Here is a 144,179-nt window from a genome sequence, read left to right as displayed (position 1 = left end):
AGTGGCATTCCTTCCGCTATGTATGCTACTTTTAATTGTTCTGCTAACTCTTCCACTTCAGATGCTTACACTGCTGCATCTCTATGCCCTTGCCTTTTCTTGGCTAATTTGGCTATTAAATTCTTCGGATTAAAGCCTCTTAGTTCTTTCTTCAGTGCTTCAGCTATCCGTGGAATCGTATCTTCCGTGGTTATTAGGTTCCTAGTCTTATTGGTAAGTTTTGTTTTTATTAGCGTTACAGCTGTGTCTTCATGACCTGCCAATTTTCCAAGTAGTTCTAATGCGTCCAAAAATGGTTGTAATTTCCCTGCACTTCCATCGAACTCGTTGGGCAATATCTTGCTTGCGATATTCAAAAATTCATTGATTGTCAGAGCCATGTTTAATATTGTTATATCTTGTTTTATGTCACCTTTTTCCTCTTCTATTTCGTCGTTAATTATTTCTTCTTCTACTTCCTCGTCGCTTTTTCCTTCTTCTACTTCCTCGTCGCTTTGTTCCTCTTCAACTTCCTTGTCGATTGGTTGATGTATTGAATTTGGAACCACTGTTCTTACATTTACTGCTTGAAATGAGCGTATAACTTTGTCTCTGATTTTTCCAAAATATTTGTTGCACGCTTCCCTCTGTTTGTCCGAAAGTGCTTCCCAGTTTTTCTTAGTTAAGTGCGTGAACTTGTTATAAGATTTAATTAGCTGTGTCGTTACTTCTTCCTGTATGCCCTTAGATTTCGGTACTTTTTTCTTTAAGATCCTTCTGCTTTGTCTTCCTACTTCTTGCGCAATTTCCTCAACTATTTTGACAAAATCTTCCCAAGTAACTTTGTTGCTACTCATTTATACATAATTTTTCTATCCTCAGTTCCTGCACTTCTTAGCGAAAATATAAATTCGATAGTCTTACGGTGTATATAGATGTGTAGTATATAGATATACATATAGTAAAAAAATAACGAGATAAAATAATACGTCAATATATGGTAAAAAAATATGTAAAAAATTGCAATAATAATAAATAAAAGTTCAATAATAAATAACGTTATATTAACCCTTGTAAATAAGTAGTTAGAATAATAATGTAAATGTATTATGCATGTAGCGTATATTTGTTATATTTTTATATCGTATATTTATATTTATAATGTATATTTACGATAGCAAATATTAAAATCATAAAAAAATTGCAAAAATGTACCCTCGTAATGAATAATATAAATAATATATACCTCAAATAATAATGGTAATATGCCATGTGAATAACTTTAATATTTGTGATAAAAAATTCCAATAATACCCATAAAGGTAATTAAAAATAAATAGATAAAAATACTAGAAATATACCTTACATTACTGCTATACTATTCATTTGTTATGAAATATCGTGGAAATACCATAAGAACAAAATATAGACTCACCACTTTTAAACGTTTGTGTTCGTATCACCAAAAGTTCTCGATGCACGTTCCATGGCATTGTCCATTGTCCCACGATGTTCCATCTCCATACCATTGTCCATTTAGCTCCATGTCAGGCCTGCTGTCTCCATCCTTTCTACATACCACACTGTATTCTAGGGTGGTCGAGGTACCAGAACATTGACGTTTTTCTCCATTTCTCGTTTACCAGTCCTGTGACGTCTTTCCAGTCTTTCTTCCCTGGTCTTGGATCGCCATATAATAGTCCAGGGTTCGTAGGACCATCTTCTCCCGGTAAGGGTGGTTAACCCTTATCCGAGGGGTGGAATGATTAATAGTCGTATCACTGCTTAAGTTGTTTTATTATACTTGCATGAGTATAAGCTGGTAGCAAGCTACGCGACGTCGTCTCGCGGAGTGGAGATGATACTATTTGAATATGAATAATCTTACGTCTAAGAAAGTATAATGACGAATGTGGAATGTGGAATGTGGATTCCCTTACTATGTTTTGATTGTATAAGTATATTTGAAAGTGCCGAGTCAGCGGCGACCCTGAAAGGTGTTTATAGTAAACACCGACCGTGACTGTATGTATAACTACTCCTCACAATCTAGGTCAATAATATTTATGTAACGAAAGATATTTGTTTATGATAACATTTAAATAATTGAAAGAAATTAACGTAGATAATTAAAGGGTGTTTTAAAAGATATCTAATAAGTACAGATGAATTCTTGTACAGGGTGTTTGGTAAAGAATGGGCCATAGTATAAACTTAGATTATTGAGCTTAAAATAGGTCGATTTAAGCTAACTTACCTTAGTACAAAAGTTGATAATAAGCGAAATACAGAGTGTCAAAGTTAAACTTTTTATTTATTTATTTTTGAATATTTCCTGACAGGCATGGGATAACAACACGAAATTTGGTAAGCGGTGCTGATGTTGTACAGTCTACTAAATTATGTTAAACAAACGTTTCTATGTACTACCAGAGGCGTACGACGGGGGAACGTGAATGGTTGACCCTTCCCAAATTATACGCCACTGGCGGAATTGCTATTTTAGTGCAATTTTTTGATTCTCCAATACTTTCTATGTAAAAAATATACTCCTCATTCGTAACGATAAAACCATTAGTTTTACATTAGTCAAAGCATTAGTTTTACATAAAGCCATTAGTTTTACATTAGTTAAAACATTAATCAAAATAAGTGTGCCTTTTCAATTTTAACTTCAAATATCTCGAAAACTAATGACTGTATCGTTACAAATGAAAAGTATATAATTTGCATAGAAAGTATTGGAGAATCTGAAAATTATGCTAAAATAGCAGTTTGATCAGTGGCATAGAATTTGGGAAGGATCAACCATTCACTTTCCCCTGTCGTACGCCTCTGGTAGTAGCCAGAAACGATTATTTAACATAATTTAGTAGGGTGTACACTTTCTGCCAAGTATCACATGGATACATCAAATTATTTTAAAGTATTATTTTTTTTAAATAATTTATTCTTTATTTAAAACTTTAAGGACTATGTGTGCCCGGTACTATAAAACAATTTGATATATCCTTATGGTACTTGGCAGAAAGTGTAGGTACTCTACACCCAACTAAATTATGTTAAATAATATAATCGTTTGTGGTTAATACCAGAGGTGTACGTGAGGGAAAAGTGAATGGTTGACCCTTCCCAAGTTCTACGCCACTGATGAAACTGCTATTTTAGCATAATTTTTAGATTATCCAGTACTTTCTATACAAATAATATACTCTTCATTCGAAACGATAAAGTCATTAGTTTTCGAAATATTTGAAGTTAAAAATGAAAAGTCACACTTATTTTGATTAATGTATTATGCTTCTTCGTTTTTAGCGTCAAGTATCTCGAAAACTAATGGCTTTATCGTTACGAATGAAGAGTAAGTTTTTTACGTAGAAAGTATTGGAGAATCAAAAAATTTCACTAAAATGGCAATGACAATTCTGCCAGTGGCGTTGAATTTGGGAAGGGTCAACTATTCATGTTCCCCCGTCGGACGCCTCTGGTAGTAGCCAGAAACGTTTGCTTAACATAGTTTAGTAGACTGTACAATATCAGCACCACTTACCAAATTTCTTGTTGTTGTCTCATGCCTGTCAGATCTGTACATGCCTGTCTATCCAAAAATAAATAAAATAAAAGTTTAATTTTTACACCCTGTATTTCGCTTATTATAAACTTTTGTACTAAGGTAAGTTAGCTTAAATCGACCTATTTTAACCTCAGGTATCTAAGGTTAAGCTATGGCCCAATCTTTATCAAACACCCTGTATATCGTACTAGTGACGTCATCCGTCTGGCGTGCTGACGTAATCGATGATTTTTTTTAAACGAGAATAGGGATCGTGTGATAGCTCATTTGAAAGGTTATTCAATGCTCTATTCCATAATATAAACATTAACATAATTATTTTTAGAGGGAACCCAAAAATCTTTTTTTGAACTAAATTAATTGAGACAAAAAAAAAAGAATGTATATAATTTATTTAATTTGAAATACATTTTACTGTTGTCGGAAAACACGTAAAGATGTTTATTTGATAAATAAATATTGTTTTTCGCTTAAATTCAATATTAAATCTGCCACCCACCTGCCTCTTAGCAGATTGAACATTTAATTTAAGCGAAAAGCGATGTTTATTTTTTAAATAAACATTTTTTTCTCTTTTCTGACAGCAGTAAAATGTATTTTGCATTAAATAAATTACATACATCCTTCCTTTTTTGTCTCAATTAATTGATTTCAAAAATTTGTTTTTTGTGAATAGAGAATTAAATAACCTTTCGAATGACCTATCAAACGACCCCTATGCTCATTTAAAAAAATCATTGATTACGTCATTATTATGACGTCACTAGTATGATAGATGTAGAATATGTCAAAAAATAATAATTTAAAAAAAAAATCGACCTGTTTCGGGATTTATCTCCAGAGTCACCCATTTTCGAGGAACTAAATGTATTCCAACTCAAACGTCCTCACTGTATAATAATTGACGCGTTTTAAAAGACCAGCTGGAATATTTAGTTTCGGTTTTAATGTCAGTTCCGGTTAAAAAGTTTTGCAAACATGACTGAATATTAGTGAAATCATAAAATATATCCACAGACGCCAAGTTCTCGAAGAATTCTAACGCCAAGTTCACAACCAGTTCTAATATCGACTTCCGGTAATGTTAGGCAAAAACCTAGGACCTTCGAAGTTCAATTGATTGTTTTTATTATTTAAATATACGTTATAAATATCTTAAAAATATGAAACAAGAATAAATAACCGCTAAACACCGTAAAAATGAGTGGCGCATACAATATTCCAGCTACAAAAGGTTTGATATGAATATTACGTGGCGTGAAAATGTATTTTCAATTTGATGCAAAACAAAATTCTAGTTTTATTTTAAAAGATTTTTCCATAATATTTGCTAAATTTGAAGAAAACGCGCCAACTTTGATACAGTTTGAATTTTGAAACTCTTTTGTGGCGCGTTTACTTCAAATTTAGCAAATATTATGGAAATATCTTTTAAAATAAAACTAGAGTTTTGTTTTGCATCAAATTGAAAATACATTTTCGCTCCACGTAATATTCATAATATCAGATCTTTTGTAGCTGAAATATTTTATGCGTCATTCATTTTTACGGCGTTTAGCGGTTTTTTATTCTTGTATCAGGAGTTTTTCAAAGTTATTTATAAATTAAATGTATGAAGTTGAAGCCAATGTTCCTCTATATCTTTATAAATGGTCACCTTTGTTGCATTATCTCCCAAATGATCTAGTGTCCATCGAATGTACACTAGATTTTTTTCTATTCGAAATAGATTGAAAAAAAATATTGAGATGGCCGGTAAATGAAGTCGGATTGCCCGTTGTCAGATCAAATTTAGCGTCGTAACCACTACAACTACATAAACCATTTCGGGAATAATCGTTAATTGGATTATACCTTTGTAACTTAATAACTTCTAAACGGCTTAACCGATTTTAATCAGTAAACATGTAAAATTTTAAACTGTTGAATTCCTGCTTCTGTGATTATGTTACATCAAAAGGCATGAGAAGTTATTTGTAGAGGATTAAAATCTGTATTAAAAACAGAAGTTACAATTGTTCTACGATTTAAACACATTTCAAAATTTTGAAAAATATAATGTATTTACCGCAGAGGTATGTGTGGGCATAGTTCAGAGAAATAAGGAAAAAAAATATCATGTTGGTGACACAACCCCCTCCAGGCCGAAACCAAATTTATTGAGTAGTATAGACGTCTATATTAATAACCTATATGTTTCCTGCAGCCGATTTTGATGATATACATAGTTATAAACAAATGAAGATCAAAAAACGGTAAATTTTCGCTTTTTTCGTCTATAACCAAAAAGTTAAGTATTTTAAACAAATTTGAGAGTGAGAAACTCAAAAATCGTATAAAAAAATTTAATATGGCGTTTGCTGAATATGTCTATCCTTATTGGTTGTTTAGGAAATTGCAAAATAAATAATAAATTTTGAGTTTTTATATATATATTCATAACTAATGTAAAAATTAACGTTAAACGTTCTTATTACACGGAATGCTGAGACTCCTGGTGCTTAAATCATACCCTAAATTTCAAAGCAATTGGTCAAATAGTTTAAAAGGTATTTAATTTGTTTAACCCAAATTAATTTTTTTTGCAACGCTATAACTCAGAAAATGATGAAGTTACACTAATACTTTGGATAGTTTATGAAAGGAGAAGATTTATAATATTAATTTAATTTAAAAAAAAATGACAAGAAATAATTCTAAATACTGTAAAATTATTTTGCAAAAACATGTAAATTAAAAAAAGGGGGGCTAACTTCGTCCCTAATTGTGCCAGGACAATTGTTTTCCTTTCTAAATGTGTATAAAAATTCATTCTTTCCAAATATGAAAAAATAATTTTTCTACGGGTAACGGTTAAAAAGTTATTCTAATTGTTTATAAGTAAATAAAAAATTCAACGTGTTTTTGCAATATAATTTTACACTGTTTAAAATTACTTTTTGTCATTTTTTTTTTAATTAAGTCAATAGTATAAATGTTCTTCTTCCATAAACTGTCAGAAGTCTTATTGTAACCTCATAATTTTCTGACTTATAGTGTTGCAAAAAAAAATTAATTTGGGATAAACAAATTAAATAACTTTTAAGCTATTTGACCAATTACTTTGAAATTTAAAATATAATTTAAGCACCAGAAGTCTCAGCAATTCGTGAGATAAGAAGGTTTTAAGTTAATTTTTACAGAAGTTATGGATATTTATAAAAACTCAAAATTTATTATTTATTTTGCAATTTTCTAAGCAACCAATAAGGATAGACATATTCAGCGAACGCCATATTTAAATCTTTTAGACGATTTATGAGTTTCTTACTATCAGATTTGTTTAAAATGCTTAACTTTTTGGTTATAGAAGAAAAAAGCGAAAATTTACCGTTTTTTGATCTTCATTTGTTTATAACTATGTATATCATCAAAATCGGCTGCAGGAAACATAAATGTTATTAATATAGATGTCCATACTACTCAAAAAATTTGGTTTCGGCCTGGAGGGGGATGTGTCACGAGAAAAATCTTATTTCTTTGGACTAGCATGTTAGGCCACATTTTACTATTTAACTGACAGTTCAAATTGTTAATATAATAAATTCATTGTCACCGAATGCAATCTTATACACATTATTACACTGTGTGAGGAGTAACTTTGGCGTATTTCTCTGAAAATTGTATGATATTTTTACAAAATTTTGAATAATTATTGTTCGTAGAAAAATATTAAGAGTTGTTTTCAATACACTACAGATTTCAATTCTCTACAAATAGTTTCTTATGACTTTTGATGTAAAATAATTAGGGAAGCAGGAATTCAAAAGTTTATAATTTTACATTGAGTTTCCTATGGCCCGTGTTCCAATTCACCACCCGGTATATAGTGTCGCATGTAGGTGGATGTGGGTGTGCGCCACTGGCGAGAACTGCCGTTCTCTGGTAATTTGTATCGAAAAAATATCTGAAACAAAAAGATATTAGTTCAAAAACTACCATCCTATTCAATTTTATTTATCCTAATAAAGGTAAAACTTGACCGGTTGTAACTCAGGTACTACTTCTCCAATGAAACTTTTTATACTTCAAAAACAAGCGTCGGTCATTCCGAGTTTTCTTAACGCCTTTTTTTGAATTTAACTTAAGCTAATAATTACAGAAATATTATTTATATTTCTATATAAGCCAAAAATTGTGAATAATTTAAAACATTTCTGAGGCGGCAAAAATAATCGGATTTTAATTTCATAAGAACTTGGAGTGCTCCTTGATGAAGTGCTTTTGTATATAATATGTAAAAAATTGGTACAGTTCGATATGGTTTAGTTTTTGTTGTGCAATATTTTAAACGGAATTCATGGTCATGACAAAATACCCAAAATGCAATCCCTATTAATAATATCCAGATAAAAGGGTAGACACGTACAAATGTCGAGGAACATTGGCTATTCAAATCTCAGAACAAAGACAAGACAATAAATGCCGTATAGAAATAACAAGGGCAAAATTTGTGAAAATGAAACATCTATTATATAATAGACATCTAAGAATGGATCTATGGATAAGGTTGTTGCACTGCTACGATTTTACACCTTTATCTATGGACCTGAGACGTGGACATTGGCACAATTGGAGATTAAGATATTGGAAGTTTTCAGCGTTGGTTGGTGTTATCAAAGAACGCTACTAGTATCATGTGTAGACAATATTAGCAACATTAAAGTACTTGATAGGGTCAATAAGAGGCAAAAAAATATACTGACAATTAAGAGGTGGGTGCTTGAATATTTTGCTCAGTTTGTAAGAGGTCCTCGTTATAGTCTGCTGAGTCTGCTGCTGGTCAGTTAAGCCAAACCTTCTGGTTACGAAATCTGAGTGAATGGGTTTGTTTGAACTCTGGTCAACTATTTAGACTAACTACTATTTACCTACTTGTTGATATCTAACCTTCCATAGAAGATGGAACCTTAAGCCTTTCGCTGCGAATGACTCGAAAGGCGTGGTTTACTTGAGGCTGACGATGTTTCAAATTAAGTTAAAGTAAGATAATATACTAAATTAAGTGCCCATGCCGATGGCCTCGAAAGACGTCATCCGTCTGTGACTTAAAAAGAGAATGACGCCTTTCGACGTCATCCGCAGCGAAAGGGTTAAGAAGAAGATTCTAAAAGATTACAATTAAACACAAAATAATTTTCTTGTTAATGATCCCGATCTATTGGAGAGGTCGTATAAGTCAGTTATTATGATTGAAGTTATTATAACTTTTTCGACAAAATCCAGAAGACCACCTCTCACATCCAAATATAGACGTTTTTTCACAAACCCGCCCTTGGATATTATGAATATATTGTAAATTGCTTTTTTTTCACAAAAAAGTTTGTTTATTTTTGGATAATGTCTTATTTGGTTTTTGACTTTGATTTTGGCTTTCATTATTGTATTTCAGTTGATTTGTCATGTATGTTGCTAAACAACACTGTTTAAATTTAGTTTAATTTCGCTCACGCTGTATATTAGTTTTAAGATATAGACTTTCCTAATTTTCCTAAAATTTAATTATCTTTACGGATGCCGGTACTTGCTTGGAAACTAATTTTCTAAATATAATCCTAATGCGTTCTTAAGAATTATAACAATGACAGTACACAGTTAGAAATTTTTATCTTTCAGTATTTGGTATCCAAAATTTCCAACCAGGCCATTTCATGAGAAAGACGGCTGACGTAAACTTTAACCAAAAAAGGAAATTTTGAAGGTCAAAAAACGGTTGCGATGAATGGGGGTTGAGGGGCGTTCTTGTGTTCGAGGCACAGTACAATTGCAACTGCGAGACGGAGGAGTCGAAAAGTTGGAGCTCAACGCTCTCGGTTCAGCGCAAACCGGATTCTTTAATACGTCTTCAGTAACTAGTGCCAATTATTTTTGTTTTCGTGCTCATAGTGTATTCATTGAGCTATTGCAAGCAAGCTATCGGCGTCCAAAATTTCGTTATTGTAATTGTTTTGGTAAATAGACTTAGTAAAAACGTTCTTCTCGTATATTTCATTTGTCCCAAAGCTTTGGGTAGTCCTTCGCATAAGTAGAGAAAAAGTGAAACCATTTCCCTAAGGAAAGAAAATTCAGTTTCCCAAGGGGAAAAACCAGCGATCTATAACTGGTGCGCGAAACAAAGGCACCAGGACGAAGTGTAAGGCCAACAACACCTACATCTTCGCACATGTTCCTTCGAGCCCGGATATCTTCACATTTTAACTTCGAACCAAAGATCTTCGCTTGGTTCACCTTCAAGTATCAACGCACCTTCAGGATCCTCCAGTGGACGTCTCCAGACTTCTTCATCGTGGTAGCTGATTCAACGCCTCGCATCAAATTCGCAACAAACTGTAAGCTTTTTAATTATTTTAATAATACTTGTGAAGTGCATACTATAAACTCTCGTTGAATATTTATTGAACACTTTCGTTATTTCGCTGCTTTTTTATATTTATTGGACATTATTATATTTTCTTGATTTTATTGGACATTCTCATATGTCCGTATTTTTCTCTGTTTAATATTATTTTTTGGTTTTTAATTCAAAGATCAAATCGTTTCACGTAGTTTTCGCTTATCAAATTTTTGTCTAATTTACTCAGTCAACCATGAATAAAACCGTTGACGATCTTACTAAATCAAAAGATGACCTTGTTAAGGCAAGGGGTCGTAGTAAAGCTTCGATAACTAGATTAGAGAATTGGTTAAAAGATAATGGAAATAAAAATATTTCAAAAAATGAACTGATTTCTAGAAAAGATTATTTATCAAAAGTTTTTGACAAGTACCTTGACGTTCAAAATGAATTAGAAATATTAGATGACGCATATGCTGTTGACATGGCAGATGTAGAAGGGAGATTTCTAATCTGGGAATCAGCCCTAAATGATAAAATTGATCAAATTTTAGTAAATTCTGTTATGAGTACCTCAGCTCAACAAAGTCCCACAAACTCAAATAACCGTCATGTTCGCTTACCGGAGCTAAAAATTCCTCATTTCGATGGGACTATAGGAAATTGGCCTAGTTTTTCCGAGATGTTCACAAAACTTATCGTAAATGACACTCATCTTTCAGATATTGAAAAACTAATCTACTTAAAATCAATTCTCAAGAACGAACCTCTACAACTAATTGAAAATTTGGAAATTGTGGGTTCAAATTTTTCTGTTGCTATCGATATACTTAAAAATAGATTTGAAAATAAATGTTTAATAATTAATACTTATTTAAAACAACTTCTGAACGTTCCTTCAATAACAAAAAATACTGCTCAAAACTTGCGTGAATTCTTAACTCACATAAAAAAGAATTTAAGTGCGATAAACAATTTCAATTTCCGACAATCTTGCAGATATAATTTTAATTCACATATTCACACAAAAATTAGATTTTAATATGAAACGATCCTTTGAATCAGAAAGAGGTTTTAACGAACTTCCTACGATAGATGAGTTTTTGAATTTCATTGAAAAGAAATGTAAGATATTGGAAAATTTGATCTTTGAAGAGAAAACAAATCATAAACCAAAACCGTCTCTGCATACTTCTGCAGATAACAGAGATACACTTTTTAAATGTTTCGTCTGCAATTCTAGCTCACACAAGGTATACTCTTGCCAACAATTTTTAAATTTGACTGCTCAAGAGCATATACAAATAGTAACGAACAAAGGTTTCTGTCTCAATTGCCTTGCTAGTGGCCATAAATCTAATATTTGTCCCTCATTGTCGAATTGTAAAACCTGCAATAGGCGCCATCATTCTTTGCTCCACATTTCGCATCCGTCGGAAAATAATGCAAAGCAAGTTTCCGGTAGGTCAAATCATCAAAGTCAACCCGCCCAAAATCAATTTGTTCGTAATTTCCGTGACCAACGTCAAAACCAGCATCCTTCTCAATCTACCTCGGAGAGTATTCAAGCAAATTCGCAGAACAATTCTGTTCTAAATGCATCTCCGCAATCTTTGCCAGATGTGCAAAATTCCCCAGGTCCGAGCAATATTTCGTCTCACTCTGTATATTCGAAAAACCTACAAGTTTTACTCGCAACTGCTTTGGTAACTGTTTACGATGTTCAAAATAACCCCATCTCAGTTCGTTGTTTAACAGACTCCGGTAGCCAGGTTTCGTTCATAACAGACAGGTTAGCCAAAAGAATTTGTTATTCACCATATACCAGAAATCTTCAAATATCAGGCATAGCTCAAACTTCTTCTGTTTCAAACAAGATGGTAGACCTTCAAATCCATTCAAACACATCTCCTGGCAAAAATTTTTATCTGTTTTGCGCTATCCTTGAAAGCATTACGTGCCAGCATCCACAAACCGCGCTCGATTTAAATTTATTAAAAATACCAAAAAATGTAAAACTGGCAGATCTACATTTCTGTACCCCGTCGGACGTAGACATTCTTTTAGGAGCTGATATCTATTTCGATCTAGTTACTTATCGCTTAATAAAACTAGGTCCCAACCTTCCTATTCTTCAAAACACTCATTTGGGGTATATTGTAGGTGGAAATATACCATACTCTCGTAATGCAATGTTAGGATCAAACTCGAATCCTTCAACTAATGTTCACTCTCATTACTCAAATGTTTCATTACACGCACAAACTGCTGATCTCGATTCTCTTTTAAAGAACTTTTGGGAAATAGAAGAGACTAAACCTATCAATCCTATTCATGCAAAAACATTAACTCTCTCAGAACAGCAAGCTGAGGACATATTCAAATCTTCGCTTACAATTCTTCCTAGTGGCAGATTTCAAGTAGACCTACCTCTAAAAACTCCTAATGAATATCGAAAATTAGGCGAATCATTTCATTTGGCAAAAAGGCGTTTTTTCAATCTTGAAAAAAGGCTTAATAAATCAGACGAATTACGGCGTCAGTACAATGACTTCATATCAGAATATGTATCTTTAGGTCATTGTAAATACGTTCCCTTTCTAAAACTAATGAATCGTCAGTACATAAGTTTTTTCTTCCACATCATTGTGTTCTCAAACATGATAGCCTAACTACCCGACACAGGGTTGTATTTGATGGATCAATGAAATCAACCTCAAATGTCTCTCTCAATGATATTATGCTTGAAGGTTATATTGTACAACCTGATTTATTCGAAATCCTAATTCGTTTTAGACTTTATAAATATGTTCTCATCGCCGACATCGAAAAGATGTTTAGGCAGATAAGAATCAATCCGGAACATACATTTCTGTTAAACATTCTATGGCGAAATTCCCCGCAAGAAGAATTAAAATGTCTAGAACTTCAGACCGTGACTTACGGCACAAATTCAGCTAGTTTTTTAAGCACTAGATGCCTCAAAGAGTTGGCAGTTCGTAATCAAGGAAATTACCCATTAGCTGCTGATGCACTACAAAATACTTGTTATGTAGACGACATTATACATGGTGCAAATGACATCGACACTTTGCATAAGACTTATAAACAACTTTCTGTGAGTTTAAATTCCGCCGGAATACCACTCCATAAATGGATTTCTAACTCTTCTGAGTTTCTCGACTCCATTTCCACTAAATCACAAAATTCTAATTATGTGGTAAAACCCGAAAATTCGTCAAATAAAGTTCTGGGGATATGTTGGAATTCTAAGTCTGATTTGTTTTCTATATCTATCCCTGACATTTTCAATGAAACAAAATACACAAAAAGAGAAGTTCTATCAATTATTGCCTCTATTTTCGATCCTCTTGGTCTAATAAATCCGATTACTGTATCTGCAAAGTTGCTAATGCAAAAAATTTGGATGTGTAACTTAAATTGGGATGACAAACTCACACAAGAAATTTCCTCAGAATGGTTAAATTTTTTAGCTCACATTCCTGATCTCGCCAAACTTACAATTTCTAGACCTCTGCTCATCCTCTCAATATTTCTCGAATTGAAATCCATGGTTTCTGCGATGCAAGCATGAAAGCGTATGGTGCTTGTATTTATTTACGAGTTTTACATGAAAATGGAACCGTTTCGTGCAACCTAATCACCTCAAAGAGCCGTGTAGCTCCGTTAAAAATCATTTCCCTACCGAGACTTGAATTATTAGGTGCTGTTTTGCTCTCTACCTTGATTTCAAATATTGTCCTTATTATTTCAACAAAGGTTTCTCCCATAGCTTCGGTTAGGTTGTGGACAGACTCCCAAATTGTACTTGCATGGATTAATTCTCATCCTTCTCGTTGGTCAATCTTCGTAGCAAACCGTATATCTCAAATACAGGAGTTAACGAAAACTTTTTCTTGGAATCACATAAGGTCTAAAGATATCCCTGCAGATGTTCTTTCTCGCGGTACCACACCCGCTCTGCTGATAGAAAATACATTATGGTGGCATGGGCCCCACTTTTTAATGAACAGAACCACTAAATTCAATGAATTAGTTCCAAATACTGACTTAACAGGTGTCCCTGAAATAAAAGACACTCTTCACACTGTAAGTAATTCGAAGCCAACTCTATATACAACATTTTGCAAATTTTCATCCTTCACTCGTTTACAAAGGGTAATTGCATATTGCAATAGGTATATTTACAATCTTAAGTATAAGAAAAACAAAAGAAATGGTGTACTTTCGGCTGCTGAACTGATAGAAGCTGAGGAAAGGATAGTCAAAATTATTCAACTAACATTCTTTCAACCAGAATTTAAAGACATAAAGCTCCAGAAACTAGTTAAAAATAAGGCAATTTTAAAATTGAATCCATTTATAGACACATCTGGCTTTTTAAGAGTTGGTGGGAGACTTCGCCACGCAAATGTTTCATATAATCAAAAATTTCCACTCCTTCTTCCTTCAAAATGCCATGTAGTTAGATCATTGCTTGAAAGAGAACACGTTCGCCTATTGCACACCGGCCCTCAAAATACATTGTCAAACATTAGACTCACTTATTGGCCTCTTGATGGACTAAGAGAAATCAAGAGAATCATATACAAATGTAAGAGCTGTTATAGATTTAACGCAAGGCCGGCTTATCAAATAATGGCCGATCTACCCAAAGAGCGGTTTCAGGTCTCTCGACCGTTCACTAATGTTGGTATCGATTACGGGGGCCCACTTCAAATAAAATCTTCAAGGTTGAGACGTGCACCCATTTGTAAGACTTATATAGCAGTATTCGTATGCCTCGTTACTAAGGCAGTCCATATAGAGCTAGTGTCCAGTCTTAGTACTGAATCCTTCCTACTAACTTTGAAAAGATTTATTTCACGCAGAGGCATCCCTAAAACGATATATTCGGACAATGCGTCCAATTTTCTTGGAGCTCGTAATCAGTTAAAGGAACTTTACGACTTCTTTATGGGAGCGAGTGTCCTACCTGCCATAAAGGCATTCGCAGCCTCAACATCAATTGAGTGGAAGTTCATTGCACCTCGATCTCCACATCAGGGTGGAATTTGGGAAGCAGCAACAAAAAGCTGTAAGTATCACTTGGTAAGGATGATAGGCAATAATATTTTTACATTCGAGGAATTAACCACTATTTTAGCTCAAATAGAAGCAATTTTAAATTCACGACCACTTTGTCCATTGTTAGACAGCCCAAATGACTTCTCATTTCTAATCCCCGGTCACTTTCTGATCGGCAGCAGCATGACTTCCTATCCAGAGAAAGACATCTCGTCAAGATCCGAAAATAGTTTGTCACTGTGGCAGAAATGCAGCAAAATTCAGCAGCATTTCTGGAAATGCTGGTCCAGGGATTATTTAAATCGTCTCCAAAACAAGCCCAAATGGTTTACGCCCCAAGAAAATATTAAAGTTGACGATCTGGTACTCCTAATCGATGACAACTCTCCCCCTCTAAAGTGGCCATTGGCAAGAGTAATTGAAACATTACCAGGTAAAGACGGCAAGGTTCGAACCATAAAAGTAAGAACTAAAGACGGAACATTCATAAGATCTATTGTTAAAGTGTGTCCTCTACCTCATACTCATTTAGATGTAGGTCACATCAACGGGGGGACTATGTTGCTAAACAACACTGTTTAAATTTAGTTTAATTTCGCTCACGCTGTATATTAGTTTTAAGATATAGACTTTCCTAATTTTCCTAAAATTTAATTATCTTTACGGATGCCGGTACTTGCTTGGAAACTAACTTTCTAAATATAATCCTAATGCGTTCTTAAGAATTATAACAATGACAGTAAACAGTTAGAAATTTTTATCTTTCAGTATTTGGTATCCAAAATTTCCAACCAGGCCATTTCATGAGAAAGACGGCTGACGTAAACTTTAACCAAAAAAGGAAATTTTGAATGTCAAAAAACGGTTGCGATGAATAGGGGTTGAGGGGTGTTCTTGTGTTCCAGGCACAGTACAATTGCAACTGCGAGACGGAGGAGTCGAAAAGTTGGAGCTCAACGCTCTCGGTTCAGCGCAAACCGGATTCTTTAATACGTGTTCAGTAACTAGTGCCAATTATTTTTGTTTTCGTGCTCATAGTGTATTCATTGAGCTATTGCAAGCAAGCTATCGGCGTCCAAAATTTCGTTATTGTAATTGTTTTTGGTAAATAGACTTAGTAAAAACGTTCTTCTCGTATATTTCATTTGTGCCAAAGCTTTGGGTGGTCCTTCGCATAAGTAGAGAAAAAGTGAAACCATTTCCCTAAGGAAAGAAAATTCAATTTCCCAAGGGGAAAAACCAGCGATCTATAACTGGTGCGCGAAACAAAGGCACCAGGACGAAGTGTAAGGCCAACAACACCTACATCTTCGCACAATGTATTTTACTGTAATATTTTTCCTTTACCTTTTAAACAACCACCTGTACATCACATTTTCCCCTGTATATGCGTACTTCTCCCTTAATTTCGCAAAATCGATTTTCAAGTATACATTTCATTACATTCGAACTTTGAAATAAAATTATTGGAAGAAAAACATTACCTTTGTGAGACACAATAACTTTCTTTTGTATTTCAATTGAATTTAAAAAAGTTGCGGGAACTCTGAAAGACTCGTGTATTCTTACTGTTTCGTAGATATATAGCAATTATGTTAAAACTTCTAGAACATCTTTCAGTATCAACGTGGTTAAAAGTATTTTAAAATTGTTACACTATAAACCTATTTTCTTTTATCTATACAGTGATGAGCGCGCTAATAAACGGCAAAATAACGCAAAAGATGGAAAACATATTAAGTTGTGGAATAAACAGAAATGAAACTAGTAAAGAAATAGAGTGGGAAATTTGGCGATAAAAACCTATAAATTTACATTATATTTATTTTTTTTTTCCACCTTTAGACGTATCGGGCGACTTTGGCAACTCTGACTGTGACACTAACAGTTTTAGTTCACAGACTTCTCTGATACGTCTAAAGGTGGGAAATATTTTTTTTTTTTTTATTAACATCCAAGTTTTTTTACAATCTGTTTTACAATGAAAACAATAAGTAAAATTGTTTGTCTTTACAATGGCAGAGAGATGTAAGGTCCAGTGACCAAAGCATCACGACACACACACACATTACCTTGTTTACCGGTGAGATGCGCACATACACTGATACGCGAGCACGAAAACTAAAACTAAAACTGGCACAGAACATAATGGCTGGACGCTGTTGAAGGCGTAGCTTCCTCTGCTGTAGGCTCTGTCAGGATCGGTTAGGTAGGTCCAAGGGATCATATCGCTTCAATCTCTTCGTGGGAAATAATAAATAGAATGTAAGTTTATAGGATTTGATCGCTAAATCTTCCACCTACGCTAGTTTTAGTTTAGACAGTTTTATTGGACATACTCCTCTGATACGTCTAAATGTGGGAAATAATAAATAGAATGTAAGTTTATAGGTTTTTATCGCTAAATATTCCACCTCCACTAGTTTCATTTCTTTTTATCTCACAACTTAATAAATATGTTTTCCATCTTTTACGTTGATTTGCCGGTTATTAGCTCGCTGATCACTGTATACTATTTTAAGGGCCGGTTGTTCGAACGCTAATCAAAAATGTAAACCCACTGTAAATGTCAACTTTGTTTGGGTTGCTGAAGACATAAGTGATTACAAATTAATTTAGTATATTTATAATTTATTTGTTTATTTACTTATGTATTTATTTATCTATTTATTATATTTATATGCATATAAATACAGGGTGCAGCATCAGTGCAATAAAGCCAAATTACTCATTTGTCATAATATATAAGATACAAAAAAATTGTTAAGCCGCGTATACATTTCGCGAGAATACCGCGCGAGGAACTTTCGTTGTCGTTGTCACGGAAAGTGGATACCACTTTTGTCGAGGGTTGGGCCTAGTGATACCACATAAGTTAACAGAGAATTCGTGAGATTTCGTCAAGAGAGATTTCGACTTGAGTTTAATTCTGAAAGGAATGGGGATTGTTAAATTATAAATAATTATACAATGCATACTATATAATTACAATATATAATTTTAAATACGTTATATCATCAGATTACCTATAGTATTCTGTTTTCTGATGTGAAGGAAAATGAATCTCATATTCGATATTTTATTGTCAATATATTTAAATTGAATTAGCACACGTATCAAAAATCACTAAAGAACCGTTGCCAAAAAGTCCTAATTTAAAATAAAATCGACCTGTCTGAGGATTTCTCTTGAAATTTGCCCATTCTCGAGATAATGAATTTATGCCAACTCAAACGTCCTCACTTATACTACAGTGTCGCGCCCGCTTGATTAGCAATTAAAAAACAAAGGGGTTTCCGATATTGTATTGCAAAAAACTCTTTGGGATTTCATCAATTAATATTTAAAGAATATCAACAAATCTTGGCAACTTTAAAATTTTTAGATAAATGTCCGATTTAGGGTTAAAAATGGCCGATTTTGCAATTTTCAAAATTTTCAATCGCTTATATAACAAAAACTATTAACTTAAGAGAAAAATTACCAAGGAACTTTTTTGTTTGGAATGATTCAAAAAACCTAAAACAAAATTGTTCGATGCAAAAAAAAATAATTTTAGGAAAAACCCCTAATCTTTCCCCTCGCCTGGCAAGGTCTTATGCTCTTCAGAATCGCCTGTCATTGTTCACATTTCTTCTAAATGACTTACTCAAACACATACTTAAATTTAAAACTTACAGGAGAAAGTTTATTTTACCACTAAACTATAAACTTTTCGATTCACCTGGTAGATACACGTGCACGGCTGATGCCTGCCAGGTCATGGTTTTTAGCCTTGGTGTGCTATGAATTATCACTAGACAAATTTCTAGCCTTACAGGACGACCGTTAGTCGGAGGGTTCACTAGCTCTTAAACTATACTCACACTCACTTCACTTACATAAATAATTCAATGCAAAAAAACTATGTACATCATAACACCATGATTTCTGATGAATATGAATAAACTAAAAGCACAAAAGCTGTAGGTTTTTTCGTATTTTTTCCATCTTGAATATCTGCATTTGAGAATTATATATATTTTTTAAGTGGAAAAAAAGTAAGGTTAGGATAGGGTGAATAAAACCGCAACTATCATTTGTTTTTACCGTAGAACATAAAACATAACATTTAGTATTCAAAAGATTTTATTACTTAATTTATTTTTTTAAATGTGTATTGTTACAGTTGGTTCCATTTAGATGTTTTGTTTTTTTTTCTGGTGTTTTTACAATTTTAACCTGTTTGACGTTTCCCCTTTTGGAAGATTTTTTACAAAAATTTTAACCGAAGAGCCGCAATCTCAACTTTGTAAGTTGAATAACATTTTTATTTATTTCACAAAGCAACTCACTTTTGCCACACTTGTAGCAATCACTGATGATGGTATAGACGCAATACCGAAATATATCTAATATTGAAAAAAGAGTACTCTTGGCTCCGTTATTTCAGCTGCTTACACAATAATCGTTTCCATTTGTATACACACATATATATATATATATATTAATAATATATATATATATATATATATATATATATATATATATATATATATATATATATATATATATTTATATATATTATTAATTTGGTTTCTTGGGTTTAGGTTCATAAAAAAAGAGAGATGGCTATGATGTTATGTCATATTTATTCGACGTTTCGGCTGGGTATCCATGCCTTTTTCAAGAATTATTATTACATTACTAAAAAAACAATTCATCAACGATACAATACTAAAATTTAATAAAAGATTTTGACTTACCCTGCATGCAAAGTTGGTAGTGAAACAGAAATACATAAATAGATAAATAGACGTCACAAAATAAAACAAGGGTAAAACATAGGAATACACACACTAGTCATATATATATATATATATATATATATATATATATATATATATATATATATATATATATATATATATATATATATATATATATATATATATATATATATATATATATATATATATATATATATATATATATATATATACGTCTTCATATCAAGGCGAGATCCGACTAAATCGAGGACAACCCGAGATCCACCAATAGGAAATTAATTATTGGAGTATATTGTTCATAACTATCTTTATAATTAACATATTAGTCATGGCACACTTAGAGGGGAAAATATTTTTAAACTTAAAATTTTCTGATAAATTTACAGCGGAACGAGATCCGTACCTGAAAAGGGAAGGGAAAGACTTATATACGGAATTTTAGATATTTACCGATCAACGCGAGATCACACACTGATGCCAGCTCTAAAGAGTATTAGTCGAGCGACCAGAGCTCGTGTTGTATTGCATATTTCCCACGATATACAGACACAGAAAATAGATAATGATATATAATGCAATGATTGACTTTGGGATCCCACCGAATAGGTTAACCCATTAACCGCCAAGCAAAGAAATACTGCAATAATATGTAACATATTTGATAAACTAGAGTAAAATAAACGTAAATATTCGTGAAAAAATTGTTTTACATTTTAATAATGGCAGGTGTCGCAACAACAAAATGGTTCGTTTTCGAACCTTTGGCGGGAATGAGGTATAAAAATTGAAAGACATAATTTTATTTTTTGTGAAAAGTCTCAAAACATTTAGAGTGTTCTTCAGCTTCTTTTTCAAAAACGAAGTCGAACGGCCCTCTATCTTTTTTAGAAATTATTTTAGATGTTTCCAGTTTACACTTTCCAATCCTGTATCTCGCACTGTGCCAGTTGCATAAATTCGACAAATCGACATATTATTGTCTACAACACTACACAACCTCCCTTATGTAGCCCCCCCCCCAGCCCTAGATTATAACAAAACTAAATACCAGAATACCCGTCTTTCTAAAGGGACGTATCCACTATGTTCGTAATATTGGACCACCGATGCACGGTCGTTGGCGCACTGTTGCACGGTCCGGGAGCGCCAACCATCCACTATGTTCAACGAACCTCTTGTGCTCCGCGCTCCTTGCAACTGCTCCAATCGATACGGTATGCGCTCCTCTACATATAAACCGACACCAATTGGAACGCCGAGGCGGAGCGCGCACTGTTCAGGAGCACAGTCCAGGAGCGCCAAGCATTCACTATGTTTACAAGCCTCTTGCGCTCCGCGCTCCCTCCAACTCTCACATCGATACGGCATACGCTCCTCTACATATAAACAGCCACCTATTGGACCGCCGAGGCGAAGCGCGCACTATTGCACAGTCCGGGAGCGCCAACCATCCACTATGTTCACAAACCTCTTGCGCTCCGCTCTCCCTGCAACTGCTCCCATCGAGGCGGCATGCGCTCCTCTACATATAAACCGCCACCTATTGGACCGCTGAGGCGGAGCGCACACTGTTGCACGGTCCGAGAGCGCCACGTTCACGAACCTATTGCGCTCCGCGCTCCCTTCAACTACTCCAATCGATACGGTATACGCTCCCTTACATATAAACCGCCAAAAATTGGAGCGCAGAGGCAGGATGCGCACAATTGCACAGTCTGGGAGCGCCAAACGTGTCCACTATGTGGAGCAGTTGCAGGAGCTTGGAGCGCAAGCATAGTGGATAGGTGCTTTTACACATAATAAAGAAATATCCCAACAAATTACTGCCTGTGCATCACCTTGAACTTATTCCTGATCAGACAGGATTATAAGTCGACTTCCACCAACTGTTCTTTATCGAACCATTATTTTTAAACACGAGATTTGATGACTCAGAAAATGTACAAATGTACAATGTACAAATAGGTTAAAAAAATAATGTTTTAATTTATTTGACCACAAAAGTGTTATGCCACTAAAATTACTACAGTAAAAATAAAGTTGTGTCGAAGGATTGAAAATGTCGGAAATTTAGAAAATATTTTTGTGATGAAAACATGAGTTTGGAAAATAAACAAAATTAAATTTAGTTACACTTATATCTTCTGGTTGCTTAAAAAATACAAAGATTTAAAAAAAATTACGAATTGTCAAAAACATCTACAAAAAAATGGTGCGTTTTCGCACCGTTGGCGCTAAATGGGTTAAGTTGACCCAACTAACAATGCAAAATGTAAGCTCGTGCGTTAGAATTCAAGGAGAAAACTCGACATTCTTTGACATTAATAATGGTCTAAGACAGGGGACGCGCTGGCGTGTCTCCTCTTTAATATTGCCTTGGAAAAGTCAGTGAGAAACATAAATATTAGAATGAATGGAACTATTTTTAATAGATCGACGCAAATTCTTGCATTCGCTGACGATATAGTTATAGTGGGCAGAAGTGTGAAAGACATGGTGCAGTGTTTTACAAGACTTGCAGACGCGGCAAGTGAATTAGGACTTGTGGTTAACGAGGAAAAAACCAAATATATGTTGGTTTCTAAAAACTTCCGAAATATCGAACAGAGAATTCAAATTATGAACCATACCTTTGAGCAAGTTAAGGAATTCACATATCTTGGGTCGCTAGTAAACTCAATAAACACGACAAGCGATGATATAAAAAGACGTATAGCAATAGCAAACAGAACTCTAAACGGTCTCCAGAAACATTTAAAAAATAAAAATATAAAGCTTGCAATAAAGCTCAATATATACAAGACCTTAATAAGACCGGTTTTGATATATGGGGCTGAAACGTGGAAATTATCTCAAAATGATGAAAGACTTCTTGGAATTTTTGAGAGAAAATTTCTTAGAAAGATTTTTGGGGCCGTAAATGAAAATGGGCTATGGCGTCGAATATAGAACTTTGAACTGTATCAGTTATACACCGATCCAGATATTGTGAAATTCGTTAAAGTGCAGAGACTTAGATGGGGTGGACACATTGCTAGAATGCCAGATCACGAATACACTAAGAAATTAACCTTTTCAAAACCAGAGGGCACAAAAAGTAGAGGACGACCACGAAAAAGATGGATTGATGATGTAGAAGAAGACCTAAAGATTTTAGGAAAGATTAGAAGGAAGTTGCCAGGAATCGACAGGAGTGGCAACTTCTTTGCGAGCAGGCCAAGATCCACAACGGATTGTCGAGCCACGTATGATGATGATGATGTTTCAACGTACATGTGGGTTGATCATTTGAGTGAGTGTGGTTTATGTAAACCATCAGACATTTTCTTGTCATATATTGAGCAACTGGAGACAATTTTTCGTTCCACAAATGGTGATTCCATTTTGGTATTTTGCCCATTTAAAGCAATAATACCTTTTAATACTAGAATACCTTGTAATTTAATCGTCAAATGTCAACATGCTTAAAAATTAAAGACAAAAAGTTATGCTATAAAATAACCGTTGACCTACCCAAAAAGGACGCATATGACCATGACCGGTACTAGAATTTCACAACTGAGAAAGTTGATTTATTTCTGGAAGATAAATAAACATACCGGTTTTCTATTTTCTAAATAGTGTTTGAAAAAATTTTTTTCAAATTCAACAAGCGAAAAATTCTCAAATCGATTTTTCTAGAAAATGGTGCATCCTACCGACTTAAAGTAAGAATACCTTTTAGTTCTAGAAAACCTCACAATTTAATAATCCAATGTTAAAAATGCTTAAAAGTTAAACGCAAAAAAGTTATGCGATAAAATAACCAACGCCCTACCCAAAACGTGCGCCTATGACCCGTACTAGAAATTCGTAATCGATTTATCTCTGGAAGATAAATAAATACCAGTTTTCGTTTTTCTAAATAGAAGTGTTCTGGAGAAGCTCCCTTAGTAGGCATTTTCGGACTAGGAGAATTGGGTTAAATTGTCTTAAAATTATCTGAAGAATCTCCGGTATTCGTTTGTCGGGAGAGTTTCTGGACACTCTGTATATTGAAAAATATTCCCTTGGAATCTTAATATAGTATAGCACGTAAACAACATAGTTGTTGGTCCCTTAATTATAAATGATATGCAAAATAGTTTTGTGTTAATAACTCTCAATCAAATTGAGCGCGGTTAGCTTTATTTTGTAGGTCTTTTAAAAGCGATTAAGTTTTTGACATTTTTTGTAAAACGAACAGTGGAGAAGATTTGTGAAGAAAAATTGTAAAAAAATAATACTACAAATAAACAATGTTTCCGAAATTTTTTAAACTTCGACTACTTACCAACGTGTTCTACGTAATTTTTACTAAAAAATTACTTAAAATCATCTAACCCCTAGAATGTCATCAAAACGACGATTTTGAAGTTTTCCCGACTGGATTAAAGAAGCTATTATCGATTCAAACAAAAGATGTGTATTTTTAACTCTAAATTTCAACTATTTAATTAAAAATAAAGGGTTCCAGATGAAAATTCAAAGTTGCTACACCCACCGCGTTCGCAGGCAGATTAAGCACCCTCCTATTGCATAAGTATATAGATTTTGAAAAACCATTAAAAAAGCCTTCCTAAGTTTTTTCGATACGACGCGACGTCTAGTTCTCGAGATATTTGAGAATCGCCTCTCTGGACAGAGCCCTTTAATAATGTAAATATTCCTATTCAAGCTACAAAAAAGCCGAGGAAGAGAACTGACCGTAAAATTCATTTGCGATGTTTCCAAATTTATCGGATCTCGGGTTGTCTACAAAATGTATATATAGCATATACACATCGGATTGCTCGCGCCGCCCTCTACAGCAGACGTAGTGGAACTACTTCAATATAAAATCCACCAAAAGGGGTGTAAAATGAGGTCCAGACAAAAATCGATTTCCTTCTACCCCCACCATTGTTACATCGAGATGTCACTATATACACGTGAATACAAGGTGAGATCCAAAATCGGATCTCGCCTTGCAAAACGGATCTCATCTTGTATATCTTCTGATACAAACGGATCTCGCCTTGATATGAAGACATATATATATATATATATATAGTTATATATAGTCATATATATAGTATAGATGTCGTACCAAGTGTACTGAAGTCTGGTTATTTTATTATTACCAGAAAGGCCAAAAGCATTTTCTTACACCTCGACCATCCACCTAGATGTTCCTGACGAGAGCTTGACATGAGCTCGAAACACGTCGTGTAGAATATCGGTGGTGGTCGAAGTGAAATAAAATGCAATTGCCGTTTCCTTTCATATATATATATATATATATATATATATATATATATATATATATATAATATATACATATATATATACAGTGCTGTTTTTGTGACGGTACGCGCCGGTACGCCGTACCGGCACCTCTTGGGACAAAAAATAAACAAATCAACAAAATTATAGACAAATTCCTGAATTTTTCCCTTGCTCCCAAATAGCTTTAAAACGCCATTATTGAGGATAAATTTAAAAAGTTTTCCCGGGGGTGGACCCCTCTTATGAACAATCCCCAGACATCCAGGAACGTTGCGTACCGGAACCATTGCGTACCGGAACCTTATATTGTTACAAAAACAGCACTGTATATATATATATATATATATATATATATATATATATATATATATATATATATATATATATATATATATATATATATATAGATATTAACTGTAGCTAGAGGCACCCAGTAAACCGACGTCAATGTAGCTCCCGGTTTATATTGTATATAGTAAATATTGATATTTAGGCACCCAGAAACTATTTGATAAATAGGCACCCAAGCTGTATAAAATTTTGATAATATATTACAAAAAAGCACCATGCAGCATTGCCACATTTATGGGGGTCACATTGACTGTTTTTCTGATTAAAGTGTATATTAGTTATTTAAACTCGACACTGATTTTACATGTTCATAAAATATGTATGTAAAAGTGGGTGCCACTAATTATCGTAATAAAAAAATATGCAATTTTATTCGAATGAAGAAAGACCTCAAACGCATTAAACTTTATTTTATTTTAAATTTGTGCGTATATAATATGTTCATCAAAAATAAACTATCAAAACTACATAACGGAAAGACATAATTGCTCAACTAACAAAATATACACTAAAAACAAAATAAATATTAATAAACTACGGAATACCTTCTTCTTATATTTGTTGTAGATCTGTCGGTTTCTTAATTCCGGCGTTGAAGTATTTTTTGAGAGGTAGACTACCAGCTATCACTCCATCTTTTTGGTGCTGTCCCCGGTGGACGCTTGCCTGCTGGCTTTCCTTCTAGTGCAATTCTTTGTAGTCTGTGCTCCTCCATTCTTTATACATGACTGAACCATTTTTTTCATTTTTGCCTACCCGATCTGACTACATCTTGAACACCACATTGTTCCCTGATGAAGTTGTTTCGTATTATATCTCTTCTTGTCTTCCCTGCTATTGCTCTTAGAGTCTTCATTTCGGCTGTCCGTAGCATACTTTTGGTTTTATTGGTGTCTTCTCTTGATTCAATGCCATAGCTCATAACAGGTCTGATGCAAGTTTTAATAAATTCTAACTTTGCTGTCCATTGTCATATATGGGTTATTCCAGACCACATCTCTCAAACATCCGGACAAGACGGCGGCCTTGTTAATTTGTCCTCTTAGGCCTCTGGTTGGGGCATATTTTTGATAAGTCCAAACCTAGATATTTAAACTGGTTTAGCCGTTCTAGGGGTTTCCTCTTTACCACGAGCTTGCACCTAATTTAACGTTTCGCAATGGTAATGCATTTTGTTTTCTGCGTGGATATGTTCATGTAAGTCGTCGACATGCTTGGTAGATCGATAAAGTTGTCTTTGTAGGTCATCCTCATCCTCTGAAATCAGGGCTGCATCATCCGCATAGCACACTACACTGATTCTACTGTGACCAAGTCTGTATCCTAGTTGTAGCAATTCCACATCTTCTATTATTTCATCCATTAGTATATTGCATAGAAATGGACTGAGGCTTTCTCCCTGTCTGATTCCCCCTGGTGTTGGTATGTTGGCCGTAGTGCTGTCGTCTGTTTTAATTTTTGTCGTGCTGTTATTGTTCATTTGTTTTATGACTGTCAAATGCTTTCGTTAGGTCTACGAAACAAATATATGCGGGTTTGTTGTATTTTACTTGTTTACTCTTTCACTTGTTTCATAACAAATATTGCACCTGTCGTAGACCTGTGTTTTCTGAATCCTTCCTGTTCTTCTCTGCTCTTTGTCTGTGAATCCAATTTATTCTTGAATATGCCTGTGAATAAATTTATTGTCGTATTTAAGAGAGTTATTCCTCTGTAGTTGTCCGGATATGATCTTTGTCCTTTCTTAAAAATGGGTATTGTGATACTGGTTTGCCAATCTTGTGGTATCTCTGCTCTGTCTCAAATGTTGTCAAGCAATGTTGTGAGACATTAATTAGTGACTTTCTGGCCGCTGTATTTCAGCAGTTCGTTCGGTATTCCATCAGTACCTGGCGACCGTCTATTCTTTAAGATCTTCATTCTCGTTTCTCTTTCAGTTTCTTTAGTGATATACCTGTCTTCTGTTTTGTAACCGTGTTCGTCATTGGCTTCTTCACCTTCGTAGGGTTCTTTGAAATATTTCCCATGTCTCAGTTGGTATCCCTATTGTCTGTAAAAATTCATTTATTGTTTTTTTTTCTGTTTTTTTTAGCATTTTCCAAACTTTCCTCTGTGCGCCGTAGATGTAGTGATCCATGTCATTTGTGAACTTGATTCAATGCTCTCTTTTTATTGTTCTTATTAGCGAATTTATTCTGTTTGTTTTTTCTATATAGATTGCGCGTGTTCCTGCGTTCCGGTGCTTTTGTAACCCATATAGCATTTTCTCTTTTGTTCTGCGAGTTCTTTGACTTCTTGACAAAACCATGGTTTGTTGTTTCTTATTGCGCTGGTGTTTGTTTTTCTTTGAAGACAAAAATTTTATTTTTTAATATAATTTTCTATAGAATTTTTGCTTTCCCAAGTATATAAAAACTATATTTTTTTGATATACTGATCTTATCCACTGGACAATTTTTGAAGTCTTGTAAATTTCAAAGCTAGAGAAAAAAACTATCATTTCCACTCCAACAATAATAACTGTACCTAATATGTAGTCACTTTTGTATGCATTGATGAACGCGCTAATAATCGGCAAAATAACGCAAAAAGATGGAAAACATATTAAGTTGTGAGATAGAATGAAATGAAACTAGTAGATTTGGGAAATTTTGTGATAAAAACGTATAAATTTAAATTCTATTTATTGTTTCCCACTTTTAGATGTATCAGAGGAGAATGTCAACTAAAACAGTCACTTTCACAGTGGCAGTAGCTAAACTCGTGCGATACGTCTAAAGGTGGGAAACAGTAAATATAATGTAAATTTATAGGTTTTTGTCGCTAAACTTCCACATCTACTAGTTTCATTGTTTTATCTAATAACTTAATATGTTTTCCATCTTTTTACGTGATTTTGCCGGTTATTAGCGCGTTCATCACTGTATATACACTTGAGTCCACGAGCCTTTACCCGTGCGTTATGAGCCTTATGCCTTTTATAAAACCCATACTTTTTATCTAGCATTATCTGTTCCACGCATGAAATTAAATGACAAACCAGTTACCGCCTCTTATTAAGTAAAAACACATGTTATTTTTATGAACGATCTGCGCTCAGTACAATGAAAAGAGATAGGTACAAAAAAGACGATTGGGGATGTTTTCACATATTTTAAGTACAATTCTGACCTTTTGGTTTGTTTACATTTATGGCTGTCAGTTTGTTGAAGTTTTTTATAGTATACAAACAGTTGTTTTCCCAACTAATTTTATATTGGAGTTTGAAATTTTATGATAAGTTTCTGTTATTTTACGATTAATTTTGACAACTAACCTCATTGACACAGTTAAGGAATGCTTGTGTTCAATGTTCCGCCAAAGTGAATAAAAATATCAAAAAGAAATATGTTATTAAATTTTTTATAAATTGCTTATTTATTTATTAATCAATGATAATAAATATGTTTATTTGATAAATAAACATTGCTTTTCGCTTAAATTAAAATGTTCAAACTGCCAACAAGTAAGTGAGTGGCTGTTTGACATTTAATTTATGCGAAAAGCAATGTTTATGTATAAAATAAACATTTTTTTTTATATTTTCTTACATCAGTAAAGTGTATTTTGAGTTAAATAAATTACATATCTAATTATATTCTTCTTTTTGCGCCAATTAATTTATTCCAAAAAAATATATTTTGGCCACCCTGTATAAAGAATAATGTTATTGTTTATATTACTGACTAGAGAATTGACTAACCTTTAAATGAGGGTACCACACTACCCCCGTTTCCATTTTAAAAAAATCATCGATTACATCAAACGCCCGAATGAATGAAGTCACTATTATAGTATATAATATGTCAAAAAAAATCATAATTTAGAAATAAAATCGACCTGTCTCGGGATTTTTCTCCAAAGTGGACTGTTTTTCGATAAATTGAATTTATTCCATTATTTTAAACATCTCTATACAGATGAGTCCTCTATGAGTCCACGAGTCTTTACCCGTGCGTCATCCTTTAAAGTTAAAGAATACGAAATAAGTCGGAAATTTACTAACGCAACAGCAAGTGACACTAAGTAGCTACTGTTCCAATCACGGGTTAAAATATGACGTTATCAAATAAATAAAATGGCAAATGCAAGTTTTGCTTTAAAATTTTGGTGCAGAATACAGCTACATTTGAAGTAGCTTAATAAATTATTTTTTCTCCTTTCTCACAGTAGTAGAATGTATTTTGAGTTAAATAAAATACATACATTCTTCTTTTTGCAGCAAATCATTTAATTCAAAAATATTTTTTTTGGCCACCCTTTATAAATAAGGATTATATTTATATTACCGAATAGAGAATTAAATAACCTTTTAAATAAGCTACTACACAACCAGTATTCCCATTTAAAAAAAATCATCGATTACGTCATCATGCCCTAATGGATGACGTTACTATTATGGCATATATGTCAAAAAATCATACTTTAAAATTAAAAATCGACCTGTCTTGGGATTTTTCTCCAAAGTGGCCATAAAATGAATTTATTCCATAATTTAGAATCTCTCTGTATATTGATTTTAAATCTGTATATTTATCTTGGCGATTCTATTTTATCAAATAAATAAAAATTTCATTAGATAAAAACCTCGTTAGTTTCTTCACTTCATTCCACATTAGAATGACTCAGTTCTTACAAGAAAAAAATTAATGCTTTTAGAGTACCTATTCTTTGTGGAAGGGAGCAAAGTATGCTAAATTTGCAGTCACTCAAGCGCTTTGGGGTATTGGGTTGTGAGAGAAGGTCCCAAAACCAAAAAAAGTTAAGTAAAGTTTTCAATTTTAGTAGGCGCTTGCCATTTTTTAATTTAATTTTCCATTTCCAACAATCGTTTTTTCCGATTACAACGCCATCTATCCATAATTCGAAAAAATGTTTCGCATAAAAGTTACTTATTTTTATGTATGGAATCCAAATCTGCAATAAAAATGGGGGCTCCTATTTAGGATTTTAAAGTAACTCCCCACCCCACCTCCGTGGGAGGTCGTGTGTGGTGCCATTCTATAGCTTTTCAAAAATATTGAATAAGTGTATTTTACAGTTTTGATCTGATGTTCATTTCGCGAAATATCGCAGGATTCTTATTTAAAATATTAAATTTGCCCCCCACCCCTCTCCGTGGGAAGTCGTGTATAGTATCATTCGATAGAGGTTTAAAAAATATTGAGCACAAATTTTTTAGTTTTTCGATCTTTCATTTATTTCGCGAAATATTTGCTTTTTTCTTGTGAAACTTTGGAACTCGCCCATTTCCTTACGCCCGGCCCAAATCGTCAGATTTTTGAAATATACACTCTTTTTCTTTTATTTAACTTACCCTTTTAATCTGACAATTTGGAGTTTTTTTAAGGATAGATTTTTTTTTCGGGCCCCCTTAACGAACCGCCCTGTAAGAGCCAATATATGGTAGACGTACATCTGCAGGGTACCAGGTTTTTCCTCATATGATAATCTGACGCGCTCGAGTAACTGCAAAAATCCCCGCTAGGGCTCGCCTACCATTAGTGGCTTCAAATATAAACACTAAACGTTAAAGTTAATACTTTATTACTATTATTTTAATTAGATTAGGTTAGTTATCTTGTACTTTGTTGTCTAATAATTTAAGTATTCTTTTCGTTCTGTCTCTCATGTTAACATCCAATTTATTGTTTATTGCACTTACTTTGATTTACTGCACACAAAGAGCACCTTTAAAAATACTTTGTTACATAGAATCGGATATACTCGTATATCTCCATTGATCGCAGAGATTTAAGCGGTATAACAAATCGGTGCCTAACATGAGTTAGGATATATTAGGGAAAGGCGGGGTTGTCAGATTTATGGTGCCACTATGCCACTTTTTTTGTTGGTGCCAAATTGACTAAAATTATGTAGTTACATACAGTTGTATATAGTAGAGCGCCCTCTATCGAAAAATGCCTGAACAAATCAATATGTCCGTTTAGAAAAAGTCTCAATCTGGCACCATTATGTTTTTTACATATTCTGCATTAGGAACACTTGTACTCTCCTAGGACGAAAATATACACGCTGTCGTACTGGCACCCAAAATCGGGTGCCACATCGTCAAATTGGGTGCGACATTGACATGTTTTGCTTAAAAATGGTGCCAGATTGACAGAATATATCTGTATATATATATATAATATATATATATATATATATATATATATATATATATATATATATATATATATATATATATATATATATCTATAATATATATATATATATATATATATTGCTTATTTCCTGACCGTGAATTTTTAAATAGTTGGTTTTTAATTCCTGGGTTTGCGGTCTGTTATAAATAAAACACTTGATTTTGCTTAGACGTTTCGGCTGTTTGCCATTTTCAATAAGCACTTTTAATTATTAAACATTACACTGTTAACAAACATATTTTATATACCATACACGTAATATTTTGAAAATTTAAAAAAATGCACATCGTGTTTCTCTAAGATGTTATGAGAGAATGCCAGGCATTGGGCATATGGTAAAAGCACTTCACAACGGTTTTGGATGGTGGTCGTAAAACCAGCGTTTGGTTTTACGACCACCATCCAAAACCGTTGTGAAGTGCTTTTGCCATATGCCCAATGCCTGGCATTCTCTCATAACATCTTAGAGAAACACGATGTGAATTTTTTTAATTTTCAAAATATTACGTGTATGGTATATAAAATATGTTTGTTAACAGTGTAATGTTTAATATTAAAAGTGCTTATTGAAAATGGCAAACAGCCGAAACGTCTAAGCAAATCAAGTGTTTTATTTATAACAGACCGCAAACCCAGGAATTAAAAACCAACTATTTATATATATATATATATATATATATATATATATATATATATATATATATATATATATATATATATATATATATATATATATATATATACAGGGTGGTTCATCTTATTCGCCTCGGTCTCTGTACGGAAAACCACTTGATATTTAAAAAAAATTTCTTCACATAAATATACAGAGCCTTTAATACTACAATCTAAAAATAATGTGAATTATACAGGGTGTTCCAAAAAAGAGTGGTATATCAAAGTTATATTTTTTCTTATGGAATGCCCTATATCTGATGACATTATTGAATTGACCTTAAAAAATAAGCTATACTTTCATAAGGGTTTCCCTATACCTAAATACAGGGTTGTTTTTGATTTATTTCGATTTTTATAAAAATGTAAGGTTATAGAAAAAAATAAATATCTACGAAGCTAAGAAGCAGTAACAAATTCTTTCTTGGATCTTAATAATAGACTATTTAGCATACTTAAACAGATGTTTATTACAACAAAATTTCTTACAGGGTGGTCAAAATATGAGATTGTTCTATTAACAAATTCAAGCTGTAATAACTTACTTATTTTAAATAGAATACCCTGTATCTTACTAGTCTATCGCGCAGAAAATTTACTTAGCTTTCAATTTGTATTGGGGTTTCCTATACCTATCTTTTTACAGGGTGGTCAAAATATTAGATTGTTCTATTAACAAATTCAAGCTGTAATAACTTACTTATTTTAAATGGAACACCCTGTATCTTACTAGTCTATCGAGTAGAAAATTTACTTAGCTTTCAATTCTTATTAGGGTCTCCTATACCTATCTCCCTTCATTTTTTAAATATTTAAAGATTTCCTAATTTGTAAGCTTTAAAAATTAGAAGTAAGTACCTATGTCGTGGTTATGTACAACACATCACCAACACCGGCAATATACTTAAATATCTTAGTCAAGATAGTTTCATTAATAAAATTCACATTTTTATCATTTATTCACACAGAGTGTTCTTATTTTAAATGACATACTCGATATTCTATTCTTTACAATGGAGGATATTTAAAATCTCTTCAATTCCATGTAACATTCTCATTATTCTGTAAATATAAATTCCCATGTTATTCTGTAAATACCCATTTTTACATATTTTTGTACAATAGGCTCGTTTTCGTCAAAGTAGCCATTAAATTTAATTGTTTGTAATTGCGATTTAAAGATTCAAACAAAAAGTGGCGTTCTTAAATTTACTTAATAACCGTTGGGTTAAGATATGGAAAATACTTATACGGAATGAAATATAATTTAAATATCTTCCTGAATACGGCATCTAATATAGGGTATGCAGTTTAAAATAAACATATTATTCAATTTCACATGTAGGCCAAAATCAACTAAAATAATACAACACTCTGTGTGATTACATGATAACGATGAAAATTTTATTAATGGCAGTATCTTGTCTAAGTATATTGCCAGTGTTGGTGATGTGTTGTACATAAACACGACATAGGTACTTATGTAACTAATTTTTAAAGCTTACAAATTAGGAAATCTTTAAATATTTAAAAAATGAAGGGAGATAGGTATAGGAAACCCTAATAAAAATTGAAATCTAAGTAAATTTTCTACTCGATAGACTAGTAAGATACTGGGTGTTCCATTTAAAATAAGTAAGTTATTACAGCTTGAAGTTGTTAATAGAAGAATCTAATATTTTGACCACCCTGTAAAAAGATAGGTATAGGAAACCCTAATACAAATTGAAAGCTAAGTAAATTTTCTACGCGATAGACTAGTAAGATACAGAGTGTTCCATTTAAAATAAGTAAGTTATTACAGCTTGAATTTGTTAATAGAACAATCTCATATTTTGACCACCCTGTAAGAAATTTTGTTGCAATAAACATCTGTTTAAGTATGCTAAATAGTCTATTATTAAGATCCAAGAAAGAATTTGTTACTGCTTCTTAGCTTCGTAGATATTTATTTTTTTTCTAAAACCTTACATTTTTATAAAAATCGAAATAAATCAAAACACCCTGTATTTAGGTATAGGGAACTCTTATGAAAGTATAGCTTATTTTTTTAAGGTCAATTCAATAATGTCATCAGATATAGGGCATTCCATAAGAAAAAATATAACTTTGATATACCACTCTTTTTTGGAACACCCTATATAATTCACATTATTTTTAGGTTGTAGTATTAAAGGCCCTGTATATTTATGTGAAGAAATTTTTTTAAAATATCAAGTGGTTTTCCGTACAGAGACCGAGGCGAATAAGATGAACCACCCTGTATATATATATATATATATATATATATATATATATATGAAAAAACAAAAGATGTAGATCTTTGAAACACACTCAGTGATCATATATATATATATATATATATATATATATATATATATATATATATATTATATATATATATATATATATATATATATATATATATATATATATATATATATATCTAACACCCCTGTATAAGTTAAGTCAATATTCTACCTCTCACTCAAGGGCTTGAGCCATAAATCTTACAAACATGCGTGTCGTCGGCTAGTGGGTGGATTTGGCATAGGGAAAAATAACATCTCATTTGCCGCTAATTCGTCTAACGGTGATCAACTACAAATGAAGGCTTCAGTGAGATTCAAATCACCGAATTAAATAACTAGCCAATGAACATTAATACATGGTGTATTTTTCCGCAGTTAATCGTTAAGTTGTTGTTATAGAATGAGTAGTATCTGTAGAATTTTTGTTTTAACATCTTAAACATACTACAAATTGCTTTGTAAGTATTATATCACTTTTGTTAAGGTTATTTATACTTATAGACTTCATTCTTTATTTGTAGTGAACTGATGAAGCTTTTGAAATTGTAAAGCGAAACGTTTTCAATATATCAATGAAGTAGTTGACTTCCTTATTTAATTGCCAACTAAATTGACCGATTCAACCTCTGAATTCACTAGCTGAATACCTTTAAATATATATATATATATATATATATATATACATCCTTCGTACAAAGTCAGTCCATTAGACAAAACAGTTAACCCGAGCCATCGATTTCTGATAGAGTTAGAGGAGTATATCTTTCAAAATTTAAACTTAGGTGATATGTGACGTAATGAATTATGAAATATATACTTGACATAGTTTGCAAATAAAAGATTTGTAGAAAAAAAAAATATATCACCTAAAAATTTCTAACAATCCTGAGCCGATAGCAGATTCATACAAACCCCGTCCATCTTTATACTCCAATAGGTATCCATACGGTAATTCCCGAGCCAGGCAGTGTTGCCGTAATATTAAAACGCGTAAAAAGTGCAGACTTTTAAATCATTTTACATTTGGCCGTTTTCGTCTACAAAATCAACTTCACAGTCTCGTCTACAAATTTCACGCCTAGAAATTTTAAATACAACGTACTTAGTTGAAATGGGAAGTAAAAGTTACGAGATTTAAATTAGAACTTGTTCGAGTTACGAGATTTAAATCATAAATTTACTTTTATATACGGGTCATTCCATTTCAAATCACTCAATTTTGGAGCAAAAAAAATTTTGGACCTCCGATTTGTCTGAAAATTGGTATATAGCTTCTGCGGGACGTAAAAATAAGATATTTAAGGTCAAAAAATCTTCTTCTTTTTTTCTCAAAATATTATTTTATGCGATTTTACAGTGATTTGGTGTTAATTTATACAAATTTGCATTTTTTATCGTAAAGTATCAATGGAAAACATAATATTTTAATAGAAGGGACTCAAAAATGTCATTATATGGCATTATAACAAGTTACTTTGATTCAAAACAAGATTTTGATCAAATTTTATAGCTGAGAAAACGTTAAAATACCGTTTTTTACATTTTTATCCATTCCCAAAATACATCATAATCGATTTGGCTGAAAATTTGCCAACAGATAGACAAAGCATGAAACTTTAAGTGATGAGAAGCATTTGAATTATATTACAATACCAAAAAAGTCACATGCAATATTATAGTCAAAAATATAGGCTTCTACTGTAAGTACAATTAACTCAAAAATATCGACCTTACGACAAAAATTGTTAAAAAGAAATTGTAATAATTGTAAATACGATTTATTTGGAACAATTTCAGGTCCTCCCATTTTTGTCGAAAAGTTAAAAATGGCGGAGATATTGAGCAAAACAGGTTCTCCTTTAAAATCAAGATGGCGGCTAACGTAACAGAAGAATTCATTTGTGATTTAAATTTAGGCTACTATTGACTCCCCTAAAGATCAGAAAAATAAAATTTTGGGCAGCTCGGCATTCAAGATCAAATGCTATCCCGACTGGACTAATATATACTTTTGAATCTGATATTACTGCATGTAACTTTTTTGGTATTGTAATATAATTCAAATCCTTCTAACCACTTAAAGTCCTATCTTCTGGCTATCCGTGGGCAAATTTTCAGCCAAATCGATGATGCTGTATTTTGGGAATGGAGGAAAATGTAAAAACCGGTATTTTAACGTTTTTTACACTATAAAATTTGATCAAAAACTTGGTTTGATTCAAAATAACTTGTTATAATGCCATATAATGACATTTTTGAGTCCTTTCTATTAAAATATTCTGTTTTTCATTGATACTTTACGACAGAAAATGCAAATTTGTTTAAATAAACACCAAATCACTGTTAAATCGCATAAAATAACATTTTGAGAAAAAAGAAGAAGAAGATTTTTTGACCTTAAATATCTTATGTTTACGTCCCGCAGAAGCTATATACCAATTTTCAGACAAATCGGAGATCCAAAATTTTTTGCCTGAGTGATTTGACATGGAATGTACCATACTGATTTTGTGAAGCATACATCTATATTCGTTTAAATACATGGTTTTCTTACTTTTTGCAGGAAAAGTACGACTTTGCTCCCTACAATCAGGTCAGAAAAAGTATACTTTCGGTAAAGGTTGAGGGAAAATTCTTTTTCATATATTATGTAAAGTTTGCTACCTACTAAATAAACTTAAAAAACACCCTGCTAGTTTTCACAATCATAAACTTGTCAGGATGATAAGTTCCACAATTAAAACTTCCCCTGTTCCAGTGTTCCCATACATCAAAGTTTGTCCGACTAAACACCGTTAAGCTATTAACAAATGTTCAGCATGTTATTAATCAACTTTTTTTTGGCACGCGGGATCCAGGCCTAAAAATTTATTTAAATATAAACAAATACAAAAAAGTCTAACATTGTGGATATTTAAACATCTCGGAAATTATGAAACGTAAGAATAACTACTGTTTCAATAAATTTTTGTGAATTGTAAATAAGATATGTACCTCCTACCTACAGTTATTTGCTTATTCACATTTTCACAATGGGATTTGTCGGACTGCATTCACTTAAAATTTTACAATAGGTATTATTACCCATGTTTACGATCCCGACTTAGCCATAAAAAATATCGGTACCTATCCTATGAATCACTTCCTTTAGGTTAGTCCTTTAATAATTTCATAGTTGGAATTATTATACATATTGTGTTATTTTGTACCTAAATAGTTTGTTTTTACAATTGGAATAATAAACAAAAGATCAGCATTTCTTATGTTAAATAATGTTAGTATAAGAATACATAAAATACAACCATGAATATCTGAATAAGTCATTCAATAACTTCTAAAAAATTTATTATAGTTTTGTCCAATAAATATCTCCCATTATCGTCAAAAGGTACTTTTAAATGTTTTAACTTTATTCTGCGATTTTGCTTCTTCTTCTTTAAGTGCCGTCTACCAATCGGTGCGGTGGTTTTGATATCATCATCATTCTCTTTAATCTATCTACCGCTGCGCTGAAGAGTTCTACAGAACTGCATTTAAACCAGTTCCTTAAAAATTCTTCAACCATGACACTTTCGTTCTTCCAATACTCATTCTGCCTCTTATCTTTTCCTGTAATATCAGTCTTAGCATTTCATATCGCTGTCTCTTCATTACGTGTCCCAGATATTATAAATTTCTTATTTTTATTGTGTACATTATTTCGCATTATTTGCAAAATTCTCGCAATACTTCCGTGTTCGTTTTCTTCTGTGTCCATGCTATTCTAGGCATCCTTCTGTAACACCACATTTCAAATGACTGTAGCTTATTTATATGTTCTTGCTTTAATGTTCAACTTTCAAGTCCATATTGCTGTATCGAGAACACGTAGCGACGTAGCATCTCAAAGCTCCTACTCTCAGTTCCAATCCAAGGTCTTTGTTGCAGAAAACTGTTTTCATTTTTACAAACGCACTTCTTGCTATTTCTATCCTGGTCCTTATTTCTGTTGTTTGTTGTTTTGTCATTATTCTATAAAATCCAGGTTCCTAGGTATTTGTATGTATCGACCATTTCTATCGGTGCATATCCCAAATGAATGTTTGGTTGTATGTTTTCTTAGTTAGTATCATGTATTTTGTCTTTTTTGTATTCATTTTTAGTCCATTTTCTTCACAGAAACTGTTTGTTTTGTTTAGTAGTAGTTGGAGTTGTTCAGCAGAGCTTGCTATGATAATTACAGTATCATCTGCATATCTTATGTTGTTAATAGATCTCCCGTTTGGTATTATTCCTTCACTATGAGAAAGTAATGCTTTTTCAAAAATGGCTTCACTATACACATTAAAGAGTAATGGAGACATAACACATCCCTGCTTAACTTCTCTCCTGATTTCAATTTCTGGACCGGGTTTGTATCTATTACAATTTATGCTCTTTGATTCCTGTAAAGGTTTGTTACTATTCGGAAGTCCCTTTGGTCTATGTTTTTTGTCTTTATAATTTGTACTAATTGTTCATGTCTTACTTTTTCAAATGCTTTCTCAAAATCAACGTAACAAACATGCACATCCACATTCATATCTATACATCTTTGAGCTAACACATTAAAAGCAAATAACACCTCTCTGATTCTTAGTCATTATTAGATTATTTATTTTAGATTATTATTTTTAAAAAGACAGCCCTTTATCGAATGTTAATTTGGTTTTACCGACATTTTTGAAAGTAAAAGTAATATCTTGAGTTAAATATGGGTGGGCACAAAAAATACACCCTTGATAAAACTTACTACTAAAGGTCTCTATATAATTTCTCGTTGGTAGGAACATAAAACTTGAAGCCTTCGAGATGTGGCTATACAGGCGAATCCTAAGGATATCATGGACTGACAAAATAACCAACGAGACCGTATTACGAAGAGTGGGCAAAGAAAGAGAGTTGATGTATACCATTAAAAGGAGAAAGTTAGAATATCTCGGACACATAATGAGAAAGGGCACCAAATACAGATTACTGAAGGTAATCGTTCAAGGTAAAGTATTCGGAAAGCGAGGAATTGGGAGAAGAAGAATATCATGGTTAAAGAACCTGAGGAAATGGTTCTCCACAACAACAACTAATCTATTTAAAGCATCAGTTAATAAAATAATTATAGCCAGAATGATCGCCAATATTCGAAACGAATAGGCACTAAAAGAAGAAGAAAGAACATAATCCATATAATTATCTACGTATAATTACATAATCGACATAATTATCCGCCAATGGGGAGGCTGAAAAGAAGAATGTGGAGAAAATCGACAAATCTGAATTACTGGCTTTTACTCGTATTTTAATTTTGATGTACATTGTAATTTTGTTGTAAGGTTTGTAAATTGTTTATATTAATATTTTAGAAGATGGTGTGTTAATTAAGCATAACATAAGATTCTTAAGTTTAATCCATTTGCAACAACTCTTGGGCATACATGGAACCTAAAAAAGGTTGGGCGTTGAAGGGTTAGAGCAAATGCCGTATTGGAGAGTATTGTGTCAAAACGAGCACATAAACACTCCTCGCATAATATTACACTATCTTCACATTACATATTATAACACAAGGGTTTCACACTATACTGGTTTTGGCCGATAGTAGAAAATACAACGATAGGTATCAAGGAAGACTTTATTAGACTGTAAAATACCGCAAAACAGATTAGACGGAGAGCTAGAGGCGAGAAATCATCGTCATAAGTAATATGGAGTTTGGCATGTGAAATGTGTCTATAATATATTGATAACTATGACCCCTTTCAGGCTGACACCTCAGTGGATACAGGAAGTAGGAATAAGGGATGAAAGGGGAAAGTTGTTGCAGTCATTAAATGTTTTCACCTTCTATTTTGTTAAACCTCCATCGATTTGCATGAAAATTGGTGAGTAGTTAGAGCATAACTCAAGAAACAAAACTGATATGGTGCCAACGTGCGCTTTTACCCTGTGGGTGGATGCCACCCCTTCTAGGGGGTGAAAACTATTTTATTAAAAATGACCCCACTAATCGATAGAGGGACAAATTTGAAGCAAAATTTGTTACTTCTAATTATTAAAATAAATCAATACTTTTTGAGTTATTAAAGATCAAAGATTTGAATTTTTCGTGAAATAAATGCATGATGTAAAGCGGTTTTTCGTGAATAATTCAAAAACTGTAAGTTTTATCAAAATAGTTATGATTACCAAAATTGAAGATAATAAAAAACAAAAGAGATTTGTTATTCGAAAAACCTTTGATAATTAATAAAAAGTGAGTTATAGGTGATGGAATCTATATTTTTTTCGGCTAGTACCCAAATATAAGTATTCAAGCTCAAATAACGGGAAAACGGTGCATTTTATAAAATATATTTACTGAATGCTTGTCAAAGTACTCAAGAATACCTAACAAGTGAGCTCCAGATGAAGTTTATAACATCAAAGCTAAGCAACTGATGATGAAAATAAGAGAACCCTTTCAAGTTTTTAGGAAAAAGTGAAAATTAAAACATACGCTATTTATATATTTATTTTGAAATTTGTTAACAGAATAATTTTTAAAGGAATTTCGGGAATGAAGTTGGGATTATAATTTATTATCAAGTTCGTTTTATTACAATTTAAATATAACAAGTTAAAAATGCGAGCATTATTATAACGAAAACTTTGTTTTTATGTATTTAAATTCCTAATATGGAAAATTGCTATTAGGAAAAGTTGTTTAGAATTAAAAATTATGTTTAATGTGCAATTATATCCTACTATTTAAATATTGTGAGCTATAAAGGCACTTTACTGAGCGAATTTCTTGAGCGAAATTCATATTTTTTACACATCGACTAAAATCGATACAATTTTATATAATCTTATGTTTATGATTGCATCTTGGATTTTAGACCGTGGAGATCTTTTTATGAAGAATAATTTTTGTTCGTAAAATTAATAATAAAAGGGTTACAAATGAAAATGATGATTGGTAAGTATCTCTAATTTGAGAAAAAAATTAAATATTTTCTGTTTATTAGAAGAATGTAGATAATAGTTACATTAGTATAATAATTATATTTAATTATAATAACAAATATTGCATATATTAGAACACAGTTTTTAATTCCAAACAATTTTTCGTAGTAACAATAATTTACAACAGTGTGAAAAAAAAGGTACTTTAATTTTGAGTGAAATTCATATTTTTTAAAATACCTCCTATAATAGAGATAAAATTTACTATCTGATGATTGAATCGTAGGTTTTAGACGATGCAGAACTTTTTATGAATTATAACTTTATTTCGTAAAATTAAAAATAAAAAGTGTCCCGTAATATATATGTCCAACTTAAGTAGACACACTGTATATTATACAATATAATATACATAATACATAAATCATTGGGCAGACAGCACCGAAAATTTCTAACCTGCCATTTAACATTACTTACATTAAAATTAATAAGTAATATTTATTTATTTGATATTTCAATTCTTTTACAGTTTATATGAAGTAATATATTTTTGAAATAATATGAAATTTTTATTAACATTTTTACGTACAGTGTCTCCATTGTAGAATTATTATCTCGCTATCTAAAATTGCTAAAAAATCATAAATTGCTGTTCCGAGATGCAACTTGTTTTTGAGGTCGGTTATCTCGAAGATGGTTTGAGATATCGAAATGCCGTTTTCAGATTTGGATTTAGGAGACAAAACTGCATTGACATCGGTACATAATGTTCAGATATTGCAGGGGTGGCAACGCAGGAACGAAAGAACGGACTTTGCGAATTTATAAACGAAATCAAAATTTTCGTTGAAAATACTATTTATTTTTCACTTTTGCTGTCACATTCACTAAAATCGCTATCATAATTATTTTCATCACTTTCGCTATTATGAATGTCATCATCAGCTTGCTCATCATCCATCTCATCGTCTGTTTCATTCTCAAAAATAATATCTCTAACAATCTCTGGTATTTGAGGCCCTTCAAACTATTTGAATTTATATGTGTTATCTTCAGCAAGTTCCCAACCATTTTGCTCAATAACCAGATCTGTTGGATTTTTTTTTATAGGCGTTCAACCAAATACTTGTAATGTAACGTGCTCGTAAAAGATGTTGATATATTATTTCGATATTTAATTGAATTTTTTCTATCGATATAAACTTAGTGGCGGTTCTAGCAAGGGTAGGGGGGCAGCTGCCCCCCTTTAGTTTTTACAGTACTTTTGTACTATAATTTTCGTTAAAAAGGCACGTTATCTTGTTTATTCACCGGTTGTGTTCCCTTGCCCCCCAGTTTTTTGGTCTAGAACCGTCCCTGTATAAACTGAATATGTACAGAAACTGAGGGTGTCCAATAATGGGCACATTTGACATAATATTCAAATACATTTTTGCTATATTTTATATAAATGTCTTAAAACAATTTTAAAAACTTATATAAATAATATAATAATTAAGCTCCAAATTTTTGGAGCCTAAATTTTGAAAAATGTTTGTAGCATAACGTTTAATGGTATCAACTTTTCCGGGGGCTCATTTGATACATATTTCTAAGTACTTTGACAAGTGTTCAGTAAATATATTTTATAAAATGCACCGTTTTCCCGTTATTTGAGCTTGAATACATAGATTTGGGTACTAGCCGAAAAAAAATATATACATTCCATCACCTATAACTCACTTTTTATTAATTCTCAAAGGTTTTTCGAATAAGAAATCTCTTTTATTTTTTATTATCTTCAATTTTTGTAATCATAACTATTTTGATAAAACTTACAGTTTTTGAATTATTTACGAAAAACCGCTTTACATCATGCACTTATTTCACGAAAAATTCAAATCTTTGATCTTTAATAACTCAAAAAGCATTGATTTATTTTAATAATTAGAGGTAATAAATTTTGCTTAAAATTTGTCCCTCTATCGATTAGTGGGGTTATGTTTAATAAAATAGTTTTCACCTCTGAGAAGGGGTGGCATCCACCCCCAGGGTAAAAGCGCACGTTGGCACCATATCAGTTTTATTTTTTGAGGTATGCTCTAACTACTCACCAATTTTCATGTAAATCGACGTAGGTTCAACAAAATAGGAGGTGAAAACCTTTAATGACTGCGTTAAGTTTCCCCTTTCATCCCTTATTGCTACTCCCTGTATCCACTGAGGTGTCAGCCTGAAAGGCTGACACCTCAGTGGATACAGGGAGCATACATAGATACAGGATACAGGGATACAGGGATACAGTGGATACAGGGAGCATACGTGGATACAGGGAGCATACAAGGCTGACTCATAATTATCAACATACAATAGACACATTTCACATGCCAAACTCCATATTACTTATGACGATGATTTCTCGCCTCTAGCTCTTAGACTAAATATGCCTCCGAATAAATAAGAATAATACAAAATTTATGGCTATAATACGAACGGAACAGTGAGACAGAATATTAGAGTAAAACGTTACAATGGACCAGTACAACTTTAAAAGGGTTCATTGGTTTAAACATTTGGGAGCTACGATCAGCTCTGTCAACATCATTACTCATAAACAGATATTAAAGACAAGATACAAAGTGCAAATCGTTGCTGGTTTGCGTTACAAAAAATATTAAAATCCAAAAATGTATCCAGCTTTACAAAATAAGAATCTACCGTTCGGGCCTATAATGACGTATGCCTGTGAAACATGGACAATGACAAAACAATACGAGAACTGCTTAAAAATCACAGAAAGAAGAATTCTTACAGGAATATATGGAGCAGTTAAAGATGACACCAGAGAACTGTACAAAGTGGGAACCTACCAGCACTTATATGACTAACCAGATATAGTTAAAATAATAAAGTCACAAAGATCGGTCGACATGACAAGAGACGAGAGCATTGTATCGCCACATTCTCACCATTTTACAAGAATTAATTACTTTTCCAAACTATAATCTACGTTAAAATTAAGACAGCCAATTTGTCTGTAAAGAAGTGACAAAAAACAAAAGAAAATATATCTTATAGGTACGACATTATAAAACAAAATAAAAATATCTCAAAATATCTCTACATTAGTTTGTTAATTTTGTTCTCTTTAAAATTTGGAACTCAATTAAAGAATATTGTTTTTTCTACTATAATTTACAATAAATATACATTTTATGAAAATCTGTTATGTATTCCAAATAACCAGAATCCATTTAAATTTAAGAACGACAAATTTATCATTGTATTGTGTCACTCCCTCGGCTCCACCGTTTCAATATAATATCCTCTTTTTACCTGAGGTGACACGAAACGATATACTGTATTGATAGTTACAACCAACGCTGTTGCCACTTCTGTTGGTTCGGAATTGCTAATTTTAAGACATATACAAAAATAAAAGCGCTTGTATATAATTTTAGGCGGAATTAGTTGGAACTAACAAAACAATCCTTCGTACAATGTGGAGCCACTTGACTTCAGTTTTGCCTTGCACTTTTTGACTATATGTGGCTCAAATATAGGCATGTTGGTATCATTTGCAGTAGATAATGCCATACTCTTTCATTTTCTTCCGCAATAGTCAATAAAATATGCAAATTGATGTAGAAAACTGCGAGAAACAATCCGGAGCCACGTATATGGTCTGACATTGTTTCACTGGTCTGACATTGTTCATTCATTTACCTATTACTGGACTGACTTTGTATGGAAGCGGAATATATATATATAAATATATATATATATATATATATATATATATATATATATATATATATATATATATATATATATATATATATGAAAGGAAACGGCAATTGCATTTTATTTCACTTCGACCACCACCGATATTCTACACGACGTGTTTCGAGCTCATGTCAAGCTCTCGTCAGGAACATCTAGGTGGATGGTCGAGGTGCAAGAAAATGCTTTTGGCCTTTCTGGTAATAATAAAATAACCAGACTTCAGTACACTTGGTACGACATCTATATTAATTAAACGAAAAGATTTCTCTGGTATACAGAAGAAATCTTTTCCGTAGCGGACGCGAAAATGTAAATTTCAAAGTCTTCATAAAAGACGATGAACGACAAAAGACACCTCTTTGTGTCACAGATTTGTCTACAAAGCCACGTTATTCGCTACACATTCGTCAATAACGGAGAAGAACCGTGATATGAAAGGAAACGGCAATTGCATTTTATTTCACTTCGACCACCACCGATATTCTACACGACGTGTTTCGAGCTCATGTCAAGCTCTCGTCAGGAACATCTAGGTGGATGGTCGAGGTGCAAGAAAATGCTTTTGGCCTTTCTGGTAATAATAAAATAACCAGACTTCAGTACACTTGGTACGACATCTATATTAATTAAACGAAAAGATTTCTCTGGTATACAGAAGAAATCTTTTCCGTTATTGACGAATGTGTAGCGAATAACGTGGCTTTGTAGACAAATCTGTGACACAAAGAGGTGTCTTTTGTCGTTCATCGTCTTTTATGAAGACTTTGAAATTTACATTTTCGCGTCCGCTACGGAAAAGATTTCTTCTGTATACCAGAGAAATCTTTTCGTTTAATTAATATAGATGTCGTACCAAGTGTACTGAAGTCTGGTTATTTTATTATTACCAGAAAGGCCAAAAGCATTTTCTTGCACCTCGACCATCCACCTAGATGTTCCTGACGAGAGCTTGACATGAGCTCGAAACACGTTGTGTAGAATATCGGTGGTGGTCGAAGTGAAATAAAATGCAATTGCCGTTTCCTTTCATATCACGGTTCTTCTCCGTTATTGACGAATGTGTAGCGAATAACGTGGCTTTGTAGACAAATCTGTGACACAAAGAGGTGTCTTTTGTCGTTCATCGTCTTTTATGAAGACTTTGAAATTTACATTTTCGCGTCCGCTACGGAAAAGATTTCTTCTGTATACCAGAGAAATCTTTTCGTTTAATTAATATAGATGTCGTACCAAGTGTACTGAAGTCTGGTTATTTTATTATTACCAGAAAGGCCAAAAGCATTTTCTTGCACCTCGACCATCCACCTAGATGTTCCTGACGAGAGCTTGACATGAGCTCGAAACACGTCGTGTAGAATATCGGTGGTGGTCGAAGTGAAATAAAATGCAATTGCCGTTTCCTTTCATATCACGGTTCTTCTCCGTTATTGACGAATGTGTAGCGAATAACGTGGCTTTGTAGACAAATCTGTGACACAAAGAGGTGTCTTTTGTCGTTCATCGTCTTTTATGAAGACTTTGAAATTTACATTTTCGCGTCCGCTACGGAAAAGATTTCTTCTGTATACCAGAGAAATCTTTTCGTTTAATTAATATAGATGTCGTACCAAGTGTACTGAAGTCTGGTTATTTTATTATTACCAGAAAGGCCAAAAGCATTTTCTTGCACCTCGACCATCCACCTAGATGTTCCTGACGAGAGCTTGACATGAGCTCGAAACACGTCGTGTAGAATATCGGTGGTGGTCGAAGTGAAATAAAATGCAATTGCCGTTTCCTTTCATATCACGGTTCTTCTCCGTTATTGACGAATGTGTAGCGAATAACGTGGCTTTGTAGACAAATCTGTGACACAAAGAGGTGTCTTTTGTCGTTCATCGTCTTTTATGAAGACTTTGAAATTTACATTTTCGCGTCGGCTACGGAAAAGATTTCTTCTGTATACCAGAGAAATCTTTTCGTTTAATTAATATAGATGTCGTACCAAGTGTACTGAAGTCTGGTTATTTTATTATTACCAGAAAGGCCAAAAGCATTTTCTTGCACCTCGACCATCCACCTAGATGTTCCTGACGAGAGCTTGACATGAGCTCGAAACACGTCGTGTAGAATATCGGTGGTGGTCGAAGTGAAATAAAATGCAATTGCCGTTTCCTTTCATATCACGGTTCTTCTCCGTTATTGACGAATGTGTAGCGAATAACGTTGCTTTGTAGACAAATCTGTGACACAAAGAGGTGTCTTTTGTCGTTCATCGTCTTTTATGAAGACTTTGAAATTTACATTTTCGCGTCCGCTACGGAAAAGATTTCTTCTGTATACCAGAGAAATCTTTTCGTATAATTAATATAGATGTCGTACCAAGTGTACTGAAGTCTGGTTATTTTATTATTACCAGAAAGGCCAAAAGCATTTTCTTGCACCTCGACCATCCACCTAGATGTTCCTGACGAGAGCTTGACATGAGCTCGAAACACGTCGTGTAGAATATCGGTGGTGGTCGAAGTGAAATAAAATGCAATTGCCGTTTCCTTTCATATCACGGTTCTTCTCCGTTATTGACGAATGTGTAGCGAATAACGTTGCTTTGTAGACAAATCTGTGACACAAAGAGGTGTCTTTTGTCGTTCATCGTCTTTTATGAAGACTTTGAAATTTACATTTTCGCGTCCGCTACGGAAAAGATTTCTTCTGTATACCAGAGAAATCTTTTCGTATAATTAATATATATATATATATATATATATATATATATATATATATATATATATATATATATATATATATATATACATATATATAAGGAGCAAACAACTGTCTGTCTATCTGAATAATGGTAAAGGGGACAGTGAAAAAAGTGGAAACCTTTTACACTGTGAGACTTGGAGATATCAGTCATAACCGAGGAGGAAAAAAAAGCTACGATGTCGTACTAATTCATATTACAGGGTGTAACAAAAATACAGGTCATAAATTTAATCACATATTCTGGGACCAAAAATAGTCCGATTGAACCTAACTTACCTTAGTACAAATGTGCACATAAAAAAAGTTACAGCCCTTTGAAGTTACAAAATGAAAATAGATTTTTTCCAATATATCGAAAACTATTAGAGATCTTTTATTGAAAATAGACATGTGGCATTTTTATGGTAGTAGTATCTTAAGAAAAAATTATAGTGAAATTTGGACACCCCATAAAAATTTTATGGGGGTTTTGTTCCTTTAAACCCCCCAAACTGTTGTGTACCTTCCAATTTAATTAATTGATTGGTTGACTTACCTGTTAAGGAGGGACAATCATAATTGTCCTATCTTACATTTCGAACATTTGTACTTATGGTAGTGGTCTTTTCGGGCCGCTGATCACAGTCTAAAGAAGCAGAAGAAGAAAAAGAAGATTATTAAGCTTCTTGACAAGTGACGTCCGCGCATCACTGTTTTTTTTTTTATTTTATTTTTATCGCACAAGACATGGGTGGGTTCAAAAGAATCAAAAGGGGGGTAGCGTACAAATGTTCGAAATGTAAGATAGGACAATTATGTTTGTCCCTCCTTAACAGGTAAGTCAATCAATCAATTAATTGTCCTTCACATAACATTTCGAACATTTGTACTTATGGTAGGCTGTTGAAAGATTAAACAATATTGTGCGATAAATAAACAAACGTACATTGCAATCGCAAAAATGAATAGTACTTAGCAATTTTTTTTTTAGAAACTTTACACAAAATATATACATATGTATACCTAACTAACATATTAGAGCAATTATTAATTAAGATTCATGTTTATATTTTAATTATATGAGATGTGTACCTTCAACCAGGTACAAATAAACACAATAAGAAAATTAATGTTCTTACTAACATTAGTAACCTACACATGTAATATAATTACTAGGGAGCGGATTTATATGCGATCAATTTTGATGAAATATGCGCATATATATGCAGTAAAAAATTACCAAATATGCGCAAGATATGCACAAAAATTCAAAAAATGCGCATTTCGAGAAACCACAAATTTTCTGTTCTATTCTATTCTAGGGGGTTCTTTTACAGGGGGGCGGCAATCTTATTTATTATCTTTCAAATAAAATCGTTATTTTTTATACAATGCAATTTATTCACATTTTTTACAAAAACTGATACCAATAGTTACCTATTTAAAATAAAACAACAATATCACTATATATATCTTCGATTATAATTCACTACAATGTGTTTTTCCAAATTTTTCACGAGGAAACATTTTCTTTGATCAGATAAAATATTTTTATAACTTGAAAAATTCCTTTCACCTTCAACAGAAGTAATTGGGGCGCATTAAAATAACTTGTTAAAGACGAAAATTCTGCACCAAAATCAATTTCAAAATTTCCATTAAAAATTTCGCATATCTTATTATGTCCTCCAAATTTTTAAAGCCGTTTAAAGACGGGATCTGATCTAAAGCATGAATATTTCAATTTCCGTTAGAAAATCGTAAATCTATGGTTAAATGTGTACATTCTCTTAACAATAGGGGATTTAAAAGAATCACCAGAATTATAGGTACCTACTATATTGGGATACAAATTGTACTAAATATAATAAAAGTAAATAAAATTCGGATTTCCCGGTAAACCATCCTTCATCATTTTAACATCCTACAATCAATTTATAACGGCGTTCTATAAGCACTATAAAGTACTTTGTGTAAAGATCGGGTATTTTCTAAGAAAAAATGAGAAGGCAATGAATGAACCGTCTCTCTTCAGGTAGTTCTCGAATTAATAGATACGACAGCCTGTGCGGGGAATTATTTTGTGTCGAATTAAAAAATTTAATTTTTTTTTGACAAATGTTTTTAAATAATATGCACAAAATATGCATGTTTCTTTAAAAATATGCAAAATTTAGTAAAGTGCTCAAATATGCGAAATATGCATGCAATATGCATTTAGCATAAAATCCGCTCCCTAATAATTACAATTACATACAATTACATGGACTCACCAGACAATACGGTTTTGCAAAGAGTCCGTAATCTTTTGCTAGAGGTTTATTATAAAAAATATTGAATACTTAAGAATTTTCTGTCCATCTCGCCGCCTCTCTAATATCTTCTATAATCCAGTTCTAACTCCCTCTGAGGTAGATGCATGTCTGACACTATACACTTTAAAAATATTAGTGTCTATATTTTTAATTTAAAAAATGTTATATCCATCTACTCAACGCCTGGGTAGATGTTGCTTTATACGTCTCTTTTTTTTTAGTTATAAAAAAATTGTCTTCCGATTGAGGACGAATGTTTTAGAAATCTCTAAACACTCTCAACTGTGTTTTTTGTTTTAAATAGGTTGATATTTGTTTATTTATTATTATTATTATTTTTTGGGGAAGTCTTTATCCTATGTTATATCCAAATGTCAATTTTATCTTGATCCATGAAAATATTCTGAATTTTTATTAGGTACAGGGTTTGCGACCTCTGAACTGAAGTGAGTGCAATCAACATTACAAGTTTGTAAGTAAGATCTTTCAGGGAAAGGCCTGTGAGACGAAATAATGTTTCTAAATAAAGTAATACTGGTAGAGGGTCCCAAGTTAATTAATATTTGGGCAATTAAGGTTTGAGGTTATATATACATTTGTAAAAAAATTTAAAAATGTTTTTATAATTTTCTAGGATATCTTTTATCAACGCCAATGCAGCACTGTGAATGTTTATACGAGCTATAATTATAATCATGTTCTACGATAGATTTAATAAAATTAAAATTTGATAATTCATAAGCAAAATGGTTATTATTTTATACTAAACCGTCACCATCTCTTGAAAACTGTATCATACAGATTTAGGGATTTGTTGTAATAGATGGGATGGAATCCTCAGGAATGCCTTTTCTTAAAAAGCTTGCCTGACAAGAATATGGAAACCCAAAGGATGTCCTGGATATAAAAGCCCAAAAAAAATTCTAGATTAAATTTTTATCAGGTCCATAATTATCTTTTTGGTTGTGTAAGGTGTGGTGGTCAAAGGTTGTGTACCAAGGCTGAAAAACATAAAATTTAAATCCATTCCAATCTAGAGTTAAGGCATTGGCTTTCTCTGATCCGAGGTCAGGGTTCAAAATTACATACCTTGCACATTTTTTTTAGGATATGTGGCAAACATATCGATTTCTGGAATAAGAAGCTGCTCAAAAATTATAGTAACACAATTATCACTTAAAGAATACTTACTCTGTTTCTATTTTTAAAGATCTTGATTCCGAGTCAGGTAAAAGCATTTTTTTACTGTTATAGATGCAAAAATAATTTTTAAATTCCTATTTTCACAGAATTATTAAACTTATCTGCAAATGTTGAGTACTGTACACTACCCATCTTGTTAATGCAAGACACAGCTGTTGCGTTATTTATTCCTAGCAAAATGTTTCAATTCCTATATTCGTTGAAAAAGGATTTCAAGCCACTATATGCTGCTAGTAACTGAAGTACATTTATATGTAGTTGTTGTTCATGACTCCAAAAACCATGAGTTTTGTTATCAATGCAGCATACCCGCCATGCTAAAAGATATATGTATCGCAAAATATTTCAAGTACATAATTGGATTATTTTATATTTTGCTCACTAATTGGTATGTTATTTAACCACCAATTGTAACCGTTTTTAAGTATTTAGGTATGGTCATTTTAGTGTTATAACTATTAGTTTAAGAAAGAAGCTACTTTTCTTTTTTATTTATTTATATATTTTTTTTTTTTAGTATAATTTTCCATATTTAACTTCCATAAATGGACGAATTGTTACAAACTGACCGATTAAGGCTGCAAATGATCTTATTTTACATGTACTTTTATTTTTGATGTTCTGAATACTATTAGATATTTTTTTTTGTCAGCAGGTGCAAAATATATCAGGTTCGAATCAAACGTAAAACCAAGAAAAGTTATATTTGGTGTGGGTGAAAGTATACTTTTCCTTTTTTTTTTTATTTATAGTAAATCCCAAGCAGAAAAAACATAGAAAATGTTTAAACAATATTTTCTTTACATTTTAAATATGATTTTGAAATTGGTAAATGGTCCTCTAAAAAATTGACAAAAGTAAAACCTCCTGTTATTAGATTATTTAGGGCTGGTTTTAAAGTTTTTGTAAATATAAAAGCCGAGATATTATTCAAACCAAACGGTAAACAGTTTAATTAATATAAAAAAGTTCTGTACTTAAATTTTAAATATTTTTTAGAATTTTAATGAACAGGAATAGCAAAATAGACAACTTTAAAATCTATTTTTGCCATAACCCTTGAAAATGAGCTTGAGGACTGACCTATTATAGTCTTCCAGCTTAAAATATGTGGCTTCTATAAAGCAATTCAATTGTTTTAAATTCAAAACAAAATCTCTGATTTCCGTCCTTTTTGGGTACAAAAAACTACGAAAAATAAATTGTCCTTTTGTATGTGAAGAAGGAGAAATAGTAATTTTTAATTACTTTTCAAGTAATTTTTTTTTTGTCATACGACCAGTTTGGGTCTATGAGAACTTTTGGCGCTCTCTCTTCAGAGGGCGTTGTTTTAAATAAAATATTAAAACCTTAGACCCAACTTAAAACTTTCTTATCTGAAGTAATCCCTTTCCATATTTTAACACAGTTAGCCATATTACCCTATTAATTTTTATTGACCTTTAGTATGACATCCTGGTTGTTCTCATTTGCTATTGGTACTGCTGTCTGTTCGATTGTTTGTATCTCGATGCTAGTAGAGGGTGATTTGAGTACTGACTTTGTCCAAATCTTGGTCTGCTCAAGGTTGGATTGAAGTTTAAACGCTGCTGATTAAAGTTGCTAGATTCTGAAAGAACTCTTGTTGGATGCTGAGTGGAAACAGCAGCTTGGCTTTGTGGTACAGTATTTGGATAAACAGTGGTCTTTTGTGGCTTCGTAATGACTTCGAGATGACTTAATAAAGCTGATTTTGTATCTTTGTTTAATATTTTTGACAAAACCAAACAAAAATTTATTGTAAGTACACTCACTAACTTTGTAATATCAAGGTAGACGATAAAAATCAATGCAGAATGTGCAGAAAGTAGTTAAATATATTTTATTCTATTCTAAACTTCTGGGCTACTATAAATAACTCTGCGAAATAGGAGTAGCTCAAAATAAAGATTTTCTGGGCTACTAAAAAAAGTACCCTCTTCTAGTTTTATTGTTTGAGGACAAACCAAACAAAAATTTAATGTAAGCAGTAAACTTACTACTCTCGTAATATGAAATCTAGGCAAAATGTGCACAAAGTAGTTGAATAAATACATTTTATTGTATTCTAAACTTCTGGGCTACATTAAAGTACCTTGGAGAAATAGAAGCAGATAAAATAATAATAAAGATTGTCTGGGCTGCTCAAAAGTACCCTGTGCTGTAATTTTATTGTTTGAAGACAAGCCAAACAAAAAACTTGGTGTAATTAAACTTGCTTGTAATCTTAAATCGAAGTAGAATTTACAAAAGTAGTGAAATAAATATAATTCTCTTGTATTTCAAACTGCTGGGCTACTGTAAAATACCTCTGAGAAATAGAAGCCGATAAAATGATCATAAAGATTGTCTAGGCTACTAAAAAATACCTCTGCTTTAGTTTTATTGTTTGAACACAAAACCAAACAAATAATTTAGTGCAAGTAAACTTGCTTGTAACGTGAAATCGAAGTAAAATTTACAAAAGCAGTTAAACTAATATATTTTGTTCTATTCTAAACTTCTGGACTACTGTAGAGTACCTCTGAAAAATAGAGGCAGGTCAAATAATCATAAAGATTTTTTGGGCTGCTTAAAAGCACCCCTGCTCTAATTTTATTGGTAAACCCTTTATTTTGTTCTATTTTAAACCTTTGGGCTATAATTTTATTGTTAAACCCCTAATAATTTAGTCTGTATTACTTTGGGCTACCTTAAGGTATCCTTATTGACACAAACAATATAAATTTTTGCATAATATCATGTCTGTCGGACATTTGGCTACAAAATAAACATTAATAGGAAAACCAGTGCAGTATGGCAACATAGCGCCTGTTACATCTCTGTGTGTTTTGACAAATACTAGTGACGTTTTGAGTATTTCGAATAGGGAAGACGGCGAGATATAGTAACTATGACAACAGAGAAAATATATTGATAACAAAAAAGGACCCCAAGTTTGAATTTGATTAAAATTGTCATTTCGTAAATATTAAATATTTATAGTTCGATCTATTCACACATAATTTAATTTATCTAACATAAAATAATTCAAAAATATCTTATAAATAACTTGGTCTTTTGGGATAAAACCCAAAAATATCATATAAATACCTTAACTCTACCAGTTTCTGTTGCAAATTTTCATATTTCCGCCTCTTTCGGGATACATAATTATTCTCTGATGACTGTTGTGGTATTTTAAACACTTTCTAATAATTTTTATAAAACTATTTGGAAAACATTTGTGATCAGTACACGCACAGAAAAAAAAACAGTGATGCGCGGACACGTCACTTGTCAAGAAGCTTAATAATCTTCTTTTTCTTCTTCTGCTTCTTTAAACTGTGATCAGCGGCCCGAAAAGACCACTACCATAAGTACAAATGTTCGAAATGTTATGTGAAGGACAATTATTATTGTAGTACCATTAGTTAAACACGATATTTTAAAAACTTTTTTTTTTTTTTTTATTTAAATTAACGTGCATGTGACATCTATGGCCATTAGCACGAGTTACAGTTTACATGGTAATATTATAAATTACAAATTCTAAATATATAGTTAACATTAGTAGTAGTTAACATAAGTAAAAAAAGATCAGTTAACAATAATTATATTTTGTTTAACAGTTGATTCTTCTCGAGGAATTTGGTAACCTTGTTGATTTGGTCTGTACTGTTGAGGACATCTTTGAAGTTAGGACTAATACCAAGCTGTTGGCGTTACGGGTATGTCCTATACGCTGTCTTCGTAAGATTGCCATGTTTTTCCGAGATAAACTAGGGCAGGTAAATAGGTTCACTGAGGGCTTAATTTTATGCAGCACTGAAGTAATTTTATTCCAGTGAATTTGCCAGGTGGATAGAGTGTGCTTCTTCAGTCTGGCTTTTAGATCATTACAGATTTGTACATTAAGTATGGTATCCATCGATGATGCAGCTTTTTTGGCAAGGCAATCGGCTTTTTCGTTACCACTAATGCCAACATGGGATGGTACCCATAATAAAGTGACTTTTGTATTATTTTTAGAAAAGATCGGTATCATTCGTGTTGGAAGTACATGAATTATTGGATGAAAGGCTTGCAACTTCGTCAGCGTCTACGGGATTTAATGTGATCTTAAGCTTTTTAGATAATCTTGTAATTCGATTTTTAAGCGATCTATCGGATACAGCTTGATATATTTGCGTAAGGTCTTCTAAAAGAGATTTAATGTTGGTGGTAAAGTTATGAGCTTCTTTGAGAGGATCACTGCTACCAAAGGAATTTTCCAGGAAGGCAATAAGCTGTAATGCTCTCAAAGAAAATCTCTCTGGGTTAGCACTAATTAATTGTTCAATAGTTGATTGAGCAGAGGGAGTAATTTTACCAAGTTCTTTGTCATCAGTTTTTAATTTCTTTTTAGCTGTTTTAGGAGTTGCAAAGGCTGTAGGAGATTTATCATTTATAGGGTTTAAGTCTGGGGGGTTATCAGTAACCGATAAAGTGGGTGATTCGAGACTTGTGTCGGTAGAATAAGTTCTTTTGATGCAAGGATTTGAAGGTAAGGACGCTGACATTAGAGACTGTTCATTTGGAATTATTAAGTCGTTATTAGTTGGATTGATTTCTTCTTTTGAGGAGGAGGAAGGACGAGACATAGTAGAAGGAGTTTCAAATGGGATTAGGCTAGAAGTTGTATTTTGAGAAAGATTGGTAGATATTTCTTGAGGGTTAGAACAGGAGTCTGCAGTGTGTCCAGATTGTTTACATAAGAAACATTCAAGTTTATCCGAAGTGATAAAGATTCTATTATTGTTATTTTCATGCGATATTAAAATTGAGGTATTTAATTCAAAGTTTTCTTTATCCGGTATAATATAGATAGAGCGTCGAAAACTGAAAATGTGAGCGTATTCGTCCTCAGGTGAGCCGCATCGGATAAAAGAGATAGGAGAAGCAAGTTGTAATCGAAGTTCTTCTTTAAGTGCTTGCTCTATGAGTGAATTCGGGATCGAAGGGCTCACGTTGGACAGTAGTAGCCTCTTTGCAGGTGTAATAAGTCTGCGAATAGATACTGTTTGATTTCTAACAGTAATGGTCGGATAATTTTGCAGAAGATTATCCACTACGGATAAGGAAGAAAGATATATGCATATACGCTGGTTAGAAATTCGTGAAGCAAAGATTATTTCTTTAGGGGTAACAATTTCGCCGATTGCCTTGATGTATTCAAATAGCACGACGTCAGGAAGAGCGTTCATAACGATGGCGAAACTTCTACTGGGACATGACATTGCTGTTGTAGGTTTTTTTGGTGTGATTTTTGTTACTGCGGCGAAGCTGGGTTGTACTGTTTGTGATGATGTTTGAGATGATGTTGATGCCATAATTTGATTTTAATATTCTGGATGCCAAAATATTAAATATGTATGGCCAGTAAGAACTGGCCTAATTTTTTGGTTGTCGATATTTGCTGTTAATTAAAAATCGCCTTACCAGTATTTTTGTTGGTAAACACAGCACATTAACTAACTAGTTTTTATATGATACACTATTAGCAGAGACGATAAGCGAGGAGTACTTTACTCGTTGGCTTCTGAAATGGGAATGAAAAAAAAAACTTTTTTGCCTCTTAATACTTTTTCGAAAAGTCAGTTTTTATCGAGATATTTTGAATATTTGTCAAATCCACCACATATTTGTATATGGCTAAGTACGATTAAGGAGACTGGTAATAAATAATATGAAAATTTATTTAAGATTTACATTTTTAGGTATATTTTGAACGATATTAAAAAAGAAGTAATATCTCGATAAAAAGTGCCTTCTCCAAAAAATACAAAGAGGCAAAAAAGTTTTAAAAATACTGTGTTTAACTAATGGTGCCGCAGTAAAAGTTTAATTGGAACATACACAAACATTTGGGGGGTTTAAAGGAACAAAACCCCCATAAAATTTTTATGTAAGCATATTATAAAAGAAGCCGCAACTCGATAAAAACTGCCTTATCGAAAAAATACTAAGAGGCAAAAAAGTTTTAGAAATATTGAATTTAACTAATGGTACCACAATAATAATTTAATTGGAACGTACCCAAAAGTTTGGGGGGTTTAAGGGAACCAAACCCCCATAAAATTTTTACGGGGTGCACAAATTTCACTATAATTATTTTTTAAGATGTTCCTGCCATAAGAATGTCACACATGTCCATTTTCAATAAAAAATCTCTAACAGTTCTCGATATATTCGAAAAAATCGATTTTCATTTTGTAACTTCAAAGGGCTGTAACTTTTTTTATGTGCATATTTGTACTAAGGTAAATTAGGTTCATTCGAACTATTTTTGGTCTCAGAATATGTGATTTAATTTATGACCTGTATTTTCGTTACACTCTGTATATTGTTGGATACGTTTCGTTTTTTGTTCAATAAACAACATCAGTCTATTTATATGTGAAGTAATAATATTAGATGGTAAAGGCAGCCAGCAGTTCTGAGTAAGTGGTCCTCCAATTTGCAACAATCACATTAATGAGAAAGTGGTGATTTACAATAAGCACGAAAAATATCTCTCAACTTAAAATGAGACATGCTAATTAATAGGAAAAGTATAACTAGGCCTCCAAGTGTGTGAAAGAAAATTTCACCTGGGCTATATAATACTCAAATTCAGATATTGTAGGCAACAATGGCATATTATAAAATATTAAATTTGAAAAAACAATAAAAGTTTGCTTGTCGTTTTTTAAGAATCTTCCCGAGAAAAAAATTCACATCACAGTATAGTCTATTGCACTAGGTGTTACAACGTTTCACTGATTATTATTATTAGGGTGGATATCAGAGCAAATCCACCGAATGAAAAATATAAAAGTGGACATAACAAACACAGAAATAAATTTAAATACCGGTATTTCGTCAACTCGCTATATTTGCCTACTCAAATGACTTTTACTCTGTACCCCAACGTTTATCTAAATAACTTTTTTTTGTATATCTTACGATAAATAGTCCAGAAAACCACTGCCCATCTACTAGGAAAAATATTTCGATTCGGATTTTTTGCACAATCTTACTCAAAAAGGACCCCTTTTAAGAAATTTACATGTTGCCAGGACCAAAAGTGGGTCAAAAATTTTTTATACGTTTTTTTTTTGTTTGTTTTTTCCTAAAATTATTTTTTTTCCATGGAACAAAGTTTTTTAGGTTTTTTGGATCATTTTAAACAGAAAAGGTCTTTAGTGAGTTTTCTCTAAAGTTGATAGTTTTTGACATAATATAAGCCATTAAAAACTGAAAAATTGCGAAATTGGCCATTTTTAACCTTCAAAAACTATATGAAAAACTTAAACTTTGAATGTTGCCAAGGTAGGTAGATATTCTTTAAACATCGATTGATGAAATTCCGAAGAACTTTTTGCAATACAGTATTCAGAACTCCTTTGTTTTTTAATTTCTAATCACGCGTGCGCGACACTATTTTCCACCGTTGCATGTGTATACAGTATGGTGCAAATGAAAGGAATAAATTCGTTATTTCGTAAACCGGCGAATTTACGGAAAAATCCCGAAATAGGTCGGTGTTTATTTTTAAATTATGATATTTTTGCATATATACCACACAAGTGACGTCATCCATTTGGGTGTGATGACGTAATCAATGATTCTTTTAAATGAGAATAGGGGTCGTGTGCTGGCTAATTTGAAAGGTTCTTTAATTCTCTATTCAGTAATGTAAACATTAACATAATTATTTATACAGGGTGTCCCAAAAATTTTTATGAAATTAAATTATTTGACAAAAAAAGAAGTAGAAGGACACCCTGTAAAAATAATTATATAAATGTTTATATTACTGAATAGAGAATTGAAGAACCTTTCAAATGAGCTAGCACAAAACCCCTATTCTTATTAAAAATAAATAAAATCATCGATTACGTTATCACGTCCAGATGTATGACGTCACTAGTATACCATATATGCCACAATATCATAACTTAAAAATAAAAATCGACCTGTTTCGGGATTTATTCCTTTCATTTGCACCATACTGTCGGTGGAAAATAGTGTCGCGCACGCTTGATTAGCAATTAAAAAACAAAGGAGTTTTGAATATTGTATTGCAAAAAGCTCTTCGGGATTTCATCAATCGATGTTTAGAAAATATCTACCTACCTTGGCAACATTCCAATTTTCAGTTTTTCACATAATTTTTGAGGGTTAAAAATGGCCGATTTCGCAATTTTTCAATTTTTAATCGCTTATAATATTATATATTTTGACATTATGTCAAAAACTATCAACTTTAGAGAAACGTCACTAAAAACTTTTCTGTTTGGAATGATCCAAAAAACCTAAAAAAACTTTGCTCCATGCAAAAATAATAATTTTAGGAAAAAAACAAAAAAAAACGTTTAAAAAATTTTTGACCCACTTTTGGTCCTGGTAGCATACAAATTTGTTAAAAGGGGTCCTTTTTGAGTAAGATTATGCAAAAAAATCCGAATCGGAATATTTTTCATAGCGGATGCGCAGTGGCTTTCTGAACTAAAACGAGTAATTGGACTTTGTCACACTGATGGCCTACCCTGTATGCCTTTTTTATCTTAATGTTTAACTATTTAAAAAAAAAATAGGTCATGAAGGTGCTAAATATTGAGATATTTCCATAGATTATCTTTATATATATTTATATAAGAATTTTATCTAGCAATAACTAGCAGGAACGCGTCTCCCAGATAGTGGAGCGAAACAAGCACACAATTCCAATAATCGAAGGAGAAACATAAGGATCAGCGAAACCCCAGAATATCCATTCTACGCAGACATCAATTTCAATAAAAATGCCGATGGATAAGCCGCGTACAGGGCAAAGAACTCTTTTAAGGTATAAAGTGGAATGTTCGTCTTTTACATCAACACTTTAAGTGTCGATATCAATAACTTTAGACGCATCCAGGTTTAGAAACTTTGAGGTTAAGAAAAAGAGGGATTACTTTATTTTCGCAAATCCCATCTAAATTTAAAATAAAAGAATTAAATTTCTTATATGATATAATCATTAATAGACCAGGGCATTTAGAATAAAAAACGGAGAAATAATCGATTTTTAAATACATATCCACTTGCATTTTCTCCACTTTGTACAGCATGACATCAGGAAAAAAGTGGATGGAAATGCATAAATGACTTTACATTGGATAAAATTCATCCATAATTACACGCAATTTTGGCGTCCTATCGAATTTTAAGAAAATATGTCAAAATCAGTATGTTATAGGCCAGATTTTATTACTAGCGTGTTTTTGGAATAGCTGAACCCGAATAGGCTATCAGAATCGCCCCTAGGAGCACTTAGTGCTTTAGGGTAGACTCAATATAAGAAGTGAGATGAGGTTGTGTGACGGTCCGTTACATTACTAAAGCATTTTAAAATCTTTAATTATTTTTTATCATTATTTTCTCTTAATCTCTGGATTAATTTCTCTAATTCTTATAATTATTTCTCCAATTTTCTCTTAAATACCTACTTATAGAATAGAATAGCAATGACTTAAACTACTTTTATGAAAGTAAAGTCAGTACTTTGCAATAATCATCCAAGGCTAGAACTAAGGCAAAAAATAGTAAAGTGCTATATTTTGTCCGTACTTTTGTATAGTGTAGAAGTGTGGAAGCTAAAAGTATCGATCATGAACAGAATTGAAGCATTGGAAATGTGGATTCATAGACGAATGGTAAAGATACCTTAGACCACAAGAAAAACTAATGAAGAAGTACTATGGAGCGTCAACAAAGAACTGCTAAAGACATTTAAACATCGAAAAATGTCTTTTCTGGGACATATAGTGAGGGGAAGTCGATATAAAATATTACAACTGATCCTTAAAGGCAAAACAGAGGGACGTAGAGGTGTAGGAATTAAACAAGTTTCTTGGTTAAAAACCATTCGTGAATGGACTCAAATATCTAATGCAGGACAACTATTCCATATTGCAGAAGATCGGGAAGCCTTCGCAATGGTGATCGCCAACGTCGGATAATTCTGACATGGCACGTGAAAAAGAACTATATATAATTATTATCTTCTCTAATATCTATATTCTTTAATGATGTCACACTTCAATGTTTGCGACTACCTAGTTGTTAAATTGGTTTCCCTGTGTGGTATTCTGTGGTAATTTGACGTCATTGTTGAACGATAGAAAAAATTAACGACACTTCACTGGTGGCTGTGAAATCGGTGACATCAATGGCGGGTTGATCATTCTAACTAAATTTTGAAGAGCTTTATTCAACGTCTTAACTGCAATTTTACAGTGAAAGTATGTTACCAATTGTTGTCTGGAGTAATGAGACAAGTGTGAAACCCTACTCCGATAGAACCTGAATAAGTCACCCGTTAAATAAATACATGTAGGATTCGTTAAAGACAATCGTAATAAAAATCCGTGTGATGTTTAACAGTTTTAATTAATAAAATAGGTAACTAAACTATGGATACTATTAAATTGACGAAATGTAAAAGTGGTTGTGTAATTGCGACTAAAATTTTACTTATTCTTACAAAAAGAAATGCATTTATAGATAATAATTTGCGTCTAATCAATATTATAACCGTTTTGTCATAATACCCGTCTTAATTCGTCTTTTTCTGTTATCCCAAAGAACACATACGTCGCGTTTCTCATGTTAAAATCGATTGACTCTCGCCTCCCTACGCTAAAACAAATTCTCTTATTACTTCTAATCTCCTTTTTCCAGTTTTAACCTATTATTATTGGATCAAAGTATGTACCGACTTTTCCCAATAAACGAAAACTATAAAATTAGTCAAGGCGACTACTGTTTATCTAAAAGTCCGATTTCAAACGATTGACAATAAACAATCTTCTCACTAAACTACCCGTCGATTAGATACGCTCCCACCTCTGTCCTTAAGAGCGTCGCCGACACACGCTCGTTTCGTGTTTGTACTAATAATTAAAATAAAAATATATACAGGGGTCTTAAAAATTAAGGTAAAATATTTACAATTCTACATTCGGCCATCCTGCTCGAATTCGACCCGAATTCCGTGTAGTTCTGTATCCATGTCTTCATATATACTCAGTACCCGTTTATTGCCATCACTATCGGGTATAAACTTAATTTTTCTACGTGCCATCCTTGTTCTCTTTCTGTGTTTCAGCTCGTATCGACAATCTTCCAGTAATAATGACCATCTGACAACTCTGCTAGTTAACTCCTTTCTACACCTTGTCTTCGTAAATGCGAAACAATCTGTATATTTTTTAAATTCGATTCCGAACAGAAAAAAACGAAATTTTTCACCGCTTGAATTATTGCTAACAATTCTAGCTCATAACTCATATATTTTTCCTCGCCTAGAGTTGTTTTCTTGCTAATGTAATAAATTGGGTGAAGTTTATTATGGTCTTTAGATCTTTGTAAAAGACACGCTCCATATCCATAACTGCTGGCGTCTGTATGCAATTCTGTTTTATATCTCTATATATAATGCTCCTAATAAACCCTTGAAACACCGTAGGCCTATTACTCAATCCAAACTGACATCGACTCTCGTTTCTCAGCATCTCTCTATCTTCATCAAGTTGTTTAATTATCTCCTGTTCTATGATCTCCTTCATCCTCAGATCTTCTTTGTTCTTCATCTTCGTTCCGAACAGTAGGTACTTCAGACGGCGTCGAATTTATGCTTCTTTGATAAGTTGCATTAAAGAACTGTTGTGACTTATGAATGTGTTTATACCACTTCGTCGGTTCCTTTATACTGAGTTTAGTTAATACTGGGATTAACGTTTTATTGATGCGTTCTACTTGTCCATTGCCTCTTGGTACGCCTGTTGTAATTGTTACATGTTTTATATCTTCACTTTCGCAATAGTCTTCGAATTCCTCTATATCCGTCTTTATTTTTGTATCTCGCTAATTATTTTAATCCTCCTTATAAAAGTATCTACTCGTTTTTTAGATAAAATTATTCCGTCTTCAGTTATTGTAATTTCTGCTTGTCTTAGTATATTGTTTCCGAGAATAATTTCAACGTCTATTGTTCCTTTTGGAATAACATGAAACAAAATATTAAAATCCTCTCCTTGAATTTCTACCATTTTATTAAATGAACCTTAAGTTTTAACTCTCGTACATCCTAATCCGCTTAAATCTAAAACGTTTTTTGAAAGAATCACGTCATCAAAATATTTTTCAAAAATATCCTCTCGTACTGAACTAATGTAACTTCCAGTATCCAATGATGCACGTAGTGATGTTTTTCCAAACTTTAATGTTACCGAGTTTTTATACCCCAAGTTAATAACATTTACATGATCAGAAGTGGATGGTTCCTCTTCTCTGTCATTGCATCTAGAAGAGATATGTCCAAACTGATGGCATCGAAAACATTTCACTCCCTTGGCGTTGTCAGGACAATCTTTCGATCTGTGTCCCAGACTTCCACAATTGAAACATTTTTCTTCCTTTTTATTCCTACTATGAGGCGTTCTTTTTTCAACTCGTCTTACTTCCTCGTTCGTCCACGTCTTTTTATGTGTCTCGGTTTTAACTGATTTTTGCGTCGTCTGTTTTTTAATTAACTCGTACAGTTTAATCTTCTCTTTAAAATCACCAAAATTTTTGGCACCATAAAGTATTACTTTATTAGCAGGGTCGTCCATAATTCCCTCAATTATATACTTCATTTTTGATGTTTCCTCTGCTACCGATTTCTCTTATTTTTAGTACATACTCCTGTGCGCTTTCACCTTGTTTCTTCTTTTTATTCATCAGCATTTTGTGTATTTCGGCACTACTTATTTTGTTCTCGAACTCTGCTGTCAACTTTTTCTTCACGAGCTTCCAGCTATTAACTACTTTCTCTGACTGTATATACAGTTTAGCTATTCTTTTAGAGATCGTTTAGCAAAAATTAGCATTTGCAAATCATTTCATCTATATGGAATATTATACAGCAACATCATACAGTCTACTTCTCGTCATTTTGTTTGATTTTGATCTATTCCTTGTATACAAATCCGTCGTCTTTTCATCATCCATATCGTCGTTATTATTATCGTCGTCGGTAACGTCTTTACTTTCTTCCTCGTGATAAGCGTCTTTATCACTATTTGCGTCGTTATCCTCATTATAGCCATCATCTTCGGTAACGTCTTTACCGTTTTCCTTGTGATAAAAGTCCTTTCATCTTCGCTAGCGTTTTCGTCTTCAACTTCATCGTCATTCTCGTCTTCAAAATTGAAGTCGTTCAAAAAAGAACAAATACGTTCAATCACGTCGTTCTCTGAACCAGCGTAGTTCAGATCCAAAACATTGCAAATTGCTACTAAGTCCGGCATACTCAGTTTATTTTTCACGTCGTCCATTTTTGTGGAATATTCCTCGGATTCTTTATCCCACGCAAAATTTCTAAAATTCCGCAAGTTCTTCCTAGTTTGTCGCGGCAACCCTTTATCACCGTATGCAACAACATGCAAGGCCTTAACAGCACTTAATGTCGAATTTCTAAGGTCTAAACAAATTTTTGGAAAATCGTTAAGAGTTTGTTTAGACTGCATTTAAAAAAATATATATAATAAAAAAATAAAGGTTAGATTATCTTTTAACTACAAAGTTAGATTATTTTTTCCCGTATGCAAATTGTATTAATGTGAACTGTAGGATTGTACTCGCTTTTACTTCAAAATTATCAATATTTACTACAAATAGTAGCAAAGTTATAATTTATTAAAATAAATGAACAAAAAACAATGAAAACACAAAAAGAAGTTAATCGTTAAATAATTTATGATAATTCTTTCTTAACATTCACTGTTTATCGTCAAAGTTCCAGTTCACAGTTCCTCGAAAAAAATAATCTTTGGTCAGGTTTCTTCTTCGCAGACACCAGAAAGAAGTGTCTTGAGTACTTTTAAAATATTGGAACAAACACACCTGATTTCTCCTTGGTAATACTGCTCCTTATGATTGCGTCTCGTCGTCGTCGTCGTCACTGCCCAAACAGCTGTCGTATTTGCTTAACAGCGTTGTCTACACTGTACTAGCCTGCTACTCCACCAACACAACAATTCACCAACAGTTTACAAAGTCCGAAAGTCACCAATAGTTTAAAAAAGTCCGAAAGTCACCAACAGTTTCCACGTTCCACGAACAGTCATAAACAGTTTCAAAAAATTACGTCACGTCACTTGAGCCGATTTTTTAAATTAAACGTCACTTTACGGTATTTCGCGAACTTTACGACGGAATTGTCTTTCTTAGATCACGGTTGAGCCCCCAAAGTGTAGGATTCGTTAAAGACAATCGTAATAAAAGTCCGTGTGATGTTTAACAGTTTTAATTAATAAAATAGATAACTAAATTATAGATACTATTAAATTGACAAAATGTAAAAGTGTTTGTGTAATTGCAACTAAAATTTTACGTGTCCTTATTCTTACAAAAAGAAATGTAATTATAGATAATAATTTGCGTCTAATCAATATTATAACCGTCTTGTCATAATACCCTTCTTAATTCGTCTTTTTCTATTATCCCAAAAAACACGTCCGTCGCGTTTCTCATGTTAAAATCGACTGACTCTCGTCTCCCTACGCTAAAACAAATTCTCTTAATACTTCTAATCTCCTTTTTTCCGTTTTAAATTATTAATATTGGATCAAAATATGTACCGACTTTTCCCAATAAACGAAAACTATAAAATTAGTCAAGGCGACTACTGTTTATCGTCCGATTTCAAACGATTGACAATAAACAATCTTCTGGCTAAACTACCCGTCGATTAGATACGCCCCCACATCTGTCCATAAGAGCGTGGCCGACACACGCTCGTTTCGTGTTTGTACTAATAATTAAAATAAAAATATATACAGGGGTCTTAAAAATCAAGGTAAAATATTTACAATTCTACATACATATATTTTTTTACATAAAAAGGTTAATGACCTGGCATCTTACATTATTTTTACATCTAAAATGCTATTTTCCAATTCAATTTTCCAAGTCAATTTATTATTTATTAAATTTAGTATCTTTTAGTCATTCCAATATGTACAATATTATTTATTCGGAGAAAATTCTAATAGTCTTGTGTGTGTGTCAGGATGGTAGTTGGCCTCGGACATAATCCATTAGCCACAGATTTTTTTCAATTATTTTGTTGATTAGTTAAGATTAAATGCGAATTTGAGATTGTTTCAGGAAATCAATTAGTGCATCAAGAACCTCTTTACCAGAAATGCATAATAACGTACTTATACTATTAATTGGGAAACTGTACATTACGTAAAATGAGAGAGTTTACTAAAACTTAAGTATTGTTTTTTATAATTAGTGCAAGAAAAAATACATGATTAAGGTCTCCATAAGAAGAATCAAGAGAGCTCTGAATTGGGTAGCGGTTTTTCAGTACTTTGTGAAAGACAGACCCCAACACGGCGCGTCCCAATGGCTGTTAGGGAACGTTCCTGTAGATATACAGGACAGGTACGAATAAGGCTTCGCCAAATAAGTACCGGCGGATCAACTGAGGAGATGACACAGGACAGCAGCTGTGTCATTAGTGGCTCGCGGCTAAGGAATACAATTCCTAACAGGTGCGGTGCCATAAAGTCGCAGGCGACAATCAAATAATGATTTAACCGGCTGCGATACTGCGAACCTAAACCTAAACCAAAACCGAATGTGCGCCGGTATAAGCAATCAACCGTTACCAGGAGGTACGGAAAGGCACTCTATTATCCTGGGGTTGAGAAATCGGCCCCGAAGGCGGATGAGATGAAAATTTAATCAACGGCAGTGGAATCAGGAAAGCAACGGGAGACTACCTGATTATAACTTCCCTAGTAACTCATGATGACAGATGTTGATAATGTAAATATATTTACTAATCATGGGACTCGGAATCCAAGATTCGGCATAGGAAACAGCAGTGTTTCCTCAGTCGTCAGCAAGCGAATTCCCTGTAATTCATCAAATTTGGTAATAGATAAGGACTGTTTAATAGCGACTTGGAATATTACAAGTATGTTTGAATCTGGAAAGATTCACAATACGATCAAGGAAATGCGAAGTTTAAATATAAATATCTTGGGTATACGCGAGATGAGGTGGCCGGGTTCTGGCCATATGACGATAGATAATTATGAAATTGACTACTCTGGTGAAGAAGGTCCGCAACATAGAAATGGTGTGAGAACAAAATGTCCCTAAATCAGTAAAAAATATCGTGCTATACTCAGATAGATTAATAATGTTACAAATAAAAACAAATCGTACAGACTTAAACATCATTCAGGTATATGCACCTACACAACATGACGATGTATGACGATGAAGTTGTCAAAAGCTTTTATTCAGATCTAGACTATTTATTATCACTCACAGGAAGCCAAGATATAAACATTGTATTGGAGGATTTTAATGCCAAGTTTGGAAGAGGTAGTGAAGAAGATGTCGTTGGCAAGTTTGGTTTAGGAACGAGAAACGACCGTGGAGAGAGAATGATTAGATTTTACGTAGAAAAACAATTAGTAATATCCAACACTTTTTTTGACTTGCCTAAGCGACGATTTTACACCTGGAAATCTCCTATGGACACTTGTGGAAGAATAGTAAGAAATCAAATTGATCATATCTGTATATCAAAAAGATATAGAAATGCTATCTTATCTTCCAAAACATATCCAAGATGTACACTCCAACCACAACTTACTAGCAGCTAAAGTATTACTTAAATTTAAAAAGATTAAAAAACCCAAAATATCTCCTAGGATCAGCAAAGATAAACTTTCAAATGCGGAAGTGAAAGAAATAGTAACCGATAAATTAGAAGATCAGTTTCAGAAATTGTGAAATATAAATTCAGAAGAACAATTATGGGAGTCATGCAAAGAAACATTGGAAAAAGTCCAAGAAGATCATCTAATGGAAAATCAGCGTAGGAATAAGCAACAGTGAATGACAGAATAGATATTGAATTTAATGGATGCAAGAAGAAAATATAAAAATGCTAATCTGACAGAATACAAAAAGCTAAACAGTATGATTCGAAGAAAAATAAGATCAGCTAAATTAGAGTGGCATAAAGAACAATGTAAAGAAATTAAGAACTACGAGCTTATCTATGACGCATTCAATATGCACAAAAAACTGAAAGAAGTTGCAGGACTGAATAAAAAATGTAATCCTCCACTAATCGAAGATAAAAATGGAAAAATTATAATGGATATCGAAGGTCCACTAATACGATGGACTGAATATATAAAGGAATTATTCGATGATGAACGAAGCGAACTAGAAACGCTAAATGACATAAGCGGTCCTCCAATAACTAAGGAAGAAGTGCAATACGCTACAAAGAACGCAAAAAATGGCAAGGCGATCGGACCAGATGGGATTTACGTAGAAACGCTAAAGCTTTTATGTACCGAGGGCATTAAGATACTTACGAAATTATTCAACTTAATCTACGAAAGCGAAAAAGTTCCTAAAGATTGGCTTAAATACTCATTTGTTGTACTACCAAAAAAACACAGAGCCACAAAATGCAGCGACTATCGCACCATCAGCCTAATGAGTCATGTATTGAAAACTTTTCTCAGAATAATTCATCAAAGAACATATCTGGACCTCGGAGATAAACTACACTATGTCATTTCGAGCAACTGTGTTTAGCGTGTGTTTGCAACAAAGTTTAGAGCACTTAGAATGATAATACAAATCTGATATATGCCATAGTTGTTTGACAGACAATATGTATATATTTTAATGATAATATATAATCAATTTCTATAATCCAACTAATAAAACTAGTGGATTAAAAAAACTTGTTCAGAAAAACGCCATGTCGACATAGTGTAGTTTACCCCCGAGGTCCAGATATAGAAAAATTGAGGAAAGAATCTCAAATACTCAATTCGGTTTTCGCTGTGGCCTTGGAACGCGTGATGCACTATTCGCAACCCAAGTCTTAATTCAAAGATGCAGAGATGTAAATCATGACGTTTTCATGTGTGCGATTGATTTTGAAAAGGCCTTTGGGAAAGTTTGCCATGAAAAAGTGCTGCATATTCTCAAAACTACCGGTCTGGACGGTAGGGATATTAGAATAATCGCAAATTTGTATTGGAGCCAGGCTGCATGTGTTAGGGTTGGGAATCAGTGCTCTGAAGAAGTAAAAATCAAGCGTGAAGTTCGACAAGGCTGTAATATTGTCACCAATGTTGTTTAATCTTTACGCTGAAACAATCTTAAATGAAGTGTTGGAAAACGCAAAAGAGGGAATACTCATTAATGGTATGCTTATGAAAAATATCAGATCCGCAGATGACACCTTGTTAGTGACAGGATCAATTAAACATCTTCAAGCGTTATTGAACCGAATCGTGGCATTCTGCGCGATATATGGACTCAAACTCAACGCAAGAAAAACAAAGTTTATGGTTATTATTAGTAAACAGGCAGCCGTAAATAATAATAACTATAACGTAACAATCGGTAATGACTCAATTGAACAAGTAAGTTACCTTGTTATATCTGGGTACTCATGTTAATGAAAGCTGGAATCCTTTTACAGAAATGAAAAGTAAAATTGCCAAAGCAAGAACAAGTTTTATGAAATTTAAGAAAATTCGCATAAGAATGGTTCGATGTTATGTATATTTCCAGTACTACTTTACGGGTTTGAAGCACGGACCCTGGCAGAACCGCTTTTAAAAAATCTAGAAGCATTTGAGGTGTGGGTCTACCGCCGTATTCTGAAGATCAGTTGGGTAGAAAGATTCATAAACCAAAGGGTTTTGCAACGTTTGAATAAAAGGTGCGAAGTAGTGAACACGGTTAAAAGGCGCAAATTGGAATACTTTGGTCATATAATGCGTCACCCAGAAAAATATGGCATACTTCACCTTGTCATGCAAGGTAAAATAATGGGAAAAGGAAGTGTGGGCCGCCGTACAACTTCTTGGCTTAAAAACCTACGTCAATTGTTTGGGAAAACTGGCACTCAACTATTTCGTGCGGCAGTAAATAGGACAGTGATTGTTAATATTCTGGGCAATATGAGAGCCAACGATCGACAAGCGGTCTCGGCACCTTAAGAAGAAGAAGAAGAATCATCACAGTCACAAAATGGAGTTCTATTGATACCTAACCTATGTAAATGAGCCGAAAAACATCCATAGTTAAATCTTAATCTGGTTATGGTAGTGGCATATGCCCTAATGCAGCGATTCTCAACCTGTGGGGCGCGCCCCCCTATGGGGGCGCGCTTTTAGTAATAGGGGGGCGTGAGCATATAAAAAAATACACCAACATCATTAACTAATTTACTAAAATCAAAGCAAAACAAAATTCTGACAAAATAAAAAATAAAATACACATGAACACTGAATAGGAGTTATAATCATAAAGAGCACTCAATACTAAAAAGTAAGATTTTTGTGTTTTTTGTCAATATTATTGAACGAGGGGGGCGCGGCGAAAATAATTATGGAGGATTGGGTCGCAAAGGGTAAAAGGTTGAGAAACGCTGCCCTAATGATATTATACGTAGATATATGGGGTATAATTCTTGGAAGGGTCAGGTGAATGTCGTCATAATGATTGGTCGAAGTTGTTACAAAAGTAGTCCAAATGTTTTCCCAGTTTTACATACTTCTTTCTTTAATACACAAATTAAATAATGAATAGCAAAAACATTCTCTATTTGTTCAAAGCTACAAGCTTGATTAGCAGCTATGTCAACAGTTTCATTTGCTTGGATACCAGTATGACCCTTAACCCATATCAAATTTATCTTTACATTTTTTAAGTATAACATGGTGCTCTAAAGATTGTAATACGGATTTACAATCCGACATTATTACTGCACTACTGACTTGTTCACTGATGCACCATTTTAAAAATACTTATTGCTTTCGCTTCAGCTGTGAAAACTGAACAATAATTCGGTATTCGTCTTTTATACAAATAGTCAAAGCCTGGAACGAACATTGCATAAGCAGTACCCGCTCCGCACCTCGATCCATCTGTGTAAATGTGTGTTGATTTTTGGTACTGTGAAAGTATGGATGTTACGATAGTATGATTATAAATATTAAGTTCAGTATATTTTGGATATAAGACTGTAAACTTGGTTGCAGGGACCTTAAAGTGCTGGTCAAAAAGTGGAAATTTTGGCATATTTATGCATTATTTAATTTTGATATATCGACATCTGTAAATGCTGCTGCCAGCAGTGGAGATTTTTTCTTAGACCAGTAAGGACTGATTAAATCTGAATTACTTAATTTGGAAATAGAGTGGTTTAAAAATGTATTATATGCTTTGTATTTTATAATTAAATTATTAGCTAAAAATTGCCTTCGTAAAAATAAAGGAGGTTCTTGTGCTTAAGAAAGAATTGCACTACATGGTAATGATGCCATTGCAATAAGGCAAATTCTAATTGCTTTATATTGTAATGTATCTATTATAGACCAGGGCGCATCTGTAAAAATATTAGTACATTTGGACGTTGAGAGGTGACTCAAATTTTTTTGCAGAAATTGCTTGAAAATAACTCAAATAATAATATTTGAGTTATCCTCCCTCTCAAAAAGGTCCGGAACATTGTTTAAATAATCAAAATGTCAAAAAATGAAGGAAAAATTCGATTTTTTTCTTCGTTTTTTTGATTATAACTTTAAAAGTATTCATTTCCGAGCAAACTTGTACTGACATAAAAGTTGCGTAATTAAATTTCCAACAATATAGAATTGGTTAAAAATTTAAAAAATAGTCACCCTTGTTGCAAAATAGCAATAATTGCGAAAAAACCGTACAGAAACAAGTATTCGCATTTTACGTTTTTCCACCATTTATACTACACTAAGGACCTTCATATTTCATTCACAGAAACTTTATGAAACAGTAAAACAATACTGTAAATTTAATTAAGATTGGTTAAATAGATTTTGCAAAATAAATTTTGCAATCCAGCTTTCGCAAAAAAATTCATTTTTTCAAAATGTTACAGGACTGAAAATAAAGCAGATAGCAAGTTGAAATTTTTGTTGCTTATAGAAGTGTACGTACCTTTCATTTGCAATTTGCAAAACTAAAATCGATTAACTACCACGGCGTCAGGAATTTTTTTAAATAAACATTAATTATTGGTGCTACGCGCAGGACAGCGGATAGTTTGCTCTGATTGGGCATTCCAATGACCTTTGATAATGATTGATACATTTTAATTTTTATTATATTTCGATATAAATAAATAAATTTGTTTATTGCAAAATAAAAACACATCCTCTATCCTTTGAAATAACACTTTTTTTAGCAAAAACTTTCTTTGTTGATATATTTTAACTTAGAAAATAAAATTTTATTATTTTTAAACATATGCAATTGTTTAAACAATATTTCACAAACAATAATAAAATTAGTTTGATTTTTGTGGAATTAAAATATTAAAGTACAACAAAATATAGAGTAAGAAAATAATATATTAGATAAAGATTGGAAGAAATTTTGGTGGAAATCAACTTGTGTGAATTCTACACCGCTGTCCTGCGCGTAGCATCAAAAATTAATGTTTATTTAAAAAATTTCCTGACGCCGTGGTAATTAATCGATTTTAATTTTGCAAATTGCAAAGGAAAGGTACAGTACATTTCTATAAGCAAAAAAAATCAACTTGCTATCTGCTTTATTTTCAGTCCTGCAACATTTTAAAAAAATGAATTTTTTTTGCGAAAGCTGGATTGCAAAATTTATTTTGCAAAATCTGTTAAACCGATCTTAATGAAATTTATAGTGCTATTTTACTATATCATAAAGTTTTTCTGGGTAAAATATGAAGGTCCTAAGTGTAGCATAAATGGTTGAAAAACGTAAAATGCTAATACTTGTTTTTGTATGTTTTTTTTTTCGCAATTATTGCTATTTTGCAACAAGGGTGACTATTTTTTAAATTTTCAACCAATTCTATATTGTAGGAAATTTAATTACGCAACTTTTATGTCAGTACAACTTTTCTCAGAAATGAATAGTTTTAAAGTTATAATCAAAAAACCAATAAAAAATCGAATTTTTCCTTTCATATTTTGACATTTTGATTATTTAAACAATGTTCCGGACTATTTTGAGTGGGAGGATAACTTAGATATTATTATTTGAGCTATTTTCAAGCAATTTCTGCAAAAAAATTTGAGTCACGTCTCAACGTCCATCTCAAAACAGATCCGCCCTGGACTATTACTTTTAGATTAGAGCTAGACGCTGAGCTATAAATCACACTTCCATAGTCCATTATTGATCTTATATAACTTTTATAAAAAATGAGTGCGACTTTAGAGTCAGCACCCCATTTAATTTTAGTTACATATTTCAGCATATTAATACCTTTATCACATCTATTTTTTAAATAATGGATGTGTTTGGTCCATAGGAATTTTGTGTCTAGTACTATACATAAATACTTGTAGTGATTTACAATAGGGTAGTTAGTATTATTTACAGAGAGGGTTTGGTAGTAGTCGTACTTAATCTATGTCGTGTGAACCACATCACTGCAGATTTTTCTGGAGATATAGATAGAAAGCCCCATATCTTGCAGCCAATTTATAGTCTGAGACAGTGCATTTTTAATATTACTGAAACATTGTTGATATGAACTATGGACAGTGTATATACAAATATCGTCTACATACTGTATTACTTTAATTTCATCATCTAAGATGCTATGTAGTTCTGCTGTATAGATATTAAATAAAATTGGTGAGAGCACAGACCCTTGTGGTAGCCCATGATAAATAACTCAGGTCCATGTAATACATTTTTATGGTCTCTGTTATATATTTTTCTATTTTTAAATATTTCTAATATACTAACAGCACTATTTCTGTCCACACCTATGGGAATTAATTTACTCTGAAGCAAATCCAAGACTACAGTGTCATATGCACCTTTATTGTTTAAAAGAAACAAGCAACATAATAGTACCTTGTAAACGCATTTTGAACGTCCGTTATTTATTGCACTACTGCATCTATTGTACCACGTCCTCTTCTATATCCATATTGTGGGATTGGTAACAAGGAATAGTATTCTGTATACCACTTCTCTATACTAGTCTTTCTAGAGTTTTTGTCAAACTAGAAAGTAGGGAAATTGGACAATAAGAAGTGACTAAATTTGGATCTTTTGCGGGCCTAAGCTGTACACAGATCACTATTTCCTTCGGCTGTTTGACAAAGTCGCATTTCAACCACCAAATATTATGTCTAAAAGTATTATTTTAGCATTATTTAGTAAATTATTGATCATGCTATATGTAAAGCTATCTAGTCCGGGAGCTGTATTTTTTGAAATTTTATTGCATTATCTAATTCGTCATGAGTAAATGGACCACTAATTAACTAATTACATTTCTATATTTTGGACTATAATATTTAGCTATTGCTTTTCGGGGAGCTGAAGCGGGAGCATAGAAATTTAACAAGTTTTCAATCAAGTCGAATGAAAGAACATTTTTTTTTAATTCAACTGTACTATTTTTTATAGCCTTCATATGTCCAAATATCAGAGGCACAAGAATGTTTATTTAATTTACTTAAAAACTCTTTTCAATTCTTACGATTTTTTTGATTATAAAGTAATTTAGCCTTAACCTCAATTGTTTTTATATTTTAAATACTTTTCAGAATTTGAAAGAGTTTTATATTTTATTAAAACATTTTTTCTCAAGATGTTTGAACATTCATAATCCCACCAAACTGGTTGTATTTTAGATGGAGTAATTGATTTTTTGATATTCATCGAAAGATTAGCACTGTCAACAATAGCTGAAGACAAGATAGAAAATATTTGACTACTATTTCTGTTATTAAAGTTATCAGCTGTAATTCTAAGTTTCTCTTGGATTATGTATGAAAATAATGCCCAATCCGATTTTTTTTCATTCCATTTAGTTGAAGGGTTGATGGTAAAAACATTTGCAGCAAATTCGTAATGTATTATAATTGATAAATGATCTGAACCTAAACGTGAGTTAATTACTCTCCAATTTAATTTATCTACAATGTCTGAGGATGTAATTGTAAGGTAAACAGCTGATGGATTTTCATTTGGTTTGCTTATTATAGTTGGAGTACCATCATTAATTACAACTAAAGTTGCTAGAACAGAGCCCCAAAGGGTATGATGACAATTAAAATCACCAGCAAAGATGGTTCGACTCTTATCAAATTGAATAAAAAGACAGTCCCAATCTTGTTGGAGAACTTTTTTATCTGGAGATTTATAGATTGTAAGTAGAGTCAAATTTAAATCTGTTAATTTGATTGCACATACTTTAATATGATAACTAAAATTTGCATTTACATTCTGTTCTATATAGGAAAGCTCATGTTTAACAAATATAGCAATACCATCATAACCACCTGGTCTATTTTTTATAATAATATTATATCCCTTAAGATTAAAAATTGTATTTGAGTTCAGCCATGTCTCTGATATTATGAGTATATCTGAGGGATATTTTCTTAAAAATTGGAGAATATTTGGTTTTTTATTATTTAACGAACTTGCATTCCACTATAAGATGCGCAAATTAGTATTCTGACAGTTCGGCATCACTAATTTCTATCGGAGCTTCTTTTATAGTATTGACATTACTGTCATTAGGATCTGTTTTAAGGGTAGAAACAAATTTTTCTACTTAACTATTTTCTATGGGAAATAAGCCACAATTTTACTAAAAAAATGAATTTCTTAACGTTTCGAAGCCCAAATCGGGTTTCGTTGTCAAAATACAAAATACTTCTAAAATAAACAAAAATGTTGTTGCTAAGTAAAAAAATTCTTCTAATAATTTATTTAATCTGACTCATTTATATTGGCAATTCAGACGTATATTATACATTTTAAAGTAAAAGACTTTAAAATGATATCGCCAATATTTATGAGTTGCGTTTTTTTTTTACTATTTCGTCTTCGCTGACTATATGCTGCTTTTTATAGAAGTATTAAGAAAATGTGTTATTTTAAAAAGAGTTTTTTCTTTAAAAAGCATAAATCATTCCTATAGGGATTGGGAATAATCAACTTTGAAACTGGAGTAGAAACATTACTTTTGGAAGATGATGCTTCTGGAGGACAAAAAGGAATTTTTCGTTTTGTTGTGTTAGATGTTGGATGAGATTCCTTAATAGTCGAAAGTTTTGGTTTTTTTATTGTGTTAAATTGATATGCTGAAGTAGAAGGTAGCTCAGGAGAATTATTAACTTGGTATAACAGATCAAATCTGTTATTAGTAACTACTTTTGCATAGCTGGGATTTTCTACTATCTAATTTTTCTGCATCCTTAAATGTAATATTATTTTTTGCCATTGTTTTCTTAATTTTTTCTTGATTTAAATAAACTGGACAATTTTTTGATAAAATTGAATGTTGACTACTTTTACAAAAAGTGCAAAAAATATCTTAAGTACAGGTTTCCGTAGCATGTTCATCTGTACATTTTTGACAACGAATTTTCCCACGACATTAAGACATTGTCTGCCCATAACGTAAACATTTAAGGCACTGTATTACAGGACACACATTAGGCTCAACTACGAAGTTACACTTATTTATTTTTACATTTTGTGGAAGAGTATTACCCACAAAAGTTAAAATTATGATTTGCCTATCAATATATTCCCCTGTACCTTCACTATTAACTTTTTTCCGTTTCATTCTCTTGACTTCAGGTACCTCCTTTACCGAAACGATGTTTTCTAATATCATCGCCTCAGAGAAAAACGTATCGATCTGACTTACGATTCCTTTTTTGTGAATAAAAACTTTGGTATGTGCGCTATAAGATTAGGTTTAAGAACAATTTCATGATTTATTAGTGAGTTTATAGCAATACCGAATGTTTTAAAAATTACTTTAACTCTGTTTTTGCCAATAGTTTGGATATATATGATGTATTTTTTTTAAATTCTGTAACTTGTTGGAGATGGTGTCCCACGCTGATAAGGAACAACTTTCCCAAGCTCTTATCCTTATGCTCCAAGTAAACGAGATATGGACCATTATCAAAAATATTATATTTGTTGTTAAAGTCATAAGTAAAATTATTATTAACAGAATTATAATTAATACTATTAGAGCTATCATTTACCTGGGGCGGCCCGTTTCAATATCCATTGTAAAATTTTACAGTAAACAAATTAGACACTATAATTAACTTTTTAGAAAGTACTTAGGCTTTTTGTTGTGAATGTTTATCGGAAGGTATTCGTTAAAATCGACTAACCGTAGAGAGCGATCACTCAAAACTCTCTAATAGTTTTAATTTTTGGTTACTAAAGTAAAGTCTTCTAAATTCTGTCAACACGCAATATCTGATACACTGTTAAATAAATATCTAATGATATGATCACATCACACTAGTAATATAATTATCCTATAATATATTGTTTGAATCAGAAGTTCGGAGACGTATTGGTATGGCAAAAAATGCGATTAGTCGCCTAACTAAAGTTTGGAAAGAGATCTATCTCTCAAAATATCAAGATGAGACTGGTGAATGCCCTTGTATTCTCAATATTCTATACGGAGCAGAGACTTGGACTCTCCGCGCAGCGAGCGCCAAAAAATTGATGCCTTTGAGATGTGGTGCTGGAGAAGAATGTTGCGCATATCTTGGACAGCTCATAGGACAAACGTTTCCATTCTAAACCAACTTAACATTAAAAAAAGGCTGTCCACAATATGTCTGCAACGAATTCTGCAATTCTTTGGTCACGTGGTTCGCAGAGGTGACAACAGTTTGGAGAGATTAATTGTTTCTGGAAACGTTCCGGGGAGATCAAGAGGACGATCACCAACTAGATGGTCTGACCAAATAAAGCATTCAGCTGGAAACTCATTCTGCGAAGCTCTTAGAGCAGCTGAAGATAGAGACCAATGGAGAAACATTGTTAGGAATATTGGAAGAAATCACGATCCTCAGTAATGGGGAAACGACAGGAGAGAGAGAGAGAGAGAGAGAGAGAGATAATATATTGTTCTAAATATCATATTCTGTATTTAAATTTCAAGTCTAATTTGAATCAAGGTCACAGTAAATGGGATTTTTGTTCCAAATTAATGGTCGGTTTTTGAAGTATTACTTCTTCTAAAAAAAATAGTTCTCATTTTCTTTCTTCTCTCTTACACTTTTTTCTTACATGCTTATATAGGAAATAAAACTGGGAATATGCTTTAGCCATTTGGGAGAAATCGTAAAACCATACTGAATCGTAGAACCATATCGAACTGAAAACTGGGAAAACTGGGAAAGCTGTAGGAACGGACGAAATACCGACAGAAATATTGCAACTTACAGCCGACTGCAATACACATGTAATTGTCGAATTATTTAGTATCACATACAGAACAGGTATATTACCTAAAGAATGGCTTCTATCAACATTCGTGACTATACCGAAAAAGAGAAACGCCAGACAATGTTGCGAACACCGTACCATCAGTCCAATGTGCCACATACTCAAAGTATTTCTAAAGATTATTCATCGTAGAATATACAAAAAGTTAGAACAAAACATTGGACAAACTCAGTTCGGATTTAGAAATGCTCAAGGAACCAGAGAAGCATTATTTGCAGTAAAAGTGCTAATACAGAGATGTTTAGATGTAAACCAGGAGTAGAAGAACAAGGCGGATTCCCGGCCACTTCGTGGTGGAGGCGCTACATCGTGGCCCAGAATCGGCATACCGATTCCCGGCCACCGTGGGAAAAAAGTGGTCCAGAATCGGCATAGCGATTCTCGGCCATCGTGATACCTATCCATCATGGTCCTTGGCATCGATGGCTCGTTGAATGTACAGGTTGCAACGATCAACAATGACCAGAGGGTCGTAAGAAGATTGTTGATTTTGAAAAGGCAACATGTGAAGTACATGACAATGGCCATTCTGAAAGTATATAAAAATGCTATATAATTATCATGACAATGGCCCATTCTGAACATGTATAAAAATGCTATATAATCATCATCATGACAATGGCCCATTCTGAACATATATAAAAATGTGAAATGCTATACGATTATCATATATAGGGCTGAAAATATAATATTTGTACAAAATTACGAAAAATCAAATATTTTGAATTATTTACAAAAATATTTTAAATAACAAGTTGTTGTTTATCAACATTCCGGATGTGGATGGTTGATAAGGAAAGAGTGCAGACGATATTTCTGCAACAACAGGAAACCGCTAAAGATATGACAAACCACAATGCTAGAAGTCCGGATGTAGTCAGATGATAACATGTAACCACAGATATTAGTATTATAAACTGTTATGAGTTTCCGGTAACCGCAATAACATATTTTTACAGGAAATGTGTTATCGTGGTTAACGGAAAAATATGTTATTGTACGGAAAAAATATGTTATTGTGGTTAACGGAAACTATTTTGCAAAAACAAATCCTTGACATGTAATCACGCTCTGCCTGCATGGGGGATTTCGCCTATAAATATAGAACCAAACAAGCATACAACACAGTCGACATCTGAAAGTCTTACAGTAAGTCATAAGTTCGCAGTGCAGTGAAAATAGTGAAGTAAGGTAAGCTATTTGTGTTGTTTATTTTTTAAATACGTATTTCTGAATGTATTGTGTACCTGTTTTCATTGTTAAATATTTTTATGTATTTATTATATCCTTTTCCATCCTCCAAAAATATTTCTCTGTCGCTATTTTTTATAAGCATTGTTTTCCTCTTTTCATATTTTGATTTTACGTAGTATAGTGTTACCCTCTTTTCATATTCTGATTTCATTCAGTATTTTATTTAAACAATGCTTACTTTTTCGCCTTCATGTAGCGTCTAACATAATTCACAGCTTTTCTCTCTCATCCTAATCGTTTAATGCATCTCCACATTTTCGTTTAAAAAAAAAATAGAGAAAAATAGAAAGATTTCGTAATGTTGCAGATGGACCTAACCAAAATAAACAAATTCTCGCTTATTGCAGAGAGAAAGCCAGTCCAAAATTTTAGGGACCTACCTGTCGACACTCCATTTATAATTTACTCAGCGAAAATAGTAAAAAGCAAGTTTGGGGAGGTTGTATTGCTTGAACTAGAAGAAAGCGTGGTTTTCCTACCGGACAGAGTGACAGAAGACTATAAGCCATTTGTACAAGAATTTTCTAGCCAAAAATATTCTCTAGTCTACAAAGGCGCCATCAATATTGGAAAGCAACATCCTGCATCATCTTTTGAAGTTATTGAAAAGTAGCAGCAGTACACCATCCCGCCAACAGTCTAGCTTTAGAGGTATGTACTCTTCCTTCTCTTGTGCTAAATATTTTTGCTAATTATTTTCCAATTCCGTTTTGTAATGTATTTCATGCTATCTTGCAAAATAGTTTATTTTCCCATTCTCTTTTTGTCAATTATCTTCTCTCCATCTCAGACGGATCTTGTCAATTTAATTATTTTTCCATTCTATTTTCTGACAATTATTATTTTTCATTTCAATTTTGTCATGTATTTTGTTCTCTTTTGCTAAGTATTTTTGCGAAATATGTGTGCTATTAATTTTATTCTTACAATTCTGTTATGTTATATAGATTATTCTTCAATTATCTTCTTCTATTTAATTTTTGTCAAGTATTTTATTCTGTGCTGGCAATTATTTCATGTTGAATGCATTAGACTAAAACAAATGTTATTGTAGGTACATCCGCTGTAAACTAACCTCAGCAAAAACTTCAAGCTATCAACAATCATCTGGAACAACATCATAGCATCTCTCTGAACCAACTTCAAGCTAGCAACAAACATCTGGAACAACATCATAGCATCTCTCTGAATCAACCTCAAGCTAGTAACAAAAATTGGTGAGTTTTCATTATTAAACTTTATTCAATAATTATGAGTGACATAGGTGATCTTAGTAGCGACATTGTACAAAATTTAATCAAAGCGCGAGACCTTCTGTTTCAAAATATACACCGCGAGAAGCAAATATTTGGCTAAAACATATTAAGAGGCATTTAACATTGTTTAATAAAGCTATTCGGTATGGAGACTTGGACGTACCAAAATTACGGCAATTGCAAACAAACGTTGGACACTTAAAAACAATTAAAGTGGAAATTCAAAATTTTTCTCAACACGTGGGTGGGAGCCTTAATAAACATAACAAAGTTAAATGGGAGGAGGTAACTTCCTCATTTGCAAGTCGGGTTAGAACGGGAATAATTATTAATTTGGCTCATAAGGACGTAATGCAATTTTTCGGTGATTGTTTTAAGCTTTTTAAAATTAGAATTAAAAATATTTTAAAAAAATTTAATGTAATAAAACGTAATACCGCATTTTGTGGAAAGTTTATAAGAAAAGCAAATCAGGGGGAAAATAGCGAATTTAAATATTTTAACACAAAAAATGAAATCATATACGCAGGAACAGACTTAACTTTGTGGTTCCGCTCGAACGTAATTGATAAAATTATGGCGAAACTATCAGAGTTTGAGGAAAACAGTTCAGGGTGGGCTTTTGAAAAAATAATATCTTTGGAGGTTAATATTAACAAATATGAAATCGGGAATAGGGCTTCATCCTTCATTAAGCTACCGGATCAAATCCGAAATAAAAACGCGTGTATCAATGTAAAAAACAATGATGAAGCTTGCTTTTTTTGGAGTATATTGTCAGCGCTGCATCCTGCAAAAGAGCATTCATATCGAACTAGTTCATATCCACATTACACAACTGTCTTAAATGTTGATGGTTTGGAAACACCAATGACTATTGGAGGCATTTCAAAATTTGAGAAACAAAATGGCATCTCTGTAAACGTTTATGGGCTGGAAATGAATGTCGCTCAAGAAAAAACATTCTACGTAACAATACCGTTAAGGTTGTGTAAAATTAAATTAACTAGACATGTAAATTTGCTGATGGTACAAGATAAATATTTTCCAAAATTAAACGATTATGAGGCGCCTATTGAGGATGATGAAATTGTAGATATCAAATACCATTATTGCATGATAAAGAATCTGTCGCGGCTTGTATCTAGTCAAACAAGCAATTATAAACGTAAAATATTTGTATACGATAGATGTCTAAATTATTTTAGAAGTTTTGACAGACTAAATGATCATGCAAAATATTGTGAGAGAATCAACGATTGCAAAGTTTCATTTCCACCATATCAACATGTTGAATTTAAAAATCATGTGTATAAGCAGACAACGCCTTTTGTTGTCTATGCAGACTTTGAAGCAATGCTACAAAAAATTAAAAATGGACCGCTTAAAAGTAAAACAATTAAACATCAGGAGCATAAAGCCTTTAGCGCCGGGTATTATATCAAATGTTCTTACGATAAATCATTATCTTTTTATCGAAGCTACGCAGGTACGGACTGTCTAGACTGGTTTGCCAAGGAAATGTCTGATTTGGCAATGTTTGTACATGGAAAGATAAAGCATATTGAGCCCATGAATATTAAACCAAACACTAATGGAGCAACTGATTGTCATATTTGTGAGAAGCGCTTTACACCCACAGATACAATTGTGGTTGATCATGACCATTTTAACGGGCAAGTACGCGGATTTGCGCACCAAGTGTGTAATCTTAACTTTAGAAAACAGTTTGTTGTTCCGATTTTTTTTCATAATCTTAGCGGTTACGATTCACATTTCATGATAAGACAATTGGCGAAAAAAGGAAGTATCAGCCTACTCCCAATAAACAAGGAAAGATAATATATTTCCTTTACTCTGAACGATACCGAATCCAAAGTTAAGTTGAGGTTTGTTGATTCATTGAGATTTTTGAATTCCTCACTAGATAAACTGGCAACCACATTAAATACAGAGATTTAAGGTACTTGGTTCGAGAATTTCCAAATGCCGCTCCTGAACAAATAGAGCTATTGAGAAGAAAAGGCGTATTCCCATATGAATACATTGATTCTATGGATAGGTTAAAGGAAACTCAACTCCAATCTATTGATCAATTTTATAGTTCGCTAACAGATGAAAACATCTCTAAAGATATGTACCACCATGCGCAAAACGTTTGGCAATCATTTGATATTCAAAATATTTTGGAATATAGCTTGTTATACATGAAGACCGATATAATGTTGTTAACTTGCATCTTTGAAAATTTCCGACAAAAATGCCGAGGTACATACGGTCTTGATCCTGTCTGGTACTACACTATGCCAGGTTATTCGTGGGATGCCATGCTTAAATATACAGGTTGCAAATTAGAGTTGCTGCAGGATATCGATAAAATCATGTTTATCCAAAAATCTATTCGAGGTGGAATTAGTCAAGTGAGTAATCGATACTCGGAGGCTAATAACAAATATATGCCATCTTACGACTCCTCAAAGCCCAGCAAGTATGTGGTTTATTTAGATGTTAATAATCTTTACGGCTGGGCAATGTCCCAGTGTTTACCATATGCAAAGTTTGAGTGGGTGGACACTAACATCGATGTTCTTAGTATTCCTGACGATGGTGATACAGGGTACATACTACAAGTTGACTTGGAGTACCCCGAACACTTGCATGATTTACACAAAGATTTTCCATTTTGTTGCGAACATCAAGTTCCACCGGGATCTAATTTTAAGAAGCTTATGACTACGCTCCATAATAAAACGGAGTACACTTTGCATTACCGTAACCTCAAACAAGCTCTCAATGCAGGGCTGAAACTAACAAAAATTCATAAAGTTTTGAAATTCCAACAAAGCGCCTGGCTCAAACCATATATCGATCTTAATACAAAATTACGAACTGCAGCAACAACGGCATTTGAGAAAGACTTATACAAATTAGCTAACAATGCTATATTCGGCAAAACAATGGAGAACATACGCAAACACCGCATAGTAAAGCTTGTTTCTAAGTGGGAGGGGAGATATGGAGCCAAAAATTTAAATTCCAGCCCTCGATTTCACAACAGAACAATTTTTGATGAAAATCTAATGGAAATCGAGCTAAATAAAACAAATCTAACATTCAACAAACCATTGAACATCGGAATGTCTATTCTAGACATATCTAAAGTCTGCATGTATGATTTTAATTATAATTTCATGCTACCAACTATTGGAATTGAAAATTTAAAGTTGATGTATGGGGATACAGATAGTTTTGTCTATGAAGTAACATGTGATGACGTTTACAGGGATTTCATTCAAACAAATCTATCTAAATTCGACACATCGGACTATGCCGAGGCTAACCCCTATAACATACCACAAGTCAATAAAAATGTGCTTGGTTTAATGAAGGATGAAGCTAATGGGCGCATCATTACTCATTTTGTAGGACTTAGATCGAAAATGTACTCGTTTAAACTGCAATACACAAACGAGGAGCGGCAGACCGTGTGGCAAAAATACAAGAATACCATGGATGATGCTGCTATTGAAAAAATTGTAAATAACTTGGGTGTTACGAAAAAATCTAAAGGGGTTAAGTATTCGGTAGTAAAAAATGCTATTACGTTTGAGGATTACGTGGAGTGTCTAAAAGAATTTACCACAAAAAGCGTTACACAATCAACATTTCGTTCCTACGCACACAACATGTTTACAATCACACAAGAAAAAATTGCATTAAGTCCACACGATGACAAACGGTGTTTGCAAAAAGACTCATATGATACTTTACCTTGGGGTCACTATGCCACTACAATGATTGAATAAACTGATAATAAAGGGAAAAATTACTTATTATCCGTATATAATTTTTGTATATTGTTCAATTATTATCAATTGTATTCCTTATGTAATAAAACTTTGTACACATATATGTTTTGGTTTTATTTAATAAAAATAAAAGACAACATATTTAATAATACCATTTATTTTTTACATACAATCTGTTAAATCATTTACAAGTCTAATTTTATAATAAAATACATATTCTCTTAAAGCTAAACTTAACAAAGTATTTGGACAAATAGCGCAATATGCGTTAAAGGATTCAACTGGTCCATACAAAGAGTCTTTGACACACAAATTTTTCTTAATGAAAGTTGAAATGTTTATATAGTATTCGCGAAATTGTAAACTCTTCAACAGCATCACTTTATGGGATATCATGCTCTGGTCCGCTTCTACAGGGTGTAACGAAAATACAGGTCATAAATTAAATCACATATTTTGAGACCAAAAATAGTTCGAATGAACCTAATTTACCTTAGTACAAATATGCACATAAAAAAAGTTACAGCCCTTTGAAGTTACAAAAAGAAAATCGATTTTTTCGAATATATCGAAAACTATTAGAGATTTTTTATTGAAAATGAACATGTGGCATTCTTATGGCAGGAACATCTTAAAAAAGAATTATAGTGAAATTTGTGCACCCCATAAAAATTTTATGGGGGTTTTGTTCCCTTAAACCCCCTAACTTTTGTGTACGTTCCAATTAAATTATTATTGTGGTACCATTAGTTAAACTCAATATTTCTAAAACTTTTTTGCCTCTTAGTATTTTTTCGATAAGGCAGTTTTTATCGAGTTGCGGCTGCTTTTTTAATATGTTTACATAAAAATTTTATGGGGGTTTTGTTCCTTTAAACCCCCCAAATGTTTGTGTATGTTCCAATTAAGCTGTTACTGCGGTACCATTAGTTAAACACAGTATTTTTAAAACTTTTTTGCCTCTTTGTATTTTTTCGAGAAGGCACTTTTTATCGAGATATTACTTCTTTTTTAATATGGTTCAAAATATACCTAAAAATGTAAATCATAAATAAATTTTCATATTATTACCAAGTCTCCATAATCGTACTTAGCCATATACAAATATGTGGTGGATTTGACAAATATTCAAAATATCTCGATAAAAACTGACTTTTCGAAAAAGTACTAAGATGCAAAAATTTTTTTGAAATATTGTGTTTAACTAATGGTACTATAATAATAATTAAATTGGAACGTACACAAAAGTTTGGGGGGTTTAAAGGAACAAAAGCCCCATAAAATTTTTATGGGGTGTCCAAATTTCACTATAATTTTTTTTTCAGATACTACTACCATAAGAATACCACATGTCTATTTTCAATAAAAGATCTCTAATAGTTTTCGATATATTAGAAAAAATCGATTTTCATTTTGTAACTTCAAAGGGCTGTAACTTTTTTTGTGTGTACATTTGTACTAAGGTAAGTTAGGTTTAATCGAACTATTTTTGGTCCCAGAATATGTGACTACATTTATGACCTGTATTTTTGTTACACCCTGTATAAGTTGAATGACATCGTCTTCCCATAAATAATATTCGACTCCAAATTTCTCAATGGCTACTAACTTTACATTCTCCATCACCAATTGTCGTAGTGTGTAGAAATCGCCGCACTTTAATTCGATTGGATCATACTCATCAGCAAAAGTAGGCCGGTCTGCTTGGAAAAAATCAACCAGTCTTTCTTTAAACCACTCAATTATGGTTGCCCACTCGTTTGTGTGTAAACTGATTTTGTTACAAGTACCATGACGACACAGCATGATGGATGGTGAAAAATCTCGAGCTGGCGATAATCCAATTTTGATGTTGAAAGAGCTCATTGGATAGGTAGATTCTAATAAATAATATGGCTCATTTGTGGCAGCTTCTTCAAATTTTGCCAATACTCGATCTAATTCAGCGTCAGGACTGGGTGGCTGACTGTCATCATCATCACATTCTACGCTAAATGATTGACTGTTGTAGCCGCTATCTTGAGAACACATGGTGTTGTAACTGAATACGCCGCTGTCTTGAGAACTCATCGGGTCTGTTGGAACTACGTATGTCGGTTCGTTGTTGAGAGAATTTATACTGTTCCCTTCCCCCACTCTTTGCGGTTAATTGTCATCTTTTTCAAAAAATGTATTGCTACGCGGCGGATTAAAAGGTAGATCCTTAAACTACATCTGAACTATTGATCCAACTGTTGTGTTTGCTATCCAGTCCTAACCATTTAACATACATCTTGGTGCCTTTTCGTCCAAGTACTTTTTTAACCAAGTAAATGTCGGGATTTTTCGTTTTCTGCAATTCTTCTTCGTAAAACTCACCGCTAATCGGCGCACCTTGCATGTCTTCTAGCAAATACGTTATAGGATTTGTTATCTTCACTTGTACAATTTTAAATAATTCTGTAGTCCAATTGGGTGTGTAGGCCTTTTCAAAGAAATGTTTTGCTTTTGATACACGTGCAATGTCACCAACTTTAAATTTTCGTGGGCCGGCAATCTTTAAGTGACTATAACTTTTGTGTAAAATGGCTTTTTCGTTGTATTTGTTGACCTGAGATGGCTTGTATCATGTTTTACTGTGATTCGTATTGTTGTATTCCTCGGTGATTATCGGTAGGACATCCAGCCATTTGTATGATCCATGTAAACTGAAATACTTGTACAACTTTGCTTTCAACGTTCTAATAACTCGTTCACAAATGGCAGCCTTTTTAATCGTGTAGGTGCTGTAATGATTAATTTCGTGTTTTTTCATTAAATTTTGAAATTTTTTGTTGTAAAATTCCGTTCCCTGATCGGATTGTAGGTTCTTCGGCACTCGTTGAGTATGGGCGAGAATGTTCGAAAATTCCTGAGTAATTTCCTCACCTGTTTTGGTCTTTAGAGGGCGTGTCCATACAAACTTTGAAAAACAATCGATTACAACTAGTATTAATTTGTAATTTTTATTCTGGTGTGCATAAGGACGCATTTCAGCCAAATCCATTTGCCACAAGTCATCGAGTCCTTTGATGATTGTTCGTCGACGAGGATAGTTTCTTCGTGCTGGTTTATGCAATTCGTTCACCACCTGTTTCTTTTCTTTAGACATTCTTATATACGACTTTAAATTGCTTTTAGACGAGTATCTTTATTCATCGAATGAAGGTTGTCTACTACACCCTGTAATGCCGCGTTCATTTCTTTTATCGTCTTCTCCATCCGGTCTACTTTCAACGAATTTTTTGCAACTTTATCTGCAGCCATGCTAACGTTTTTATCTATATCATCCGAATTGTTGATGATGTCTTGTTTAATTGTAGCAAGAGTACCATTAATTTCGTTTATTTTAATTTGCATCGAAGCGTCATGTGTCTGTAGAATGGGAATTGTAGTTTTATGAAGCTCTTTTCTTACTTCATTAAGACCGATGGTTAAATCCTGTATATCATTAGTTTTTTGCTGCAACAACTTACTTACATTATTCTCCGTATCCTTTTTTACTGTATTCAAATCATCTTTGATTATTTTTTGTAACTTTTGCTCGAGAAGTGGTATTGTGGTTTTATGAAGCTCTTTTCTTACTTCATTTAGTCCGATGGCTAAATCCTGTATATCATTAGTTTTTTGCTCCAATATCACACCATGTGTTTGAATTAATGGTAGGTGTACGTTACGCAACTCTATTATTTGTGTATCAACGTATTTTTTCGTTGCAGCATCACCATTTTCCGATGGGTCCTTTACATTGCAAATTTTCACATGTTCGGCATTAATATTTCCGTCAGAAGTATGTGGAAATGTAACTCGCGTCACCTTTTGAGTGCTACCACCACCACGAGAATGATGACCGAATTTGTCGACGCTCATAATGGAAATGATGCTGTCATTCCCAGTTACTCTATTATATTAGCTTCTTTTAGTTCATTGATGATAGCCACGATTTCGTTGTCGTGAGATGTGTTGCCGGCGTCTTTCGAAGCCACCAAGAGTTTCAGCCGATCAACTAACTCATTGACGTCATCCCAATAAATATACTCTAAGGGTGCAGCGTTGTATGTTAAACGAGAGTCATCCAACCCCGTTCCTGTGACCGTAGATGAAGATGCTGACCGAACTGTTTTTTGCGTTCTGTGTTCGAGTTCTTTTTGTGATCGAGTTGCATGCTTTTTCATTGCTGTATCAGGTGGTTTGAATAGAGGTTTAATAATAGCATGGTATTTTTCTCCGCTGGAACCTTTAAGACGTCCTAAGGTGTCCAAATGAATCTCTGTGTTAATCAACAGTGTTTTATACTTTTATAAATCCTCATCATTATACTGTTCTGGGTTTGGGTTGGCATAAAATAACAGGTGATATAGGCCTGGCGTACCACCCAACCTACGTTCTTCAAAATCACGTTCTCGAATTATTACTATGTCTCCATTGTTTTTGTCAAAGTTTATTCGACGTTTTCCCAATATCTAGCCACTAATAGTATCTTAAAATGGACCATAGTTTCTATCGATTTTATCGGCTTTTATCAAATATTCTTTTATGTACTTGTGACTTATTGGAGGATATCGGTCGATAAATTCTTCTGTGCCATCCATCGGAATCTCGTTAGAACCGGAGATTGGCTACATCGGGTGCATCAAGAAATACATCCTCTTCATCCTCCTCCTCCTTTTTCACCTCTTCTTTTTTAACTTGTCTAAACTTCTTATCGATAGCATGATGTAACGTTTTTGATGATTGAGCAATATTCTTGAGAGGCTTCGAGATTGGTTTAAAAAGTTTATTTAGTGACTCATCTCGTTCTGTCTTGCCTAATTTAAATGCCAAATATTTCTTGCGAATTGCTCTAGCCAACTCAGCGACTTTCTTCTTGCGCATGGCAATGGCAACCGTATCATCTGACATTTTGTTGACGACTAAACAATTTTAAGCTTACAATTTTATATATTTATCAAATCCTTTGCGGTATCGGCCATTGTTGAGGGCAAAATCTTTCATAATTACCAGCGTGCCATACCTGTCACGCCAACATTCTGAAAACATTTTTTTTAATTCATCAAATGACATGTCTGGTGATACGTGTTCATCAAATATATGTTTTAAATTTATCTCGTCTTGCTTGAATAATACAATCATGTTACAATTGTCTCTTATTAGCTGCTTCGGTATTTTTGAATATGTTTGACATAAATAAGCGGCATCGATATCTTTATGTCTACACATGGAATAATACTCGCGAATCTTCTGCCGTCCATCACATGCAACATCGTCAAATAAAAACACAGAGTGTGGTTGAGCTTCGTTGGGATCAATAATTTCATCATTGTCTTTGAATGGAAAATACCCAACACCTTTAACTTGCGCTATTCCATCTTGCAGTAGTTGGTGTTTCGGTTGAAAGAGGGATTTCAAATAAACATAGACATTTTTGAATTTGGCACCATTTGGATTAAATAAAAGTGATAGCATGACGTTAGTTTTTCCGCATCCACTTGGACCACAAATAATGGCTCTGAATGAGTTTGGTAATAATTTTCCATGTTTACTGGTTGTCACTTTCTGGACAATGTCCAGATTATCAATTGGCAGCGTCTGCTCTTGTTGAACGACCTTCATCGTGTGGCAAGTGTAGTAAATAAGTACGGTAATATATTATAGATGTCGCCACTTGCATGGCATCAGTCCAATGTTGGTTGTCAAAGGAGAAGGTCTCTTGAACACTCTAATTAATAAACTACCGTTTGAGCTTCATATTCCTGGTGGTTATCAGTATTGCGGACCTGGAACAAAACTAAAAAAACGTCTTGCACGCGGAGATCCAGGAATTAATCCATTAGACGCAGCTTGTAAACAGCACGATATCGCTTATTCGCATCATACATCTCTCGAAGAACGTCACAAAGCTGATAAAGAATTGGAAGCTAGGGCTTGGGAGCGATTCAAGTCTAAGGACGCTAGCTTTGGTGAAAAAAGTGCTGCTTTACTTGTAACCGGTGGAATGAAGACGAAAAGAAAGTTGGGAATGGGATGCCCTCATCGTCGTGGAAGAAAAGGACGTTATTCTTTCAATCGAGATGTTGTCTCAAAAATCGCAAAGTCCGTGAAGAGAGGAGCATCGTTACAAGATACTGCTTTGACGGCTGTACGAATAGCAAAATCGGTAATTAAAAGACTTGGCGGTCGCAAAGAAATTGATGTTCCACGAGTATTGCCACTAAAATCTGGAGGTTTCCTGCCCCTCATACCTCTATTTGCAGGTCTTTATGCTTTGGGAGCTTTAGCCGGCGGTGCAGCAGGGGTGGCGAAGACTGTGGTTGACGCAAAGAATGCCCAAAAGAAATTGGATGAAGACATACGTCATAACAAGGCGATGGAACACATCGGCTCAGGTCTGTACCTGCATAAGAAACCCAGAGGCGGATTCGGCTTGTATATGAAAAAAAACTTCCAATAAAGCTACCCAATCGTCCGCTGTACGACTTGGATATTGCACATTACGCAAAAATGCTTAAAATACCGCATTTTCGAGGAGTTTTCATGAATGACACTCTGCCTAGAGACGGCCCTCGACAACGAGAATGTGCAATAGTTAACTTGGATGTGTCAACACATAACGGAACACATTGGGTAGCATATAGAAAGATAAACGATGACGTAGAGTATTTCGATTCATTTGGTAATCTGAAGCCGACCAAAGAACTTGTGAAATATCTGGGTGCACGTGCCAGAATTTTCTACAATAATCATCAGTATCAGAGGTTCAATCAAATTATTTGTGGACATTTATGCTTAAAGTTTTTATATAATGGAGCATATTAAAGGCATGGAACTGCTTATGGATCATATGTTTCACAAAAAACGTTTTGAAGAATTCAGTAAAGAAGAACTACAATTAATACCGCTAGATTATATGATACGAACTGTAGAACCTATAGAATTGTTATATATGTATGGCATAAATTGCCGGGAGAATATCGAGGAGAATGGAACTTGCAGATATTACTTCCGTGCTTCGTACATTACAACAGGCCAGATTGGAGGACTCACTGGGATGGGCCAGCGGATTCTCAAGCATCTTGTCATTTTTGTAAACTTGCTTTGGAACAAATAAAAAATATGCGAATATAAAATTGATTTTTATTCCGCTATATAACCTATTAATCCTTTGACTTCAATCAGTCATCATGTCACAGTTGTTGCGAGTAGTTAGTACAAATTATACATTTTCATTTCAACCTTCCACACCAATCGTGTTGGATCCGAACAAAGATTATGAAATAGCTCTTTGTGCCTTTCATTCCTACAACAGTATACCAAACATTGAAAATAACAAGTTTTGTTACTACAATGACAAAAACCAATTGACAAAATTTGATTTTCCTGATGGATGTTATGAAATTGCCGATATTGAAGAATACATACAAAAGAAACTGGGTGTTGACAATGAGCTTAGACCGGAAACGATATTTAGTCTAAAACCTAACCACAACACGTTGCAGTGTCAGATATTTAGCAAATATAAGATTTCGTTTAAGCAACCAGATAGACTTGGTACAGTATTGGGATTTTCTCCAGCAATACTCAATCCTGGACGGATACATTCTTCAAATCTACCTGTTAGGATTATTAAAGTATCTAGCATACGCTTTGAATGCAACATTAGTACCGGAGCCTTCGACGGTAACAGACCTGGTCACACGATCTACGAATTTGTCATACAATCGAATCCTGGGTACGCAATTGACGAAACCCCTCACAATTTTTTGTATTTACCTGTTGTGTCACAGCGTGAACTTACCAATATCACAGTCTTGGCTCTCGATCCAGAAGGACGACCTGTCAACTTTAGAGGAGAAGAGAGCACATTGGTGTTGGAACTTAGATCACGAGGGAAATGGGATTAGTAATAAGACCATCTTCTGCTCAAAGAACATCATTAGTTGTGCAGCAGTCTAAGCGGCAACATCTTACGTTCGCAAACAAATTGTTTTTACAATCACTTGGTTTTAAACTAAAAAAATGACAACAATGTATGGAAAACGAGCACGTTCAGACAGCGTAGTAATGCCTCCAATATTTGATATTTATCGTAAGCCAATATTTGATGAATCAATTAGAAAGGCTGAATATCGAACTTATGCACCATTCATCAAATCATTCAACTGCAATGATATTGTTGAATTTAGCATTAATCAAGTTGACTCGTTTTTTGCAATGAGCGAAACCCTGTTATGCATTAAAGGATCACTCGAAATAACTGGAAATGTTGATGTCAAACTAGCAAGTAATGTGGGTGCTTTCCTTTTCGATTCGTGTACGTACAGCGAAAGCGCAAGGGAGATGGAAACAGTGCGGGATCCTGGCATCGTAAGTACTGTACGTGCCATGGCGTGTAAACGCTGCAAATCATTCATTCAGCATACAGATGTCTCTTAAGCATATTTTCAATATTTTTAATGATTATCCATTGATTACGTGTGGCCGTCAAACAATAAGACTAGTTCGAGCTCGAAATGACAACGATTGCATAGTTATTAAAGAAAAACAAAACGCTGACAAAACTCCAACTGTTACAACCGCTAAGATTAAAATTACCAACATTGAACTCAGAGTGAAGCACATATTTCCAAATGACGAAATTAAATTGGAACTCATGAAATCCATTCAACAAGATCAGCCTATAGTTATTCCATTTAGAAAGTGGGAATTGCACGAATTGCCTGCCATTACCAAAGGTGCTAGGCGTGAAGTTTGGGCTGTTAAAACTAGCACATCCGTTGAAAGACCACGTTATGTCATTGTTTTCTTTCAAACAGGTAAACGTAACACGATCACATCTGACCCCACATTATTTGACAATGTCAGCATCCAAAGTATTAGATTATCGTTAAATGGAGAATACTGGCCAAACGAGAGAATGCAGTTGGATTTTAGCAGAACTGACTACAATGAGGCCTATTTCAACTATACCGAATTTTACCCAAGCTACATACATTCCCAACAAAAACGACCTCTACTCGATTTCTCAGCTTTTAAGAATCGTGCATTGTTCGTTATCGATTGTTCGAAACAAGAAGAAAGCATGAAAGCATCCACCGTTGACGTAAAACTCGATATTGAAGCGAATAACAGTTTTCCCGACAACACAACGGCCTATTGTATTATTATTCACGACTGTGTAATGGAGTACTTCCCTCTCACCGAAATTGTAAAAAGTCTAACTTAGACGCATGAGGTGTCAGTAGTACACGAGCAGTCATCATGAGAGTAGCATTCGTAGATATTCAGGGATTCGATGTGGACGGGTGGTTTGTTCCCAAAGAACTTACCATCGAAATAGGTTTTAAACGAAGCCATTACATCTTTTTACCTCCGAAACCATTCAATGCGCTAAGTAATGAGGATAAGAAGACTGCATCATACGTGGAGAAAAAACTGCTTGGTATTCGATATTCTGATGGAGATGTAGAATTGTCCAAACTAAATGAAATACTTGAAACCAAGTTGTTGTATGCCGCTGATTACATATATGTCCGAGGAGAACAAAAAGCTGAATTTTTAAGCAAGAAATGTCACATTTTTGGAGTTTTTTCCCTTATTATTGATGTTTGCAAGTTTGATGGTACGCCTCTTGCTACTGGAAACGTTGGTCCTGCTACAAACCCCTGCCACGCTGTTGGACTATTTTCATGCACCGAAAGAAATGTGGATCGTCTACGACACTGGTTTTCTTCTACTCTAATACCGTTGTAATTTTTCTATGTATAAATAAATAATTTAGAGATTTTTTTTGGTTTTTATTTAAACACCTTATTTACTGATCAAGTCTTATATTACATGAAGATTCAAATTTTCTCGTTACACTTTCAAAAATAATTTTTAAAATTAAGATAAATACAGATGCTAATATTACACAAGACATTGCAAAGACATTGTCTATTTCACTTTTCACATTCTCCCTGTTGCTGGCCCTCATGGTGTAGGCTGAACATGTCTTAACGGATATGTAGCTTGTGGTAGATTTCTAAAGGCGTAAAGGCCTTGCTGCTGCTCTTCGGACATCTATGTTTTCCCCTCAATATGCAGACTATCGAATTGCCTATTAATTTGTTTTAAATCCTCATATGATTTAATATCTTTATTTAACAGGTTGAGTTTACTTTGAAATTCCGTTATCCTATGTATGTACTCGATGGGATTCATACTAGTACTGATCATGTTCTGCGTGAAATGTCTCAATAAAATATGTTGTCTTTATAATTTAATAAAAGAATTTAGATGTGATTCTATTCACTGTAAAGGGTTATTACCCTATATCTGTGGCTTTTGCCCAGTATTCATGTATTTTGTTGTGTTGTTAAGCAATTGCTCTTCTATGAAGGTATTTTAAGAGGACGAAGCTCTGATGATGGCACGTTATGTGTTGAAAGTACTTAGCTGATATAAAATATATTTTTTACACACTATCAAAAGTTTTTTGAAAACATACACCTGTTTGCCGTTTTGACCTATTCAGAAGTGTGTACAATAAATTTCAACTTTGGAGCACACCTCCTGCGTCGAATGTCACGTAAATGTCACATCATTCGCGTTCAAATGGCACGTTAAAGAGGTACACTGTTAGGATGGTTTAAAGATAAATAGCCTATACCATTAGGGAATAGAGTGTAGCAGAGACCATTAGAGGCCACTAGAAACCATCAGATCACGTTATTCACGTCACGTCATTCACGTCACGTCATTCGCGTCACGTTATTCACGTCACGTTATTCACGTCACGCCATTCACGTCACGCCATTCACGTCACGTAAATGACACGTCAATCACGTAACATCATTCACGTCACGTTCTGTTAGGCACTATACGGAAAAGAAGAAGAAGAATTGACAGTTAATGTTGAACGATGACAGAAGAAGAATTGACAGTTGGCTTCTGTGTCGCCACCGCTTTCATTTGACACCCCATACGTCAAAATCGGATCATTAGCAAAGAAGATATGCTGTAATGCCGTTTTGGCAATGTCTATGTGTGGTTGTTTTTGTCTCAACTTATTTTCCGTACAATAACATATTTTTTCCGTTAACCACGATAACACATTTCCTGTAAAAATATGTTATTGTGGTTACCGGAAACTGATAACAGTTTATAATACTAATATCTGCGGTTACATGTTATCATCTGACTACATCCGGACTTCTAGCATTGTGGTTTGTCATATCTTTAGCGGTTTCCTGTTGTTGCAAAAATATCGTCTGCACTCTTTCCTTATCAACCATCCACATCCGGAATGTTGATAAACAACAACTTGTTATTTAAAATATTTTTGTAAATAATTCAAAATATTTGATTTTTCGTAATTTTGTACAAATATTATATTTTCAGCCCTATATATGATAATCGTATAGCATTTCACATTTTTATACATGTTCAGAATGGGCCATTGTCATGATGATGATTATATAGCATTTTTATACCATGTTCAGAATGGGCCATTGTCATGATGATGATTATATAGCATTTTTATATACTTTCAGAATGGCCATTGTCATGTACTTCACATGTTGCCTTTTCAAAATCAACAATCTTCTTACGACCCTCTGGTCATTGTTGATCGTTGCAACCTGTACATTCAACGAGCCATCGATGCCAAGGACCATGATGGATGGGTATCACGATGGCCGAGAATCGGTATGCCGATTCTGGACCACTTTTTTCCCACGGTGGCCGGGAATCGGTATGCCGATTCTGGGCCACGATGGCCGGGAAACGGTATGCCGATTCTGGGCCACGATGTTGCGCCTCCACCACGAAGTGGCCGGGAATCCGCCTTGTTCTTCTACTACCAGGACATCTACGTCTGCTTCCTAGATTATAACAAGGCATTCGATACGGTGAAACATAATCCGTTAATAAAACTACTGAGAACAAAGAACATCGACACACGGGATATAAGAATAATAAGTAATCTGTATTATGAACAAGAAGCTGTCATAAGAATAGATAATTTAAACACCAATAAAATAAAAATCAAAAGAGGCGTTAGACAGGGCTGTGTCTTGCCGCCATCACTGTTTAATGCATACTCCGAAGAAATATTCAAAAAAGCCTTAGAAGATGAAGTAGCAGGCATAAAAATAAATGGCCTACCCATATGTGAAATTAGATACGCCGATGACACAATACTAATAGCAGAAACTATTACAGATCTATAAAGAATTTTAAATAAGGTTGTTGCAACAAGTGAAGAATTTGGTCTGTCACTAAACATAAAGAAAACGAAATTCATGGTTATATCAAAGAAAAATATTAGAAACATCAATCTACACGTAAATAATAAGACGATAGAACGAGTTCAGAATTATAACTATTTAGGGACGAACACTAGTGAAACAAACGATTATACCAAAGAAATCCGAATTAGAATAGAAAAGGCTAGAAGTGCATTCACTAATATGAAACAAATATTGTGTAGTAGAGACCTCAGCCTAGAGCAAGTACTAAAATGTTATGTATTTTCTGTTTTTTTGTATGGTGTGGAGACATGGACTCTCAATAAACAATGCCTCAATAGATTGGAAGCATTTGAGATGTGGACGTATCGAAGAATGCTGAGAATCTCCTGGACAGACATAATAACCAATGAGGAAATACTAAGGAGATTACAGAACAGCAGGGAGATACTGGATTCCATCAAAATAAGAAAACTTCAATACTTGGGTCATATAACACGTGGTGACAGATATGAACTTCTAAAATTAATTATGCAGGGAAAGATTCAAGGAAGGCGCAACATAGGTAGGAGAAAAATGTCCTGGCTGAGAAATCTCAGAGAATGGTTTGGATGCAGCTCAACTGAACTCTTTCGGGCTGTGGTGTCGAAAGTGAGAATAGCAATGATGATTGCCAACCTTCGTCGCGGAGATGGCACGTAAAGAAGAAGTAAAACCATAATGTAAGGTTGTAGACCCTTCAACCACCTGGAAGGGACCGATTTCAGCCGCAGCCACGACCAAGTCATTTGGAAACAAGCTATGGAGCGTTCCAGCTCCTGATTTCCTTTCTACACCTGTACTTACAGGAAGGACAAGTTAGCACCCTCCGTTGTGCTAATTTTCTGTGAAGAGCACAGAACCTTTTTAGGAGTCACTCGGGTTTGTTTGGGAATGTTGAGTTTTTGGTGATCGTTGACAACTATAAAATAGAATAGAAATATGCTTTATTGTCACTGAAAATTATACAATTTTATGGACAAAGCTTAACATAGAGTCACGAAAAAGATATACATAACAATAACAAATACAATTTTATTATAAAATTAGATAAATCGGCAATAAAAAAATATAAACAATAACCAATATGTATATTGCAAAATTACTATAAATTGCAAAATTGAACATACAACATAATATAATAAAACACAAACAAAGGAACTAATAAGTTTAAGCTGCTGTATGTGACACCCAAATATAGATAAATACACTTTAGTTACTTGTACATTACTGTGATTTCTTAGTTAGTCATTAAGAAACTCTTCTACTGAATAATATGGTCTTTTAGATAAATAAGCTTTTGTCATTTTACGGAACTTAAGAAAGGATGTTGCAGATTTGAGTTGTAAAGGGAGATGGTTGTATAGTTTTTTTGCGGAATATAGTATAGATTTCTTTACTAACTCAGAAGACGGGATCGGTACATAGACATCAAAAGTTGAATTTCTGGTGGATTAGTCATGATGAGGCCTTGCTGGAAAGACATGCATGTGTTTGCGAATTAAGCAAACAGTTTCTAAAATATACAAAGATGGAAGGGTTACAATTTCGTGATCTTTAAAGTAACTTCTGCAATGGGTTGTTCTTCTGAGGCCAAACAGATATCTTATTGCTCTTTTTTGTAATTTGAAAATAACATCAAATTGGGCAGCTGTACTAGACCCCCAAAAAGGAAGACCATATCGAAGATGAGACTCGAATAAAGAAAAATATGTTATTTTAGAAGATGCTAAATTGAGTTCCTTCGAAACAGATCTTATGGCATAGCAGGCTGAGGCGAGTTTCTTACTTAACAAAGCGATATGAAGGGACCATTTGAGGTTGCTGTCTAAAAGAATACCAAGAAATTTTACAGAATCAACGGTAGAGATCTGGCTGCTATTCACAAGCAGGGGTTGAAGAGCACCTTTATATGATAATGCTACCGTTTTATCCACGTTAAAGGAGAGTAAATTAGAGTCAGACCAGGTTTTTATCGTAAGAAGATCAGAAGTTATAGTTGCATGAAGAGTTGCAATAGTTGAGTTGCTCCAAGTGATACTAGTATCAGCAAAAAGAAAAATTTTTCCATCGATTTTTAAATTAGTGATGTCATTTATAAAGATAAGGAAAAGTAGAGGACCCAATACTGAACCTTGTGGTACTCCACATGCAATGTTTTTGAGACTAGAGTCAGTATCATTTGCTCTAACCAGTTGTTTCCTATTATCTAAGCAAGATTTGAACCAATTCAAAGAAATACCTCGAATTCCATAGAAATTAAGTTTTTTAATAAAAATGTTGTGATTTACACAATCAAAAGCTTTGGAATAGTCACAGAAAACAGTGGCAGTATAAAGATTATTGTTTAGTGTTTGGTAAACCTCGTGAAGTACAGAAAACATGGCATCAGTTGTACATTTATTAGTTAAGAAGCCGAACTGATTTTGTGATAAAATATTGTTATCAAAGAGAAAGGACATAAGTCGGGTTTTTATGAGCCTCTCAATAATTTTGGAGAGTACCGGTAGTAGGGCAATAGGTCTATAGTTGCAGGCATTAGATTTTTCGCATGAAAGGAATGAAGAGGAATGAAGAGGAATAATAATGGCTGTCTTTAGGCACTCTGGAAATTTACCGTTTTCAAAGGAATCATTAATTAGTGACACGAGGAGTTCTAACACATTATCTGTGAGATTTGAGAAGATTTTTATGGATAGTCCATCAGTACTACAAGATGATTTGCTTTTGATACTATTGATCGTTTGGATCAATTCAGATTTATAGATTGGTCTTATAAAGAATGAATTCGAGACAATTTCTGAATTAGGGAGATAGAAAATGGGATCTTGTTGAGACTGAATAGTTGATGTTATATTTTTACTCACGTTAATGAAGTATTCGTTTAGATTTTCAGGGTTTGGAAGGGCAAATGTTTGAGCTGCGTGGGTTTTATTTATCGTTTATTATGGACCAAGTTTCTTTTGCAACACTTTTGGAGCTTCCCAGACGATTTTGATAGTAGGCTTTTTTAGCTGATTTGATGAGTTTTAGGTATGTGACTCTGTAATTGGTGATATATTGAGTGACAGAGACGTTGGTAGTAAATTTCTTGATATAAAGTAGTGAACGCATATTTTTTGCTGATATGCGGATACCTTTGGTAGTCCAGGGTTTGCGACGTTTTGGCTTAATCGTAATTAAAGGAAATGCCTTATTGAAGATACAGACAAGCTTCTCCAAAAAATCACTGAAATTATAGTCCACGTCCGTAGAAGGAAAATGCCAGTCAGAAGTTAAACATAAATTTTGGAATTTATGAAAATTCCGAGCGGAAAAAATCCTACCTAAACGTCGGGTTTTCGAGGAGGGTTTGCTGAAGATGTTAAATTTCGTATATACTGCTTCGTGATCCGATAGTTCCGCATTAATAACTGTAGAGCAGACATCAAGGGGTGAGAAATCGGAGACAATATAATCAATTATGGTAGATGTAGTTTTTGTAATCCGTGTAGGAGAATTAACGTGCATTGAGAGACCATATGATTCAAATATGTTGACCAAGAACATTTGGGTAGCACAAGCAGCAGCATAATTTATGTTGAAATCTCCGCATAGAATTTTTCTGCTTTTGTGAGGCAAGTCATCTAACAAATTTAGCAGGTTCTGAAAAAATAGTTCCATGGAAGAGTCAGGTGATCTATAGATGCAAATAATGTAAAGATTAAGATTTTTATTAAAAACTAAGGAAAATTTAAAGAAGGCTTCATTCAACAAAATGTCATATTTTGTTATCAGAGAAAAATCATTGTATGCAGAAAGAATTAGGGTGCCTCTATGAGCTGAGTTTGGACGATCATGCCTAGCAATTGTGGTATATTTCTGTACAAAAGAAGGCTCGTTGACTTCAAGCCAGTGTTCTGTAACAGCAACTATCTGGGGAAATCCTAATTCCTCTAGAAACAAAAATAATTCGTCAGTTTTATTTCTTATAGAACGAATGTTAATCAGAACCATACTAAAGTTTTCATCACTAAAATTATTCGAGGTTTCTAGTTCCTCAGAATACGTCGTATTATTTAAAAATTTCGTCTTGGAGAGCTGGTGGAATAATAATTTCGGTGACATTCCCTTGATTTTTGCAGGTGAATAATTCTTTCCGAAGTGAGAAAAGACCTAAAAGTAGCAAGATCAGCGTCTACCTTATCTGCACTAATTCCATAAGCATCGTTGAATTCTAGAAGAATTTTTCTTAGATCTTCACTCTTAGTCGGAAGTCCTTCGGAAGCCAGAAACTGTTTAACACTTGATGAAGTCGTTGGTTCGGAGTATAAGGATTCTGTAGACCACTTAACGTTTACACCCGGTGGCCAAATTTCTTTATTAAATAATAAGTCAATAGATGTTTTAGACTTAATACCTATTTTGAATGAGGAGCCAGTATCTGAGTTGGCATCTTTAAGGAGGGCGTAACATCTTATAAATTCCTTGACACCTAGCTTTTCTTTAATGTAATTAACTACTTGTATAGGTGTGTATATTGGGGTTAAGTTGCTAATGACGACAAAGTGACATTTATCTTCTGCAATTTTTGTTTTTTTGACTGTACTGGTTTCGAAATGCTGGGAGTCTTCAGTTTGGGTACTTGAAGTGGCATATACTATGTTTTTCTTCGATACCTCTTTCTTCATTGGTACAGTAGGTAGTTTGTTGGAAAGATTACACATTTGATTGGATATTTCACTGATGTGTGAAGAGAGCCTCTCTAATCCCAACTTTATTTCAGATGAATTTTTATCTTGGACTTGTACCTTAATCGTGTCATTTGAACAGCCGAAAAAAACTGACTATAATATATTACGTTTAATATCACCGACAATTATTTTTATTTACTATGTTTAATAAGTTCTCTTTTTTAAGATTTAGCTTGCATTTGTTTTTTTTTATATAACGTACATATTAGTTTCTTAAGTTCCCAAACTTATGTATAATCCTGCGGAACTTACCTTGAGCTCAGGTTATCTTCCAGAAAATGTATTCTTGTGTATTATCTCTCGTTTATATATATATATATATATATATATATATATATATATATATATATATATATATATATATATATATAATTAAATTTTGGTTAAATTTTTTTTCTATGGTTCAAGAAACTTAGAAAAACTATATATATTTATCTACGGCATCAAGTGGACTCCGCCCATGTTAAAGTTCAGGTTCAAATGAGCTCCGCGGTCAAATGAACTCCGATATACGGACCCCACTTGACCATTCCTTAATAATGGTTCTCTCGATTCGTCAACATGTACAGTTCCATAATTTTTAAAAATTTTGTGGAGCTCATAAGTACCCCTGTATCGTAAAGGTATATTGCTTAGTTCACGAGTATATATTATAGAGGTCGTTCAGATCTTTTTCACTGTATACTTGAACTATAACTTTATCGGTTTCTGTAAGCTCCGACAGTGCTCCGACAGTTTGGCAACCTTGTGCTTGTGCTGTATAATTCCAAGTCATCCTTGAAACGGTTTCAGCGGGCTCCGAGTTAGAATCTTAATCTCCCAATTTTTGTTATCTACGAGGTAATAGATTTTTACAACAGCCGTATGATTCATGTCGAACCAGTACACAACAAAAGTTATTTACAAGGTCTAGCTACCTGCGTCTTTCAAAAAAAGGTTAAGAGATAGAAAAGAACTTGGATTATTATTTAACGGAATATCCTCTCGCCTAGAATATTTTATTGTACCTATTTTGCATTTTAAAAACAAAAAATTTAACATATAATTTTATTATTTCAGTGCGGAATTATATAATTTTTTGTTTCATTTGCCGAAATTTCATAATATGTCGACATATTTTGTTAACGTGAATATGTTTTTATACGTTTTATTAACAATCCGATTCATAAGAACTGCTTTTATCTTATTCATTGTTCTACAATATCTTGTGTATAGCTTTTTTGTCTTTTAGTTCTACTCTTTTTTGTGAAATAAATATATCTGGATAGAATGTTATCCTAAAATAAATATGGTTAAGTGTTAACATAAATATTTCTGTTAAAATGGGTAGTACTTCTCATGCAAAAAAGAAAGGATGGTTAATTTTGATCTAACAAGAATTTGTTATACCAATATAACATACGTCCGAATGAATTTATCTTCTATTTCTTCTTCTTCTTTATGTGCCATCTCCTCTAAGAAGGTTGGCAACCATCACGGCAATTCGCACTTTCGATACCGCTGCTCTAAAGAGATCAGCAGAAGTGCAGTTAAACCAAGCTCTCAAATTGTTTAACGAGGAGATGCGTCTTCTTCCGCGACTCCTTCTACCCTGTATTCTTCCTTGTATTATTAATTGTAACAAGTTATAACGCTCGCCCATCATAGCATGTCCCAGATATTGCAGTTTTCTGATTTTAATTGTATTTAAAACCTCTTTACCTTTTCCCATTCTTCTCAACACCTCGATATTCGTGACTATCCACCCAACTTATTCTTAATATTCTTCTGTAGGCCCATAACTCGAAGGCTTCCAATCTGTCCAAAACATCCTTCTTTAATGTCCAAGCCTCCAACCCATAGAGTAATACGGAGAACACGTAGCATCTCAGAAGTCTTATCTTTAAAGAAATTGTAATATCCCTGCTGCAGAGTATTTTTTTCAGTTTGTTGAAAGCATTTCTTGCCTGTCCTATTCTTGCTTTAATTTCTTCTGTGTACTCATTAGTTTCATTAATTATTGTACCCAAATATTTATATTTTTCAACTTTTTTAATTTGTTCTCCATGTATTGTTATGCTTTCTTGGCGCTGTTGAGCTTTTGTGATTACCACAAATTGTGTCTTTTTTGTGTTCAGGAACAGTCCGTTTTCTTGGCTGACTTCTACCAATCTGTCAACCATTTGTTGTAAATCCTCAAGACATTCGGCTAATAAAATAGTGTCGTCGGCAAACCGTATATTATTGATTGGTCGGCCATTTACTTTTATTCCCGTGGTTAGGTCTTCTAGCGCTTCCTGGATTATTTCCTCTGAATACAAATTGAACAAAGTAGGAGACACGACACAGCCCTGTCTGACGCCCCTCTCAATCTATATTTCATTTGAAAAGGCGTTGTTCTCTTTTACCACAGCGATCTGATTATAATAGAGCACTAATGATCATAATGTCCCTCATATCTAAGTTTTTCTTTTCAAGTAATTCGATAAGGCGGTTATGTCTGACCTTATCGAAGGCTTTTGGCTGATTAACATCCATGCACCTTTGCACAAGTACATTTACAGCGAACAGGGCTTCCCTCGTTCCCATTGCATTTCTAAATCCAAATTGTGTCGCTTATGTCCTGCTCAAGTTTGTTATGTATTCTCCGGTGTATAATTTTTAAAAATATTTTAAGTGTATGACTCATTAAACTTATTATCCGGTGGTCTTGGAATTCTTTTGCATTTGGTTTTTTTGGCAGTGTTATGAACGTTGACAGCAGTCAATCTCGGGGAATGATTCCTGTACTGTATATTGTATTAAATAATTCGACCAATATTCCAATTTGCTGTTCTTCTATTAACCGTATTATGTCTACAGGTATTTGGTCAGGACCTGTTGCCTTGTTGTTCTTTGTTCGCTTTATCGCCTCTAATACCTCATCTTCTGTTATGTCTTGGCCGTTGTCGAACTTATTTTGCCGTTTTTATCCAGCAGTATGTGTGATTTTTCCTTAATATTAGTGCCTGTTATTTCTCTAATTTTCTTATGAATGTTGAAGTTATCATGTTTCTCTACCAACTGTTCAAGCTCTGCGCATCTGTCATTAAACCATCTTTCTTTTGCCTCTCTGATCTTTCTCCTTATTTCTGTGTGTATAATATTATACATATTTTTGTCTTTGGTTTTATAAGATCGCCTTGCTTCCATGAGATCTAGAATCTCCTCGGTCATCCATTCATTTTTATTCTTAACTAGTTTAGGTGTTAGTGATGTCTCACATGTGCGGATAAGAGCATCTTTTAACATGTGCCATTTCCTGTTCGCATCTTCAGTAGGAATAATTTCTATTTTGGTGAGCTCTTCTTTAATTTTTAGTGTGACTTGCTCTTTTGTTGATGGATCTCTTAAACGAGATATTTGTATCGTCTCTACTTTAGTTTTAACCACAGTCTTCTTTAGATTAATTCTAAACCTTCCTACAACTGGGTTGTGATCTGATCTCACATCAGCTCCAGGGTATGATTTTACTGATTTATGGAATTTCGGTATCGTTTGCAGATGAAAAGGTAGTCAATTTGGTTTCTGATGACGTTATGTTGGTTGTCTGCTGGTGATTTCCACGTATAGAGTCTCCTGATCGGCAGATCATAATAAGTATTCGTGACAATAAAATCGGTATCTTGGCAGAATTGAGCCAATCTTTCTCCTCTTTTGTTACGAGTGCCCAGTGCAAAGTTTGCACTGGGCAAATGATATTGCCAATTATATCACAAATGATATTGCCCATATTTATGAGTTGCGTTCCTGGGACGACTTTACTGAAAGATAGTTCATTCGATTACATGAAATCAACCCCAACCCAAGAATATCCGTCACAAAAATATCATAGCATGTAACCTGTCTTTAACAGGACAACCAAATCAACGGTGACAGTAAAATTCTCGCGTCAAATTTACTATCGAATCTCTAACGCGAGATTCACTTATTCGCTTAATGTCACCGTTGCATTTGGTTGTCTGTTTAAAGACAGATCACATGCGATGATATTTTTGTGACGGGTATTCTTGGGTTGGGGTTGATTTCATGTAATCGAATGAACTATCTTTCAGTAAAGTCATTCCCACGAACGCAACTCATAAAAATTGGCAATATAATTTAAAGTCTTCTACTTTAAAATGTATAATATAGATACAGTGAGCACGTAAAGGTTGGAATAAATTAGTTTTCTCGAGAATGGATCATTTTGGAAATAAATCCCGAAACAGGTCAATTTTTATTTTTAAATTACGACTGTTTGGCATATATATCATACTAGTGACGTCGCCCATCTGGGCGTGGTGACGTCATCGATGATTTTTTTAAATGAGAATAGTGGTCGTGTGATAGCTCATTTAAAATGTAATTCAATTCTCTATCCATTAGTATAAACATTACCATAATTATTTATACAGGGTGTCCAAAAAAAATTTAATTAAATTTATTGACATAAAAAGAAGAATGTATGTAATTTATTTAATTCAAAATACATTTTACTGCTCTTAGAAAACAGAAAATAATGTTTATTTAAAAAATAATCATTGCTTTTCGCTTCAATTAAATGTTCATTCTGTCAAGAGGCAGCTGGGTGGCTGCTTTAATATTGAATTTAAGCAAAAAACAATATTTCTTTGTCAAATAAACATTTTGTCGTGTTTTCTAATAGCAGTAAAATGTATTTTGAATTAAATAAATTGCATACATATTATTCTTCTTTTTATGTCAATAAGTTTCATTTAAATAATCATATTTTTCGGAAACTAAACGCCACGGGCTCGAAACGCTACGTGCATGATAATATGCAGCGACCTTAATATAAACTAAAAAACTATACTATTGCTACGTATTTATTAAAAAAAAAACAGTAAAACCTAATATTGCAAGTGGAGTGGTAGTGATATATGTGTACACAGTAATTGTATGTGGAACGAAATAGGTTAGGTTATAGTTAGGTTTTGCTTATAACAGCAAACAATTTGGAAATCATCACTGCCTACCTAAAAACTACCTACATACACTACCTAAAAAAATATACGTATCATCTGTATATATGTATTCCACCAAATCCAGTTGTTGATGAACTAGATGTAGAACAAGTGATCAATGAATTCCAACTCCACGAATATTGTTAGGTGACTTCAACTCCCATGACCCAATAATAGGGGGTTCTAATTATACCAAAGAATATAGACGTAAGAGTATATTTTATTCGTTGATTATACTTCGGCTAAAAATCGAATAATAGAAAAGATAATCAATTCACAAAATCTAAATATACTTAGTCATGGTAGATTAGGGTGACCAACTCATAAACTTGAAAAAAAAAACGGGACACATCCAAGTAGGGTTTGAAGGTGATACCTTCCAGCTAAAAGGGGTCCGAGGGGTCACGGGTGCATGATCAAACAGCAAAGTATCATTTATTTTTGTCAATACTATTTTCATTGCAGTAACAAATAGTTTCTTCAATTTGTTCCCAACTGGGTATCTCCTTCAAAAGCATTAATTTAAACGTTGAGAAAACAGAGAAACGGTACCTACACTTCAACATTTTTCAAGATACTTTATGCAAGTTTCATAAAAGTCATTAACTTTAGTTCTGAAGTTAATTTCGCCTTATTTCTTACTACCACGCTTAAGAATGGATTTTACATTAAATTAAATTAAATTAAATGTTCTTCGTTTCTTCTGATCAAAGCTGTGACAGTAGATTCATCATTAACTTTAAACACCTTCTGTACTTTCTTCAATATTTTTAATTCCTTGCTGAAATATATTGAATTTCTATGACGATCCATAGGTATGCCGCAGCTAAAGGAATAAAAAATGTTAACAAAATGTTTGGCGCTTTTTTGTATCATTAACTTAACGTAAATAATGTCCCTTATTAGACGTCCCGGGAGAATTTTTCGGAACCCCGGATATGATTTTTAAAAACGGGACAAATCCGTTTTTACGGGACGTTTGGTCACCCACTAGGTTTGACATTAATACAGAAAATTCGTCAGCAATCGATTTAACTAGTTCTAAACCAACTATAACACCAATATTAACCTGGGATGTTATTCCTTATTTGTATGGACGTGATCACTGTACAATTAGAATCTCTTTTAATCAGCTAATGACTAATGCAAAAATCATGGAATCTAAAAAGCGCCGACTTTGAGAAATACAGTAAAATGATAGATAAAGAAAATGGTATTTAAAAATGATAGATAAAGATTTGGACGCATTCATATCCTTAATTACAAAAGCTGCAACACAACATATAGCTATGACCAAACTGAAACCTCTGCTAAAATTTACTCCTTTGCCGTACTGGAATGAGGAATGTAAAAAGCTATAAAATCTTATAAAGATTCTTTTAACAAATTTAAACGAAACAGATCAGAACAAAACCTAATTGAGTATGAAACACCAAGCACAAGCAAGATATAATATTACAGTAAAACTGTAAAAAAAAATTTTAAAGCCCAGTTCATATAAATTTACTTGTTAATACAGGCCAAAATAATTATTTTTTTCAGTTTGTTGATGGAAATACTCAATACTACTACATAATAATATTATGTACCATTCTACTAAAGGATCGTTTAAACACAGCGATAAATCAAACAACTTATCAAGATCAATCGAGTTGTTGCAACTTATCATTGTGTGTAAACGGTGCATCGCACAACTTATCAAAGTTGGAGTTGGGTTAAAGGTGGTATCGCATTGAATCGCAGCGTCTAAACAGCGTTTCAACTTGTCATCACAACTAGTTGCTGTGACTTATCGCTGTGTTTAAACGCCCCTTAATAACAATCGCAGCTACCTGAAAAGGGTATTATGATAAACTGCATCTGTTGCAGATTCGGTGACTGAAAGCTTTTAAGTAGCCATAATAAATATTTTGAAACGTTTAATAATAATGGTGAAAGTATTATTATACGCAGACGACTTTGTATTTTATACGAAGGGAATAGACCGGTCTAGTTAGACTAAAAAATAGGAGTGAGCTTACAATAATTACCATCAAGCTGAAAATTGGCAGGATTTTTCAAAATACCATCATAAATGAAATCTAAAAGCCCCCATAAATCCGACCCGAGCTAAAAAATTTACGCGGAGTCAAAGTTCACCAAATATGGTTTCTAGCGATTTTCAGCGAAACGGTAAGTTTTATCATAAAATTAGGTCTAACAAAAAATGTAGATTAGATAATTATCTATAAAATATATCTTAATACTTTTTCCTAAGATCCACCGTTTTTCAGATATAACGATTGAAAGAGTTGAAAGACGTCTAATCGTCATAATATAACTAATATTAGTACACCAGGTATATACATCACCGAAGCTGTAACACAAGTAAACATAATATTCTATCGGTCAACTTAACTTATATTACACATAATAATATAAGATTATAAATATGATAATGTTTCATATTTATTATTTAACAGCTTGCGCTCTACCGAGGGATGCAATGTATAAGCTATATTATATTACAGTGCCAACAAAAAATCTTTACAAAGTGAATGTAACGCGAAAATAATAAGAATTATTTGAATTTTACGGCTTAATCCCAACAAAAATAGTTAATTGATATGACAAAGTATTAATTTATAATAATTCTTTTTATTTTTATTTATTTATTTTTTATTTATGTAGTGCTAAATTGGTTGCAAAAAAGTTGTACTGTTTTGTTCGGTAGCATGCACTAATTGTCAAAACCGGTCGTACTCCAATGTTGAATCACTAACAATTGAGGATTCATTTGATTCTATCGGGGAGTCATGCGATATGTCATTATTGGGGCAATTTACTTGCACTCAGGATGAACAAGAAGAAGAAGAAGAAGAAGAAGACGAAGAAGAAGAAGAAGAAGAAGAAGAAGAAGAAGAAGAAGAAGAAGAAGAAGGAGAACAACTAGAAGGTGAAGAAGAGGAAGAAGAACAAGGAGAAGAAGAACAAGGGAAGCAGAAGTATTGGAAAGTTATGAACCAGTTTGATAAATTTCCTTTTTTTAATTTATACCGCCTTTTATCGCTTTTATCATTTTTAACCCTTGCCAATATCAATTAATAGCTTCAAATTAAACAGAATCATAACAGATCCGTGGAATAGGCCTACTGGGGAAACGGCGTTAAAAAACGCGCTAAGTACACTACCTCAAAGGTGGTGTGGAAACGTGTGCGCATATTATGACGATTACAACTTTTTGAATCATTATATCTCAAAAACGGTGGCTCTTAGGAAAAAAAGTAATAAAGCATTTTTATAGACAATTATCTAATCTACATATTTTTATATAACTAATTTTATGATGAAACTTACCGTTTCGCTGAAAATCGCTAAAAACTATATTTGGTGACCTTTGACCCCGCGTAAATTTTTTAGCTCGGGTCGGATTTATGAGGACTTTTTATATTTCATTTATGATGATATTTTGAACAATCCTGCCAATTTTCAGCTTGATGGTAATTTTTGTAGCCTCGGATGTGTAAGTTGACCGGAGTAGAAACAATATCAAAAACACATAAAACAAAGCTTAAACAGTTTAGAGTTTAGAGAATTGGTCCAAGTTGGACGGATTAACATTTTCTGAGTCAAACATAAAGTGTATGGTGTTTTTAAGAAAATATAAAAACCGAAACTATACCCTAATGAAAATTATTTGGATTTCGTAGACAATATAAAGTTTTTAGGAATGGTTTTCGACACAAAACTTACAAGGAGAAATCATGTTGAATATGTAAAAAAAATTGTCAAACTGGTTTTTTTCTACTGATTTTGGATTCTACATCATTCATCGTCATCATCAGCCCATAGTCGTCCACTGGTGAACATAGACCTCTAATAAAAACTTCCATTCAGATATATCCTGCGCTGCTGCAATCCAGTTGGTACAAATCCTCTTTATGTCGTCAGTCCATCTTGTGGGTGGTCTTCCCGAGTTTCATCTATCTGCTCTCGGTCTCTACTCCAAGATTTTTGGTCCACCTATCATCTCTCATTCTAGCGACGTGTCCTGCCCACTTCCATTTAATTTTGTCTATGTGTTTTATAATGTTTTCTACGCCACTTCTTCTACGAATTTCTTCGTTTCTTACCCTTAACGTTATGCAAAACAATGATCTTACCATTCTACGTTGCGTCACTTGTCGTTTTCGTGCAGATGTCCTTGTTAGAGTAAGTGTCTCTGCGCCATATGTAAGAACAGGCAGGACACATTCATTAAAGGCTCTTCTTTTAGGCTTATAGGTATATCACCTTTAAAAATATCACGTAGTCTTCCATATGATGCCCATCCCAGAGTTATTCTTCTTAGCAGATCAGCAGTTTGATTGTCTCTGCTAATTTTTACCGTATGTCCAAGGTATACGTAGCTGTCAACAACTTCAATTTCGATGTCTTCTACCTTTAAAAGCTGGCTCAGAACTAAATTCGTCATCATTTTTGTCTTTTGGTAATTAATATTTAGACCTACTTTACGTGCTGCATCGCGGAGTTCATTCAACATATCATTGGCAGTTTTTAGGTCACCTGAAATCAGAACAATATCATCTGCGAATCTTAGATGTAAGCAGCTCACCATCGATATTTATTCCTTTCATACCTATTTATCCCTTTCCTCATTCCAACATATTTCAGTCCTTTCTCTCAGTAAAATCACATTATAAAGATTATTGCTTACTATACATTCATTCATTAAGTATTCATTATCTCTGAGTTATAGATTCTAGACGGCAAAATATTAAGATTTAACCCAAATAACTTAAATAAAATGTGCCTCGTTACTGAGTTACTGTACAGGGTGTTTTATTTAAGAATTTAGTACTTATTTTTACCCACTACTTTACTTTACACAGTACAGTAGAACGTCGATAATCCGGACGTCAAAAATTCGGACCGTCAATAATCCGGATTTGTATCTAGCAAAAATATCTGATTCCTTTAAAATAAATTAAGAACTTAGGTGCGAAAAACGAACCTCTACCGCAGTTCAAAAATATTTTACACATTTTTTAAAAGCCCAAATAATGTCTGATGTTTTTTACTGTACACATGCTGCTATTATAAATTAATTACAATACAGTGTTTAAACATAAAAAAAATGTTTTGATTAATTTCACCTCTATTTTTAGACACTTTACTGTACAAGAGAAAACATACAATTTTAAAACGTTTGTTGTACTTTAATGTGTATACTGGCTTTTTTTAGGTAATTTCGATATTCCGGATAATTTGATAATCCGGATGGAGTCCGGTCCCAACTAATCCGGATTATTGACGTTCTACTGTACTTTAAAACTATTTATCACATCGTTGTCATACTTGGCAGAGAGTGTAGGTACTGTACACCCTAATAAATTATGATAAACAGACGTTTCTGGCTACTACCAGTGGCGTACGACAGAGAACAGTGAATGGTTAACCCTTCTCAATTTCTACGCCACTGGTGAAATTGCTATTCTATACCATAATATTGCTTTCTATGTAAATTATATACGATTCATTCGTAACGATAAATTCATTCGTTTTCGTGTTATTTGAAGTTGAAAATCAAACGACAGAACTATTTTGAATAATGTATTTTGCACCTTATTTTTAACTTAAATATCATCTCGAAAATTAGTTAATTTATCGTTACAAATGAAGACTATATTATGTACATAGAAAGTATTGGAGAATCTAAAAACTATGCAAAAACGCAATTCTATTGTAGCGGTTATCAGTGTAATTACTTCTAATTACAATAAAACTAGCGGTTCGTATTTATATACGACTTTATTTATATTTATACAAGTTTACTTTACAAACTTTAGCTTAAGACTAACTCTATTTACAAATATGTCCTATTTATATATGCGATACAGATATTCCAGAAATATCTATATATCTCCAGCTATGTCCATGTGACCGCTTGCACGTCATCGTCGCTGCATCGGCGTATCTCGAAACATCGATAGTGTTCTGTCTGTCCGGAGACGGGAGCTGGTATACGAGGGTAGGTCAATAATTATTTTGTTACACTGCTCCCCTCTTAAGATCTGAGCGTCCCGATCAGCAACTCTAGATGGCCCAGGATGGCGGAATCTACAGGATTCTCCGGCTCTGCATACACCCCTAGAAAAGAAGTAACAGTCTACTGTCTTTGAAGGGTATGACATCTTCGGGTTCATGCAACACACAGTAATCCGTACGCCAGTTTCTCTGAAGATCACTTCCAGCATGCTTCTCACAATCTTCCAATCCAGATTTTCTACTGCATGGCCAATTTTTGGTAAAGCCAAATCTTTGATGTCATAATTACAGACCATTTTCTTCAAATTAGTTAGAGCACGCCATATGTTCTCGTAGCTTGGCGTGTCCGTATAAGACTTCCTGGTCACTATATACAGCAAAGATCGAGGACCATCTTCCAATCGCAATACTCTTCCAATTTTAGGTTGTTGATTCCTTAACTCGTCCAGGCGGCCGAACTTTCTATTGAATACGGACGAGATTCCTTTAGTCATCTCGAGGTCTTGTGCAACACAGTGGGCTAGAGAGACGTTTTCTGGAACACCAAACAGATCTTGCTGAACTTCTGTGGTCACGCCGAATCTAGCACTCTTTCTTTCTGCGTAATTTGATATAAATTGATTAAAACTTGGCTGTGCGACATCTTTCATCTCCTGTTGGAGGACTCGTGCTTCTTCTGTTTCATTTGAGCCAGCATATGGTGCAAGACGATTTATGTGAATAACTTTTGGTTTACCGTTTGGCAACTTCTTAATTCTATATATTACGTCATTTATTTTCTTCTTAACTTCATACGGACCTTCCCATTGTCTTTGCAGTTTAGGACACAAGCCTCGACGACGTTGCGGATTATAAAGCCAGACAAGATCACCTACTTCGAAGCTTTCATTCTTGCATCGAGAATCATATTGATCTTTCATTCTGTCACTGGCTATCTGAATGTGTTGTCGGGCAAGTTCATGAATGTTGTTCATTCGTAATTTCAGGCGGTCAACGTAGTCTTCGCCTGCAACATGTTCCTCGGAAGGTCCGCAGCCAAACTCTAGGTCGCAGGGCAACCGAACTTCACGACCCAACATCAGGCAGGTTGGTGTTTGACCTGTAGTTTCATTTACGGCCGAGCGGTAGGCCATCAGGAATAAATGAATGTGTTGGTCCCAATCTCGCTGATGTTCAGATACAACTTTGGACAAGTGTTTACCCATCGTTCGGTTCATCCTCTCGACCATCCCATCTGATTGAGGATGCAGGGGTGTTGTTCTGGTCTTATTGGCACCAATCAATTTACAAACGTTTTGGAAAAGAGCTGACTCAAAGTTTCGCCCTTGGTCGGAGTGGATCTCCAAGGGAACACCAAATCGGCTAAAGAATTCTTTAACAAGTACCTCTGCAACGGTAGCAGCTTCTTGATTTGGTAATGCATAGGCCTCAGTCCATTTTGTAAAATAATCCATGGCTACCAGGATGTATTTATTTCCAGCATCGGTTTCTGGAAATGGACCTGCAATGTCGATAGCTACTCTTTCCATAGGACTTCCAACATTGTACTGTCTCATGGGTGCTCTCTTTTTACCAACCGGACCATTACCGGATGCACACAGTTCACATTTTTGGTACCATCTTCTTACATCATCTTTACAGTTCACCCAATAGAACCGTTCTCGAACCTTTTTCAGAGTCTTCGTAATACCAAAGTGTCCACCTGATGTACCGTCATGCAACTGACGCAATACTTCTGACACTTTACTTTTAGGTACAATCAACTGAAGCTTAGATTCTGTACCATCATCGTTCTCAAAGGTTCTGTACAGAAGATCATCTTTTAGTATCAGGCAATTCCATTGGCTCCAGTAGGCCTTGACTTCCGGACTACATACACTAATGTTTTGCCAACTAGGTCTCTCACCTCGACGCATCCAATCCAATACTCTTTTTATACATGGATCGTCTTCTTGGGCTTCTTGTAACTGTTGTGGCTGCCATTGCTCATTAACGACGGTAGTTCGTCTCACAGGGCAAAGCTGTTCATCTACTTTAAGCCGGTGATTACAACTTTCACTGCATGGCCGTATCGAGGAAGCATCTGTATTTGAACCAACTCTTCCAGCCCTCTTCATGCGTCTCTTCGGCATCGTGTCACGAATCACCCTCCGTACCATTTCCACCAAACGTTCATCTTTTCTCTTATCGCCTTTTTCCACGGTTATTACTCGATTGTTTCGTGAAGCTTGGCTAGCTGCTTCGTGTTCCAAGGCAATAGCAAGTGCTTCATCTAAAACTTTCGGTCTTGCTAGTCGTAAAGATTTCTGTAGTTCACTATCTTTCAGCCCATTGACAAAGGTATCTACCGCAATTTCTTCTAAAACGCTGTCTGGCACCTCCGGGTAAGCCAACCGCACCACACGAGCCACATCTGCTTCAAATTCTTGCAGATTCTCACTTGCTCGTTGACTTCTACTTCGCAGTTGTGCTTTGTATACTTGTTGTAGATGGGCATCTCCATAGCGTTTTTCTAGACGAGTGAACAAGGTCTGGTAACAATTTTCTTGACCCTTGGGAATTGACCTTAATATATCTGCAGCATCACCTCGTAAAGCAGCAGTCAAGGAAACAGCCTTTTCTTGTTCGGTCCAATGATTGGCGGTCGCAATAGCTTCAAACTGTCTAAGATATATGGACCAAGAGGACTTTCCATCAAATGGTGGTAATTTGAATCTCATATTATGCGACATTTCTTCTCTCGGTAGTTCATCTTTCACTACAGGATCTAAAGCTACTGCATGAACTGACGGTTGCACTTTTGTATCGGTTATCATGCTCTCTAATTCTTTGATCTTCTCTTCTACGGCCAAAACTACTGCATTAACTGAAGGTAGCACTTTCGTATTGGTTACCATAGTCTCTAGTTGTTTGATCTTATCTTCTAACATTTCTTTACTGTCGTCTACGCTTTTCTGTATCTTATCGAATGTTCTAGAAACCTCTTCAAATTTCTCGTCGTTCTGTCTACAAACGTCTTTAATTACTTGAGAAACACTTTCAAATTTCTCGTTGCTCTGTCTACAAACTTCTTTAATTACTTGAGAAGTCTCGTCAAATCTTTTAGCAACATTTTCGAATTTATCGTCGCTTTTTCTAGAAGTTTCATCGATCTTTTGAGAAACACTTTCAAATTTCTCGTTGTTCTGTCTACTAACTTCTTCAAGTTTCTCGTTGTTCTGTCTACTAACTTCCTCAAGTTTCTCGTTGTTCTGTCTAGAAGTTTCATCGATCGTTTCAGAAACAGTTTTTAATTTCGATAAGATTACTTGTTCTGCTGACTGGAAGTGGAACGTCTCTGGGTCATCTCCGTTCTTCGTGAGGACATCCTTGAGTCGTGCTTGTAGGACTATCTTGCACCCACTGCTGTCTAATTCGTACTCTTCTAATTGTTCACGGAGCTGTTTTATGGTCAGTTCTTGTAGCAACATCTTTGGTCGGCACACACGTACTTTTCAAAATGTCTAAGTCTTTCCGAATACCGAACAATCAACGCACTTCAATTATTCCCGACGAATAAAGTTCAAAAGTCTTTCCGAATACCGAACAATTAACGCACTCCGATTATTTCCGACGAATAAAGTTCAAAAGTCTTTTTTTTTCACTTTTCATTTATTTACACTCCACACCGTTAACACCAACTGTAGCGGTTATCAGTGTAATTACTTCTAATTACAATAAAACTAGCGGTTCGTATTTATATACGACTTTATTTATATTTATACAAGTTTACTTTACAAACTTTAGCTTAAGACTAACTCTATTTACAAATATGTCCTATTTATATATGCGATACAGATATTCCAGAAATATCTATATATCTCCAGCTATGTCCATGTGACCGCTTGCACGTCATCGTCGCTGCATCGGCGTATCTCGAAACATCGATAGTGTTCTGTCTGTCCGGAGACGGGAGCTGGTATACGAGGGTAGGTCAATAATTATTTTGTTACACTATCAATACACGCAGTACTTTAAAAGTATTTGACATATCCTTGTCATACTTGGCAGAAAGTGTAGGTACAGCCTACTAAAATATTTAAAAAAAACCTTTCTGGTTACTACGAGAGGCGCACGACAGGTGAAAGTGTATGGTTGACCCTTTCCATATTTTACGCCACTGACGGAATTGCTATTTTAGTATAATTTTTAGATTCTCTAATATTTTTATGTAAATAATATACCCTTCCTTCGTAACGATAACATCCTTTATTCACATTAAATAAAAATAGCTATGTTGTTTCATTTTCAAATATTGAGCTAAAATAACAATTCCGCCAGTGCCGTAGAATTTGGGAACGGTAAACCGTTCCCTGTGGTACGCCTCTGGTAGTAGCCAGAAACGTTTATTTATCAAAATCCAGGAGGAAAATAAACTTCCTGTAGCTGGCTGTATACCATAAATCACAAAAATACCAAGTTTCTTGTCAGTTGGCCATTGAAGTCCAATATGTGAAGTTTTCTCCAAAAAAAGTTCCAACCACGTGGGGAGAGTCCTGTTTTACCCTGGGTAACATCCAGGTTTATCTATATCATCCAATGAATTTTATATAAATATGTAAAACATCCTTATTAGTTACATTTAAAGGGTTTTTACCCGATACATTTTGGTGGCTCAGGCATGCAAATTTTGGCTTTTAAACACTGATGATGGATTCCTTAATCCGAAAACGTTTTGTATTGTGACCCTTATTTAGGGTATTTTAATATATACCTTTTACAAGAAACTTGGTATTTTTGTTTATTTATCATAATTTCGTAAGGTGTACAGTACATACACTTTCTGCCAAGTATCAAAAGGATATTTTAAATAGTTTTAAAGTAATGGGTAAAAACAGTTATTAAATTTTTAAATACAACACCCTGTATCTCAGTAACGAGCTACATTTTATTTGGGTTCAATGATTTAGGTTCAATCTAAATATTTTGAGGCCTAAAATCTACAACTCAGAGATTGGACATTCTTAATGAATCACTCTGTATACTTACACATCCAAAACTTCAGACAGTTAAGGAGCTGCTGTGATAGATTCTAATGAACATTACAAATTTAGATTATCATCATTCATAATATATCAACAACATAAGGAAATAGTTATTACTGATTCTTTAAACTCCATTCTGACAATTCAGCAGCTGTAGGTATTCAAAACATCCAATAATTGGCGCCCTTGTGAAAAGAGAATTAGATATTTTACACCAAAAAATCACCGAGATCGTAATATTTTGGGTCCCATAGCATGTAGATATTCGAGGAAATGAAGAAGCAGATTCCTGTGGTAGAGATGCAGCAAACAACGAAGATTCAACAATAGTGAGTAAAGTCGTTACTTCTTCTTTGTGTGCCGTCTTCTACCGAAGGTTGGCTACCATCAAACGATAGATTTCTCTGTTTTGTGCCACATGTATTATGTTCGCAGCTTCTGGTATTTGAAACCATTCTCTTAAGTTTCTCAGCCAGGATTTCTTCCTTCTGCCCAAACCTATTCTACCTTCAATCTTGCCTTCCACGATAAGCTGTAGCAGACTGTACTTATCATTACGGAAAACATGGCCCAGGTATGACGCTTTCCTCCTTCTAACAGTTGTTAACAATTCCACCTCTTTACCCATTCGTCTCAATACCTTTGTGTTGGTCACTCTGTCTGTCCAAGGTATTCTTAGTATGCGTCGATACAGCCACATTTCTAGAGCCGCTTCTTTATAGTTGCTGCTGTTAACGTCCACCCTTCTACTCCGTAAAGTAGCGTAGAGAGTACGTAGCATTTCGTGGCGCGCCATCGGAGGTTAACGCTTAGGTTGCAGTTGCTTAAGAGCTTTCTCATTTTTATGAATTTGGATCTTGCTATTTCAATTCGGATCCTAATCTCTACGTCTGGGTTCCACTTATCATTTACTGTATATCCCAGATATTTAAATCGGTGTACTCTTTCAATACGTTTGGCTTCAATAGTCAGGTCGATATGTTGAATGTTCTTTTTACTGATCACCATAAATTTAGTTTTCTTTCTATTGATCTTCAGTCCAAATCGGTTGCCAGTTGTATTTACTCTATTTAGCATCATCTGTAAATCTTCGATGTTATCGGCCAGTATAACAGTATCATCTGCATATCGAAAATTACTTATTAATACGCCATTAATCTTGATGCCTTCATTGTACTGTTCCAGTGCCTCTAGAAATATTTGTTCCGTGTACAGGTTGAAAAGCAGTGGCGAAAGAATACAGCCCTGTCTAACCCCTCTAGAAATGGTTATGTTTTCACTCACCATATGTCCATTCTTTATGTGGGCTGTTTGATTCCAATATAGATTTTTATAATCTGGATGTCCTTAGTGTCAAGTCCTGAAAGATGTAATAGTTCTATGAGTTTGTCATGTTTGATAGTATCGAATACTTTCTCATAATCGATAAAACAGGCGTAAACATCTTTCTGTTTGAATCTAGTTTGAATCGGTCGGTATGTGATAACTGTAAGACAACTTTAAATGTAAAACGCCTATTAAACTGTGCAAAAATTATACAAGAAAAACCCAACAATAATCTTTCCGACGATCTAAAGACATTATTAGACGAAAACTTTAAAATAAACAATACATACTGTAAATTGTAAAATTGAGACTCTATTTTGTAATCTATTGTAAATTAATTAAGTAATTGTACCTTAATGTAACATGTCGCTAATGACCATTAGTACCAATTTAATGGGACTGATGTTAATAAAAAAATTACACAGTAAAAAAACTATAATTTTAAAGATTGATTTAGATATAAATTATTGTAGTTTACATGTAACTACTGTATAAAACAAATATTGTACGTCATAAACTGTACCAAACAATCGAAAAATTACAAAGATCTCTATGTTGTGTAGGGTTTCCTTTAATAATATTTGGTAACAATAAGTATTACAATACTGCCAATTATTATAATACTGCCCATATACTTTCTTAAACTGTTACACGATTACTTTACTCCATGTGACCATGTACGTCCATTATGGACTAAATATTTCAGTGCCAATGCATTTTAACAAAAATTAATAATAAATAAAAATGGAAACTTGCCTTTTCCAAGTTTATAATAGACACTTTCTTAAGTTACTAAGAAAATAATTAAAGGAAGTAATATAAATTACCACCTTGCTTATTAAACCTAAATCTTAAATAAAATTAAATGTCGGATAACAATTTATCTATATTTAACATATTTAACTATATAAGCCAAGTCTTTCTGAAAGTCCCCGATGCCTAATTGATGAGTATTTAACTAAATTTCAAGTTCCAAATTATACCTGCTGTAAAGTTTGAAAATCTACTACTAATATAATTATTGGCAACGTAGCAGGAGCTCAGTTGTGTATGCGAAAAGATATATACGGATCCCACAAATGTTTTATCCATTTATGGAGTTCACTTGATCCTACATGTTAGTCGGACTCTACAGCAACCGCTACTCAGATAATAATATACACGGTGTATATTCCCCTGGAGTTCGTATAATACCGTTTTAGTACGGAGCCCATATCAACCGCTAGATGTATATATATATATATATATATATATATATATATATATATATATATATATAAAACAGATGAAATAGAGAATGTGGAAAAATCCCCTTACGAAGGGATATATAAAAATCACTGAGTGTGTTTCAAGGATCTACATCTCATGTTTTTATATATATATATATATATATATATATATATATATATATATATATATATATATATATATATATATATATATATATATAATAGATGAAATAGAGAATTTGGAAAAATCCCCTTACGAACAATTCACACATCCACCATTTCGGGCTGGGAAAAATTTTTCGAATAGAATCAAAGATCCAAACACCAGTTCTTAGAAATGTGTTTCGCCCTCTTCAACCTCTCTGGGCTCGTCGGTAAAGACAAGAGGTTGAATATCTTTAGACACATTCTAATCAAAAAACAACATTCGAGACCTAGACATAGAAGGTGCGTAAGTCTACGGCAAATCCGACAATGACAGTCTCAAGTTTTAATTCCCTAATTACTTAAAGTAAGTAAAATATATGTTTAAAAACATAAGATGTAGATCTTTGAAACACACTCAGTGAACCAAAGATCCAAGGTTATTGGTTTAACGACCACTCGTACGAAATCAAATAGATGAAATAGAGAATGTGGAAAAATCCCCTTACGAACAATTCACACATCCACCATTTCGGGCTGGGAAAAATTTTTCCAATAGAATCAAAGATCCAAATTTTTAAAATTTGATTATAATAAATAATAAACTCCATAAATCATTATTTAAAAAATTTTTGATTAGAATGTGTCTAAAGATATTCAACCTCTTGTCTTTACCGACGAGCCCAGAGAGGTTGAAGAGGGCGAAACACATTTCTAAGAACTGGTGTTTGGATCTTTGATTCTATTCGAAAAATTTTTCCCAGCCCGAAATGGTGGATGTGTGAATTGTTCGTAAGGGGATTTTTCCACATTCTCTATTTCATCTATTTGATTTCGTACGAGTGGTCGTTAAACCAATAACCTTGGATCTTTGGTTCACTGAGTGTGTTTCAAAGATCTACATCTTATGTTTTTAAATATATATATATATATACATATATAAATATATCGCACCCTTAGTGCAAGACTGCAGTAAGTCAAAATAAGTAAGTTTCGAGATAAAGACGATTTTGTTTATTTTCGTGCTAATATCGGTGAAATAAGACACAAGTTTTAAGAAAAATTAACATTTGATTATGATTTTGCATGCTTTTCAGGCTATATTACATTAACCAAAAATAGAAATTTAAATAAAATAATATTAATGCAAAAAAAATTAGGAATTTCAAACACTTTTGCACGGAAAAAATTGTTAATCACTACACATTTAGTATTAGAATTTCAAAGTTACAACAGTTTTGTACGGAGAAAATTGTAAAAACTGTAGACACATTTACTTTTACAGTAAAACCTGTGTTATCGGCCACCTGCCAACATCGGCCACCTGTACTAACGGCCAGTTTAAAAATTCCCCAAAAAAATTATGTATATCTAGACTACAAAAACTGGCAATACCGGCCACCTTTCTATATCGGCCAATAGTTCTTGCATTTTTAGTGGCCGTTGCTGACAGGTTTTACCGTAGTTGTTGGCCTCTTCTCGTACATCATTGTGTGCCAAAATATTTTTATAAAAACTATGGTGGCCTTCTGGTATCATACCCGAATGGCATAAGTATACCAAATCTTTCTTTGTGGCGATTTGAATGTTTGGCCGTTCTTTGGCAAGTTTCCTGAGAATAGATATTTTTGACCTCTCAGTATTGTCAATACACAAGTTTTAAGATAACTGTTTTTCCTTTCATGAGAAAAAATACTTTTTGTAAATAATTTGTCTTAATTTATGTGGTTTTAATCCAATCTAACAAATAAATGGTCAAACGACATCGACACATCTTTTGGAAAATAAATATAATATCACACACAGGACATAAAATTTACATGAATAGATTGGTCTCGAAAATCTTTTTTTATTGTTTCAGACGTTAATGGATTACGTAGACGCGCTGTATATTAAAATTAAACACCACAGATATAGATATTAAAATAAAAAATATCTTACTTTTTTCATTGCTTGTTATTGCTTGTTATCGAATCCGTTGCAATATTCCGTGCAACACTGTTGTAACTCTGTTACATTAGAGTTACAACAGCATTGCACGGAACTTATGTTCAAAAACGCAAAATAGTTAAACTGTTGTTGTTTTAATATTTAGCCCATTAAGCATTTGAAAGTTAATAAAGTTTTACAGGGGATGGATATGCATGTTTACAATCGAATTCCATGATTACTTCATTTTCATAAAATTTTGAGTTACTGCAGCCTTGCACTGAGGGTGCGATATATATATATATATATATATATATATATATATATATATATATATATATATATATATATATATATTGTTATATTTCTATTTGATATGAAAATTAAATTTTGATAATTATAAACAGAGTTCAATTTAATATAAAATATTTTCAATTTTCTCAACCACGGGCATATAAATTTAGAACAACCTGTATACAACAAATTGTTATATTTAATTTTAAGAAGTGATTAGAATAAGCGTACGAAACTCGGAACAATGTGCTTAGATAAACAAAGTGAATGACGCGTACCATTATCGTTCTTCTCGGAAGGTCGATCATTAGCCTATGCTAAATAAAACTCAGTGAAATAGATGATAGTTCATTATCGTTTTTCGCGGAAGGTTTCGATCATTAGCCTATGCTAAATAAGACTTATTTGAAAGAGAGAATAGGTCATTAAAATTTGTAAATAGTTAGAAAGTATTTTAGAATGGGAATTAAATATTTTCTTTTGAAATCCATTAAGCATATTTAGAAAGATTAAAAATTGGTTTTGAGGAATATTACGAATGAGAGTTGGTGGTGGAAGATTGATTTGTGAATCTGGAAGGGATATTTAGAAAGTAGGGGAATGGATGACAAAGTGAGATCAGAATGTTTTGAGCTGTCGAGAAGTGAAGTCGAGTAGTAGACGGTAGTGTTCGAGGAGTGAGATAGCCGGTGTAGTTCCGTGAGTGTGGAGTATCTATCGTGGAACGAGAAGTAGGCCAGGTCGAGAGTAAAAGAACCTCCTTGAGCCCAGAGTGTCCCGGTAGCTGATAGCAGTTTCGAAAAAGGTAGAACACAGCATCACGACAAAAGCAGGAACGAGAGCTATTCGAGCTAGTTTTTCAAAGGAGAACATCACTGGAAGCCAGGACGAGGTTTGATCGCAGCCAAGGATAGCAGGAAAGGGTTTTGTGTGAGGACATTTTCAGTTCACCAGAAAAAGGTCAGTCTCATTTGTTTGGACATGAATGTATGGGTTTTTCGTATTAAATTCCACATAAAAAATTGAATAACATAATCAATAATATCAGAAAAGCTTCATCAAACTTAAATAGAGTTGTTCCTAATAACTCCTAATAGTTAAATGTTAATAAAAACTTTCAATTGAAAACCAAAAGGAAAGAAGATTCCCATTTGTAAATGTTATGTTTAAGAATAATAAGAAATAGCAAATATTAAGCATTGATTGCCTTTTAAATAAAATAAAAAATATTTTGATTATAATTGTAACCCATATGTGTATTTTTTTTACTCTTTTCTTTTCTATCCCGATTAGGAACCATTAAGAAATATTTAGAAGCCACGGAAGTAAGTAATTAATTTATAATTCGCCCTGAGATTGAAAACATATTGATATGTGATCTGGTTAATTAATTGGATTAGTATTAATACATTGATTAAATTAAGTAACATATAAGAATATTATCTCATATCAATAATCAAGATCACATCAACTGTCGTCCAACGTGGAAAGCATTGTAAAGTATTTCTAGTGGCAAATTTGAAGGATAGAAAGAGTAAAGCCGGTATTTGAAAATTTATATGCCTGTGGTAAAAAGTGAGATACTTACATTTGATAACATAAAATTTTAGATCTCTTTAGGTACAAATTTTACATAACTGATTTAATATTTTATTTTTACGATATTTACATTTGATATATTTATTGACAATTTATAATATTTGGGTAAAAAAAAAGTCGTATTGGTAACATACTAGTAAAATTTCATATTTGGCGGGGATAATACTTCTTGAAAACAAATGTCTGTGACAAGAAGCCAAAGCAAGGATAACAAAAAACAAAAAGAACATTCAGACCAAGAAGATATTTTAGACACGACAATCATGGCATCAGAACAGCAAGAATTATCAGGAATAGATAAACTATTACAACTGATGCAACTCCAGTCACAAAAACTGGATGACAATCAAAGAGAAACAAAACAAGCAATGGATGAAGCAAAAAGGACGATGGATGAAAATCAACGTGAAACGAAACAAGCCATGGAAGAAACATCAAAGAAAATGGATAAAGTGGATCAAAAAATGGATGAAACACAGCAAAAAATGGATGACAATCAAAAAGAAACAAAACAAGCAATAGAAGAGAACAATAAGAAAATAGAGGAACGCATAGAAAAGTATGAAAAGGAAATAAAAGGATGTTTGACAACAATGAAAAACGAGATAGAACAGCAAGAAATGAAAATTAAAGATCACATGCAAGAACAAGAAATAAAAATGAAGGAGTTAACGAATTGCCAGAAAAAAGAAATGGAAAGTTTGGAAAACAAGTTGGAAAATGCTATTCAAGTAGACAGAGAAGAAGTGGAAAAAAGAATCACAGAAATAGAAAAACAAGTCACGGAAAACAGGACGCAACAGAATGTCGGAGAAAGAAGAGAAATGGTTATACATAGCACAGATGACGTGAAGATAAGGTTTGGCGGGGATGTAAGAAGATTACACCCAGTGCCGTTCATAAATAGCCTGAAAAAGAAAATACAGCACATCGGAAATTTCGATACAGCAAAAGAAACTATCAGAAACCATCTCAAATATGAAGCAAGCCTATGGTTCGATAGTAAAGAAGAAGAATTCGGCAATTGGCAACAATTTGAACAAAAATTTTTGAATTATTTCTGGGGAAAGGTCCAACAATTGGAAATTAACAAGGAATTGCAAAATGGGAAATACAATGATAGGATGGGTGTATCAGAAAGGACATATGCTTTGCAAATTTACAATAATGCAAAACATTTACAATATAATTACTCATCGGAACAATTAGTCGAACTGATTGCAAGACATTTCGAGGAAACGCTGGAAGACCATATCACATTGCAAAATTACAAAGACATAGATAGTTTATGCCAATTCCTACAAATAAGAGAATCACGTCTAAGAGAAAGAAAATCAAGAAGGTCGCGAGAAGATTACAGGCCCCGAGAAACACAAGATTACCGAGATAGAAATCAAAATAGGAGGGACTATACAAGACGAGATTTTAATCCCAGAAGGGAAAACGAAAATAGAGACAACGGAAGAGGAAATTATGAACAAAGAAATAGGCAATGGAATGAGGACAGAAATCGAGAATACCAGAATAGAAACACCACACGCTCAAATCAAGAAAACAGAAATAATGGTAGACAAAATGAACAGGGATATCGAGAAAACCGAAACAGATCCGACAGACCAAGAGAAAATAGAAGAGAAGTAAATAATACCCAGACAGATGAATATGACGGAGAGAGACATTATGACGAAAATATAAACAACGATGAGCAACCGGCGTCTTTTCACGACGGCGCTCACTAAAAACCAAAAATCAAACAGGAATCTTTTGTCACCCCAAGGAGTTTATTAAATTGGCAGGAAACAACGAAAAGAAAAATGGAGTTAATTTAAAATTTGTGGATGGATTTATCAACGAGAAACCAATTAAAATTATGATAGACACTGGATCTGAAATAACATTGGTCAACAGAAAACTAATAGAAGAAGTTAACTTAACAAATTTAATTTATAAAATACCTAGGGTAAATTTAGTGGGCGCAAACAAACGGACATTGGCAACTATAAATGAAGGCATATGAGTAATGGTACGACTGGGCAAGAATATGTATGCACTACAATGTGTAATAATGCCGAACATGTCACATGACATGATAGTAGGAGTGGACGAATTGGCAGAAAAACATGTAGTGATAGATTTTAAAAATAATACGATGAAACTAACAGAACAAAAAGAAAAAGAACAGGACAAGGAACATGAGAAACAAAATACGGACGAATCAGGTAAAGAACAAACAGTGGAAATGAATTTGGCAGCGAAGCAAGGACAAAGAAGAAAAAGGAGAAAAGGTCAGAAAAAGATAAAAGAAAATGAAACCTGTGGCTCCTCAAAAGAAGAGTTGAGCCCAGAAGAAGAAAATTTGAGAGTATCAGAAACAAAGGAAACCTGGGATTCCTCAAAAGAAGAGACGGGCTCAGGAGAAGAAGAAATAAAGCTAAAAAATGAAAGTGAAAAGAATATGATTGAAACAGTGGTATTTGAAGAGGAGGTATATGCAAACGAGGATGCAGAATGCACGGTAAACATGTGTGAAGAATCTGAGAAAAAAGACAGAAAATTGATATGTGGAGAAGGGAAAGAAAAAGAATTGCGGTTGATGTTAAGAAACTACGAAAATTTGATCAATGAGGAAAACAGAGTGGCTAAAAAGTACGAACATTCATTTGAGGTGAAAAACTTGGGAAATTTTCGATCAAAGACTTACCCGATTCCATACAAGTATCGACAAGAGGTGAAAGAAGAAATAAATAAAATGTTGGAAGATCAAATCATCGAAAGATGTGATTCACCGTATGTTAACCCGACTGTGATAGTAAAGAAAAGCAGTGGAGAATTGAGATTATGTTTAGATGCCAGGAATATCAACCAGCACACTGTATCACAATATGAATCACCTCTAAACATCGAGGCCATTTTTGGAAGAATCACCGGGTCACACATATTTTCGAAAATTGACTTAAAACACAGTTTTTGGTTGATACCGTTAGCCGAAAAGTGTAGAAACTACACCGCTTTTTCTATTGATGGTATTGTCTACCGGTTTAAGGTAGTGCCGTTTGGATTGCAGAGTGCTTGTGCTGCACTCGTCCGAGCTCTACATACCATTTTGAATCGCCACGAAGATTTCATAGTTCATTATATCGATGATTTATTAATTTTTTCACAAGATACTCAGAGTCATCTGAAACACATAGAAATAATTCTGGAAGAATTGGACACAGCGGGATTGAAATTAAACATTGAAAAATGTCAATTTTTTCAAAAAGAAGTCATTTATTTGGGTTTTCAATTGGACACCAAACCAGTAAGATTATCCGAAGACAGAGTCAAGCTCATAGATGAATACCCAAGACCAAGGAATTTGAAAACATTGAGAGGTTTTCTTGGCACGATTAATTATTTTAAAAAACTGATTCCCGATTTGAGCCAAAAGGAAATCCCTCTGATAAAGTTGCTTAAAAAAGGAATAAAATGGAATTGGAAAGAAGAACAGGAGGAAGCTTTCGAAACATTAAAACGAGAATTCGCAAAAGGAACGAAAATATACCACCCCATTTACAATTTACCTTTTATACTCCGAACTGATGCGTCCATACAAAAATTTGCAGGAGTTCTGTCTCAAATACAAAACGACCAGGAAGTGCCGATATGTTTTATATCGCGAGTGACTAAAACACATGAGAGAAAATATAGTGTTACAGAATTGGAGTTTGCCAGTGTGCTATATTGCGTAAACAAATTGAGGTTTTACTTATTGGGAGCAAAATTCACAATCGAAACAGACCATGCAGCTTTAGTACATATCATGAAGAATAGATTAGTAAATAATAGAATACATAGAGGCATTCTATTATTACAGGAGTATGATTTTGAGTTCCGATATATAAAAGGAAAAGACAACATAATAGCCGACGCTCTAACACGGGATGAGGACACGGGAAAAAAGGAAACAATTACTCTACAGGTGGGACTAAATAGATTAATACAAGAAGAAGGGATATATTCGTTAAATGAGATAAGGACAAACCAAGAAGACCTAGAGGAAAGAGAGAAAAGAAGAGCGGAAGTAGAAAATGACATATATTTTAAGAGAATAGACGGAAAGGAACTATATTTAGTGACACAGACATTGGCCGAAAAGATAATAAAGAAATTACATGAGGACAATGGGCATATCGGTAGCAGAAAAGTTTGGCTCGTTTTTAGGGAAAATTACATCAGCCGACAGGATTACCGCATTGCAAAGGAAATTACCCAGAAGTGCGATGTATGTCAAAAATATAAGAGTCGGAATTTCAAAAACGAAAATATTGCCAAAAATATTGAAGCCCGAAACAAACTAGACATTGTAGCAATAGATATGTTAAGCGATCTAATTATGACCACTAAAAGGAACAAACATATTCTGGTAATGGTGGATGTGTTTTCAAAATACGTAAAATTATATAGTTGCCGCACCACAAAGGGGGAGGAGATATTAAGAAAAATCGACAATTTTATAGCCATAGTAGGAACACCAAAAAAGATTCTACTGGACAATGCAACGTATTTCCGTAATGATCGTTTCAAGGGACAACTTCGAGAACGAGGAATAGAGACAAATTTTGTCAGCATCAGGCATCCACAGAGTAATCCTTCGGAACGATTCATACAGGAAGTGACGAAATTTCTTCGCATTGCAACAGATGGTCAACATCGCCACTGGGACAGGAAAATGGCGGAAATAGAAAGGTATCTAAATACAATTCCGAGCACAGTAACAAAAGAGACCCCAGAATACATCATGAAGGGTGTATTGCCGATAAGGCCATGGGAAGACCAAGAGCCAAAAAATATCAACAGGTGATTGAAACCGTTCAGAGAAGATTACGGCGAAGCAACGAAAAATATATCCAAAGACAGGAACAAAATAGAAAATGAAGACCAGTGACTTTCCAAAAGGGTGAAAAAGTACTCGTGAGGGCATTACGAGTATCAAATCTTCCTGGGGGCATTTGCGCAAAGTTGATGCCTGTTTTCGAAGGCCCGTACATCGTGAATAATGAAAATGGGATAAATAGTTATGAGTTGAGGCACAGGAACTCGGAAAAGATCCGAGGAATTTATAATATTCACGATGTATACAAATATCACGAATAAAAGACAGAATTACATGAAGTAGATAGTAAGTTAGTGATATAAGACGTAGATTAAAGTAAGGAAATATACAGGGAGTTGGTTTTGCCTCGAGAAAATTTATTTAAAAATGCAGATAAATTTTATCGAATACAAGGCGGGGATTTGTTATATTTCTATTTGATATGAAAATTAAATTTTGATAATTATAAACAGAGTTCAATTTAATATAAAATATTTTCAATTTTCTCAACCACGGGCATATAAATTTAGAACAACCTGTATACAACAAATTGTTATATTTAATTTTAAGAAGTGATTAGAATAAGCGTACGAAACTCGGAACAATTTGCTTAGATAAACAAAGTGAATGACGCGTACCATTATCGTTCTTCTCGGAAGGTCGATCATTAGCCTATGCTAAATAAAACTCAGTGAAATAGATGATAGTTCATTATCGTTTTTCGCGGAAGGTTTCGATCATTAGCCTATGCTAAATAAGACTCATTTGAAAGAGAGAATAGGTCATTAAAATTTGTAAATAGTTAGAAAGTATTTTAGAATGGGAATTAAATATTTTCTTTTGAAATCCATTAAGCATATTTAGAAAGATTAAAAATTGGTTTTGAGGAATATTACGAATGAGAGTTGGTGGTGGAAGATTGATTTGTGAATCTGGAAGGGATATTTAGAAAGTAGGGGAATGGATGACAAAGTGAGATCAGAATGTTTTGAGCTGTCGAGAAGTGAAGTCGAGTAGTAGACGGTAGTGTTCGAGGAGTGAGATAGCCGGTGTAATTCCGTGAGTGTGGAGTATCTATCGTGGAACGAGAAGTAGGCCAGGTCGAGAGTAAAAGAACCTCCTTGAGCCCAGAGTGTCCCGGTAGCTGATAGCAGTTTCGAAAAAGGTAGAACACAGCATCACGACAAAAGCAGGAACGAGAGCTATTCGAGCTAGTTTTTCAAAGGAGAACATCACTGGAAGCCAGGACGAGGTTTGATCGCAGCCAAGGATAGCAGGAAAGGGTTTTGTGTGAGGACATTTTCAGTTCACCAGAAAAAGGTCAGTCTCATTTGTTTGGACATGAATGTATGGGTTTTTCGTATTAAATTCCACATAAAAAATTGAATAACATAATCAATAATATCAGAAAAGCTTCATCAAACTTAAATAGAGTTGTTCCTAATAACTCCTAATAGTTAAATGTTAATAAAAACTTTCAATTGAAAACCAAAAGGAAATAAGATTCCCATTTGTAAATGTTGTGTTTAAGAATAATAAGAAATAGCAAATATTAAGCATTGATTGCCTTTTAAATAAAATAAAAAATATTTTGATTATAATTGTAACCCATATGTGTATTTTTTTTACTCTTTTCTTTTCTATCCCGATTAGGAACCATTAAGAAATATTTAGAAGCCACGGAAGTAAGTAATTAATTTATAATTCGCCCTGAGATTGAAAACATATTGATATGTGATCTGGTTAATTAATTGGATTAGTATTAATACATTGATTAAATTAAGTAACATATAAGAATATTAGCTCATATCAATAATCAAGATCACATCAATATATATATATATATATATATATATATATATATATATATATATATATATATATGGCTCACAAATGATAGGAAGCCCGCTACAACCTGCAGATGAATGGAAGCCCGCGGTTTACGGGGTAATGGGAGTGTAGCACTGTCTTATTCCTACAGTCTTACGAAGCCCACTCGTATAAACGCGTTCACAGTGTATATGGATTACGGATTATACGAAGCCCGACGATGTTGCCATGTTTTAATTTAAGTTTAAATAATACGCCTGTTCTACGAGATCCTTATATGTGTATATAAGTCGTCATATTGCCTGTTATAAGAAGCCCAATTCTATTCAGCAATCTTACGAAGCATTTTAGAAGAGTCAAGATAGAACTAAAAGATGCATTGTTTCGGAGCAATTCAAACAAGATTATCTTTTTCTAAAACTTTTTTTGTTAGTTTCTATACATGTTAAAGTAAAAAGTTCTACTCACAGATTTTGCCGCTAATTGTTTATTATTTGTTTAAACAATAACAATAATTGTTTTGTACAGTGTGTCCAATTAACACGTTGACGGACACTGCGTCAAATGTATAAGCAAGTGTTGTGACACTATATGTATTTTGCAAAGTGGAATAGGGAAAAATTTTCCGTATATAGACGTTGTGTCACATTACATCAATGGAAATTAGACGACTATAGACGTTCTGTTCGTCAACGTGAAAAGTTGTGCATGGTTTAAATTAAAAATGGAACCATCAGTTCATTTTTTTTAAGCCGTATACGAGATATTATGTCAAAAAATATGAATTTTACTCAAGAGTAAAGTAGCTTTATTATTCAAAATATTGAAAATTGTTATAATGAAAAGTTGTTTGAAACTAAGAACTATATTCTAGTATGCCATTTCATCTTTCTAATTAAAAAAAGTTGAATTTTTTTTAATTATGGATATACAACATTATTTTCAGTTATTTCAATTATGATAACTCTTTTATTATAGACCAGTAAGGATCTGTGAAAAAACGTCTATTTTTGGATGTGAAAGGTGGCATTCGAATTTTTGCAGATAAAGTAAGGTGATAACTTCGTTAATAATAATTTACTTATGCTCCTTCTCAAATATGCCCGGAACATTAATAAAAAAAAAAAATATTTAAAAATTTCGAAAAACGTCGATTTTTTTCTGCTTTCTTTGCTTATAACTTTAAAACGATTCGTTTTGGAACAAAGTCGTAGAGAAATAAAATAAAGATAATTGAATTTTGTATGATATCCGACTGGTCAAAAATGTCTTAACTTATTACCTTTTCTGCAATATAGCAATAAATACAAAATAAGGGGGCAAAATATGCCTGTTGTTATTCAATGTTTTTAACCACTTTGGTGGTACTTAGAACCTTAGTAATTCACTTAGGAAATTCTTTGTAATATACTTAAACCGTGTACCAAATTTCATTAAAATCGACCTAATAGATTTTGCATAATAAATTTGCAATTTAAATGTTTTTTAAAAAGTTCAAAATTTTTAAAATCTTTCTGAACAAAAAGTAGACCAGTTAGAAGTTGTCTAATTTTTTACATATAAAGAGGTGCTTTACCTATCTAATACACTTTACAGAATTAAAATCGGATTATTTAAGGGGCCTCAGCAATGTTTTAAACTTATAAACACTTTTTTGGCTTATAAACAAATAGCTTTGTTTAATAATAAAAAATTAATTTTTAGCAATGCAAATAATTAAAACCGGTATAATTTGATTTAAACTTTCAAATGCTGTCAGCAGAATTGCTATTTTATTTTTTAGTCAAAAGTTATTCGCGTTCAAAAATTGCACTTTTTCGATTTTTTGAAAGTTCCACTGCGTTTATCTCGAAAACTATGCATCCTACGAAAACACTTGTAAGAACATTTTTTGCTTAGACTTACCCAAGAAATATAAAAAAATGTTTTATTTTGCGAAAAATCGATGTTATGTAATTCCTCAAGTTCTTTGTTTATAACAATTTTATTGACATCCGGATCAACTGTTACCCAAAAAAATCGTGTTCCACGGGTCAAAAAATACATAAAAATCTTGGGTAAGTCCATCTAAATAAAGGAGCCCGCAGCACCCCCTCCTGGCCACAGGACTAATTTGTTTATAAGCCAAAAAATTGTTTGTAACTTTAAAACATTGCTGAGGCTGCTTAAACAATCCTATTTTAATTTTAATAGCATTAGATAGGTGGAGTGCTTCTTTATATGTAAAAAAATTGACAAATCTTTGTATTTACTAGTTTTTGTTGTGCAAGATTTTAAAAAATTTTAATTTTTTAAAAAAAGTTTAGATTGCAAGATTATTATTCAAAATCTAGTAAGTCAATTTTAGTAAAATTTGGTGTACGGTTTTAGCACATTACAAAAATTTTCTAAGCGAATTAGGAAGGTTCCAAGTGTAACCTAAATGATGGAAAATCATTGAATAAAAACAGGCTTGTTTTGCCCCCTTATTTTATATTTATTGCTATTTTGCAGCAAGGGTGATTAATTAAGAAATTTTTAACCAATCGTATCTGATAGAAAATTTAATTACCTTTGTTTTATTCCTATACGACTTTGTTCCAAAATGAATCGTTTTAAAGTTATAAGCAAAAAAAGTAGAAAAAAAAAACGAAATTTTTTGAAATTTTTAAATATTTTATTTTCTTTATTAATGTTCCGGGCATATTTGAGACGGAGCATTAATCAATTATTATTAACGAAGTTATCACCTAACTTTATCCGCAAAAATCTGAATGCCACCTCTCACATCCATCTAAAAACAGATCCTTACTGGTCTATTATTAATTATACGAAAAAAAGTTATCCTTTGTAAAAAGTTCTGCATGGCCAAAGACCTTAAAGACAACCATCTTATATTAATTTTGATTAATTTTATACGAGGTATGTCAAAAAAGATAAATTTCGATCAAGAATAAAGTACCTTTATAGTTCAGAATATTTCAATGAGAAGGATGGAATATTGGAAGATGGTTTTTAGTGTTGTTCTGAAGCTATTTTCTTGTGGCATTTTTATAATTATTTTGATTGGGAAATAAGCCACAATTAAATTGAAAAAATAATTTTATTAACGTTTCGACGCCCAAATCGGATGTCCTTGTCAAAATACAAAATATTACCGAGTAAATATTAGTAATATTTTATATTTTGACAACGACATCCGATTTGGGCGTCGAAACGCGAATAAAATTGTTTTTTCAATTTAATTGTGGCTTATTTCCCAACCAAAGATAGATTCCCAACCTAGCGACCCGGCATTGGTCGCTAGGTAGATTGTTACGCGAGTGGTCGCGCGTGAGATTTTCTCTCACATATCCAAATTTTACCTTTTTTTACAAAATAAAGTTTTTAAAACAGTTTTTAAACTTTTTTTATTAACTAATAATAAGAAAAAAAGAATGTAACATAATATAGATAATAATATAATAAAATAAAAAGAAATAATCGGAATTAAACCAATATTAATCAGTCTCCGTATCTTGATAATTTACGGCACAGCACACAAATATAACAAGAATGCTCTGGAAAAATATATTGATGACAGTTACAATTTTTTTTACATTATTTCAGGTTTTAAGTGCCAAAATAAAATTAATTTTTATGTACAGTTCGTAACGCGCTTGGTCGCTTGATGAGAGAATGTCTCACTTGAAGCGCGCTGACTCAACAATTGGGTGATATTAGGTCAACTGAGTCACTATCTAAGCGGACGATTCTATTAGATTGTCGAGGGAGGATAGTTAGGAGACTAGAAGGAACTACAGATCTTATAATTTCCCAGAAAAAAAATTCTGTGCAATTTTCTGAAACCGTGAGAGAAAATCTCATATAGCGACCACTGGCGGGTTAATTACGGTTTTTAGTTCTAAACAAATTTACATAAGCACAATTTTCAATATTGTGAAAAATAAGGGTATATTATTTAAGTACTCTTGAGCAAATTCATATTTTTTTTATATACCTCGTATAAAATTGACAAAATTTGATATTAGACGGTTGTATTTTAGGTTTTAGACCCTGTAGAACATTTTATAAAGAATAACTGTTTTTCGTAAAATGAATAATAAAAGAGTTTTCCACCTACCTCTACCGAAAGTATACTTTTCCGGACCTGATTGTAGGGAGCAAAGTTGTACTTTTCCTCCCTAGGGAGGAAAAGTAAAAGTGACATCATGGTATTTCATTCATAAAAATATAACTTATTGACGCCCTGTACAATATCTATTTTCTATTACGTAAGTTTGTATACATTTTAACGTTTATTTATAAAACACTCTGTATTTCACAGAATGGTAAAAAACTGTGAATTGTTATTTTGATTTAACAATGTTTACATTTTTATTTTGACTTATATTTGACAGTTGACAGTTATATTGTACGTACTTATTAGTTTTAGTTCTAATAAATTTTGTTGGTTAGTTACATAAATAAATTAAGCAAAAATAAAAAAATGACTTGTTATTCGAGGAAGGTGGAAAAACCATATGTATAACATGGGAGTAAAGTGCCTTTTCCTCCCTTGAATGATTACTGCCCTCCGCTACGCGTCGGGCAGTAAACTTCATTCTCGGGAGGAAAAGTAGCACTTTCCTCCCTTGTTATACAAATAGCTATATGTATCATAATTGAAATAAACAACTAAAAATAATGTTGATTAGAAAAATTTTCAAATTTTTTTTTCCATTAGAAGGATGAAATTGCATATCAGAATATAGTTCTTAATTCCAAACAATCATGTTAAATTATATAATTTAAAATAATTTTAAAAATATCGTTGAATTTTGTTTCTATTTTGTTTTTGATTATGCTGAATCCGAATATGGCATTACAATTTGAAAATGCTTATAAAGAAGCTCTTCTACACTATGTCTGCGTAGCAAGGAACCATATTTGAAACATTTTTATTACAAATTTTACGAAAAAAAGTTTATTCTTCATAAATTGCTCTGCATAGTCTAAAATCTAAAACCCAATCATCAGATATCAAGTTTTATCAATTTTATACGAGGTATGTCAAAAATACGAATTTTGTTAAAGAGTAAAGTACCTTTATATTCCAGAATATCAAAATATGGGTATTATAAAAAGTTGTTGGGAATTAAAAACTATGTTTTATTATAATTACATCATTATAATTGAAAAAAAAATTCAATGTTTTCTCAAATTACAGATACCCATCATCATTATTTTATTTCAATTATTTCAACTATTTTATTATTAATTTTACGAAAAAAAGTTATTCTTCATAAAATATTCTATTCTGGTCTAAAGTCCAAAAAACAACCATCAGATATCAAACTTTTTCAATTTTATACGAGGTATGTAAAAAATATAACTTTTGCTTAACAGTTCGGTATGGTTTGTTCAACAGTAAATGGTTGAGTTCAATTAGTGCGGTCGTAAATATTATTAAATTTATCTGACCTGGCCCATTGTTAAGACCCACCCGGAGCGATAAGCAACCGAGATAGACAGAGTTGGTCTTTTGACAATTAACACTGACTAGACGGTAATCCCATAATAAAGCAAAGAAATTGTACCAGAAAACATATTTAAATTTTACCTGAAACCGGACCTTTTATACTATTATCGGTTATTCCAGGATGTTTATAGTGGTAACTAATTGAACTCGACCATTTACTGTTAAACATACCATACCTTTATAGTTCACAATATCTCATTTAGAAGAATGTAATTGAACAGTGAAACATATTTTGTAATTCCAAACAACTTTTTTTAATAACAATTTTCGATATTGTGAAATCTAAAGGTACTTTACTCTTGAGTGAAATTCATATTTTTTTACATATCTCGTATGTCAAAATGTAAAATCGTATGTAAAACCTCGTATGTAAAATTAATAAAATTTGATATTTGATGGTTGCATCTGAGATCATATACGATGCAGAGTATTTTATAAAGAATAACTTTTTTCGTAAAACTGGTAATAAAAAAGTTATTAATAGGTTCGAAGTTACGCAGACATAATGTTTAAGAGCTAAAAAATATTTTTTTGTTGAAAATGTATTATTGTTCAAGCTTATTATTAAATTTATTTTAGGTAAGTTTTAGAGAAAATATTTTTGATCACTTTTTATAAACAATTTTTTAGTTGGTAATTTTCGGTTTTTGTATTAGGTACATTTTTATTATCTTTCTTAATTTTTGTCAAAAAGGAATAGTTTCATTCATAGTTTCATAGTTTCATTTTTAAAATAAAATTATTGAGTAAATTTTAAAAAATACATCAAATGCTTTAAAAAATCACCTATAAAATTGTAAAAAATCTTTTCAAACTTGAGTAATACCGTTTTAAAGTGCTGGTAATTCTGTAAACTACGTTTTTACTTAAAACTTACGTAAAAGTTTTCAAAAATTGCATTTTTGCGTCATATAATTTGAATTAAATTTTTGTCATTTTTTTGAATGAAACATTGTTTAGTAAGATGTTTGAAAGGTAAGTTGTGCAAATTTGAGAGCTTTATAAGAAAATTTTTATTAGTTACGCATTTTTAAATAATGTTTAAACAAAATTCAGCCCACACCGTACTTATGCCCATACATTTTATTTCTTTTTATTATAACCATAAGATAGCTTAATTGTTCTTCTTTCCAATTAAGCTATCCTTTCTTGTTCCTTCTCTTAATTTCCTTCATTCTTTTCCAATTTGTAAAGTTTTATTTGATCCATTAGGTAATTAGAGAAATACACTGAAATAACTCAGCCGTGCACTTCGCTAGTTTACAGTGCGCCAATGTTTGTGAGAAGGGTGACTTTAGCGTTATAAATAAAAAATTATAGAAGCTACAGATTTAATTTTATAAAAATTTTAATCTTATTTTTAGGTTTTTTTCAATAGTCTGAATTTTTCAATAGTCAATCAGTTTTTTTCTAAAATTTATATTTTCGGGGTTATTTAAAGAAACATCTAATTTCGCAGTTCATTTGTTTAATAAAAAATTAAGTGCCCACTTCTAGCGTAGAACTTTTTAATATGTTGTTTATTAAACATTTCTTAGGGCCATCGGTACATAATTCGCAAATATTTTAAGGCTATCCCTACTTTTTCTGTCTCTACACGGCAAGTTACGTGTAGTAAAATTGTCACTGATATGGATATGTAAACTTTACTTGACAATTTCATCATTAACTGTAAAGATGGCTTTTGAATGTTCTTGGATAACTTTTACTAGTATAATTAATTGCCTTAATTGTTAATTCAGTTAATTAATATGATTATTTCATATTTCCGACCAATAGAAAGCTACAGAAATACAAATTAAATTGATCATTTTTGATAATATCCCATCGTCAAGTATATTACGTCAGATGCCCTTCGTTGCTGTGAAAAAATACATTCAGTGACATTAATGACAATTACTGTTTTAAAACTTATAAAAGTGATGACTTTCAATCGTCAAATATTTATAACAACTGTGTGTTTAATTGTACTAATTTGTACTTACATAAATAAATTACAATAAAATTTTGGTTTTAAACAGTTTTATTCATGAAATAATCGCAGCAAATTGCAGCTCCATCTCTGAAATTATTATCGAATTGTTTCCCTCGTGCCACTTGACGTAATTTCACTCCCCTTCGGGTCGTGAAATTAATACTGTCAAAGTGTTACTCGGGAAAAATTCGATAATTTCAGAGCTCTTGTGCAATTACTACTGATAATTTTTTCACTACCTATGTATTCAGTAATAATTTATCTACTGTACAACAAAAGCTAATAATCAATCAAGTGATTTTTTAATAATATATTGTTACTATGAAACGCTTACAATTTTGAACATCTGTAACAATACAATACTTGGATCACTGAATATATCCTGGTGTATTCTCTGCTTTGGATCTCCCATAAATAATAAACAATAAATAACTTTTTATTAAGTTCACGTCTTAAATCAATTATTTATCAAACACATTATCAATATTATTTAATCAACAACTGAAAATATTCCCAATGCCAGGTCAAATATTTAAAATTGTCACTGTCTGACTAACAATATGCTGGCAATATACTATTTACTACTGACAAAGATTTGGAAAATATTACCACGGACATTGTGTTAATTTTTTTTCAAATCCTGAAAAAAAAACAATAAATATTTTTGAAAAATTTAAACGCAAAATGAATGACTAAATTATTACCGAGGGCCGAAAGTCTCTTACAATAAATAAAAAGTTTATTTTGAATGAGATATTTTGAAATTAAAAGTCACACTAAATTTTCTTTTAGTTTTTTAGCCCTGTAACTTATTAAAATAAACATTATAGAAGTTCTCAGGGACTTTCGGCCCTCGCTAATAACGTAATCTCTTATTCTGAGTTTAAAATTTTCAAAAATACTTATTAGTTTTCTCAGAATTCGAAAAAAACATGAATTCCATTTGAGTAGCATTTCAGCAGAAACTACGTACCCATCCCCTTAATGAAATTAAAAACATCTATATTGTTTGATTTTTTCCGAAGGGAAAATCTATATGCATTTGTATTAAATATTTTGTATTTGTATTAAATGAGGCGCTCAGAGCAACAGTGGCACAGTCCACAGATTGAGCATTTTTAGATTAATACATCAATAGAAGCAGAAAAATTGGATATATGGTTCAACAGTGGTCTACACAATCTAGCTCTATATTTGGCAAGATGGCACTACATAATGTATTGTTGCCTTAACAAATACTAAAAATACGAATGAAACAGTGGCCTTACCCTCAATTGTGTGGCTCAGACCCATCAAACAAGTGTTCATCGTATCAGAATCAGAATAATACGCATAATTCATAAGAATGACTATTTTTAATTTTATAAAGTAATATTTAATAATAATAACTTTAACCCCGTCCTTGACTGAGTGGTAAGAGCGCCTACCTTTGGATCGAAAAATCCGAATGGTTGTGAGTTCGAATCTCACCAGGGTCAGAAATGTTTCATTTATTATAAATTAATAAATGAAAATAGTTTCTGTCCTTGTGGGATCGGTACTCACCGGAGGGACCGCAGACGTTCGGATACAGTTAGCGTCTCTTTGCAAAGACAATGACGTCAACTTTGCAAAGTAACAAGACACTTACTCAACACACACACACACACACACTACACATTACACTAGGTACCTAACTGTTAAAAATTACCGTACCTACCATGCCAGTGGCCATTAATTGTCGAGGCATTAACCTTTTTTAAATAAAAAAAAACAATAATTTAATTTGTCATATTAATTTCCTATTTGGTAGCAAATTTTGTGGCTTATTACAAACTAAAATAGTAAATTAGTAATACAAAGTATTAATTTGTATTAATTGTATCAATTAAAATAAATAATTCTTTTGCTATTCAATTTTTAAATCTTTTTTCTGTCGGTATCTTACTGTGTACAGGTAATGCTAAGAATTACCATAATCTGTTCTCGGGAGTGTTAGTACACAAGATTAATGACGACGAACGACCCAAAAATACGAAAAATGTGCATTGCCAGGTAATAATAAAAATGTTTACAACCTATAGTACTTTGAGGAATACGCAAAAACGTTGCCAAACTTCAGGGCTTCTTATAATCGGTAACTCAATGTGGGCTTCCTAACGCTGCTGAACTTCTACAGAGTATATACTTTTTTTCGCAGCGCAAACTGGTGGTAGATACCATGAACTACGAGTGTATGTTTTGATAATAATTCCAGGCATAAGCAGCCCGGGCTTCGTATTGTTAATCATGATTTCAGAGCTACCTATGGTACATTTCTAAAATTTGTCCGAATATATTTGAAGCCCAAGCGTATTTACATGTTCTGAGCTTGGTTAAAATATCGAGAGATGGTGTAAAGTACGTTTTTTTTTGGGGAAATAACATTAAAGAATTACGAAGCCCGAATCCGGGCTTCGTAAGGAGGTGTCGGGCTTCGTATGACCGGTGCGATATAGCGTTTTTGGCTTCCTAAAGTCGGAATCCATATATATATATATATATATATATATATATATATATATATATATATATATATATATAGTTTTATTGATGTTCTTGAACCATACTAAGTATATATAAAAAAATTGTTTTGCTTGGGCTTAGGTTCAAAGATTAGGTTTTAAATTTGGAACTAGATTTTATTTTCCATTTATACACAATCAACGTTTCGGTGGATATCTCTCACCTTTGTCAAGATTGATTCTAAAATTACAAATGAAAGACAATACATTATTTTAGAAAAATATTAAAAACTTACCAAACACGTAAAACGACACACTAACGACGATGAACAGACACAAATTAAAAATTGAGTGTTGATATCTCATTGCTTACTGTCCAAACATATTTTATAGTTAATTACAGGAGCGTATCTTTTATGTTGTGAAGGGATACAAAGTGGAAATATGTTATTTTAAGAATTTTTTATTGATGGTGTGATTTATTATTAATTAAATTAGATTAAAATAAATTCTATTTAGGTTATCCGTGTCTTTCCTATCGTTGATTGAATTTTTGTTTCTTTTTATTTCTATTGATTCGTAAATTTCCCTCTTCTTTTTGTTCTTCTCAGTTTTTAAAATTTTTGTGTTTTCGAAGTCAAATGTATGCTTCTTCCCATTCTCGTGTTTTGTCAGTGCAGTGGTGTTGTTTTTGTCGTATTTGTGGGAACGAATTCTGGATTGAAGCAGTTGACTTGTTTGCCCAATGTAGACACCATCACAGTTTGTACAAGGTATCTCATAAACAACATGTGATTTTTTGAGTTTGGGAGTTTTGGTTTTAAGTTTGGTGAAATATTTATTTAAAAGGTTGTTTCCTTTATGAGCCACTGTTATGTTATGTTGGGCTAGAAGATGCATCAGTTGTTCGGATAAACCTTTTATATATGGAAGAGTTGTATATGTAATCTTGGTTCTACTACTTTTGTTGTTGTTGGTGTTATAAAATTTGTTTATTCTTGATTTAAATACCGATTCGATTAGATGTTCGGGATATGCATTACTGAGGAGGGCATTTTTTGCTTTTTTTATTGCAGTTGGTCTATATTCTGGATCTGTTAGCTTTATGGATCGATCAGCAAGACCTATAATTACCGACTTCTTCTGGGAGAATGGATGGTGAGATTTATAGTTGAGATATCGTGAAGACCATGTTTCTTTTGTGAACCACATAGTTTTGATTGTGTTATTAATACGATGTAAAGTGACATCCAGAAAATTTATTTTATTGTGCTGTTCAATCTCTATAGTAAATTTTAGCTTTGGGTGGTAGTTGTTAAAATTTTCTAAAATTTCGTTCACTTTATTTGTTGGGACAAATGGTAAGTTTTTAATATGTTTCTAAAATAATGTATTGTCTTTCATTTGTAATTTTAGAATCAATCTTGACAAAGGTGAGAGATATCCACCGAAACGTTGATTGTGTATAAATGGAAAATAAAATCTAGTTCCAAATTTAAAACCTAATCTTTGAACCTAAGCCCAAGAAAAACAATTTTGTTATATATATATATATATATATATATATATATATATATATATATATATATATATATATATATATATCTATATATATATATATATATATATATATATATATATATATATATATATATATATATATAATATATATATATATATATATATATATATATATATATATATATATATATATATATATATATTGATAAGGGGTACCTTGTCGCCTCAGAAACGGTGAATCGGTAGACGTTGTCGCCTCATATATGACGCTGTCGCCTCACTTTGGTGAGGAGACAACGTTTTGGGCTGAAAATTTCAGGACAGCTTTCCAACCACCTTATGAGTCGATGTGCAAAAAATAGTTTTAAGGTGACAACGTACCCCTTTTCACTATTTTTTGGTTCGTTAGTTCGGCAGTATATCACTGGCGCGAGTATCGGCATTGCAGCAGTGACTGGCTGTATGTTATCGCCTCAGCATATAAATTCTACTTTTTGGTTAACAACCGGTACCTTGTCGCCTCAGATTTTGGCAACGTCGCTTTCAGTTCGCATTGGGTATTAGGTCGTGAAATATAAAAAATGCGCCGTCGGTACCGTAACAAGGCAGCTAAAAAGTTTATGATATAAGTTGCAGCTTACGATTTAAAATTGTTGCCTTATACAGGGTGTCCAGAAACTTTACCGACAAACGAAAAAAGGAGATTTCTCAGATAATTTTAAGATAATTTAACCCAATTCACGTAGTCCGAAAATGCTTCCTAAGGGAGCTAGAGCTCTTTGAAGATGGCGTCTTGTAATTAGTTTTTCTTAAATACCGCCAGAACGCTTCTATTTAGAAAAACGAAAATTATTACGCATATTTATCATCCAGATATAAATCGATTCCATTCATTGTGAATTCCCAGTACCGGTCATAGCCGCCCGTTTTGGGTACGGCAACGGTTATTTTATCCCATACCTTTTTTGAATTTACTTTTTAAGCTTTTTTGACTATGGATTATTAAATTGTGAATTATTCTAGTACTAAAAGGTACTCTTGCTTTAAGTGCATAAAATATACCATTTTCTAGAAAAATCGATTTGAAAATTA

At 33.2% G+C, this 144,179-nt stretch overlaps 2 protein-coding genes across 2 annotated transcripts; both read left to right on the top strand.

Annotated features, from left to right (window-relative positions):
* The first annotated feature begins 82,116 nt into the window (after positions 1–82,116).
* Positions 82,117–83,382, top strand: LOC126886169 (uncharacterized). Its single transcript, XM_050653021.1, has one exon. The coding sequence runs from the start codon at positions 82,117–82,119 to the stop codon at positions 83,380–83,382; it is 1,266 nt and encodes a 421-aa protein (XP_050508978.1).
* Positions 83,383–83,594: 212 nt separating this feature from the next.
* LOC126886168 (uncharacterized) lies at positions 83,595–85,346 on the top strand. Its single transcript, XM_050653020.1, has one exon. It carries the CDS (start codon positions 83,595–83,597, stop codon positions 85,344–85,346), a length of 1,752 nt encoding a protein of 583 aa, XP_050508977.1.
* Positions 85,347–144,179: the final 58,833 nt, after the last annotated feature.

Source organism: Diabrotica virgifera, chromosome 6 (assembly GCF_917563875.1).
Source record: "Diabrotica virgifera virgifera chromosome 6, PGI_DIABVI_V3a".
Lineage (NCBI taxonomy): Eukaryota > Metazoa > Arthropoda > Insecta > Coleoptera > Chrysomelidae > Diabrotica > Diabrotica virgifera.
The sequence above is the reverse complement of the archived record's forward strand: the minus strand, read 5'-3'. Positions and strand labels throughout refer to the sequence as shown.

What these genes read in the sequence shown, in the direction of transcription:
- LOC126886168 (XM_050653020.1), top strand. Translation starts at nt 83,595, where the DNA reads ATGGATAGGTTAAAGGAAACTCAACTCCAATCTATTGATCAATTTTAT.
- LOC126886169 (XM_050653021.1), top strand. Translation starts at nt 82,117, where the DNA reads ATGGCGAAACTATCAGAGTTTGAGGAAAACAGTTCAGGGTGGGCTTTT.